General features: G+C 39.4%; 1 protein-coding gene across 1 annotated transcript; it reads right to left on the bottom strand.

The window, feature by feature from the left end:
- Positions 1-44,493: 44,493 nt before the first annotated feature.
- Positions 44,494-138,347, bottom strand: LOC117413422 (aryl hydrocarbon receptor-like). The gene is made up of 11 exons (XM_034022602.3): positions 137,657-138,347; positions 134,196-134,383; positions 93,854-93,969; positions 77,081-77,170; positions 72,057-72,180; positions 65,851-65,981; positions 64,383-64,585; positions 63,642-63,751; positions 55,245-55,386; positions 52,348-53,983; positions 44,494-48,608 (listed from the first exon to the last, which is right to left on the bottom strand). The coding sequence occupies exons 1-11, from the start codon at positions 137,695-137,697 to the stop codon at positions 48,471-48,473; spliced, it is 2,919 nt and encodes a 972-aa protein (XP_033878493.3). The 5' UTR covers positions 137,698-138,347; the 3' UTR covers positions 44,494-48,470.
- Positions 138,348-144,179: the final 5,832 nt, after the last annotated feature.

Here is a 144,179-nt window from a genome sequence, read left to right as displayed (position 1 = left end):
TTTTTTCAATTTATCTTTTGACTTTAAATTTATAATTTTATATATACAGATTAACCAGCTTCATATATTGATTGCCCTGCAGGTATAATTTGTGATATAAAGCGGGCCATGATATAAACCGGGTTTCACGTTTGCCCATGACAGCACATGCAAAAAAAAGAAAGAAAACTAACGGTGAATTAAAGAGCAGTGTTTTAATATTGTACATTTAGTCATTCTTTACATTTAAACAAATGCATATAGTTTACTATAGGACAAATACGTTTTGTATCATTAACTGGAACTAAATAGTTTGTGTCATTGTCTAAAAAAGGTATGAATTGGTATCGACTGATGAGAGCTATCAATTAGACGTTGCACTTGATGCTTTTTTTTGTGTGCATTTTATAAAACTGACTGTGTTAAAGAAGAAAAATTTGGTGATATTGGTGTTTTGTAACTGAACTGTATCCCATTAAGACTGCCTATGCAGCATTTGACAAGCTGCACAAAATGTCAGTTTATCAGCCAAGATTATTAGTTACGTTGGAAATGAATTATATCCTGTGGTTACTTAGTAAAGCCCAGCCACGCAGCATTAAGACTGCACAAAACGTGACAATAAGCGGGTTTGTGTGATGATATTAAGAGAGGTATGTGACAGGATGGCTGTGTGATGATGATATACCCAGACCAGAAAGCAGACAGGTACTTGTGGGTTTGAAAGCACTGGTTAACGTATTTATTAAATAATAAATAATTAATGATCAATTATTCAATAAAGGCTGTAGCCACATTCGTTTTTTTGAAAAATCGTGATAATAAACGGGGTATGATATTAAGCGAGGTGATATAAAACGGGTTCATCTGTACCTCGTTTCATTTGTTTACCATTCTCCAATTTCTAAAAAATAAAAAAAATCCACAGAATAACTATTTTGATTAGTACTTATTGATTTATTCCTCCCCCTCCCTGTTTTGAACATTTGATAACCTAAACCAATTAGTGTGCTCAGCAATATCTGACACAGCTGGGAACATGCCAGCATTGACAGCCAACAAACAGAGGCATGGCGAGACACTTTACTACTGTCGACACTGTCCCTCTCAGCCAGGCCTCTGTTTGAAAAGGTACCACACAGTAAATGAGTATTGGAAGGACTAAATAAACCCCAGAACAAACCACCATGACACATGCTGTACCAGTACCTGAGGTAACGTAATCAAAGCTAGTTAAAAATCACATTACCTGGGGCTCCAGAAAAATTATGGGTAACAAACAATTGAAGGGAGATGTTATGTTACCTTTTCTGCAGTTGCAACTTTAACAGGTAGTGTGGCCAAGAGAACCAAGAGGTCGAATACGTCAGGATACAATAGTCCCAGATCATGTTCTTTACAGACTTTCATAAGTTCTGGCAAAGATATAGCATTGTTCGATTCCCGAGCGTTTAAAATTGGCATACAAACAAATCGTACTGCATTTCAGGAACACTGCATTTAAATTCTTGATTCAGCTTCACAAGTGCTTCTTTCCCTTTTGGTATTTGCACTGTTTTCAGTTTTTTTACAGCACGATAGGACACGGCTTTGAGTATTTCTGTACTTTTCTGATTAAATCGTCTGTCGATCTCACTTATTGCAGCATCAAGCGCAGGACAAAAAAATCTATATTTATATATTATTATTATTATTATTAGTTATTTCTTAGCAGACGCCCTTATCCAGGGCGACTTACAATTGTTACAAGGTATCACATTATACATTATTTCACATTATACAGATATCACATTATTTTTACATACAATTACCCATTTATACAGTTGGGTTTTTACTGGAGTAATCTAGGTAAAGTACCTTGCTCAAGGGTACAACAGCAGTGTCCCCCATTGGGGATTGAACCCACGACCCTCCGGTCAAGAGTCCAGAGCCCTAACCACTACTCCACACTGCTGCCCCTATATATCTTCCAAAGATTCAGAAACATAGGGTCCTGTGCAAGTTCCAGAAAAATGTTCCAGTGTTTTTGCCGGGGGCCTTTTCCTAAACGTTATCATTTGCAGATCCAATTCATTCGCACGATGTTCAGCTTTTAAATAGTACTTGTGGAACTTCTCATCTGTTCTCAGGCTACGCAAAACACTTAAACAGCTCTCTATGGCACTTACAGCATGGGCAAAATCCATGTCCTACCTCTGCAAATAATTAAAATAATTCACGCTGTTTAACACATCCAAAAGGCAGATTGTGAATTTGAAATCCATCTGAATCATAAGGCCTTTTGCCTGTGCTGACACAATTGATTTAGTGGCATTCTGCTGAATATTCTGTAAGGTTTCTTGACATGCAGAGCTCGGCAGTGTGAATACCAATGCACTTCGTGAAGATGTCCCGACCGCTGAATTCACTACCCCTCAGACTTGAAGCCCCTTCTGCCTGGGCCATGGTAACCTTCTGTATTTTTTTAAAGACAGTGTTGCGGTGACTGCTGGCATGGATGAATGTATACAGGTTCTGGACAAGTCCAAAAAAGTTCTTTGACACTGTATTAGGCTCACAATGTTGACCATAACCAAATTTAGACAATGCGCATAACAATGTGTGTAACCAGCACTTGGTTGCTTCTTCTGAACAAGAGTCTGTGACCCTGATACATGGCTGCTTACATTTTGTGCCCCATCGTAGCACTGTCCTCTTGGCTTGTCAAAAGACATGTTAACCAGCGTATTCTCTAAAATATGAAAAAGTTGTTCAGCTGTTGTACTTACTGTATCTTGCAGCTTTACAATCTTTTCAATAATTTCATAGTCACTATCGTTTACACACCGAAAAGCAACCGCTACATTGGGAGTTTCATCCAGCATCACACAATGGTAATTCATTTCTGATCTTATTCTGTATAACAGTAGCTAAGGCAGCTATCATGTCATTTTGAGAACAATTTGATAAGTAGGTGGCATTTTTCTGCACACAAGTAATTCTTTCTTGCTTCAAGGGATCCCAATGATTAAGATAATCAACAATCTCCAAGAAAAGCCCCCTATTATCTGAAGTTTCATGTTCATCGTGTTCCCGAAATGGTAAGCCAAGCTTCCCCAGTGTATGACACAGATCTAGCAGACATGTAATATACTCCCTGTGTATGACACAGATCTAGCAGATGTGTAATATACTCCCTGGGTATGACACAGATCTAGCAGACATGTAATATACTCCCTGTGTACGACACAGATCTAGCAGACGTGTAATATACTCCCTGTGTACGACACAGATCTAGCAGACGTGTAATATACTCCCTGTGTATGACACAGATCTATCAGACATGTAATATACTCCCTGTGTATGACACAGATCTATCAGAATATTACAGCCAGGAGGTGGCTTCTGGTAATTTATACCATGCTGCATTAAACAAGTGTAACTTATTTCCAAACATTTGTTGGGGGTACCTATTTAACACAGGTTGATGTGGCGCTAAATTTACAATACACAAAAGCTCTATTTTGTTATCCGAAAAGGGCAACCCGTGGTTAGGATGATTAGCGTACTTACTTTGAGAAAATGAATCTGCACCTGTTGCAATCAAATCTTGTTCAAGGATTTTGAGTAATTGATCCAGTTAACCGCTTTGGTCCTCTTTCCTGTTGTCGGACTTCCCGACATGCGTGAGTGTTGGTCACACGGAACAGGCCAGCCAAGTGAATTTCCCTTGTCTCAATGGACAAATCAAACATTGCAGGGCACCATCTACTGTGTTGGGCATAAGCAGTGTTGAAAATCAATACCTGTGTTTTTAAGCAGAGCTTCTTTCTTTTCTGTCTAAAATGTTCCGGTCACTCCGAAGACATTAGCTGGTGTTTTGTAGTTCTGTAATTCAGTTTGCCTGTTGAAACAAACTTGAGAACATGTTGGGAATGTACAAATTAAATATTGTTTCAGTAAAAGAAAACCATAAGTTATTATTTTTACTTTCTTTTTAAATCTTATTAGCTTCTTCTGAAATGATTTCTGAAAGTTTGGAAATGTTCACTAGGGGTGAGAAATTGTATTATTGGCCCCCACTGTAATTGTGTTGCGGTGACTGTGAGTTAGTAAATATAAATACACCTTAGTTCAAAAATTCAGCTTTTAGAAGTGGTTGATGTTTTTATTCCCGTTTGTATTAAACAGTTCAGCTTGAATATTTTGCTATTATTTAGATCAGTGGTGCTCAACTCTGGCCTTTGAGATCTAATCCAGTCCAGGTTTTTACTCCAAGCAGATTTTAATGTAGTTAATTGACGCTGCTAAGAGGTAATTTAACAAATTTAGGACCTGGTTGGAATAAAGACCAGGACTGGAATAGATCTCGAAGGGCAGAGTTGAGTACCATTGATTTTAGATTCTGTTCCCTAGCGATGGACGCTGCTCTGTTTACAAATGAAACACACATTGGCTCACACCCACACACTGCTTTCCATTTGCTCCAGTGTGTAATGAGGACACAGCTTGTAGCAATTCCCATGCTACATAATGTGGGTGTAAGTCTCACCCACCTGTCCCTTTAATTAGGGTCAGTAGCCTGGCCAGGTCAAAACTTCATTTCCCATAGTTCCTTGCAACCACCCTCTATTCATCCTCTCTCCCCATTGGCTCATTCAGATTTCCACCCCTCCAATCTCAGAGCTCCTTAGTAGCCAGCAGTTGTATTAAAGCTGGCTAATCAGGCCTGAGAGACTCCCTTTCTCAGAGGAATCCATTTAACTACAGCATTTTCTCTACTTAAATTTCAGTGAATCTATTACCATCCTTAGATAATTCCAGTGCATCCGTTCATTTTCTTTTGTCACTGCGCTTTATCTAAACTGCTCTTTTTGTTTTCACTGTTACTTGTTTAAGTTTAGCTGTTTTTCTAGGTATGTTTAGTGTTTGTTGTTTTATGTGTGACAGCCTCCATTTTTTCCTGATCCTCCTGATTTTTTTCAAACAACTGTTCACCATTCAACTCAACACTACTGGACAGGCTCAACAATTTCAACGTACTCAATGTTTTCAACCTTCTACAATCACCATCATTTCGGGACACTTTGCTGGACTGCCTTATTTGTGGGTGAGATCATTTCTTTTTTGTTTGGATTTTTTCTACTTTAATTTGATACTTTGTTTCCTGTATTTTTTGTTATTTTGTTACTTTGTATGGATTTCAATTACCCTGCTTTACTGGACTTGTTGGGCCTACCTGTCATTCTCCCACCATTGCCATAGAGACTGTTAAATGTAATTGTTTCCACAAGTCACTGTTTTTCGTCTGTATCTATTTATTTATCCTTGTTCTTTATCTGTGTGTGTTGTGTTTGTGAGTGTGGGTTTATTGGAGACCCTCCGGACACCATTCATTTCTACTTTGTGATACTGTTTAGTCTTCTGTTTGTCCCTACATCTGTACCAGCTTTATTCTTACCTGTTACCTGCAATTATTTGAATTCCTTACTTATCATTATTCATTTCATTCATTTGTTCATTTTTTTCATTTGTTGACATTATTGTTCACAATAATAAACCGATTGTTCATGAAATTGACACCTCTGACGTCCCTGCTTTTGCTGTCTGTCACTCTTGCTGACTTATTTAGCTATAGGAATAGGGCCAGTAGTATCTCCTTAGGGAGGACAGTGCAACTGCTTCTCAGTTGTGCAGAGTGATCGTTACAGAATTGGTGGCCCGTATGGGGAGAGAGGATGAATAGAGGGTGGTTGCAAGGAACTATGGGAAATGAAGTTTTGACATGTGGAGTAGTTTTTTTCGGCAGAGTTCAGTAATTTGGAGGCGTAGGCTATTACCTTCTCATCATCTCCAAGAAGCTTTGATCAGTCCTCCAGTCCTCGCTCACCCGGACATCAACAAGACGTTCCGAGTCTTTACTGATGCCAGCGATGTAGGACTTGGAGCGGTTCTGACTCAGCTAGAAGGAGATGATGAGAAGGTAATAGCCTACGCCTCCAAATTACTGAACTCTGCCGAAAAAAACTACTCCACATCCGAAAAGGAGTGTTTCGCTGTTGTGTGGGCAGTAGAAAAATGGCGGCATTATCTGGAGGGGGTGGAGTTTGAGGTTGTCACTGACCACGCTGCACTCTCCTGGGCATTCAACAACCCAAAAACCTCTTCCAGACTGACCCGCTGGACTCTTCGCCTACAACAATTCACTTTTACCGTTATTTACAGGAAAGGTAGTCTGAATCTTGTACCTGATGCACTCTCTAGAGCTCCACTTGTACCACCTTCAACTCCTTCTGCATCAGTGTGTGCTAGCAATGCGAGTAGCATGGATCTTCCCACCACCATGGACCAGATTGCGGCCGCTCAGTCCAAAGACCCAGCTATCTCTGACATCATCAATGACATTGCTTCCAATACTGCCAATGATAACCGCATCTCCTTCATCCAACAGCAGGGACTTGTGTATCGCCGGGTGCCCATTCCTAAACAAGGATTCCGATACCAGCTGGTAATTCCGGAACAGCTGACGGATTCCTTCCTCCACCACTACCATGACAACCCTTTGGGAGGTCACCTGGGCAGGATGAAGACCTTGTTGCGCATGTTGGAGGTTGCATGGTGGCCCTCCATCCGTAAAGATACATGGCACCACATAAAGGAGTGTCAAACCTGCCAGAAGTACAAACCGTCCAACACCAAACCTGCAGGTCAACTCCAGTCCACTACTGTGAAGGAGCCCGGAGAGATGCTGGGTCTGGACCTAATGGGACCTTTCCCCAGAAGTAAAAAAGGTAACACTTACATCCTGGTCATTGTTGATTACTTCACAAAGTGGGTTGAGCTGTTTCCATTGCGAGACAGTAAGACCACCAAGATTGTGAACATTTTGACGCAGGAAATATTCACTCGATGGGGAACACCGCAACACATTCTTTCAGACCGTGGACCTCAGTTCACGAGCCAGCTACTCGCAGAGGTGTGCAAGACCTGGGGAGTAGTACAAAAACTCACCACCAGTTACCACCCACAGACCAACCTGACAGAACGCGTGAACCGCACCTTAAAGACCATGGTTGCATCTTTTGTCGGGAAAAACCATCAGCTGTGGGATCAGTGGCTACCCGAGTTTCGTTTCGCCCTCAACACCGCCAAACATGAAACCACTGGCTTCTCTCCTGCAGTACTAGCGCTCGGAAGGACCATCAGAGGCCCATTGGACCGATTAATCGCTGTTGCTCCTGCTCCATCCACCGATCCCTACCAACTGCTAGATCGCCAGCAGCAGATTGCCGAAGAGGTGAGGGATCACGTTGCCAAAGCTCAGAAACGGCAAGCTCGGAATTACAATGCCCGGAGAGCACACTGTCAGTATGAAGAAGGTGAGTTAGTCTGGATAAGATCTCACCCCTTATCTGATGCCTCCGGAAAGTTTTCCGCAAAACTTGCCCCTAAATGGTTTGGGCCTGCTCTTGTAACCAAGAGACTTGGACCCAACAACTACAAAGTCAAGTGGGGGGAGCCAGATTATTTCAAAGAGGATACTGTCAATATTGTTAATTTAAAACGCTACTATGGCGTTCGTCCCTTGCACCTCCAGTGTGGGGGGGGGGGGAATATGTAGCAATTCCCATGCTACATAATGTGGGTGTAAGTCTCACCCACCTGTCCCTTTAATTAGGGTCAGTAGCCTGGCCAGGTCAAAACTTCATTTCCCATAGTTCCTTGCAACCACCCTCTATTCATCCTCTCTCCCCATTGGCTCATTCAGATTTCCACCCCTCCAATCTCAGAGCTCCTTAGTAGCCAGCAGTTGTATTAAAGCTGGCTAATCAGGCCTGAGAGACTCCCTTTCTCAGAGGAATCCATTTAACTACAGCATTTTCTCTACTTAAATTTCAGTGAATCTATTACCATCCTTAGATAATTCCAGTGCATCCGTTCATTTTCTTTTGTCACTGCGCTTTATCTAAACTGCTCTTTTTGTTTTCACTGTTACTTGTTTAAGTTTAGCTGTTTTTCTAGGTCTGTTTAGTGTTTGTTGTTTTATGTGTGACAGCCTCCATTTTTTCCTGATCCTCCTGATTTTTTTCAAACAACTGTTCACCATTCAACTCAACACTACTGGACAGGCTCAACAATTTCAACGTACTCAATGTTTTCAACCTTCTACAATCACCATCATTTCGGGACACTTTGCTGGACTGCCTTATTTGTGGGTGAGATCATTTCTTTTTTGTTTGGATTTTTTCTACTTTAATTTGATACTTTGTTTCCTGTATTTTTTGTTATTTTGTTACTTTGTATGGATTTCAATTACCCTGCTTTACTGGACTTGTTGGGCCTACCTGTCATTCTCCCACCATTGCCATAGAGACTGTTAAATGTAATTGTTTCCACAAGTCACTGTTTTTCGTCTGTATCTATTTATTTATCCTTGTTCTTTATCTGTGTGTGTTGTGTTTGTGAGTGTGGGTTTATTGGAGACCCTCCGGACACCATTCATTTCTACTTTGTGATACTGTTTAGTCTTCTGTTTGTCCCTACATCTGTACCAGCTTTATTCTTACCTGTTACCTGCAATTATTTGAATTCCTTACTTATCATTATTCATTTCATTCATTTGTTCATTTTTTTCATTTGTTGACATTATTGTTCACAATAATAAACCGATTGTTCATGAAATTGACACCTCTGACGTCCCTGCTTTTGCTGTCTGTCACTCTTGCTGACTTATTTAGCTATAGGAATAGGGCCAGTAGTATCTCCTTAGGGAGGACAGTGCAACTGCTTCTCAGTTGTGCAGAGTGATCGTTACAAGCTTAAGATGCGATACAAAGTCCTCAAATACAGTCTCTTCCACATACAATCCTCAGGATAAACAAGTAAGTCAACCCAGTGAAGTGTTAACAATGAAAAGTCCTATCACAATATTATGAGTCAATCTCTCTGCTCCTGCATTGTTTATGTTTGCTCCTGGCAGTGTGGAATCAAAATGCATTACACTGAACACTGGAGAGCGGATGCCATCCATTACCAAGACAAACCAAGAATCTGATTTCTTGTTAAACGTGGGGAGTAATCAGAGCTGTGCGATAAACATAAGAAAGAAGGCACGACCATTACCATTACCAGTACTGAGATATGTTTTTAATTTATTTTAAAATGTAGGGTGTCCGATATTTGAGTTTTCTCCCAAATTTATAATGTCCAATTACATTCCCTTACCGCAGCAATATCCCAACAGCTTAGGAGAACTGAAGGTCAGTGGTCGTCCTCCTATCCCACGACTAAACACCTCTTTACACCCAGGAACTTGAGAGTGCATGTTAGCGAGCTACCAATCTAGGCACTGGCAGAATAATATTTAAAGGTAAATCTCCTTTCACCTGATGTTTGGGACTTCTATAGTCTTGAGCTATTCATCCTTATCAAACAGTCGTTCACTGGAATTGTGTTAGGGTTGTGTAAAAAAAAGATACATTCTGAGGATGAAATTAAACAAAATAAAGAGAAAAACTTTGTCTGCGTATTAAATATTGTTGGAAAAGAGTAAAAATGCACAATCTGCAATTCAGTCCTGTACCTCAAGATGTCTGTATATGCACATAAACTGATCTTAATAATAAACTATTACCACATTACCTAGTATTAAAAAAAATCCCTCCATAAATAATGAAGGACAATTATGGACATTATACAATTTCTGCATTTTAAAGATAAAGCATAGCACCTGTCATAGGCTACCAACTTCCTTATTTCCTGATCATAACCTGTGGCAGGGTTGGCAGAGTGGTGATGGTAGAGGCAGAGGCAGCTCCTGCTCCTCTCCTTCTGATGGTGCATCTGTACACTGCAACCACTTTGCCACAGTTATAAATGGGCATTAACCCTACTTGACTGTAAGGTGTTGAAATGAAATTTAATATGGCATTGATTTGTTCATTCATTTCATTTAAAAGGTAAGTAGCTTCTTATTTTTTCTGTCCCCTTTTTATGATGTTTGCAGTTATTCTGAGTGGCTTTAACTGCAATTACTTGAGTTCAGGAGCGGTTCTTTAGTTCTAGTTGCCTTATATATTTATTTATATATACACACATACACACACATGTATAACACAGACTTGATCAGCCAAAGTGTATAGAAGTAAGAGCCAGCGCCATCTAGTGATCAACCACTTTGAAAACAAGTTTAGTTTTGCTTGCAATACACTGCTGTGCACTAGATGGCACTGGAGTCTATTTGGCTAGTCAAGCCTATGTTCCATGTATCTGTGGCAGGCAACTACAACCGAAGAGCAGCTCCTGAACTCATAGTCAACACAGTAAATGTGTTTCCCATGGTTATACTATGCATTTATCATAGTTTACAATGGTTTGCCATGTTTTTCTATGTACTTTACCCTACCTCTCTGGCCTTTACAGTGCTTTCCTGTGCTTTACAATGCTTTCACTATGCCATGCTTTCATTATATTACACTCTGCTATGCTTACTGAAATACATAACATACCACCAAAAAACAATCTCAATAACAATGAACTGTGTGGGATGAACTTTGGCACTGTGCGGTGAATCAGTTATTTCAGGTCATTGCGATGACACAGCTGTCACTCACAGGGAGCCCTGCATATCTAATCTCTGTGTGGATGTTAGCAGAACCCCTGCTGATAAACACAGCACTGCATTATCTTATAATCCTATCACATCAGGGGCAGCTGTTGGAAATTATTTGAAAGATTTTCTGCTCCCAGGTTGATTGCTATGTTGATGCCACAATAGATTTCAATTATATAATAAGGTCTGGTGTGGCTGATCAGTTTACAACCCAAATTCTGATGACTAATTCTATAAAGTGTGACAAGCAGTGGCGTCACCATAATAAGACGTAGAGTTATAATTAAGGCTTCTGATTTCGGTTTTAACCGATAAAGCCTGAAAAACACCCCCGATACAAAAAAAAATTAAATCGGTCCCGCCTTCCTGACTTGCATCTATCATTGATTTGTTCTCAACACTTTAAACCCACCCCAACTACTGAATGAAAGCACATTCCTACACTTCTATTGGAGACTACGCTTGCGAGATTTAAAACGAGATTACAATCAGGATGGAGGCTTGGCAGCGGGATTTCAAGCTGTATTACAGTTAAGATACGGAGGATTTAAAACAGAATTGTTGCGAAATGTACAAACATGCCTGTGACAGAGTGGCTTTTTAATTTATTTTTGTACAAGGTATTTTTGTTGACTCCAAGAACCTTTCCTACTTCCCTTCATGTATGAATGTGTGTGTGCTTGTGTAATGAATTCTGACATACCATTTCCCCCAAATCACTGCAGTGTATCCCCATTCTTGGAGAACAACATAAGCAAAGAGAAAATATAATTTAAAAACCCAAGTTCGTATTATTCATACCTGTGTGCAAAAATCCTTGTTGCTGGTAGTAGCTGGTCAGCAGTGTATAAAAGATGGCCGCCAGTGATACCTCAGCATATAAAGATGGCTGATAATGCCACATCAGCAGAAACAAAATGGTTGCTGACTTTAGAGGTTAAAGGTCATAGCTAATATTTAAAAGTGCACTTTTCTTTATGTTGTTGTCTTATATATGTGTATGGTTAACCTTATGTGTGTGAATCTGGCCAAAATATTTTTTGATGATGCTAATGAAGCATTTTTGCATCTGTATTTATTTTTATTTTTAAAAAATGAGAGCTGTATCTTTAAATGAGAGTTGCCTTATGGGAAATGTATTCTATATATAAGGGCCTTGGAATGCTCAGGGTGGAGCTCTAACCTTGAAGGTGGATGCTGGAGAGACTCGTGGCATAGTTCTTTCTCTAGTTTTTCTTTTGTTTCCTATAAATAAATTGGTTTTTTTTGCAATTTAATTCTGGTGTTTTTATCATCCTTTTTGGCAAGCCAAACCCAGTCACTCGGCCGTGGTGACATATGGTGGTAAAAGTGGGATTTTGCGGCTTGGGTGTTGCAAACATGAACACCATGATTTACCAGAATGCATAAGATGAGAGAATGGAGACTAAGTCCAAAAACGAAAAAGACGGTGGAAAAAATATCAACCAGACTTCAAACACCCCAAAAGAAAGAAGACTGCTGGAGTAAAGTGGTACAGCATCTTAAACGGATGGCAGATGAGGATAAGATGGCGGAGGGAGCACGGGGAGCTACAACAGGTGCCAGACCCAAAACAACTCCTACCTTGCAAGTCCAGACCAGATCCCAAAAGACTCATTTACCAGCAACCACAGTATCTGAACCAGCAGCTGAACTGTCAGGTGGCCCACCAGAAGATATAGGGTCACTGTTAAAATGGCTGGCTGTTCAGCAGGTGGAGACTGAAAAAAAGACGAGAAACGACGGGTGGAGGAATTCCAGAGGTTCCGTGAAGAACAGCAGTTCCGAGAGCTGAAACTGCGTGAGGAGCAGCTTCAGAGAGAAGAACAGCAGCGCCAAGATTAGACAGACATGCTGAAGGTTCTGAAAGAAGCAGAACCTCGCCAAGCTCTGGTCTGGAAGGATCCCAAGCTGGTTAGGCTGATGCCAGATGATGACATTGAGGCATATTTGACTACTTTTGAGAGAGTGGCACAGTCATGTCAGTGGCCACAGGAACAGTGGGTGTTGCAGCTTGCACCAAACCTAACAGGGAAGGCCCAGAAAGCCTACAGTGGAATGGACATTCAAGATGCCAAAGACTATGCCAAAGTAAAGGATACCATATTGAAAAGATATATTAACTCTGAAACATATCGGCAGAGGTTCCGCAAATTCCGCTACAGAGATGCAGAGGGTCCTTGAGAGATTTGCAATCATCTGAAGGAGCTGTTCAATAAATGGATCAAACCTGAAACTCGGACTACAGTGCAGATAACGGAGAACCTCGTCTTGGAGCAGTTTTTGACAATCCTTCCCGATGACTTACAGACCTGGGTTAAAGAGCACCGTCCCGAGACCTTGGAGAAAGCCATCTCTCTAGCAGAGGACTACACTTTGGCTTGGAAGGAATCGGATCGACGGCGACCTCTGGTGAGACCCATCCAAAATACAGTTTTTTCGGAAAGAAAAGTAGTTGGTCAGAGGGTACGGGAAGAGGGGACTCATGAGAGACTGTGTTATAATTGTGGTAAATTTGGACACTTGTACTGTTTTTGCCCAAAGAACCAGACTTCTTTTAAAGGGAAACCAGATGACCTGTCCTTATTGGCAGGGAACTTTATGTTTAAAACTGTGACAGTAGACAGAAAATCGATAGAAGGCTTAGTAGACTCTGGAAGTCACCAGACTTTGGTTAAAACTAACCTGCTCAGGAACAGAAAACCAGTAGGGGTCACCCCTATCACTTGTGTCCATGGGGATACTAGGGAATATCCTGACAAATGTAAAGATGAAAATTAATGAGCAGGAGTTACAGATGAAAGTGGGGTTGGTTAAAAACTTACCCTACCCAGTAATACTGGGTCAAGACATTCCCATCTTCACTGACTTGCTGAATAATCCTCAGGCAAGACCTTCTGTTGTTTCAGTTGTCACACGCAGTCAGTCTCGTGCATGTAAAGACTCAGACCTGGAAGAGGATGAACTTTTTCCCTTTTCTCCAGATATCTTTGAGGGAGGTGGGAAACAACATCTCACAAAGGGAGAAAAGAAAAGGGCTAAAAGGTTGAGATCCGCAGGATTACCATTAAGACATGAAATGAAAAAGGTAGACATTGCTAAGCATCAAAGAGAGGACACTACACTAACAAGTCTGTACAAGGGTCTGTGTGATGGTGATGTTGAAAATGTTAAATTCCCTTTTTACATGGTACAACATGAGATATTGTATAGACATTGTGAACATCCCAAAACTGGGAAAAGGGTAAAACAGCTTTTGGTCCCAAAGCCTTTTAGAAAGGACAATTTTGAAGGTTGCCCACCAAATTCCCCTAGCCGGTCACATGGGGAGAGACAAAACATTGGCAAAAATTTTACAAAGATTCTTTTGGCCAAACGTCCATCAGGATGTGGCAGAGTATTGTCAGTCCTGTCCAGAATGTCAATTGGTTGCGCCTGATCTGCTCAGAAACAGACACAAATTGATCTCCATTCCAGTTGTAGACACGCCTTTTGAGAGGATTGCTATGGCTATTGTGGGTCCATTAATATGCAGCTCCAAGGGTAACAAGTATATTTTGGTAATAAGCGATTACATGACCAGGGATCCAGAAGCAGTACCTCAAAGAAGTGCTACAGCTAAAAGAATTGCAGACGAGTTAGTCAAATTGTTCAGTCGTGTGGGAATACCCAAAGAAATACTGACTGATCAGGGCACTAAATTTAATCTTCTTTGTTAAAGGAGTTATATCACCTCCTGGGTATCACTGCAATGAGAACCAGCCCCTATCATCTTCAAACAGATGGATTGGTTGAAAGAATGAATCAGACCCTAAACCGCATGTTAAAGAAATATGTAGTCATAGCCTAAAGAGTGGGACAGGATGCTGCCATATCTTCTTTTTGCATATCGAGAGGTTCCCCAGGCCTCAACATGGCTGAAGTCGTGTAAAGCTAGAAAAAAGCCCTTCATCAATGAGAAGCAAAGAAGAGCCAGGCTGAGGTTTGCAAAAGACCATAAGGATTGGACCGTAGAGGACTGGAGTAAGGTCATCTTCTCTGATGAGTCCAATTTTCAGCTTTGCCCAACACCTGGTCGTCTAATGGTTAGATGGAGACCTGGAGAGGCCTACAAGCCACAGTGTCTCACACCCACTGTGAAATGTGGTGGAGGATCGGTGATGATCTGGGGGTGCTTCAGCAAGGCTGGAATCGGGCAGATTTGTCTTTGTGAAGGACGCATGAATCAAGCCAAGTACAAGGTTGTCCTGGAAGAAAACTTGCTTCCTTCTGCTCTGACAATGTTCCCCAACTCTGAGGATTGGTTTTTCCAGCAGGACAATGCTCCATGCCACACAGCCAGGTCAATCAAGGAGGACCACCAGATCAAGACCCTATCATGGCCAGCCCAATCTCCAGACCTGAACCCCATTGAAAACTTCTGGAATGTGATCAAGAGGAAGATGGATGGTCACAAGCCATCAAACAAAGCCGAGCTGCTTGAATTTTTGCGCCAGGAGTGGCATAAAGTCACCCAACATCAATGTGAAAGACTGGTGGAGAGCATGCCAAGACGCATGAAAGCTGTGCTTGAAAATCAGGGTTGTTCCACCAAATATTGATTACTGAACTCTTCCTAAGTTAAAACATTAGTATTGTGTTGTTTAAAAATGAATATGAACTTATTTTCTTTGCATTATTCGAGGTCTGACAACACTGCATCTTTTTTGTTATTTTGACCAGTTGTCATTTTCTGCAAATAAATGCTCTAAATGACAATATTTTTATTTGGAATTTGGGAGAAATGTTGTCAGTAGTTTATAGAATAATACAAAAATGTTCATTTTACCCAAACACATACCTATAAATAGTAAAACCAGAGAAAATGATAATTTTGCAGTGGTCTCTTAATTTTTTCCAGAGCTGTATGTGTATGGTTAACCTTATGTGTGTGAATCTGGCCAAAATATTTTTTGCTGATGCTAATGAAGCATTTTTGCATCTGTATTTATTTTTATTTTTTAAAAATGAGAGCTGTATCTTTAAATGAGAGTTGCCTTATGCGAAATTTATTCTATATATAAGGGCCTTGGAATGCTCAGGGTGGGGCTCTAACCTTGAAGGTGGATGCTGGAGAGACTCGTGGCATATTTCTTTCTCTAGTTTTTCTTTTGTTTCCTATAAATAAATCGGGGTTTTTTTTGCAATTTAATTCTGGTGTTTTTATCATCCTTTTTGGCAAGCCAAACCCAGTCACTCGGCCGCGGTGACAATGCCTACACACAAAAACCCCAGAAGAATGTGCTCATGACCATAGGGATTTCGTTGTGGAAGACAGCATGGAAAGAAGGTACAACTTAAGTGTGCAAGTACTGTCGAGTTACTACTATACATATTTTGACAGAAAAAAAAACGCTCAAGCATTTTGGAAAGTAACCGAAAACACTAATGTCATACAGTATATCAAAAACGAAAGCCCCGAAAAAAACGATTTACATAAAACTCGAAAATAGCTAAAAATAAGCACCGAAAAATACAATTAATAAAACCCGAAAAACAGAAGCCCTAGTTATAATGCTGGTGTATTTAGACCCCAAAACTTATTATTACATTTTGTTTTGTCGGTGTGGTGAAAGAGTGTCTACTATATATTTAAGGTGCACACCAAAAGCATGGTAAAACTGCAAAAATACTGTGGGAAACTTTTATAAGGGATGTTCTAGGGATGTGTATTACACCTCTATAGACTGCCCTCCACAAATTCATCTTTAATAGTAGAAATCTACATTACTGTATGATTAGGATTGGAAAACTGCTAAATTACACTGTGAAATGTTCAGAGGTAACATTTTATAAGAGCTGTGACAGAAATCTAAATGTAATTACACAAGAGCTCACATGCTATTTCTTGTCGTGTGGGGTTCTGTTTAGATCAGCAACACAACCTTCCTGTTTCTACAACAAGAACAGCAAGCAGCTAAAACTCCACAGACTGCTCATTGTAAAGCCCCTGATTTGTTTCAATTCTTGAAACTGTTTATATCCAGTTAAACTGGCGGTAAACCTTTAACACTAGGGCAAAACGTGCTTGCCCCTGATTTTGATGAAAAAAACTGTTAACAGTAGAACTGCCAGATTTTCAAACTACCTAGAACCGCCATGTGGGTCACTTTGACCCATACATTTTTAAACTGCTTCGTTATGAAAATGAAAGACATACTATCGGACACAACTGAAAAGTTTTATTCATGAACATCATATCTAACATTTGCATCACAGAAACACCATATTTAAATGGAAAATTTAACTAAAAGGTTTTATTTTTAAAATGAGCGTATATACAGCACGACTATAAACAGTGAAAAAATATAATAAAATACAAAATATGAAGAAACAGGCATGTACATATACCCATGTACAGGTGTAAACGGGTATATGTACACACAAAACTATAAAACCGAAATCATTGTTTCTAATACTACATAAAAAGACAATATAACACTACTTACGGTATGACGGCTGCATTGTACTCTATCCAGGAGCTGTGTTGTAAACACAGACGCAGTTCCATTGAACACTATTGTGTAAACACGTGTAAACTGGTACATAGAGACCTGTAAAACCATTTTTTTCTAAAGGTAATATGAAAAAAAGAATATATAACATACGTTTCATATAAGTTGTTATCCTACCTGTCATTTCAGTTCACTGTGTGCATCTGAGTGCAGCTCGCCGTATTCCAATTGAAGTGACTACTTTCAAGATTAAATATTTCCTTCTGATATATTCCCAGTTGCATTTATGGAACAAAACGAAGGATTGATGTCTCCCAGGTACATTGAAAAATAAGCAACTAGGCTTTCACTGAGCTGGCATCTTGACAAATCCACAATCATAGCAATCTCTGTCTCGTAGTCAGTCTACAAAGAAAGGCTTGAAATAAAGAAAAAACACGTGTGCTAGGAAGAGGGGGCGTTTCTTGTTTGTTGCATTTACAAAAAAAAAATAGAATATCTTACTTTATATTAAAAAAGACATGTATTGTAATGCCTGGGTCACATTGACCTATGTGGCGGTTCTAGGTAGAACTGTTTATAACTTTATAATTTTTGCGATTCTGGCTATCAAACGCCGTCGGGATATTTAATTCATATATTTAGGAAAAGTCAAAAATGGACATATGATTTACAACTGAAGAGTAATGGACATTTTAAATGCAAAATGGGTCAAAGTGTTAAAAAGAGGATAAATGTTCACCCCTATTCTGTTCTGGGGAACAGGCCTTGTTCTGCCCACTGGGAAGGTTACGATCCTTCCTGATGTTTTTTAGGGAACACCCAGCTGGAATGTACCTGTTACTGTTTGTTCCAAGTGGTCTGTCTGCATTCTAAACTGTTGAGCTATACTGAACTGTAGACCCAATGCTCGTATTCTGACTGCCTACTTATAAAGTCATGTTCTGGGTTCAGGAAGTTGATTGTGTGTCCTTATAGTAAGCTCTAGTCTGAAAAGAATTACAGGCATCTTTCCATGATGTATACTGATATATACTGTTATACAAACATTGTGTTGAATAATTTTTGTCTGTATTCAACACTCAATGCTTATTTATTACCGGATCTAATTTAGGGTTTTTTTTTTATCAGATGTTGAAATACCAGCTGCTCTTTCTGTACTAAACAGTTAAGCATTTCAAAGTGTACCCAAGCACCTGCATGAAAACACAACATACACTAGATTCCCTTAAATGCTTCTCTCATCTGCTGGTAGCATGGCCAATGACAAAATGACAGGGCAAATCACACTGTTCCAAAATTAGATTGGATTCCAAAGCTGATGTGGAGCTTTGCATAAGGTACAAGCAATTTTTCAATGTCAGCTGCTTCATTTAGGTAAGGCCCCCCACCATCTCCTAAATAACCCCCCTTTAGAAGTGTGTTGATTATTCGGGCCATCCTCACAGGTGTGAAAAAATCACTACCCTTCCTCTCTCCAGATATATGTTTTGATTTGTGTATTGTAATGCTATTAGTTGTAAAGGACAAGGGTCTATCTGACAGGGTTTTTGCCTACAAGTGATGGCCAAGTTGTTTCATCTTTAATGGAATTATCATAGGGTACATTTTTTCACTTATTTTTTCCATGTCTATAGAATCCTATATAGGCTCACTTGTGCAATCGTGTTACTACTTTTCATTAAGGATGCACCGAATCCAGGATTCGGTTTTGGATTCGGCCCGAATACCTACTTTTTGAGCAGGGTTCGGATTCAGCCTATATCGGTCCTATATCCACCCAGACACACATCCATTTTAATACATCCCTCCAATGTGTGCAGTTCTTATTTAAATAAAAGACACAAATCCGGTATTGAACGTAACTGTTGTATTTAATAACAAGAACATGTGTGATGAACTCTGTCGCACCTCTCAGCTCTTTAAATTACTGGTGGTGCACGTACTAAACATGTCACGCAGCTGTGAATGCAAACATACCCCCGTATGCAATAGCACATTCACATCACACTTTTCATGGAGTAAAGTTATGCAGTAAACCTGTAATATAAGGTAATGGCAAACTGTTGTAGAAGTTTGTGCTTTGTTGCTTTGTTTGAGACGTGTTCTAGAGATCATACGGAGAGAAAAAAAAATTAAAAAAAAAAAAAACCTTGGTGCACAGAAATATATATTTTTTGTAACTTTACAACTGTCAGATGTGCAAGACGTTGTTGAACAATATGCTTTAGTAAATAAAATTTTACTTTACTGTAATGTGCCAATACAAGTTAAACCATTTGGGAACTGCTGTGTTTTATTAAAATAATTTTTAAACTATTTCGTAGCCTACTTGATACATGTTACACACACGGTGCATTTAAATCAACGTGGGTTTTATTTCGCAGGGAGATTCAGGTCACTACTCAAGGTAATTTTTTCCTCATAGCTCTCAGATCAGGTGACAGGTTGAAACGTCATTAAAGAAAATAGTGGGTTATGGCAAAGATGCAGCTCTCCTTTCTTGTAAAGGTAAACAGTTCTGTATTTTGAGGGGGAGGGGGCTAGCGGTAAATTATGTAAGTTTCAAACTGGAATCTTATTCATGGATATATTTCCATTCGGTAATAAAAATGCTATGAACTAAAAGCCTCAAAACAGTAGATTGTGCGCATCGCTTGTTAGTAGCTGCCAGTCTGGTTTTCATTCAGCAGTTTTCTTGACAGTTTTTGTAGATTCGGTATTCGGCCGATGGATTCGGTATTCGCCGAATAGCAAAAACTTGGATTCGATGCATCCCAACTTTTCATCCATTTTTTATGTGAGTTCCATCTTTAAACAACTTCAGTGTTTAGTATTATGTTCAGCATTATGAGATACATATTCAAAGATGATATTGTTGAGACAAAGCAGGAGAAATTATCTTAAAAAGAGTGACATTGCACAAGTGGGCCTACATAGCATTCAGAACACATGGAACAAATAAGAATGTGGCAATAGACAATTTCATTTCTTCAACTATACCCCCTATGGTAGTTCCATGAAAGGTGAAACAACTTCCACAGTAAACATTTCATTTGTTCACTTGTAGGGAAAATTCCCATTTTATGAACTCCCGTGCTTTATAAAACAGAAATGTAAAATCGAAGACTGATGTGAAATGTGTTGTGTCACAGGAGCCGGGCTGCCTATTGCATTACATTGGCATTGAAAAGGTCACTAGAATCTCCCTGTGAGTTTCTCCTACAGCAGGGGTTATCAACTGGAGGTCTGCAGTCCCCTAAGGGGCCTTGAGGAGGTTTCAAGGGGTCCTCCAAAAATAAACCAGAGAATGTGCTATTTTCCCTGCATGCTTATGACATGCTGAAACCTATTTGCTTCAGCATGTCATAAGCATGCGCAGAAATGAACGCATTCCCAGGTTACGTAACACATTCTCGGGTATATTCAGACAATATTTTTATAGCTGGGGGTGGGCCTCAGAAGCAAAAATGTTGAGAGCCCCTGCCCTACAGTATGTCATGTATGTAAAACATGCCCCTAGGAATCTAAATAAATATTCAGACCTAAAGGCACAGTTTTCTTATACTGGTATTTCTATTGATAGTATTTCTAGCCATTACATAGAAAACCATTAGTTTAAGAAACTCACCTTTCATTAACAGTATTTAAAACATTTGTATGGCTTTCCTTACTATTTGTATCAATTCATTATACAATTCATCCATGTGACGGGTGCCCCCGCCCCTGTGTGTATTTTGTGTTTTATGTTGCGTGTGGCGTGTTAATGTTAATTGGTGCACGGGATATAATGGGACTATGTAGCACAAGTGATTTAAATTATATAGTTGTATTTAGGCACGGGGATTGCACAACCACTTCCCGTGCAGATAAAATGTGTATTAGTATGTGAGCATGAATTAGTTCACGTGCTGGGATTCAAGTGAATAATGAATTAGTAATTGAATCCCAGCACAACTGTATATATAGGTGCACGTTTCACTCACTGTGTGTTCGAGAGTGGAGAACGGGAGAGAGATAGAGGAGAAAGAATAAAAATATAAAAGAATAACAATTGCTATTCGTGTTGGAAGCTCCAGCACGGTACTTGTTTGGTTTGGTTTATTATTATTATTATTATTATTATTATTATTTATTTCTTAGCAGACACCCTTATCCAGGGCGACTTACAATTGTTACAAGATATCACATTATACAATATTTCACATTATACAGATATCACATTATATTTACATACAATTACCCTTTTATACAGTTGGGTTTTTACTGGAGCAATCTAGGTAAAGTACCTTGCTCAAGGGTACAACAGCAGTGTCCCCCACCGGGGATTGAACCCATGACCCTCTGGTCAAGAGTCCAGAGCCCTAACCACTACTCCACACTGCTGCTTTCGTCTGTCTATTTGTTTTGGCCATTGCGCTGTTTGTTTTGAGTGTTTTTGGTTTGTTCAACCTTTTTATTTTTAATTTTACAATAAACCCGGATAAGCGCATTTCACCCTCAGTACTGTCGTCTTTCAGGTCTGACGTCACCACAACAGCCGTCCTTGTCACAGACCAAAACTGCAGATTTGTAGGAAACTCAAGAATTCAAAGAAACCTTAACATACAAACAGCAACCAATTCTTTCCAGATCACCATTGTATGGAAAATAATATAATTATTTGATATTTGTTTTATTTTCAGTACATGTAAAAACGATGTTGAAAGAATTTTATTTTAATTTGAATTCCATTTGTAAGGCATTCATAAAGGCTACAGAACACTGTACTATGTGTAGAATCCTTCATAAAAACAAAACCGACTGGTATATAAGTAAATAAACAATTCAGATATTTATTTAGGGGCTCATAAGTAGACGGAAGTGGTTTTAATTTGGTCAGTTAAAAACAGAAGATATTCTGCGTTATTGTTTCTTGCGAATGAATGTAACACAGTCCAGGATGAAATGGAAGGAGCCATTATTTAAACCTATACTTACCCATTTCATCTGAAACACTTGTCTTTTTCTAAAGGTTATTGAGTGGAGAGCTAGCAATGTGGTTGACACTCACTGCTGAGCAGAGTCAGACGATGAGTCCATGGGGAGACTGTTACACATGAAGCACACAATCAGCAGGTCACTGGAGACACCCTGACCTTTCCTATCACTGGAATCACTGTGCATCTCAATCAATAGACCCTCTCTGAATACTTACCTCAAACAGAAAAAGAGAAAAGTAGTCCCTACCAATACAGTCTTTTCTATGTTCCACATTCCAGATTCTGCATGAGCAGCAACAGTTGTACATTTAGATCCCATCCTTTTAATCCGTACTATTGTTTATTTTTTTTAATCCGTAATATTGTTTATTTTATTTTTGTTATTTAATGAAAGAAAGGTGGACGGCCAGTTTATCTCATTACAGTTTTAAATACATAAACCCGATCTTCAAACTGTACCAGCAGACGTCTAAAATATCAAGTTCCAACTGCTAACCAAGGCTTTAAAATCCATTTTGTATTTAATATCTTTTGGTTCTTTGCTTTTTATCCTTATTTTTGGACATGGGATATTTCAAATACAAATAGAAATAACATTGTATGTTGTTTCCTGGTACTTCCAGTGCTATCTGTTGATTTCTGTCCAGTGGTCTAGCTGCAAAAAGACCATCTGAGCTTGCAGCTGTGAAAATCGATACCAGGAAGCAACAATATATTTTTTTTCTATCAGTAGTGTTTAATTGAAAATGTACTGAAATAAAATGGACCAGTAGGTTTATTAGGGTTATAAGAAGATATGGTTAGCACTGCTTTGAGGGTAGTCTTTTTCCTTGGAAAAAAGATCAAATAAGACCCTGTTCACACTACTGTGCTGGCCCAGGGCTGCCTCAGGGCCGCCACATACTGTATGTATGTCCGCAACCCTGTTCACATCTGCAGTTTAAGCAGGCCTAAAATGTGGCAAATTGCCTTTTTTTTGTAATGGAACGATATCCTGCACTCAGAATGGTAGAGCTACAGGGATATAGAGTAATACTTGATTTGTAGCAGATGTTTCTTATTAATATATATTTTTTTCAATGCAGCACAGTAGCAATTTTATATATTAAAAAAACATATATTATTGACTATTTTGACGTAATGTTATGGTGTGTAACAGGGTGACGGTCCGAGCTTACCCCCACCCGCAATCACATTATTCTCTCAAAAACACAGAGGTATTTAAAACGTGGGAAAGAGCAACTTGCTAGTATTTATTTTCGTAACAGATACTTCACAGATTGCAAATGACTATCATTGGTGGAGTTTCCATGCATGTTTTTTTTTTAGCTTGAGAAAAATGGGAAAGGTGGGGGTTGATATGTAAATTAGCTATGCATAAAGTTCTCGTGCTGTTTTTGAAGATTACTAGTGAAATGTTGTGAAAATGTGGTTTCCATGCGCAGAGAACTGGTACACGAGTGAATCTAAGCTGCTGTAATAAAGCTAAATACCCTGTGCCTGGTTGGTTAATAACGTGTTTTACTGCTCTTGCCGAAATTGTTTTTCAAATGTCATTAGTGGGGTGTCATGTCGTTAGTAGTGAATACTGTTTCAACTAATTTATCTTACGACTCATTAATTAAACTGACCAACAGGGATTGCAGATCACCATGGATGAAAACCGGCGGAGACGTTATATATATTTCCCTTTCATTCAGGCAATACAGCATATATGGGATCAGGTGATGCTGCGTATACTACCCTGGCTTAGAAACTCTACCCGTCTGGACGGCTGACAGCTACTGAGGAAGCATTCAACACCACGCTTGGGCAAATACGGGTAGTGGGCACTTGAAAGGGAGGTGGCAGATACTGATGAAACGGACTGAAGTGCAGCATTAGTTCATTCCCAAAATTGCCACTGCCTGCTGTATCCTGCACAAACTCTTGTCAACAACAAAATGAGGTGTTCAGGAATCAGTGGCTGCCTGTCTCGAGAGAAAAAAAAGCGGCACTGCCTTTCAAAACAAGCCCAAAACAAGCGCAACCCATGTTAGAGTATGGGTGTTTATGCAAATTACAACCTGCGACTATCAAAAAACAAGCCCAAACCCGCTTATTATAAACTAACTGTGAAGGTTACCTCAGCCACCAGTTTCAGTTGGACAGCAGCAATTGAGGAGGCTCGTGCTGTCAGAGATTCTCTCATTTATTTTAAATTGTGTTGGATTTACTGTTGTGTTAAATATTAATGATGCAAATAAATAAAAAACAATCAATACGTTCATTTGCAATCTTATTTGGTCAGTTCTGAGCAGGCATGTGATAGAGATTGAATGATTCTTGGTGTTAGAGCTCCTTCCCGACCTGTGAGGGCACAGAGTAAAGGAAACACAGTACCCTGGACTGGATGGCCTTACTGTTTGTTTGTTTATTAAGACTACACGGCTAACACGATCCGGAGCTGTCGCCCATGGCCAGCACTAAACCTGGACAACCCTGCACATTGTATCATGGATAAATAATACTTCACAGCGAGCACTACAGCATGCACTTTGGACTGGTGACGGTGTTTGTATCTTGTGTGTGTTTGTACTGGACTATTGTTTAGTATTGTTTATGGGACTGCAACCCATAATTATTCCCTGCGCAATACAGACTATTTGGATTACAAATAAAACAGAAACCATTTCACCCATACTTTGTTGTCTGTCTTTTCTTGTTGGATTACTGCACCTGCACTTCACTTGCTCTACTAATTACCACTTTGCCACAGGGCATCAACAACTTGTTGGTATATATGTTGTTTTGGGCGATCGAGCTGGCTCATGACATCCTATATTTATTAATGTAGAAGGCGGGCACGCGTTGTCTTCGGACATAGCTGGGATCAAAAAAAGGACAGGAATTAATTCAGTTAGACATTTAAGCAGCTCACTTGCTCTTCGTGTTTAACTTTAGCGTAGTTTTTACAGCAAGGGTATTCTCAAACAGCTGCTTTAATACTATAACAAGGGCATAACGCAGTTCATGGTAAGTGGTTTTATACAGAACTGTAAACCCACAAGAGATATACAACATGACAGGCATTATCGTTAAGGTGAACTACACCACTGCTAACCATAAAACCTCCCATCAGCCACATACTTTCTGCCGTCTTGGAATCCACAGTAACAACTGACCTGCTCCCTTGCAATATTTATAGTGATGTCACTTAAGGGTAAACAAGCTCATTCACATTTACAGGTGAAATGCGGGTTTCCATGCGAAACCGTGGATTTTCCCGTATTTTTTGTCATTTACATGAGTAAATGAGATTTACCCTATCCTTCTCTTTGGCCGTTTTTTTCGACCCCAAATCTGATTTACATGAGTAATTCTCCCAAACATGCACGCGCATCGCCATTCCACGTGTAAATTGCCCCGCATGGAAACCCCATGATTGACTGACATTCACAAGACAAGCTCACAACTGACCACCTAATACTAGTACGTCTGCTCCCTCCTAAGGAAAGACACGGCATTAAATATTGTTAAATACATTCCACATGTTTTTTCTCATTTATACGTATTTGTTTAACCCGCATGAATACTGTCTTTGTTTACAAACACGATCGTTAAACTATTCTATTGTTTACTCGTTATTATTATCATTTCAATTATTATTCTCTAGTCCCTAAACATTACCAGTAAATACACTTTGCTCAGCAACATGCACGACACATAATAAACCACTATCGCCAGTAGAATAACATTAACATTAATAATCACAATAACAGGCATTGAAATATTACAGTGCGGGTCTCACCCTCAGAAGGTGCATCAACAATCTTAATATTTCAGGATGTGAACAGTATTTGATGTGTGTGTAAAAGCAAGCAGCAAAGAAATGATCTGCATTTTAATGTAAAGACGTACACTTCTGTAGCTGTGTATATCGTTATGAGCAAAATAAACAATGGTAGCTGAATATGCCAAGTCACCAGCATTATTGATCATTATTGAGATCCACAATCCTGCAGTTTTTATATTTATCGCTTAGTTAGTAAATAACAGGGAGAAAAGGTAATTGTGACAAGTTAAGCATAATTATGATTGCACTGCAGCGCGATGTGAAAGAAACAACCTGAACGTTAACCTGCTAGATTTTTGTTTGTTTGTTTCATATTTTTATAATTAAAGTTGTATGATGTAGAAATAATTACAATTCAATATTGATCCACTGCTGTCTTGGCTAGCAGAGCATTCACCTTTCCATTTATCTTTCACACACGTGACAGTATGGGAGTGTCTACTGAGCTGTGCAACCACATTGGTCATGTGATATGAAAAGGCTGGCCCTAGTCTGCTTTGCGTTCATACATATGTAAAGGCCGGCCTTGGTCTCGGATTGCTGTCTTCTTTTTTGGAGCGTTCACATATGAGAAAAGGCAGCCCTGAGGCAGCCCTGGGCCACCTTAAATAGCAAGTGTGAACGGGGTCTAAGAGTAGGAGTATGCCGAGTAACTGATATAATAACAAGTATTCAGATTTTTCTGAGTTTGAGTAATATAGATTTTTAGGGAACTTCTGGTTTTAATCCCACCTACTTCCAGTGTTAAAAATACACATTAGAACTTCAAAATGCTCAAACACTAATGTATTAAGTAATTTAAAAGATCAAAAGCTGGGTCCACACTTACATGATTCAACACTGTTGGTTAAATGTGTTGGGAGAAATATCTGTCAACTTTATGCATCCACATGAATCCAACACATTGCCCACTTGTGACAGCATATATTTGGACTAATAGTGGTTGCTACAGCACTCCCAATGGGTCCCAAGCCAAGACTTTCCCTCACCCTTTACTACAAACAGCTTTTACCATGTATGTCACTGGGACCTTGAGAAATATGAAATATTTATTATGCTAGAAATAACCAATGCTAAAGGTTATGCCAGTTTCAAATACACTGTATAAGTTGCAGTGCATATGCCCAATTGTGGTTCATAAGGAAAACCTCTGATCAACGACTCAGGGAACAAGGAAATGGTTGGCAACCACTGTGTTAAATAAATCCCAATGATCATTGTTTCATATTTACCATAAAATCAGACTCTCTGCCCCTTAATTAGACATGAAGCAAAGTACTGGCTTTCACAGTCGGCTTATCAATTCAATCTGCAATCAGCAATCAACCAGCGGCAAGCTATTTATCAGACTATAAATAAATACCCACCTGTCAAAGTGGCCAGTGCAGACAAAAAAACCATCTCAGTGGCATTGATAACCTCTTCAGGGTAGTTATTTAACCTTGTCAAATTCAATTCTGTTATTTTATTTATTATTATTATTATTATTATTATTATTATTATTATTATTATTATTAATGATTTAAGCCACCATTATGGCTTACATGCATTAGACAATATTAAGGGCATTACAGAAGTTCAATATTTGACATTTGGCAATACTGCATCATGTGAGTTTTAATGACAACCCACTATAGGTACTGGCTTTAAAATGTTAATTTCAGGAAATTACAAAATTGTTTTCAATTGAAAGTTGAAAATATGCAATTTATCGAAAATAATATGGCCTGCAGTTCTTTTCTTTAGTACTTGAAACTTGTGTTGTTCTAATATTGAATTATTGTCATTTTTCTTTTAATCTCCCTTTATATGGCTGTCTTTGAGCTTGTCTAGAGAATCTAAAATGCCTTCCACATTCCGTTCAAATCATGTGACAATGTGACTGTGGCAGAGCAGGGCTCTGCCCTTGTAAATATTGGCAGGGATGTGGTTAAATTCTCCTCCCTGTCCAGGTTTTATGTGTCACCCAGCCACCTGACATAAAAGGAGGCCTCAGCGCCTCAGTTTTTCTTTGTGTGCTGTTTTTGTTCATTTTGCAATCCAGTGAAGGCAAAGCTAAGCCTGAAAGCCTTATTTTTTGTAAGTTTTACTTCGTGTTTATTGTCTTTGTTTAAGAACTTTTTTATTTGGCCCTCGTGCTTGTTTATTTTGTGTCTTTTATTTATTAAAAGGCTTTTGTTTGAACTGCAGTCTGTCTCTGGGCCTCATCCCTTGCGCCATCCTGTCACATGTGGTGTCAGAAGCGGGATATAGCTCCGCTAGGAGGTTCAGAGCAGTACTGCAGGATTTTTCTTTGTGAATAGTGAATTTTTTTTGTGAGTGTTTTTTTTTTTTTTTTGAAAAAAATAAAAAAATAAAAAATGAACAAAAAACAGCACACAAAGAAAAACACCCTTGTATCCTCAGTTACCTCTCCCTACTGAGGCGCTGAGGCCTCCTTTTATGTCAGGTGGCTGGGTGCTAATTGATTAATTGATTACTAATTACTCCCACCTGACACATAAAACCTGGACAGGGAGGAGAATTTAACCCCATCCCTGTCAATATTTACAAGGGCAGAGCCCTGCTCTGCCACAGTGACCTTCAACTCCGCCATCCCCACCTGCTCTACATGTATATAGACAGAGAGGAGGTGGGGGCTGACAGAGCAGAAAGGTTATACTGTCACAAGGTTTGAATGGAATGAGGCATTGCTCTAAACAAACTCAAAGCAGGTACATGCAGATGTAGAGTTAAATGAGAACTCAATATTGGAGCAACAGAAACCAGAACACCTCATAATGATTGAAAACATAGCAAGGGTTTGACGCTCCTTGTTCTTTAAGAGGGAAATGACATTACAAAAATAAATAAATAAAATAAAATAACTGACAGTTATTTCAATACGCAAAAATGGCAATAACAACTGTACTTCCATCCATCTGAAACCACGCGCTTCGAAATCATTTAACAATCACGTGACATGCGATTAGTTGACTACCAGGGTCTGAGGTTGACTGTCACTTTTCTATTCGACTGCTTATCACCTCATGTCTGCAAGCAAGAGTACCGATAGCCCAGGAATTCACCAATCAGGAGATTCATCTTTTTCATAGAACTAGATAATCACAGTAGTTCACTGAGGCGCAGTGTCTTACCAGAAGCCACTCTCACAAAATATCTTGGGATCTGTGAATAGGTAATAATCCACTACTTTTTAAAATGAAAATACATTTTCAAAATTGCTCGCACCAGAACTACATATTGTAGCAAATGGAAGTGCATGACCATCAAAATGTATTATTTCATCACATCACATTCTCCTTCAGTAAAGAAATGGTTGCATTTGGTGTAAAATCTTTGGAAACTGGGGGCCAATGTGACCTTAAACAAAGCCCCAAATATAGACTTCTTTTAAACAAGCCACTTCTCTGAATGTCAAGACTTAGTCAGAAACACAGACTTTGAGTAACATTTGGAAAAATGCAGCCACTTTTTGATAATGGAACACTCTTGTACAATCGCTAAAATCTGCAATTAATATTTTAAAACAAACTTAAAGACCCAACGGTATTAAAAAGAGCAGCTATAGGCCCAATGAACATCATCTGTTTATACAACTGACACGGATTACACCCAAAAAGACAAGGAATCAAGCCTCATCTTGCTGGATTGAATACCTTTGAGGGATAACACTATTTTATGCCACCTGAACCTACAATGTGGACAATTGAACTGATGTGAGTTTAAAATTCGTCAGTTGTAAAATAAACAATAAGAGAAGCAATAGCTGGAATTATATGTGTGGTGTTGGCGACAGGTACTGCACTGAACAAGGTTTTCCAGTTCTTCTGTATGTTACTTCTCTCATTTCCTTCCATTGCCATAATAAATCAATATCCTCAGCTTTGGGAAACAGAAATAGCCTTTCTGTGTAAACAAATGATGAGGAAACAACAGACTGGTCAAGTACAATTGAAATCTATCAGGAACTGGAGTGGAGCTGTGGATCAAAATAACTTGGTTTACATGCAGCAATAAATGCAATCTCACCTTTTTGCCCAGCTATTTTGGTAGTATCTTTTTTATTTATTTATTTTTTGCAATTTTACATATAGAAGTTACGCGAGGTTACGTCACAAACAAGATCTTCACTGCTTGAAAGTTGTTACCATGCAAACTATATTTTTAAGATTACCTTTAGAAGTTTTTTTTTTTGGTCAATCTGCAAAGCTTATTAGTGTGAGAAGTTAGTTTATCAGGTTTTCCTAACACATCTTTTTAAAATTTTTCACAAATTAGTTGGTGATGGTAATATGATGCGAATCAAGTAAAATGAGGTCAATCAGGTTTTTACAGGACACCCCTCAGTGTATCATATCGATAGGGGAATCTACAGGATTTTATAAACTTTGCTACTATTTCCCAATCTCAAGACTTCTTCAGATTTCTACAGCCTTCTATATAATTCACCATATTGACAGTTCCAGGTCCTGAGCTGAGGGCACCTAACAAAAGACAAGGTCAATTATCTACTGGTAATGACGCTATGGAGAAATACTGTTATTATAAACCATAAAAAAATGAGGTCTTCTATCTTTGGGATAATGAGATCAGTGATAAGTCGTAAATAAGTAATACGTATATATATATATATATATATATATATATATATATATATATATATATATATATATATATATATATATATACACTTTGTTAAATTAGTAGAAGACTAAATAGATTGGAAAAGCTTTCAAATGTATTTCCATGAAGCCAGCGATACAAAGCCCAACAAGACATTTGCACATATTTTGCAGTGAGTTTGCAGACAAGGTCACCAGACATTACTCATTATTGTTATTACCCTGCATAGACCATGGCTCTCACAATCGCTTCATCAGCCCTCATTTACTATTGATAGAAGTGAAGAGGGGACTCAGTACCAATTACCACAGCGGTTTGTTAATCTTGCAGGCAGAATCATTCCACTCCAGCCTGTCCTCAGATACACAAACTAGACATGAATTAGCATTTGTAAATTTCTTCTGTCAGAATACAAAAAAATACTACATTATTCAAACTAATGCTTGGGGACATTTGTTAAATAGATATTTTTGGGATAATAGAATTATAACTGTCCATTCCTAATCCAGAAAGCTATACAAATTGAAGTGTCTTTAATTATTTAATGTACTGTACATTATATATCAAAGAAAAATGGCAGCGTAGCGCTTTTTCTATTTTATCTGGGCACCAGTATATAGCAAACAACAGGACTGGTTACCAGTTAGCTGTTTAGATAACAGTGTGTTTGTAAACTTGAAGGAAATAATATTGTACCGTGTAATATCATAAAATATATTTTGGTTCTTTATTTTTTTTAACATAATTTGGGGATATATTCACAACAGATCCAATAAATGAAACTGCTTTTACTGGCAGCAGAAGCCAGTGCTGAAGTATCCCTGCTGAATGTACGGTCCGGTGAGCAACCTCCTGTTAATCACTCCGTCATGAGTGATCACATCAAATTAAGTTAAAAACTATTCAGTCAGAAAAAGAAATGAAAATTCTCATTCATATATTGATGGGAATCATTAAAATTGGAAACATGGAATTCCCAAGAGTCTCGGGACTCTACTTGGCTTGTCACTTGGTTATTAAAAGCAATTCACGAGCTGTTTTTTAAGATGGCAAAGGAAACAAAACATCTGCCTGGTCACTGTATAGTAGATCCTCACCGGAGTAAATGATACAGAGGGAAGGTGAATAGAGAGCCGTGTGAATAGAGAGCAGTGTGAATAGAAAGCAGTATTTGTTGTGTTTTAAGTGCCACCCAAAAATATTCATATCCTTATATTCATAGTTCAGTTATTCAGTTTTCAATAGTGTAAAACATATTCTTCCTAGTAAAGCTAACTAACTTTGATTCCTTGATGGTCAATGTTGAAGTAGAGCTGATACATATTCAAACAAACACTGCTTGAAATGTATATGGTGGTAAAAATGACCATGTTCATATCTGTGTGTAAAACAGATTTATAAATGACGGTATTAAAAAGATGCAAAGAAAACCAACCATACAGGTAAATGACACCTGAAATAAATAACCCACATTCTACTGTAAAGTGACTCTGTCCTTTACTTAATGGGTATTTAATGGGGTACCAGGGTTATTTTACTCCTGAGAGATCTTCTTATTTCAATAGAGTACGAATTATACTTTTTTCAATAGAAAGATTATTTGAATAATTGTTCACATTTTGGAAGAATATTCAAATATGAAAAACCCATGTAGCAGCACTTTATTGAAGATTATAAATAAAACAAATTTTTATTTAATCACATTTACACAGCTGGTTGCTGAACATGTTTCACTAATCTGGTATGTTTAAGATTACATGCAATAATGAAACTAACTAGTTTCACTTGAACTGTATTTTATAAGGCAAGTTTCAGAGGTGTATTAACCAGGGGTGGCCAGTTAACACTGTTCGCTTGCTCGCCGAACCCCCAGTCTCTTTATTAATGAATTGCACTGCCCTTCTTCAGCGTGATGTGTGTTTCATTTCCCTCTCTCACGTGACACTGGCACATCAACAATGCCGTTCATCCCATCTGTTTAATGGGCTGAAGCCAGGCTGTGCTCGCTCAGAAATGCGAGCGCCCAAATCCCCCGTGCACATGCGCAGTAGCAGCCAGCCGTCAGCCAGGACTGGCTATGATTGTCTTAAAAATGTCTGGATGGAGCGCAGCCGGTTAGCAAACACGGTGATCAGACGATCAGCGCGCATGTGCCAAGACAACAAAGGCTATAAATATGAGCGGCATGATTTCGGCTCTTGCATAGTGTTAGTTTGCAGAAAGACAGAAAACGTTTAATATTAAAATCAAATTCATAAAGTTTAATTATCTTTGTCTAACTTCGTCTAACTTTAAATTAAGGTTTTTGTCTTATTTGTTAACCTTCACTACTGCCATTTTGGGGTAATCAGTTATTAAATATATCATATATATCAGACTTTTTTTTAACTTTTTAATGTTTGTTTGTAGCTGATCTTTTATTAGCTGATCTATATAAATGATCTGCTGAAAATAATAATAATAAAAAAAAAACTACTTCATTGTTAATTACAGTGGGTTTTTTTTCTTCCTTTGGTCTTAATTGACTGCCATTTAAGGTCTTATTTTTTCCTGTTCTTGGTCTTTGAACTTGGGATTGATTAAAATTCAGGGACAACTTAAATTGAAATAATAAAGTAATCAAACAATTTACCACGATAAGACATTGCAGAGCAAACTTTTTGTATCGATTCCAACAAGAAACAGATCCACTGGACAGTGCTTCTACCATTGAGGTTGGCCCCCTGGACCCCACCTCCCCGGACCCAAAAATTTCGTCTACCAGCCGCTACTGGTATTAATAAGGGCCATGGTGAATGTGGTGTATTTGTTACTTGCACAGTAATTAAAAAACCAAGTTAAGCTACCATTTCTTAGAAGCTTTAATGTTGGCTTCAACTGTTTTAGAGAAGGTTAGAAGTGTATTCTCATTTTTCAAATCAGTCTTTAATCTGGAAAAACATTCCTTAAGACAGTTCCTAAAGTTTTGTAAATAGGGCCCACTGTTTAAGTTAAAGTAAATGATGGAATAATATTGTATCTGAACAATGTATGATACATTATGTTTGTGTTTTTTAGGCATTATCCAGCACTATTAACTGAGTGGAAATTATTATTTTCAGTACAGTCACATAATATAAAGCTTGCAAAGTTTTCAGGCAGGAAATCTGTAGTATCATTAATACAAGTGCCTAGTACATTTCATTGGTCAACCTACAAGCCAATTGCCGCAAGTTTCCATCAACCTATAAGGTATATAAACCTACTTTGCAAACTCAGTCCTGTCGTGCTTTCTAATTACCACCTCCTCCCAAACCACCTTACTCCCACCTCACCCCCACCTCACTCCCACCTCACCCCTCACTCCCACCTCACCCCCACCTCACTCCCAGCTGGGATGCTCCAAAGGATGAGGCTGTTCTTCTACTATTTTTACCTTACTTATTTTTCAACCATTGCTTGGGTTCAATGTATTTGGAAATCTATAATATTTTGTATTTTAATAAAGGGGGTTATTTAATGCAAGATTTTCCTGACTGAAACACCTAAAGTAATTGCTGGATGTGTTTATTTCTAGTTTTGTAAGTTAAAATGTCATAAAAAGCTTTGCAAATCAGGTATATTGTAAACATGGCAAAGAAATAATAAAACATCCTGAAATGTTCACAGTGCTGTTATTAAGCAGGCCTCATGGGACAGTGCTGGAATTCTGTACATACATGAAGCTGCCACCTAAGGCTAGGTCACAGGTTCAGGGCCTACCTGGGAATAAATTCCATCTTGACTCCATCTCGAAACACCCAGCATGGGGTTGTCAGAGCCACTCTCCTCCGAGAGAGAGAGAGAGAGAGAGAGAGAGAGAGAGAGAGAGAGAGAGAGAGAGAGAGAGAGAGAGAGAGAGAGAGAGAGAGAGAGAGATGTTATGAAGTCATGAAAAGTATGTCATGAACACATCAGACCCCGGAGTTACTGCCATGTGCCCCTGCCGTCAGTCAGATTACATCTAAATTGAAAAAGTCCTAGTCAGATTAGCCAGTAATAATTTCTTCGAGTCAGTCATAAACCTAAATTCAACTGACTCCAGGGTCTAGATCACACCAATCGGCAGATACAGCACAGCCTATTCAACCCAGTGCACACTGTCCCAGGAAACCATGAGTAGTATCCTCTGCACCCTTAACAAAGGGTTCAACAAACCAGTCTTTGCCAGAACATGGATGCAATTAGATTATTAATGATTTACACCCTACCTGTGAAGGAGAGCTGAGGCAGGAGCCAATCCCACCTCTGTAGCCTGCACTCTACCTTCTCCTGTACCCTTTCCCAGTCCTGCTGCTCTTCCATTCCCCTATCAGCAGAGCGCTATTCTTTGCCCAATTCATTATAGCTGAAGACACCTACTCAGAAGATTTTTGACATTTACAGCTTTGTTACAAACTGAAGAGGAAAATTATTGAATTCTGATGATATATATTTAACTGAATACAAAATGCTTTTCAGTCTATAGCAGACAGTGATTACATCAGCTAAGGATAACAGTTAACCCTCAAACTTCTGAACAACATTACACCCCACACCTAAGCCATCACCTCTGATAACAATGGCTCTGTTTTGATCTTATTTTGGGCTATACCCTATCTGTTGTCCTACTGAACCTTCTGGTAACACAGCTGTAAAATGCACCAGACACACCCTATCTTCAAGCTTGTAAAAATCCTGTATAAATATCTACTGTAACTCCATTAGTGTTAACAGTCTTTGCTGACTCTTCCCTTGTATATATTGAATAAAATATCTAGAGCTGACAATCAACCTGAATCCTGAGTCTCTTTGGATAGTGGAGATTACATCCACTACAAAACAATGTCAAATCATCAGCACCTTGCTGAATCTGAACTGGAAAAGGGGAGCTCAAACTCCTATTCATTTTCAGTACACTCAAAACATTACTGGATAACTGAATATAAGCTATAAACTTGGGACCAATCCCAAAGACCTGTATGGTTTTAAACAGGTACCTATAATCAACAGTCAAAAGACTGTCCTTGGTCTAATGAAATAAGATTAAAACCAAACAGCTTAGAGCCAGCCACAACCATATTGTTTGTTATTAATAGAAGTGCGCGAAAGTGCTACACTGCAATTTTCCACATCTGGGTTTGCTATTTTTGCCACTGACCAGCCTTGACCGCCATAATTGCTACACTTCCACAAGAAGGAACTCTCATGTTTTGCATTTAGTTTATAAGGTGTATACTGGAAGTGTTCCAAGTTACCGTTCATCTGTGTTAGAGACGTGTAACTCTACCTAGTGCATGCACTAAGATCAAATGATGTGCCTACTTTTAAAATCCCTAAATTGAGATCTAACATGGGCCAACATGCCTTTGTACATGAAGCATCTAATCTTTACAATTAATTGCCTTCAAGCATTAAAATGGCCTCTTCAAAATACCTTTTTAAATCACTCATAAATATTTATTTTAAACCTGACCAAGGTTGCTTTTATTAATGTGCCAAGCTATCCTGTTTAATACCCACACAGCACTGTGACACTGCATATATCATATATAGGAACTACAAAGCAAATGGAAGTGCAAAACAGGTACGATTAATGGAATTAAGACATTAGCTACAACTCTTTTAAATAATGAATTAAATTAATGAAGACACCTAATCCAATAGCCATGGACTCCATGCTTGTATGCAACTGATACTGATGTTCTACAGCAGGGGCGTCCACTCCTGGTGCTGGAGAGCTACTGGGGCTGGTGGTTTTCATTTCAACCAAGTTCTCAATTACTTAATTGCACCAATTATGGGCTTAATTAGTCAAGATTAACAGGTGCTCCAGATCTTTAGCCACTGATGATGTAAAGACACCTAGGTGATCTCCAGGATCAGGATTGGACACCCCAATTATTTGGCTGCAATCTTATATTGGCAAAATCCTTTTCCCTGTTGAAGCTAAAAAAGTCAGTCAGCCACAAAATAAAATTATATGTTGAGATGTGTGGTTTTCAAAGAGCAGTACAACTAAATAAAGTGAGATCCCATCTGACAAGCCAAGATAACCACAATTCTCATATACCGTGCTGGTTGAAAGTTAACTTTGAAGTGTGTGTAATGTATACTGAAAACTGGTGCTGCAGTGACTAAATCTACTGCAATGCAGGAAGGTCCCTGTCTTGACCTTTTTTGTATTGGCTTGTCTTTCGATTCTATATGTTGATTGCAGTTGATACAAAAGCTGCTGTCCAGCTATATTGACAAAAACATCCTTAGTGCATTGAGGATTCAAAGACTTTTACTTTAAGCCTCTCCTTAAGACCTATTTATTTGAGTTGGCATAACAATGCTTTTTGACAGTTTGTTTTAGACTTGTACATTTTAACCAGTGAGCTATGTTACCTTTTTAACAGTTCTTATTACTATGTGCTTTTGGGACGGTCTTGATTGTGAACGGCACTATATAAGTGTTATGTTGTTGTTGTTTACAATGTTTGGGGATTGAAGCTTTGTGGTTAAAAATTATAGAGGGGTATTCATCCTGGCCAGAATATTATCGATCTGTATTGCAGTCAATTTATAACTGCAGGGCAATATCTTGAATATTTTGAATAAAAGTATGAAGAAGCTGGGCCAGGCTCACCTGGAAAAGGCACAGCCCTGTGGTGTGCAGAGTGAATCATACAGTCAGGGGAGCGCAGGTTCCTGGCTGTGCAAAGACTTTGCTGGGGATTATAGGGAGTTTGGCCCTGACGCTTGTGTGGGCCACTTCACTACGTCATAGGAGCCCCAACTAGCCAGGACCCGGAGAGCTCAAACTTTCCTGCAGGGCTGGTCTTTGTCCTCCAGGGGCTGGCAGCTCGCTGACATCTACTGTAGAGTTCAGTCGAGCTGGGTGTAAAGAGGCAATTGGCGTCTCCATAGATCTGGGGACACCCACTGACTTTCAGTTCTCCTGTCCTGTGTAGGGAGTTGCTGCGGTTTAAAAAAAATTATAAATTAAGAAGTAAAGGTGTAAAGCCATAACAAAAAAAAACAGTTTTATCCTGAGTGCAACTTCAGAAAGCATTGACAAGCACCAAGGAGGCTTGTCATAAACTAGAGCCACATGGCACCTTTCCTAAGAGGAAACATAGCTGCTGTCAGCCAGTGGTTATTTTGGATACTGTCCGATAAGATGTGAAATACAGATCTTTTATCAAGGAACCAGAACCAACATCGTTGTCTTTTATGACTTTCCAAAAAACACCAATGGAATAAATGGAAAAGACTAAAATGAAAGGCAGAAAAATACTACATTATTCTTGTGTACGTCCTGACATGATGGAAGACACCATCCCCATCTTTCCATTTTGAAGAATAACAGATTATCTTTCCTTCTAGACATATTGTAATGGATCTCCTCCTAGTGGCTGATAATACACCTACTAACCTGTAGTACTAAGAAGTGCTAGCAGACTAATGTCACAGTTCATTTGCAAATGAAAATGCACAAAAACAACAAACAACACAGATTAAAAAAACATACATCACAGAATTAAAACTGTTTAACGATTAACTGTTACATTGTCGTAGCGTGTCTCGTTCGCTTTGGCTGCATTTTCGTGAGGTGAAACTGGCGGAAGTGCTGTGTAACTGCACAATTAAATGAGACTGATTTGGCATGCGAGAAAAAGAAAACAAACAAAAAAAATGCGGACTGTGATGGATATTCAAATAAATTCTAACATTGAAGAGATGGACTTTGTATCAGAAAACTGGTGACGGAGTCGGAAATCGCGTGTGATGGGTAAGTGCATTAAGACTAGTTCCGCCACGGTTATACTCATACCTAGAACCGCCGCCGGCAGTCATTATGACGGTTACATTTTAAACAACATCAATATTAAAATGAAAGACAAACTATCGGATACAACTCAAAAGTTTTATTCAAGCACATCATATCAAACATCTCCACAGCTGAAACATTGTATTTAAATGAACAATTAAACATAAAAGGGTTTATTTTCTAACTTACCACATATAAAGCACTACTTCAAAAAATACTATAATAAAATAAACATTTCAAAAGAAACTAGCGTGTAAACAGGTATATGTACATACAAAACTTGTAGTGCCTCCAGAGGCAACACTATGCTAACAGTGATACCCCACAAGATTAAAGCTATCTTCTGGGGCATGGAGTGCATCCTGTTCTAGGCCTGAGAAAACCATTTTAAAAACACTGAGAAAAAACTGTGCCAAACAGAATTCTCTAAGTGAGGGAGTCCTGATGCTAGTACAGACTGTCAGAGCCGCAACTAATGCAGAACAGTGTTGCTGCACACCCCAGGGCTGCGCTTTCATAGTTATTTTAGACTCCAGCAGAGTTGTCTCACATCAGTTTGTGCTCACACTTCAGTTTTCTCTGTAAAGAGCTGCCTAAATCGATAGGAGAAGTACAAGGATTTTCCGAGGAGATGCCACATTGCCACTTTTCCACTAACTGCACATTTGAGATTGAGATTGCTAAAAGACAAAAAGAGAAAGTTTCAGAAAGCTTTCTGTCACATTATAGTGAAGATGCTGGCATTCTAAGCAAGTCATTTATTTTGATAACTGGACAACAATTCTCCAATTGAAGTACCGGAAATTCCAGCTGGTTTACTGGTTATAAGCAAAATATGTTTTGAAAAAGTTGAATTTTTTCATTTTCATTCTGTCGAGACCTCTAAAAGAGCAATTGGGTTTGGGTTAACTAATGTATTCTTCTTGTTTAGACACATTTCTGCATCTGTTCCAGTTATCATATCCGGGTGACGTTTAAAGCACACCTATGACCTATATAGAACATCTCCAAATAGATCTGGTACACCAGAGTGTAACTATTAACCTGCCCCCCTGCAACACTCTACCTCTAGTTGATACCACATGAAGTATTTCTTACATCCACTAGAGGCAGAATGTTGTAGGGGGAATGGTTAATGCTTACACTCTGCTTTACCAGAAATACAGCATAGAGCAAATGTGGTGTTTCTTACATCCATTGAGGTGCTTTGAAAGCAGCAGATAACTGGTATTTTATACTCATACTAACTTGTTCTTTAAGATCAGTCTTATTTGCTTATCAGTCTGCTAAGAAATAAAATAATGGTCAGCTCTACAATACTGAATGACTAACTGGTAAAGACGTTGAGTATTCCAAGTGCCGGAACCGAACAGCTCTCCTCATTCGCTCATATCATGTGACCTTTCAATTCTGCCAACCCCTCCTGCTCTCTTGCTCTCTCTACATATCATGTATGTAGAGTAGGCTGAATAGACATTAAGTGATACCCCACAAGATGAAGTTCTCTTCTGAGGTATGGAGCACATCGTGTTCTAGGCGTGAGAAATCCATTTTAGAAACACTTCAACCCCAGCAAGTCTCCAGGTAAAGGTAAATTTAATAAAGACTCAAAACCACTCACCATTAAATAGTAAGGGAAATATAAATATGCAATTAAAACAACATTTGAAGATACTTATTCTTTGATCTTCTGTTTCTAGTACTTCCTTCCTGTGCTACAGATTCAGGAGTAAGGCCATGTGCCATTTTATGTTCATGTAATTTCTATAAAGTTCATGAACTAGTCTGTGAAGTTTTGAGCTTGTTCATTCGGTTACAATGTCAAATTAAGGCAATGACATAATGTAATATGTTCAGTTTCATCAACCTGCAGGTGAATTGTAAATTGCTTTTATTCCATTCAAGTACAAATATTTACAGTGACCTTTTCCAAGTAGCTGAGCTGACAGAGACAGCTGTTATCTGTCTTGTTGGCTGTCTTTTGGGAGTGGCCTGTTGCCAGTTGACTGCACTAGCCAGTACTGAGCCTGCCATTAGAGCTTTCCATCCTGGTGATTCTGCCAGACAGTCCCCGCAGGTACAAGATGACATGACCCACAATGCTTTTCTCCCTATATGAAAAGGTTAAGGTATTTTGAGCAGTCTAAAATTTAGTATGAAAGGAGTGGTGAGACTTGTACAAGTAAAATAATAGCAAAGGCTACATAAGGATAACGATAAAGCACAGCAAAGTATGCAAAACCCATGACAGCCAAAGTCGGCTATGTTAGAAGCACTTTTGGTTACAGGGCCTTCATAACCATGTAATAACAGTGTAATAACTGGGTAAGTACAGATGCTCTTACTTGGTCACTACTGTATTGGTGGAATAGGTGTGTAATTACATTTGTGTCACCATGTTATTACATCAGGTAACAAAATGCTGTTCACAAGGCCACTCCAATGTATTGCACAGTAGTTAATATAGCTGATTATTATACAGTTAGCAAATAGTTTATTATACAGTTTAAAGTATATATTATCCACAGGGACCGAACACAGTACATTAGCTTTCATTGTGTACCCCTTACAGACAGTGAGCTGTGTTCTTGAGAAAGACAACACCAGAACAAGTGAAATTGAAGTGATATCTAATTGAACAGACCATATGGCGAACTGGAAGGTCGAATAAAAGCACAGTCTTTAGCCTGGCAACTTAATTAACAATGATTGGAAATCACTTCACGAGGACCATATGGACTGGCATGTCACTAGATGTAATTAACTCATACTGACACTTCAACCTGGTCCACTGTAGTCACCCTTTCAGACACAGTGGGGGATGATTTCAAACTCCAGTCTTCCAATTAACTCCTATTTTTTGAAAGGAGACAAGTCCATGAAACTGAGAAACAAACAACTTGAGAGTGCTTACTGGAGCATATATATATATATATATATATATATATATATATATATATATATATATATATATATATATATATATATGGAATGTCTCTACAAAGTCATAACACAGTTCTATATATATTAAAGACAAAAAGGAAGATTCAAAATAACTTATTATTATTATTATTATTAATAATAATAATAATAATAATAATAATAATAATGTTTAAGGATAGTGAAACTGTAATTGTGATTTACATATGTAAAGAGACTTTTTACATCTCCTTATATTCCCAGATTTTAATACACTCAATACCTTGTCTCAACCAAATGTCATGACAGTGTATGCCTTGCTGCCAGGAATATGCAATCACAGCGGGATAATAAAACAGCAGATCCATCCACAGACCTTAGGAAGTCCTTTTTAGAAGGATTTATTATGCAGAAGAACGTTTGTGTTTTTGATAGTTGTTTATACTGCATTTACAAGCAGATACAATAATTAGTTCTTGGACAAATATCTGATTTCAAACACATATTTTGTATTCAGATACAAAAATCAGATGTTCGTATTCGCTACAAATGACAAAAATAACTTGCACTTATTTACTGCCTCACCAGAATTTGCGTGACAGTTTCAAAAAATGGCAAATGAAAAAGAGCTCTGTGTGATATATGCGATTTATATATATATATAAAATCAGAATCAGAACAGAATCAACACAGCACCTTTTGAGCCTCTATAGAAAAGTTTTAGACAACAAAAGTAAACAAACCAGATTATGCTCACACACACATAGTGATCTCTATGGAAAGCCATCTGGGACAAAATGTGTTGTGCTGCTTTAGAGCAAACCAGAAAAAAAGCTAGCACATCATTCTGAAATGCCTCGCTGGAACAATACCCAACTTCCTGAAAATGTTGTGTAGCGATTTTTATATAGACTGTATTTATATATTTTGTTGCGACTTTCTGTTATGTGGAATGTAATAAACGAGAACCAAAACAGTGAGTTGTTTTCCCCTTCACTTTACAACGCCATTTTCACGTTTGTTTTATTTGAAGTGTTTGAAGTTAGATTTCAGTTTTCATTTAGTTCAGCTACAAAAAGGAACAAGTAAACCTAATGTTATTACGTTATGGAAACGTGTTGATAGCCACTGTTTACTGTGAAGAAACGGCAATGGCAAGGAATGATAAAAAAAAATAATAAAATGTGTTGTCAACTTTATGTACTATTTATTTCTGGAATAAACAAAACAACATTTAACTTGAACTGCTATTTGGCATCCTTTGTTTTGTAGTTAATTCACCGGGGTAAAGTTAGTCCTACACAACTTATTCTTTACTCCTGGGATATTTTTCTATTTTAAAGTGTTACATATTGTAAGGTCTTGCTGTAAATTAAAGGCACACACAGGGCCACGGCCACGCCCCCTGCTCCTGCTGCTATGCTGTCTCTACCTGCGTTCAGAGCAATACAATGGCTTTTATTACTTTTTGAAAAACGAACGAATATCAGAACGAATATTTAAATTATGAGCGAATATCAGAACATGAAAATCCTGTGTTTGTCCCAGCACTAATTATAATCTATGAATGGTTTCACAGATGTAATGTTACATTAGTTAAGATAATGCTAATTTGAAACCAGCCACTGAAGAATTAAATTGTTGTTGCGTTCTAATCAACTTTGCTGTACGACAATTTCACTACAATGGTTAAACTGCAATTAGACAATGTGACCTAAAGCACAGGCGATGTGATGTTTCAGGTAAAATTATCAAAATGAAAGGGGACCAGTGATAAGACAATGGCTTTGAATTCTTAGTTGTTAATCCTTTAATTAAGAATAACCATTTTTTCTCACCAACTACGTCCTAGATGGCATGACATGTATTTCCCCTGATTGCTGGTGAAGGGGTTCTACTGCAGCAGTGCAGTGCTCCTGCAGTCAGCCGTGAGCAAAGCAGCAGCAAGGTTTGACTGCAACAGCACTGAAACGCTGCAGAGGATTGTTGAGACAGAATCATGTGTTAACATGATTAGAATAGCAAATGGTGGACACATTACCATCTGGACAGTACATAGCTAATGGTAGGCAGGGTATATGCATTATGTGGCCGGAACAGTAACTGGGTTTGTCTTCAAATGATGTATTACCAACTGATCTTTGATGGCAATTAAGCAGTGGTTCAACAATGGCAAATACAATGGTTCAGTACTTTACAGCGTTGAGATGAGTAGAAGACTAAGGCAGTGATATGTTCAAGTTTAGACATACAAATTGTGCCACAGTACACACTGGCAGTACCATGATACCAATGAGGATCATAGTGCATTTGGTTCCAATCCAAAGTTACCATTGCTGGAGTGGTAACGCTTTGGCCTGATATTGGTGTATTTTTAGTAGTTTATTATATTTTCTGGAAGGGTTTTACAGATATGGAAAGTAAAGACTGGAGTCAGTATTAACAATAGCATTGGCTATATGTGAGTTTCCTGGTGATGAAATTGGGGATGCCTTGTATATGAGGGGTTAACCACAGTATTAGCTGTGAAAATATTATCACTGCTCCTTTTGATCTTTTGTTAAAGATCTTTTGGTTTGTTTGCTTGTATTCTGAAATTTACTTCAAAGACAACGCTACAGAAGTAAAATCTGTGTCTGTTCCTTATGACCAACCACTTCCTATGTTGAAGCTCAGTTCTTCTCCAACCGTTTAGCTGCAATCAGGCCATGTGCCCTACTACACAGGAAGTGACACAATACGGGGAAGAATTGGGTTGATTTGTCTTAATCGACAGCATTGCACTTGACCTGTAAATCCCAAATAAAAACACAAAAACAGGCAAAGCAACAAAAGATTTTCAACACAAGAAAGAGGGGCCCTCTTGCTGCTCATAATGGACTGTCGGTTTACACATTCTTTCCAGCACAGTTATGCTCAGGATATAAAGGATTTGTATTTCCAGGGATGTTTCTTGTCCCTGGACTTCCCCTGTAAATGTCTTTATGTTTGCTGAATGCAAAGATATAGCACAATTTGTATGTAGCACAACAACATTTTTGTCAAGTCTCTTATTGGTTTGCTGTTGTAAATAAAAGGTAGTTCACTTCCACTCAGATTCTATGCTGCACATCCTAGTACCTGTAACACAGAAAGGGAAGGAATTGACCCTCAGGTGTAAATACCATCAAAAACAATTAGAACAGATGGCAAGTGATATAAAACACAAGCACCCGATGTGATTGCACAAATCCTTTATTGTTCAGAACCAATGAAGATTACATTTTGATAAGCAATCAAAAGAAACAAAGATTAAAGTTTATCCATATTCTTTTATTATTTTTTACATCTACATTGACTTTCAGTGTGTTAGCATTATTACAATTAATTTAATGTGATTTAAAAAAAAAAAAAAAAAAGTTCAACATTGACAAAACGTTCTTATTTTCCTAAACATGAAACACTAAACTTGAGAAAGTGAGTCTCAACATTATGGCACCATTTTATTTTCTTCTAAAGTGTCTAACCTTTAAAAACACAACATTTAATTTATACACAGTACTGTATAGTTTTATACAATAATGAATTAAAAATATTCCCTACCAGTCTACTTTTGCTAGAGAAAGGAGCTTCACAGGAAGCAGTGCTTTTTCTTTTTTTAAATAGTGCTTGCGACAAATGTAATAAAAATCACATACTTTATACTATTTACAGAACGAGTTAATGTCCATTTCTATTGATTGTCAGTCATCTTTTTTTGTAAGAGGTTTATCTCATTTTGATTGTATTGTTTAGAAATAAATCTATATTAAAAAGGAACAACAGAGTTCAATCTTTATGTACTGCGGATGACACCTGGAATGCCTCACTTCATAATCGTTTACCAGCACCTCAATGGCTATCTGTGCAATATTTCTACCAGGCTGGCTGCTGTCTTCTTCAGTATTTAAAGAGTTTGTAGCTAACAAAAATGATTCTATACATTTCCCATGCCATGCACATCCATTCACGGTATACTCCTCAAATGTATAGTTTTGGAATAAATATTTGCTTTCACTTTCACAGTCATTTCCCTGGACAGTGAAATTATCCCCACCCCTTCAGAGCCAACTTTCCTGTAACGAACCAACAAGCTGCTTCCCCTATTGACTGACATGCTTTACAGCCAGTAAGATGGTCGACCCAGAAAACACTGTTGTGGGGAAATGACCTAGGAAGTGCAAGTGTAACAAATTTCCTTGGAGGCAAGGCAAGCAAATAAGAACTATTTTACCTATTGTAGTACCACATGTCATTTTTTTTCCGAAACTGCACAATTGTAGGATAAGTATGCTGTAAACACATATCTGTATTACCCTTCACTTGGTTGTGTATGGCTACAGCTTTTTTAAGCTACAGATAGAATTATCCCTTAGTATCTGTTAACTACACTCTTAGTTGTGCCTTCTCTGTGCTTTATCAGCTGTTTTGACAGTCAAGTTTTCACTCCCCAAATATAGTTTTAGCAGAAGTAGAAACAAGCCCCCTCTTCTACTCCCCCATAAAATGACGAGCCACATAAACATGCTTGTGCTACTACATGCAATGTTAGGGTGCTATAAAAGACACCTTCAATCTCTGGTATAGCTTCAAGAAGCAAAATAGATATAATAAAGGTTACACCTACTGTATGGATCTGTCAGTTTTGGGCTTCGAAGGTAAACATATTCTTAACTATCTTTTTACTGGGACACTAGACCTTTGAATCATGTAAACAACAAGCACAACTATTTTTTGTTGATATTAAAGTAAAAGAAAAGACGGGGCAGGAATGATATAGCGTAAAGTTAACACATGTAGCCTTTGAAAGTGTTTTGACACTGGAAAACATATCTTACAGTAAAATGAAATGATCATGTTGAATTTCAGATTAAATCTCTCAGCTGTCATATGGTTTTTCACCCAGCAATGCGCAAATGATCTATCTAGTCTGCTAGAAGCGTAATCAATCTTTTTTGTTTAAAGCACAGTAGTCTGCAAGACGGGGGTTCAGGTTTTTTCAGCCAGGCGGCGACAGCCACTTCGCTGGCTGAAAAGGCCTGAGGTGAACCCTGAGCCTATTGGAATGGTTACTCAGCGATTTCAAACGTGTTGTTTGAAAGGCATTGCTCAGAACGTTTGTCTGCTTGGCTTGGTTTCTTTTACTTCAGGTTTGAAGTTATGAATGAATCACTGCAAAATGTATTAAGAAGCTGTGGTTCAAAAGACTAATCTTGAAAATGTAACTACTGTTTTGGGGGGGGGGGAAACTTGACACAAAACAAAACATCAATTCATCGAATACATTTTTAAAGTTAAAAAACACATTACATTAATTCAAACATTTTGAAGCGTAAACTTGATTGTCTTCACAATTTTCAATTGAATTAAAAAACTATAAAAACACAGGTCATTTTCTTAATGAGTTTCTAAATGTATGAAGACTCAATAATTGATATAAGAAGGCTGTAAGTGACTGCCCTGCATTTCTACTTTGGTTTTCATTGTCACTATTTTGATTAAAATGATTGTCTTTCTGCTTGTTCAAAGTGATTTCAACTGGTTTAAAACCCTGCTTGACTATGCTTTTTTACTACACTTTACCCCACTCTACAGGGTGTGACAAAAGTCACACAACATAGGGATTTTTACTTTTATTGCTGCACATTCTCAAATTGTCATTCCGATTCTTGCAAACACGTCCAAGCACATCTGAGATGCAGGACACTTTCTGATATTGTATTCTTTGGAATGTGTATTACAAACCAGTTCACGCACGTACAGAGGGTCCTCATAGTCGTGGAATAATTGCAGTGTAAAATTTGACCATGGTACATTTGCAGAGTCATTTCTTGTCCCAGTTTATCACAGTGTCTTATGTTTGCACTCCATGCTTACTGTATACTTCCCCTGTTTTAATTCTCTTTCCTATGCTGTTACCGTGGCTTTTACATGTTTCAGCATGGATTAGTGCAGAAGCAATGTCCGTACAGGCAAACCATATTGCAGTTTAAGGTAAAAGTATAAGTTTTGTACTTAAAGAAACGCGGGTAGTGCTCTCTTCTGTATACAGAAGGCACTGGCCTAAACGTGTGTCTACTTGACTTTCTTTCTTATAGTTCGCATGGTTTTACTTTGGAATTGTGATGGAGTGTCTTGAAGTTATGGGTCATATTGCAGCTCATTGCATTATTCTGTGGAATCTGCTGTAACTCCCTGAGGAATATTACAGCCATTACATATCTAGTGCAGATGCATAGTTGGGGGAAAAAAGTCACAAGAAGCAATCTGGTCATGCATCTCTGAAGGTATTTTAAGTTATTGAAAAAGGTAATTATGGGTTTCAACCAGTGTTAAGAGGAGCACAGGCGTGTCCAATTTCGTCTTCCAACCAATGTTGACAATGCAAAGAAACACAAATCAAAAAGCTATATTGAAGACTGTGGATTGATCACCTATTTAATGTCTGAAGGTTGGTTCATACATAATTTGTTGCCGGAGTCTAGGGTTCTCCGACCCTGTGTGACAGGTCGGAACATCGTCCACACTCTTGCGACGTGTTTTTTTTTTGGAAAGTGATACAGCCTTTTCTCATGTGTCTGTGACCTCAAATCACATAGGGTCAGATAATGTTGAAAAATGTCAACATTTGCTGCATGGTCGGAATGAAGCTACACAGCTTTTATAACTGTCTGTGCCTGACGTATTGCATTCATCTATGACAGAAGTATGAACCAACCTTTACTTATTGGCTTTTATAGACATAGTGCAGACATTGTCAGACTACAGCTTTTCATGTTAAACCAATTCTTTCAGTTCTTTCAGTTATAGTTTATGCTTTTTCTTAAAACAAGAATGCTCAGCAAGCTTAGTAAATAAAATAGAATCATTTGGTTTTCAGCTCACAAAGAAAATGCTGATTTCAAACCAGAGAGAGATTCTGCAAAGGTGCCACACTGCTGACACTTATTTTTGTTTCTTTTATTTCTTTGTTGGTGAAAATCACTTTTTTTCTTTTACTTCATGCACCTGTTTCTCAGTTTTGTGTTTTCATTAACACTGCATCATCAGAAACAACATCTTTAAAGGAGAAAAGAAAAAGGAGAGCTAAATGGAGAACATGAAATCAGCAAAGTGCTTCATTTACAAAAGACCCAGCCTTCTTGTCATTCAGCTCTGTGGGATAATCCAAGTCTGACCTCGATAATGTTTAGAGGTAAAAGCCAGTAGTCTGAGTGTCGGGGAGATTTGGATGAGCACTGTCCTGCGGGACTCCGTTGACGTTGGGGAGCAGACAGCCTCCGGGATACCCCAGGTTTGCATTGGTTAGGATGCATCCGTTCTCCATCTGAGGATCAAGGACATTACGTCAGTCAATTAACATGATAAGGCCTTCCAGTGATTGTGACAATTCTTACCTGTTTAGTTTATTCACTTCGTGCCCACAGGGCCAGCACAGGTACATCTCAATAGTGCAAGCACTAATACAAAGAGAGACCTAAGTAGACCATACTTAGGTCTTCACTCGGGACATTTAACTGCAAGAGGCGGGGCTTGCCAGACGGTAAAACCCTCATCTTGTTCTTATATACTGTTTTGGTTTCTAATGACTCCTTTTTTCTTGTTTCGTAGTATAGTAAGTTCCTGGAGCGGGACGTCTCTTTTAGTGAGGCTAGCGCTCGACTTGTGTGGCAAAATTTTATTTTTAGCTTTGTTTTGTTTTGTTTTCTTTATTAAATCCGGCACTGGGATTATCATTGTTGGTATTTTAGCATCGGGGCCTGTGTTATTATTCAATCTGTGTGCCTGTGCGGCGTATCAACACCCACTGCTCAGTGTCTGATTCAGTATTATTCAGTGACAACCCATGTGTGTAGTATCGCCCTGTTACAGCCCTTACAAGGTTATTTTTTTAATCTAAAAGAATTGTAATAAAGACAATGACAAAAGTTTAGACACAAAGGAGGGATTTAATTGATAACTCCAGTGTTAATTAACAAATCGGTATGCAGCATTGATTTTGGCATTTTCAAATGGCCATTATGCCTACTTCGTGCCAGTGTGATTCACGAAATGATGTTGATTTACGAAATAATGTTAATATCTTAACAAGCAATGCTTCTTGCAACTATTTATTTTGTTTGCGTGGGAATTTAAGAGGAAATCCGTGTTAATTGTCAATTTATCAGGAGTTGATTTGCACTTGTAAAAGGAGGGTTTTAATCAACAAAAAAGTAGAAGCAGTATTTAAGTACTTTGGTGTTAAAAATATAAAATAAACAAACTACAGTATGGCTTTGCTGGGAGTTGCAGCAGCAGTCGCAGCAAATGTAATTTTAGAGCTTGAGTGCGAGCCTGATGATGGAGACTATACAGAAAGAGGGTGTACATGACCTGGGTTCATTTCTTAGATTTACCAGATGATGATCTAAAAACTCGATTGCGTCTGTGTAGGGCATTTTGTCAACCTCTGTCAGACTCTGCAGGAGGACCTTGAATTGCTTACGAAAAGGGGCCGTGCCGTAGCCCTGCATATGAAGCTGTTGGCTTGGCAGCATTGTCCTTCTATGTCTCTGGGTCATTTCAAAGGGTCACGGGTGACTTGACAAATAGGGTTAACGATTACATCAGTATCCCACTTAATCAGGAGCAGCTACAAAATATTAAAAGGGAGTTTATAACATTGCTGGATTTCCCAGCATAATGGGAGCCATCGATTGCACACACGTTGCACTCAAATCACTGCAGCACCATGCGTATGTGAAAAGGAAGGGTTCCAACATTCACTAAACATTCAGGTGATTTGTGATGCATCCTATAACATCTGGAACGTATGTGCAGATTTCCCTGACTCCTGTCATGACATTTTGATATCCGCTGTGTTTAATCATTTCACAGACCCAATAGACTAGATGGCATATTAGTAGGTCAGTATTGTAAGACTAGATAATTCAATATTTATAGTTATGAAAATATTTTAGCCTTTTCTATACTTTTAGATTTATTCACTTGCTTTAACCATTTGTAATCTTATGGAACGTTTGTTGTATTGCTAAAATGATATACCGTTATTTGCACCCAGTATACTGTTACTACCAAGAAATTATCAATGCAACTGTAGCCTATCTGGATACGTACATTATATGACAGCTGAACTCTACTGTAGATTTTATTGGAATTATGCAAATAAAAACCTAAGAGTAAATAATGAAATCTTGGTATAGAAAACAGCAAACTATTACAATAACATTTCCTTACAGGTGATTGCGGATTTGCAATGCATCCTTGTTAGGGAGTTCTTTTGTAATTTTAAAAGCTTAATAAATATATAATCAAGTGTTACATACATGGTATACATGTATAATAACTAACAACTACAAACACAAATGGCACTTCAAACGTATTTATTTATAACCTACAATTGTACATACTAAAAACATACAAAAGTAGATGTCAACATAGAAAATTAATTCCAACCCAGCCTACATCGATGGCTTACCCCCCACCCCATCCCAAAAAAAAGTTTTTCTTTTTGACCAAAAAAAGATTGCAAAATTCACATTAAAAAATGAATAATAAGTTATGGCAAAATATCCACCAGATTGAGGGTAACTAGCGGGGTTTAAGATTTTGAGGCAGGAAGTGATGTACATGACCTAAGACAATTAAGCTTTTTAATGAGAAATTCGTTCATTAAAAACCTTATCGACTCAATTTGAAAGCATTATCGGACTGATTTTAATAACACATGAAAATCACTTGCTACTAAAGCTGTCATTCCTATGCCGCAAGTTTGATATAATAACACTGCTGTTTAAAAATCCCCTGTAAAGTCTTTTTCAATGGCTTCAATGAGATGTATTTTAAGTATTTATTAGGTTTTGAGAGGAATATAATCTACTCACAACAACAGAGTTCTCCTTTCTGTATCTTATTGGTTTCATCCAGTTACAATGTGTTCCACTCACTGTATTGTGCAGGCTCAGCCCATTTGGTAAGATGGTGTCTTGTCCTAGAGTAGGAACTTTCTTACTGTGCTCATTGTCTCATATTTACAAATCAGTTTGGAGCACACTGTAGAATTTGCCATATGCAGCACTAGTGGGGTTGTCTCTGAGTGATCTTGATCAGATCATTTATCTAGGAGGATGTGTGGTCCAGTGGTTAAAGAAAAGGTCTTGTAACCAGGAGGTCCCCGGTTCAAATCCCACCTCAGCCTCTGCCTTATTGTGTGACCCTGAGCAAGTCACTTAACCTCCTTCTGCTCCGTCTTTCGGGTGAGACGTAAATGTAAGTGACTCTGCAGCTGATGCATAGTTCACACACCCTAGTCTCTGTAAATCGCCTTGGATAAAGGCGTCTGCTAAACAAACAAATAATAATAATAATAATCTTGTGATCTTGACATAACAGTTTGAAAAGTCGAGATCCTTTTATTATTATTATAATTATTTAGCAGACACCTTTATCCAAGGGTGTGTGAGATATTCATCAGCTGCAGAGTCACTTACAACAATGTCTCACCCGGAAGACGGAGCACAAGGAGGTTAAGTGACTTGTTCATGGTCACACAGTGAGTCAGTGAGTGAGCTGGGATTTGAACCGGGGACCTCCTGGTTACAAGCCCTTTTCTTTAACCCTTTTCTTTTATATTTGTGTGCTATGTTGTTCTGATTGATTGTACTATTATGATTTATGTGTTATATCTGACAGCGAAAAGCCTGTATTATGTATTGTTTGGCAGGACAAGCCAAAGTTTACCCTGGTTTGCTATGTTTATTAAAATACTTTACCATACCTTGTTATTCTTTACAATGCTTACTTATGCTTTACCATGCTTACACTATGCTTTATTACACGTCGCAATGTTTTTACTTTGGTAAACTTTTCTAAGGGATTAGCTATAAAGCACTGCTAGAAATGGAATCTTTCAAACTGGCTCATCTGACATATTGCTGCCCAGTCCCTGCATTTATGCACAGGTTGCGACAGACGTCTTAATCAAAGCTTTTGAAAATCTCCAATTTTGCATCAAGGTCTGTGGTAACACAAATATCTGTGTGTGAAGCAGACATTACAACCCTTACCTTGTCATGTATGTTGTCCTGGGGGTCTGACAATGTAAACATTCCCATAGTGGACAGCTGGTGCTGCTGCTGTCCTACCCCTAGAAACTGCTCCAAGGAGGGATTCTGAGGAGGGTACTGAGAGAAACAAGTGGAGGGGACCTGCTGCTTCTGGGAGATCATCTGATAGGAAGAAGCAGTGGCCACCACCCCCTGATACTGGTGGACTTCTTCGACGAGTCCACCGTTTATTGTAAAATCCAGGTTAGGCGAATCGCTCATGTTATAATGAGCCACTCCAGTGCTTGGGACCTGAGGTGGGCAGAGCTGCTGGGAGGAGGCTGCCCCCTGCACAGTATTATACCCAGACATGTTTGTTGGCTGCTCAACCTGATTAGGGTGGGTTACCGGCACGTAGCTATAACCCTGCCAGTTGTGGTTGCCCAATGTCTGCTGATTCATTGAACCCTGGCCATACATCCCATTGACTGTCAAAACATCGTTGGTCTTTTGTTTGAAATTACACTGCGACTGGAGTTGTACGTGGAGCTGCTGTTGTGGGAGCTGGGGCTTGTGCTGCAGAGGCTGCAGACCCCCTTGATGTGTGTGAGAGATATGCTCCGGAGTCTGCCCTTTGATGCTCATTTGCACGTGCTGGGTAATCCAGCGACTGTTTTGGGCTGCGTGTTGCCCCAGCAGTCGCTGGTCCCAGTGTTGAACGCTGTTCGCTTGTGGGAGTCTGTGGGGAAGGTTTTGCATATTCATCTCAATTTGCAGTTCGGGAGTCAGCGACTGAAGCTCGTTTGTCCACTGGTGCTCTTTAATCGGTGGGTTTTGAGTGTGAAGATGCTGCTGCATTTGCTGTGACAACTGTAAAATTGGCTGCTGATTCTGCGGCAGCTGCTGCTGGTGGGGGTAATACTGTGCTGGTGTTTCTTGTAGTTTGGGGGTGGTTTGGGGGGCAACAGGCAGTGGACAGGACAGCTGGTTATCAGAGCCCCCTTCCTCGGTTCTGTTCTCCAGAGAATCATGAACGTAAGATAAGATTTCGTTGTTTGTTAAAAGGTCGTTGAGGGAAGGGATGTAGCCCGGGTCTATTTCTATTCTGATCATCCTCTCGTCTAACAAGAGAAGTTCTAGGTCTTCTGCGTTCAGCCCAAGCATCTCCAGTGCACTAAACAGCTCGTTATTTGAGCAGTCCTCGTCGTTGTCTAATGACAGAGAGTCTAAAGTTGATAGGAGGGGGTCTACTGGTCCAAAAGTGGCCAGCTCTGGTTTTAGCCCATTGCTCCCGTTTGGAACTGCGTTCCAGCTGTCCCCCCCTGGGTTGGGAAAGCTGGCAGAATCTCCCTGTTCGCTGAACAAGCTGGCGTTGAAAGAGTACTTGGGCTCCAGGGCCGGATGGGAGACGTAAACAGATTCATCTTGTCTCATCATGGCCCCCAGAAGAGAGCTGGGATTGACGGTGTCATTCTGCACTTTCTCCTGCTTGTTCTGAGAATGCTTATTGGACTTGGCGCTCTTCTCCTTCACCTGGAAAGGATCAGGGAGGCCGGGGATGGGGTAGCTGGTCTGGTACAACAGCGCTTCTCCAGTAGCGAAGGTGAAAGGAAGATGCATGGAGCGCTTTCTGAGGTGCTCACCTCCTTCTTCTTCCCTAATAATGAAAAAGAGTTTCATTACACATATACTACTCTCAAATTCACTGGACTGTAGTCGTGCAATGCATTTTTACACTGTGTTTCTACGGGTGATTTGCTTGTTTACCACAACTCCTTTTAAACTCATCTATCCCACTGTTGTCTCATGTGTGGCTGAAGAATAGAATCTGTAATTATTAAATTGGCTTTGTTTTGTTTGTTTTTTGTTTTGTTTGTTTTTTTTTTAAACCCCGGTTTTTCTCCCTAATTCTGTATTCAAAATTATTATCTCTATCCTCGGCTCACCGCTTGCAACCCCCCCGCCAACTCAGGAAATGGCAGCTGGAACACACATCCTCCGAAACGTGCTCCTGCCAATCCGTCATTTTTCGCACTGCGGATCCACAGCAAGGCCACCAGACCTATAGTGCTGGAGGACAACACAGATCTGCCGTCTCCACTGCAGAACCACAGGCACCCGCTCGGCCACAGGGGTCGCTGATACGTGATGAACTGTGGATTCCCCTGCTGTTACCTAAGCCCTCCGTACCCGGGAGGCGCTTGGCCAATTGTGTGGCGCCCCCTAGGAACCCCCGGTCACGGTCGGCTGTGACACAGCCTGGATTCGAACCTGCGATCTCCAGGCTATAGGGCGCATCCGGCACTACATGTGGAGCGCTTTTACTGGATGCACCACTCGGGAGTCCCCAAATTGGCTTTGTTTAAAGATTAAATTATCAAATAATTTAAAATTCTGTAACTTTTTCAAATTTAGGATTCATGAAGTTCCTGCTGGTGTTATCCCCCAAGACATAGTGTCCCTCCCATTACCACCATCACCCCCCACACCCCCCTATTAGGTTTCCAAGAGTTGAAATTAACTTGAAATCAGTCATTTCTCCTTTTCCATCAGAGACTGAGATCAAAATGGGCCAGTAGTCCGGTTATGACTGCAGCTGGAGGAAGTTACCTAATGAATGTCTAATGCTGTGGATGTTAGAATCAGGTGTTCGCCCTCAAACTGCAAAAAAAAAAAATTGATCTAGGCAATATTTGACATTTGTGTGATGTCAGGTTTGCATATTGTATTGTAAACTGTGGAACAAGATGAGAGTGCAGATGATACATACAAAAAATGTCCAGAGCAGGTTTACAAGTTTGGAAAGTATTTATACCAGCCGGTTTAGATCATTATAATAGACTCTGTGCTGTCATTTTCCTTTATAACGCAACACAAACCTTGTGACAGTACATGAGAGATCATGTTCCATTACTTACACAAGAGGCCTCTGTGTGGCAATGATGTAGTCTGGCTTTCCATTCTTATACACCAGTCTGGCATTTGCCTGGACCCACTTCCATCGGTTCTCCTTTGTCAAGAGCCGGAAGACCGTCAGACCACTTTCTCCTGTCTTTATCACTGCCAAATTAAACAGAGCACCCCAACAGTTAACTGCATGTTAGAATAATTACCCTTCAATATCTTATTCCACACTTTTATTTTTTATTTTTGCATTTTAAAATGTTTTTCCGTTTTCAAACCATTCTATGTAACACACTGGATCTCTGTGGTACAGAAAGGTGTCTACACTTCTGTTGACTCTCAGTAGATGGCAGCATCAAGCATTCTGTATCCTTCTTATCTTGTCTAGGGGACTCGGTAAAAGGAGCTTGCCAGGGAGTGGAAATGTTTGTCACCATTATTACCTGTTATATATGCTAACGGTTGTTGTTTTCAATAGAGTTGTGCAGATATTTGGAGAATCAGAGTAATTCCTTTTAACTTGTTTTTTTTGGCAGGTATTAAATGAAGTCTGTTAAAATGTGTTAATTTCACAACAAGAAAAGTTTCATTTTCCTCTCCTATACAACTGAGTACCAATCACTGGCAATGAAGTTCTGTACGGAGTCATTTTATAGCTGCTTGGAAGCAAACTTTCTTTACGTCCTGGCACAGACGCACAGAAGGAAGCAAGTTTTCTTCCAGGACAACCTTGTACTTAGCTTGATTCATGCCAAAGCTGCCCGATTCCAGCCTTGCTGAAGCATCCCCAGATCATCACCGATCCTCCACCACATTTCACAGTTGGGTGCGAGACACTGTGGCTTGTAGGCCTCTCCAGGTCTCCGTCTAACCATTAGACGACCAGGTGTTGGGCAAAGCTGAAAATTGGACTCACCTGGGGGTGCTTCAGCAAGGCTGGAATCGGGCAGATTTGTCTTTGTGAAGGACGCATGAATCAAGCCAAGTACAAGGTTGTCCTGGAAGACAACTTGCTTCCTTCTGCTCTGACAATGTTCCCCAACTCTGAGGATTGGTTTTTCCAGCAGGACAATGCTCCATGCCACACAGCCAGGTCAATCAAGGTGTGGATGGAGGACCACCAGATCAAGACCCTGTCATGGCCAGCCCAATCTCCAGACCTGAACCCCATTGAAAACCTCTGGAATGTGACCAAGAGGAAGATGGATGGTCACAAGCCATCAAACAAAGCCGAGCTGCTTGAATTTTTGCGCCAGGAGTGGCATAAAGTCACCCAACATCAATGTGAAAGACTGGTGGAGAGCATGCCAAGACGCATGAAAGCTGTGCTTGAAAATCAGGGTTATTCCACCAAATATTGATTTCTGAACTCTTCCTAAGTTAAAACATTAGTATTGTGTTGTTTAAAAATGAATATGAACTTATTTTCTTTGCATTATTCGAGGTCTGACAACACTGCATCTTTTTTGTTATTTTGACCAGTTGTCATTTTCTGCAAATAAATGCTCTAAATGACAATATTTTTATTTGGAATATGGGAGAAATGTTGTCAGTAGTTTACAGAATAAAACAAAAATGTTAATTTTCCCCAAACACATACCTATAAATAGTAAAACCAGAGAAACTGATAATTTTGCAGTGGTCTCTTAATTTTTTCCAGAGCTGTGTATATATATATATATATATATATATATATATATATATATATATATATATATATATATATATATAGTTTATCAATCCTAGGCTGTTTGGGTTAATAACTTACAACTTAAAACATGTTCTGACTATGTACACAGTGGCAGTTTTCAAATACATTGTGCTCAATGTTTATAACAGACTTTTATCGAGTTGTAGGTAATGTTATTTGTATGTATTAGTTTAAGTGTTATACAGTATATTTAGTAATGTATAGTAACTACAATACACTAGTCTGCTATTGGTTCTGCTGGAGTCCCTTCAGGGTGATACACTGGGATTATAATGTGATATCTATTGTATATCTTGAAATCAATGCTGCAGCGTTTATTTTAAATTGCCTAAAACAACTGCAACGTTTATTCAAGGGCGTTTATGGGAAGTAGCTCGGTTTGAGGGTGCCGACCTTCTTTTTCCAATATGGTAAATCTGTTTCCTGTTTATTTGTTTCTTGTTGAGTGCTGCGTTTATTCGATAACAGTGCTGTTTATTCAAGACCAGTCCTGTTTATTCAAGGGCAGTGCTGTTTATTCAAGGGCAGTGCTGTTTATTCAAGGGCAGTGCTGTTTATTCAAGGGTAGTGCTGTTTATTCAAGGGCTGTGCTGTTTATTCAAGGGCAGTGCTGTTTATTCAAGGGCAGTGCTGTTTATTCAAGGGTAGTGCTGTTTATTCAAGGGCAGTGCTGTTTATTCAAGACCAGTCCTGTTTATTCAAGGGCAGTGCTGTTTATTCAAGGGCAGTGCTGTTTATTCAAGGGCAGTGCTGTTTATTCAAGGGTAGTGCTGTTTATTCAAGGGCTGTGCTGTTTATTCAAGGGCAGTCCTGTTTATTCAAGGGCAGTGCTGTTTATTCAAGGGTAGTGCTGTTTATTCAAGGGCAGTCCTGTTTATTCAAGGGCTGTGCTGTTTATTCAAGGGCAATGCTGTTTATTCAAGGGCAGTGCTGTTTATTCAAGGGGTGTGCTGTTTATTCAAGGGCAGTGCTGTTTATTCAAGGGCTGTGCTGTTTATTCAAGGGCAGTGCTGTTTATTCAAGGGCAGTGCTGTTTATTCAAGGGCAGTGCTGTTTATTCAAGGGTAGTGCTGTTTATTCAAGGGCAGTGCTGTTTATTCAAGACCAGTGCTGTTTATTCAAGGGCAGTGCTGTTTATTCAAGGGCAGTGCTGTTTATTCAAGGGCAGTGCTGTTTATTCAAGGGTAGTGCTGTTTATTCAAGGGCAGTGCTGTTTATTCAAGGGCAGTGCTGTTTATTCAAGACCAGTCCTGTTTATTCAAGGGCAGTGCTGTTTATTCAAGGGTAGTGCTGTTTACTCAAGACCAGTCCTGTTTATTCAAGGGTAGTGCTGTTTATTCAAGACCAGTGCTGTTTATTCAAGGGCAGTGCTGTTTATTCAAGGGTAGTGCTGTTTACTCAAGACCAGTCCTGTTTATTCAAGGGTAGTGCTGTTTATTCAAGACCAGTCCTGTTTATTCAAGGGCAGTGCTGTTTATTCAAGGGCAGTGCTGTTTATTCAAGGGCAGTGCTGTTTATTCAAGGGCAGTGCTGTTTATTCAAGACCAGTCCTGTTTATTCAAGGGCAATGCTGTTTATTCAAGGGTAGTGCTGTTTATTCAAGGGCAGTCCTGTTTATTCAAGGGCAGTCCTGTTTATTCAAGGGCTGTGCTGTTTATTCAAGGGCAATGCTGTTTATTCAAGGGCTGTGCTGTTTATTCAAGGGCTGTGCTGTTTATTCAAGGGTAGTGCTGTTTATTCAAGGGCAATGCTGTTTATTCAAGGGGTGTGCTGTTTATTCAAGGGTAGTGCTGTTTATTCAAGGCCAGTGCTGTTTATTCAAGGGCTGTGCTGTTTATTCAAGGGCAATGCTGTTTATTCAAGGGTAGTGCTGTTTATTCAAGGGCAGTCCTGTTTATTCAAGGGCAGTCCTGTTTATTCAAGGGCTGTGCTGTTTATTCAAGGGCCGTGCTGTTTATTCAAGGGTAGTGCTGTTTATTCAAGGGCAATGCTGTTTATTCAAGGGGTGTGCTGTTTATTCAAGGGTAGTGCTGTTTATTCAAGGCCAGTGCTGTTTATTCAAGGGCTGTGCTGTTTATTCAAGGGCAATGTTGTTTATTCAAGGGGTGTGCTGTTTATTCAAGGGTAGTGCTGTTTATTCAAGGCCAGTCCTGTTTATTCAAGGGGTGTGCTGTTTATTCAAGGGTAGTGCTGTTTATTCAAGGGCTGTGCTGTTTATTCAAGGGCTGTGCTGTTTATTCAAGGGCTGTGCTGTTTATTCAAGGGCAGTCCTGTTTATTCAAGGGCAGTGCTGTTTATTCAAGGGCAGTGCTGTTTATTCAAGACCAGTCCTGTTTATTCAAGGGTAGTGCTGTTTATTCAAGGGCTGTGCTGTTTATTCAAGGGCAGTCCTGTTTATTCAAGGGCAGTGCTGTTTATTCAAGGGCAGTGCTGTTTATTCAAGACCAGTCCTGTTTATTCAAGGGTAGTGCTGTTTATTCAAGGGCAGTGCTGTTTATTCAAGACCAGTCCTGTTTATTCAAGGGCAGTGCTGTTTATTCAAGAGCTGTGCTGTTTATTCAAGGGCAGTGCTGTTTATTCAAGGGCAGTGCTGTTTATTCAAGGGCAGTGCTGTTTATTCAAGGGCAGTGCTGTTTATTCAAGGGCAGTGCTGTTTATTCAAGACCAGTCCTGTTTATTCAAGGGTAGTGCTGTTTATTCAAGGGTAGTGCTGTTTATTCAAGGGCAGTCCTGTTTATTCAAGGGCAGTGCTGTTTATTCAAGGGCAGTGCTGTTTATTCAAGGGCAGTGCTGTTTATTCAAGGGCAGTGCTGTTTATTCAAGAGCTGTGCTGTTTATTCAAGGGCAGTGCTGTTTATTCAAGGGCAGTGCTGTTTATTCAAGGGCAGTGCTGTTTATTCAAGGGCAGTGCTGTTTATTCAAGGGCAGTGCTGTTTATTCAAGGGCAGTGCTGTTTATTCGAGGGTAGTGCTGTTTATTCAAGGGCTGTGCTGTTTATTCAAGGGTAGTGCTGTTTATTCAAGGGCAGTGCTGTTTATTCAAGACCAGTCCTGTTTATTCAAGGGCAGTGCTGTTTATTCAAGGGCAGTGCTGTTTATTCAAGAGCTGTGCTGTTTATTCAAGGGCAGTGCTGTTTATTCAAGGGCAGTGCTGTTTATTCAAGGGCAGTGCTGTTTATTCAAGGGCAGTGCTGTTTATTCAAGGGCAGTGCTGTTTATTCAAGACCAGTCCTGTTTATTCAAGGGTAGTGCTGTTTATTCAAGGGGTGTGCTGTTTATTCAAGGGTAGTGCTGTTTATTCAAGGGCAGTGCTGTTTATTCAAGGGCAGTGCTGTTTATTCAAGGGCAGTGCTGTTTATTCAAGGGCAGTGCTGTTTATTCAAGGGCAGTGCTGTTTATTCAAGGGCAGTGCTGTTTATTCAAGGGCAGTGCTGTTTATTCAAGGTTAGTGCTGTTTATTCAAGGGCAGTGCTGTTTATTCGAGGGTAGTGCTGTTTATTCAAGGGCAGTGCTGTTTTTTCAAGGGCAGTGCTGTTTATTCAAGGGTAGTGCTGTTTATTCAAGGGCAGTGCTGTTTATTCAAGGGCAATGCTGTTTATTCAAGGGCAGTGCTGTTTATTCGAGGGCAGTGCTAATTTGAGGATATATACGGTATGTGGTTTTGCAACTTGTTTTTGTAAACTGTAAATAAAAAGGTTTGTAGGTTTGGATTTGAAGTATCAATAGCTCCAAAAGGTCTTTCAATCAGACACCTCTCTGTACGCAGAAGTCTGATTGCTGTGTTGTGCTTTATATTTGTTACAGAGCAGCAACCTTAGCAACAAAAGGAAATACAGACTACACCCTTTTAAAATACAAGTACAATAACATGTAACAGTTTTAAATTAGATATGACCAATGTTTTTTTTTCAGATGACATTTCTGAAACAGCAAAACACATGATTTATAAATTGCCAGTGGACTGGAAATTAGATACAGGCATTTTAAATCTCTTTATTTTTTTTTGCTTCAAAATGTATACAATACATCTCCATTGGAGGAGGGTGGGGGGCTGTGAGTTAATTTACAGAAAACTGGAGCAGTCATCATAAATTAAGAGCAGTACCGCTCTAACTATATCATACAAATGAAATGCTGAGACAGTGCAGATACCACTGAAGTCTGGAATTTATTAGCACCAAAATGCACAACACAGTGAAACCTATTTGAATATTTGAAGACAAATACATATAACCGCTGGAATAATTTAGAGTTATAGCATACATTAACATTAAACCATGCCCATTTCTTATGTAACTAGATATGTGTGCTTAAGGCTGTCACATTAAAACATGTACATGCTTCTATTTAATGTGCAATTACTTAATGTTTAGCTATTTATTAAACATTGAGACAAGCCAGGTGCTAAATCAGCTACTAAATCAATTCAGTAAATAGTTTTCTTTGTTATTCCTTGAACTGTTTGTTTTAGTATATGTTGTTTACTACATAAGGAGCACTGTTGTATATTTGAACTAAAAGTACAATATATGCACCATTGAATTACTATATTCTGTGGCTGACTATCATGGTTCCTTCCCAAGTGTGCTTTAATATCTTGTCACATGCAGTGCTAGTAAAGACAACACCACACCCACACATGGATTTGTAAACCCACTTCACATTTCAGTCCTCTCATTGACATAAGCCTGCACTCAGTCTCTACTGTGAATTACTCGCCCGTCCCCACGCCCCTCCCCTGCCCTCTCGCTCAGACGAGACTGGGTCAAGCTGTCACCTGCCTTGTACTTCAGGGCTGGCTTGGTGTAGCTTAAACTCGCTTCAACTAAATTCATTTTAAGTAGCTCACAATACTGTGTATCTCATTAAAACAAATGAGAAAGCATCACAATGTGGCAACAATACACAACAAATGCTGCTGTGACTATTATTATTTATTATTATTATTTATGTCTTAGCAGACGCCCTTATCCAGAGCGACTTACAATTGTTACAAGATCACATTATTTTTGCATACAATTATATTATTTTTTACACATTATTTTTACATACAATTACCCATTTATACAGTTGGGTTTTTTTTTTTTTTACTGGAGCAATCTAGGTAAAGTACCTTGCTCAAGGGTACAGCAGCAGTGTCCCCCACCTGGGATTGAATCCACGACCCTTCGGTCAAGAGTCCAGAGCCCTAACCACTACTCCACACTGCTGACTATGCATTTACAGAGTTCTAGGTAATGCTATTTGTTTGTATGTATTAGTTTAAGTGTTATATATTTAGTACAGTACATGTAACTACAGTGCCTACTGATACAAACCTTTCATGAACCTCTTCCTTAGTTTTCAGTTGAGGATCCCAATTCAAAACCATTTTTAAAAAGGTTTTAAAAATAACTTTGGTCTTGTTTAATCTCAGGGATTTATGATATAGCTTGCCTTATGATATACCTTAACTTAAACTAACAGGAATCACATTTTAGTTGTGTTACAAGTGCATAGTAGAGGGTATAAAGCAGCGTTAGACTCCCACAGAAAATAGTGAGTAGATTCTAGGGTCACGCAATGTGGACCAACAGTGCATATTTTCCTATGCAAGGGGCCTGGGACCTGTCAGGCTAGCCCAGTGGGGTCTAGGGACAAAGCCCCTGGGGATTTTTTTCACATTTACAGTGCCTGTGCAGTCAATTTTACACCTAAAAAGATAAACGTATTAATTGAGGAGCTTTGTTCCCTGAAAAATCATACTGTTAGTTGGATAGGAAAATGTTAATTTGCATGTAAAGAATTATATTATTGGATGTTATTATTGTCTGATAACATTCTTTAAAATATGCATTCGCCCTTCAAAAAACAGTTTTTAAAAACCACGCAGACACATTAAAAGGAAAAGTTGCGTCAGGAACATTAAAGGGTTAAGTATTGGGGAGAAATCAAATAGTCTATTCAAGATAAATAACAATGAAGATGGACTGTGAAAAATGCTGTTTCAGCAAAAATAGTGGGTGGACTGCGTCCATCCTTCCAAAAAAGTGAGTGGACTGCGTCCACCCGCGTCCACCCCCCAGTCTAACACTGGTATAATGAGTATGTAATCATAATGTCATCACTGCAGCTCCAGGAGTATCTACACAGACTGAACACATCTACAGCTCTTCTGTGCACACTGATCACTCTCTCCCATTTAAGTAAATTATAACAAATGATCGGTAAGCTCCTGGACTATCTTCTGTTTAAATATATTCTTAACCTAATCTGATGTATTGCTAACAAGACTGTCTATTTCGTTATGTCTCCAATTTTAATGGCAATAAAATATCAATATTTACATTTCTAAAGCTTTGATGGTATGCAGTAAGACCCTAGCCAAACCCTTACAGATTAAAATAAATAAATAAAACATACATTAGTATATATTCCCAACTCAGACATGAATCCCCATTGTACACAGTGGAAGCCAGTGTCGCCAGCAACCTAATCCTAAAGATATGAGTGCAACCCCTTAGTGATGGCCGATTGAGTGGACGGATCGAGAACCTGGCCCCGTCCCATTCACGAATAAAGGACTTTTTACTACAGCATATTTAATGTGAAAGATCAGTTTAACACCAACTCTGGAAAAACTAACCACAGATTCTTATGTTTAACATAAACCTGCGACTTTGCCATGTTGTATATATCAATATATCTGAATAAAGTCTTACTTCTGACATGATTCTCTGCACAGTACAGCATGTCTGCAGCATGGATGAACTGGTAACCTGTCCCACGCACTCGGAGCTCAGCTTCGGTGTATCCCAGGACAATCTTACCCCTGCAGAAACCGGAACAACAAAATTCAGAGATATCATCCACTCAATTAATTCAATTCCACTACACTGCTCTTCTGCTTTACGGGCACTTGGTAAGTGTATTGTAGTACTGCTTATTGCAAAATTTTGTTTGACTTTGTCATTGTGGGATCTGATTCCTAGACTGTGCTTGTGAATTTAGCAGTTGAGTTTTCTGTAGTTTGTGTATATGTTTACATGTATGTCTTAATGACACAGATTAAGACTTATAGGAAAGTCTTAATAACACATCCTGTCATATTGGTCACACAACTTCCATATTGTTGAACACAACAGGGAAGCAGGGTCCAGCACTGGGGAGTAGGGTACAGCACAGGGGAGCAGGGTGAAAACAAGGGAGGAGGGTACAGCACAGAGAAGCAGGGTACAGCACATGGGAGCAGGGTAAAGCTCAGAGAAGCATGGTAAGTGCAGGGAAGCTGTGTAAAGTACAGGAAGCATGGTAAAGTGCAGGGGAGCTGGGTAAGGTACAGGCAGCATGGTAAAGTGCAGGAAGCATGGTAAAGTGCAGGGGAGCTGGGTAAAGTACAGGAAGCATGGTAAAGTACAGGAGCTGGGTACAGTTGAATATGTTGATTCTGCAGGTCTCATTACTTGGCATCGCAGGCTAAAGGTGTGAAGTCCAGCTTGTGCTTGGTTCTGAAGATCATGTTTTTGGTCCTGATCTCCAGTATAGAAGGAGGCTGCAGGGGCATGGCGATGACAAACAGAGCCAGCTGGGGGGGCACCACGGAGCCTTCGTCCGACCACCTGTTCTGGCCATGGAGGAACTTCAACCGGCCTTGCAGGTTCAATGCCTGGGACAAGAGCAAGAAAAAAGAGGAAGGTTAAAGCATGCATGCCATTCCTCTCCACAAGTAGACCCAAACTATTCCTATTTATCTGTTCTTCACCATATCTTTTTTACCTCATCTTTACCTTTTCTACTCATCCTGGACAGACTTTCTCCGTGGCACAAGATCAAAACTGGATCTCCATTTTTCATTTTCCCTCTCTTTTAAAAGCCAGGCTACACTGCCGAGCTGCTTCCAGCTGAATGGGGAATGCTGTACACCATTAGCAGACACTATATGCTGACTCAAATAAGGTGCTGGTTCCTCCATTCACAAATGGTTATGCTAAAAAAAAACACACTTTTGAAAGGTTTGTCTACCAGACTAGGAAGATTCATTAGCTATTCAAGGACTATAAATAAAGCCATTTCTATCCTGACTCCACTCCAATGGCATTCTGATGAATTAAACAATCTTCAGGCAAAGAAGTGTCACCAGAGATCAGTCCACAAGCAGAGGGGAACAGCATTCTGATACAACTAATCCCATTGGTCTCCCTTCTCCTTGGGAATGTACTGTGTTACAAAAGATCAGCCGGAGCTCTTAAAGGGAAAGTCTGTTTAAACAAAACAATTTGATGAATAGCTGCATGGCTTCATTGTACAGTATTAGTAAGAAAAGTGAAGCCTAAGGGCTTGGTGGGGGAGTGAGTTCATTCTCAAGCCATTAACATCTGAAGGCAAGAATGGCTGTGTGAGTAATATGCCAGGTAATGAATTTGTCAAACTGAGTTTAAAGTTCTCCAGTCATCACTTTCAGACATTTTCACTTGAATTAATTTTCTGCATTTTCTTCAGAAATGTTTACTGTCTGAAATTTTGGTAGACACACCCTTGGGGGAATTTTAAAAGAGGAAACTGTTGTTAACTTTGAACTTGTAACACAAGAGTAAAAGCAAAAGTCTGCTACACTAAATATCTTAACACTCACAATAATCAACCTGAATATTTTACATTTTAACACAAAATATAACACCAAGGACTGACAGTGGCATGGTAAATCTGGCAGGTTGTGGTAATTGTTATTCCAAACCATTTATGATACACACAGTACCAGGGGTGCACACTTCCTATCCTGGAGGGTCTGAGTGGTTTTTGTTCCACCTGTATCCTAAATTACTTAATTGATCCGATTCAATCTTCTTCTAGGTCTTAATCAGTTAAAACCTCCAGGACTGGATTTTGTACACCCCTGGAATCTACTGTAACGTTTTTCTGATGAAAACCCACCAAAAACCCGGAGGAGTTGTCCAACAAGCATCGGAAACGACATACAAAGCTCCGCTCCAGGAAGGAGGAGTTTTCAGGAGGCAGCTGGTCTGGGTTGTAAATGACCACTGAGGAACTGGGGACTTTGCCTCCTGTTTTCAAAAAAACAAAACAACTTAATCTGTGATCATATACATTTCAGATATTTCATTTTGTATAAAGGCAGTGATGTGTGAATTAAAACATGTTTTTAAACCTATTTTCACTCTTTCTCGTTGGTCACCTTTCAAAGCAAATAGCTACAAATTCTTTTTTTCCCCTGTTCCCTTGCCTTTTCATGGTGTTTCCGATCATTTTTAGTAATTCATTGTTTGATTGCCCAAATATTGTGTTTAACTTCTAATGCCACTGCCAATACCATACGATAAGGCTTACAGCTAGCTTAGTATCACATGAAAATGCAGTTTAAAATATAATATTAATAATAAAGGGTAGTTTAATTGATTCCGGCACTATGGTTTTGCCCATTGAACACATTTATGTACCCTGCCTATGGATACAGGGGCAGTGAAGAAACTAAGGAAATTAATTTTGAAGCTACTTACTTTTAAAATAAGGGAAGTTTACACAATTGCTTTGCATAAGTGTATACAAGTAATATCTATGGTGTAACAGTAAAACCTGGTGTGTTGCAAACACACAGTCTCCCGTTTACAAAATGGTATTACAGCAACTCGATGTGAAACAATCAGTACGTTTACATGACAAAGCGTTTTCCATTTTCTCTTAGAATTCAACTGTATACATGGATTGAAGTTTTCGGAAAACGCAGGATATTTTCGCATGCAAAGTACTGTAGTACCCTACGATTTAAACCGGACATGTTTTTTCTGCGATAGAACGGAGACCAATCCAATAACAAGTGCTTTATGGAAGTGTCAAGACATAAATTCAAAGATTACTATCCTATACCCAGTGCCGGCACCTAATTTGTCCGGATCCGGTACCTCTCGCGGCATGATTTATTATTTTTTCCACTGTTTGCACTGTAAACATTCTAATAAAAGCGATCAGAGTTAAAGTTGCTTCTGCCTCCTCGTTATTTCTCCCGCCACCCGTAAAAGCGCATCCTATCCTGCCACACCGATTCCAGACCTGCTCTCTTATTTGTACATAGAGGTTATGGGGCGGGCCGGCGAGGTAAGTAACTGATCTTGAAACAGTGGTGGTCAGCTAGTGAGAGATCCCTACGTGATCACGTCACGTAGCCTAGGCTAGTCGTCGCTAATGAATTTGAAACATGTCGTGGGAAAGGAAAGCCAAATCAAAAATGAGGGGGAAACTGCTCCTGATGGTGATGCCTTAGCTAATAGCGCTGTCTGTGCTTAATCGTTAACAAACTGCACATCACAAAGCTAGGGAGAATCTATATTTGGTTGACAGGGTTCATAAACATTAAATTAAATATAGTTTGACAAAATAATAATAATATATATTTAAAATACTGGAGATAACATAACAGTTTGATCCATTAGCTTTGTTTAGCCATCAGTATCAATCTAATCTAATTTAATTTAATCTTTTAAAAAAAATAGTCAGTTGCATTTCTTGTGTTTTTTTTTCTATACATTTGGAGTCACCGATTGTTTTTTACAACAACAAGAGAGGCTCGAACGAGTGGTATTTGTGGAACTAATCCGTGGTATTTATTCAGCACATAGCAAAACGCTGTTTCCCCAATTCCTCTTCTATCCAGTAAATCTTTGGGATTAGTCATGTAATCAATCACACGTTGAAGCACACCCATAACCGCAACATGTATATTTTATATAAACAAAATTTAAACGTGTATATATTTAGTATTTTCATTGTTTAACACAGTAAAACAACATTTAGAAAATGTATATTTAATGTGCGTGTAAAATATAATAGACGTTTAAGAACGTCATGCATTAGAATGTGCAATATCCTCCTAAAAGGTTGTTGTATCGTAGCTGATACTACGTTTCACCTTGTGGACTAAGCGGAATCGCCATCATTATTAAATTATAAAATATTTAACCGTAGTTGTAAATTGTCATGTATAAAATACATTCATTCCTCAAGGTCAAATATGTAATCACAAGTTATATAATTAAGCCTTGGGTACAATAACGTTACAATACCAGTAGATGTTTGTATTTATTTATTTTGGAAATGAGGTGTATATCTCAATTATTATTATTATTATTATTATTATTATTATTATTTAGTAATTAGGCTGACTTTACTCAAGATGACTTAGAAGTATTAATCATAGGGAGGGATGAAACTAGCGAAAGAGTGTGTGGAATGTACAGTAACGTTCTCTGCCTCCAACGTAAAAAAAAACAACAAAGAGCCCTCAGAAAAAAGGTTTTTGAACATGCCCGAACCAAGGCCCATTTAGCGGCAGCAAGCATTGTAGCCAAGGCTAAAGATGACACCTTAACACAGGTTATAGTTACATTGTCTGGCTACATTGTGTTTGTCACTTTTTTCTCATGCGTTCCGGTACCTCAGAGCCTCCCGCAACACCCTCCCTCTCGCGCTCACTATGTGTTCCGGGACCTCCCGGTTTACAAATTAAGCACTGCCTATACCTCTTTTCAGATTCCCCACAATGTGCAGTCTTTCCAACAACAGCTCATCCTGTTCTATTACCAGTTTTTTTTGCAGACATTATTTTAAATTATCACGTAATTTTAAAGCTGGAAAACATGTGCTGCTTCAGTATGGGCTATTAAAAAAATACATACGGACAAATATTACTTGATCCCTAACCATTATTATTATTATTATTATTATTATTATTATTATTATTATTATTATTATTATTATTATTATTAATATTAATATTAATAATAATAATAATAATAATAATACTTTCTTAGCAGACGCCCTTATCCAGGGCGACTTACAGTCGTAAATAAAAATACATTTCAAGAATCACAGTACAAGTATTAATACAATTAAGAGCAAGATCAAATACAATGACTTCGGTTCTAGCAAGTACAAGTATATGACAAAATACGATTCAATAACGGAGCAAATGGATCCATGCAGACTGACTACATATTATTATTATTATTATTATTATTATTATTATTATTATTATTATTATTATTATTATTATTAAAATTATTATTATTATTATTATTATTATTATTATTATTATTATTTTCTATGTTTTCTAAAACCACGTGCAGGAATGAAGGTCAACGTTTGCACATGTGCAGTACGCTATCAGAATAAGTTTTCCGAAAAGTGCGTTTACATGATATGCATTTGGTTCGTTTTCGGAATTGAATCAGAAATTTCTAGGTGCTGTTTTCCGAAAACTGGCCTAGGGAATATTCCGATACATTTTACTAAAACTGTGTTTACATGACTTTTGATATCGGAATTAGTTTTCGGAAAACTTAAGTTTTCCGAAAAATATCGGAATTCGTATGCTCATGTAAACGCACTGAATGAATATGGAATGTGTTACACATTCAAATTTTTAGGTAAACGTTAAAGATAATTCAAGTTCATCGTTTGAATTAGCTAAAGAAAAAAAAAGACCAATAATGAATGATTTTTAGATTGATAATCTCTTAATTCGAAAACAAACTCATAAAATGAAAAACACCAATAATAAAGCCTGTAGTGGACATCTTTCTAACTGCAAGATCTTCAGTTACAAATAGTTTCTTAGTTACTGTTTTGTGCTAGTTTGTGTTTTTCTGTGCTTCTTCTCTGTTACAACAGCGTGAGGATTGTTATAATGAAGTGTTTGCCTGATATCTCTTTGGAAACACATTGTTGCTTCAAGTGTTTATGATGGCAAGCGCTAAATGTTAATTACATACATAAATAAATATAAATTTGCTGTGTCATGCTTTGACGCAAATGTAAGAGCTCTGGCATGAACCCAATGTTTTTGAAAACTTGGGTCATGTTCTCCTCCACAGGGTATTTAAACATTGCAGCAGCACACAGAACTAAGATTTCCCCAATAATGCTTCCACCTGGTGTTGCTCACCTTTATTGCCAACATTTAAATCACCCGTAAAACTTTACACACTTCACTTTCAATTATGTTTGATGTCCGTTTCAGTGTTAACATTTCGGGTCGCACTTGGGACGCTTCACATAAAGGTCATGCAAAAAGAATGTTGTTTTTTTCCGTTTCAAGTTCAAGTAGTAATTTGTTGACATTTTCCAAATGTATTTCTACTTTAATCCTGGATCTTTAGGCCAATTGTAATTGTATTCAAACTCTGACCTTTTAGCTCTGGAATAATAAAACTCCTCAGGTATAAACCATTTTACAGAAATGGAATTTCATTTTACCCAGCAAGATGGTAATTCTCTTCTAAATTATAGCTCCCTACATTTATCAGTTAGGCTGCACATTCGGGGGCTATAGCATATGATCACTTCCAGGTGTACGCACCACACATTGTGTAACAGCAGACTCCATGTGGCTGAAGGACTACATGTGGCTGAAGGAATGACTGATTAGATGACATGGATGCGTGATCACTGTGTGATTGACAGGAGACAGAGACTGGAAGGTTGGGATTAACACAACCCGTAGACACACAGGTTTATTTACATAGGCGTACAGGTTGAACATACAGGAACCCCACTTGACGCTACCAACAATGGTAGCTCACGTGGGACATACGGCCCGGCGTACAAAATGCAAAATAAACACTGTACAAAAACTATCAAACAAAATGTGCTGTGAAGATGGCTCGCGTTATTCCACTAACAAATGGAGGTCCCACTTCCACACTGCTATACTGGGTGGGATCTACTATCCCAAAACTAACTCCCTGTCCCTCAGGCAGTTTACCCAACTCCGACTTCAGAATATACACACGATCGTTGGTTCATTGCAGCTTCCTTTTGCCTCAGAGAGATTAGCGGAACAGAGCCTTTTTGCAAACAAATCCAGAATTAAATCCACAAAGAATTCTGATCACTGTTACAAGGGGAACAACATGTCTAATATAAAATCTATATTAATAGCTGCATTTCTGTTGAGGAAAGAGTAAGGAAAGAATGTGTTGAATTGATTGCACCTGACGAAGCAATTGAGATCTCCGCTTTTGTTTTGAAAGGGTCGCTACAAAAGTTCAGGTGTGATTACAGAGCTTTTAACCTCACCTCATCAACAGGGGTCATAATCTGAAATGGCATTGCTTCACTCAGCACTGCATGTTGCCTATTCCCCCTTTAACCTTGGTGATTGTCTGCAGCCAGTCTACAAGGTTCACGGCACCAATGTATCAGAGTGGAGCCAGGCTCTTTTGCATAGTGGTTCAGGCACTCATTGAGTGGTCACCAGTTCGCGACCCTAGCCTTTGGCTTGTTACAAAGAGTAAAGTATTGTAAAAGATGGCAGACAAGATGAAGCAATCAAATCAAAATCAAGGTAAAACTTACTAAACGCTAGAGACACCTTGTGGCAGGGCAGAGCCCTGCTTGTAAATAGTGTTTTGTTTGTGGGTTTGTGGTGGTGGTTGGCAGGGATGGGGTTAATTCCTATCCCTGCCAAATACATGTGAGAATGTGGCTATTCCCAAATGAGATAATTGGTGCTGATTGGGAACAGCCACATGATATAAAAAGGGAGCTAGAAGCTCCATTGTGAGAGAGGTTTTTGGAGCTGCCTGGAGAGAGAGAGAGAGAGAGAGAGAGAGAGAGAGAGAGAGAGAGAGAGAGAGAGAGAGGAGAGAGAGAGAGAGAGAGAGAGAGAGAGAGAGAGAGAGAGAGAGAGAGAGAGAGAGTTAAAACTCACTGTGACAGTGCAAGTCTTGGGTGACAGATCTTCTGTTCATTATTTGTGGTGCGCAACTGTTTTGTTTAACCTTTTTATTTTGGCTCTGTCATTTTTATTTAAGAAATAAACATTTGCAGTTCTTCAGCTCTGAATCTCCTTCCTACTTCCTGACCACCTAGACACCTGGCTATCCTGTCACACACCTACCTGCAGAAAGGTCAGGAACCAAATTAGCAGTGATGAAGCTACGATCAGCTGTTTCCAAGGAAAGGATGCTAGAAACTAAAGCAAATGGAAATCCCACTGAACAGCACAGTAGATTGACGGGGACCAGTGAAAACCTTTAGCATAGCCGTGGAAGCTGTGATCTTCTAGATGCACCTTCCCAGTGCCTGGCTGAGGGCCCCTGCAGAAGCAATGCAGCTGCACTCACCTTGTGTGGACTCTTCTGGTTCAGAGCGGCTGGAGGGGTTGAGTGCCCAGTGCAGGTTCCTTCTGAACTCCTGCTGGTCCTCAGTGTGGATCAGCTCAAAGACGCTCTGGTGCATAACATCCGTCTGGAGAAGAAAGCGCAAGGTGGTTTTAGTTTGTACACTTTCATGTACTGTAACCATACTCCTTAAAGATACTGCATTATCTGAAGAGGGTATAGTCAGATAAGAAAAACACTTTATCTTATCAGAACTGGATACACACATCATTTTCCTCAAGGCCCTGACTAACAGAGTTGGGTTTATATTTGTCTTTGTTTCACCTCGAACTTATTAACACAATTAGCATTTCCCCACAACAGCTCAGGGGATGTAGAATGTTTTTGGACAGATATAACTGGGATTCAAACCCTTGTAGTTATGGATGATTCTTTCATTCTACAGCTACTAGTGGCCATATTACACATGTCAATTCAATAAAAAAACATGGAAAAAATACACAGAGTTCAAACAAATCACATTCCTCAGTCATATCATTCCCCACAAGTATGACAATTTTATGAAGATCCGTCTTAATCTACATTTTGCCAAGAAGAAGAACAAGAAGAATATTTCCACTGACTGACAATCTCTACTAAAATAGATATTACGAATATTGTTTTGTATGTGATGTTAGTGTTTCATTATTTGAATGGCGCTGAAGCAAGCTGTGGCAATACCACAACAGCAAGTGGGTATTATTTGCCAATTACCAACCCTCCCGCAGTTAGATCAGAGGTGCTGATTTGAGGTCAATTTCTTTTCATATTCTGAATTTTGACAGAAATGCCACCCCTGCGGTCTAAGCCTTTTTCACCAATTCAGACTGATGCCTGCCAGTTTCCCCCATTGTTGCTGGAAGACAAAGCTGTCAAATAAGAGAAGGGGAAAAAAGACTGTGTTTTTGTGTGTGCCTGCAGAGAAAAGTCAAACTAATGCATCACTAGAGTAAGCACTCCAGCGATACCAGGTGAAAACACAAGGCTTTGCCAAAATCCTATTTTTGGTTGCAGCGGTTAGCAGAACACATGATGATTCAGTTCTAAAGTGAATGTTGCATACATGTGGGTGAAACCTAGACCTACTAAATTCTGCCAGACCTGGCCAGATCAATCAAAAAAGCAACAAATATGTAGCGGTTACGAGTATCTCTCCCCTGGTAAAGGCACGGCCGTGTGTTGTGTAGGGTGAGTCACACAGTCAGGGGACTGCAGGTTCCTGGCTGTGTGAAGTCACCAATCTTCACTGGGGATTCCAGCGGAGCGGGTTACGGAGGCAAAACCGGCAGGGAGTGTTTATCCTCGCCACGCTACAGTGGACACTACAGTCCAGGCGCCTAGTGTGCTCAGACAGATACCGGCAGGGCTGGCCTTTGTCCTCCAGAGGCTGGTAGCTTCTGACATCTGCTCTCGAGTTCCAGGGTGTAAAGAGGCTTTGGATTGCTTGTGGGATTGGAGGATGTCTGAACTATGTGGGGTATTACTGCTGTGAAGTAAAGTAATTGGACATTAGAAACTGGGGAGAAAATCGGGGTAAAATAATTGGGCATTATAAATTATAATATAGAACAGCTACATGGTACATTTATTCAATAATTTGTTAGGACCTGTACCGAATATCAGGGTGGGCCACTATTTTCCCCAATTACAGCCTTGACATGATATAGACCACAAGGTGCTGGATGGTGCCTCGAAGGATGTTAATCCATTCTGTCATTAATACATTTTAATGGAGAACATACCCCACACGATGCCAAATCCAGTACCAGTCAGGTAGACTAGTCTCTTCCATTTTCTCATATGAATGAATATTACTGTTATTAACATTATATTATTAACATAGTTTTTTTATTACATGGATATTGTTTAACTGTATATTGTAAGGCTGGGTTTGAATCCAGCCCAGGTCAAAGTGAAATTATTATTATTATTATTATTATTTATTTCTTAGCAGACGCCCTTATCCAGGGCGACTTACAGTCGTAAACAAAAATACATTTCAAGAATCACAGTACAAGTGTTAATACAATTAAGAGCAAGATAAAATACAATGACTTCAGTTCTAGCAAGTACAAGTTTATGACAAAATACCATTCAATAACGGAGCAGATAACAGTGTCAGTGATAGTTACATCAAGATATAAATAAATACAAAATACTACAGATTAAATAACACTTGTGACAGATTACAGTACTCTAAAGTACATTATTGAATGCAGTAAAATAGGGAGCAGATAAGAGCAAGTAAAGCGCTTTAAGGAAGAGTGATAAAGTGTCCAGAGGGAAAAGAGGAGTTCTACAGATGCTGTCTGAAGAGGTGAGTCTTGAGGAGGCGCCAAAGGTGGTCAGGGACCGGGCAGTCCTGACATCTGTAGGAAGGTCATTCCACCACTGCGGGGCGAGGGTGGAGAAGGAGCGGGCTCTGGAGGCAGGGGAGCGTAGAGGAGGTACAGCCAGTCTTCTAGTGCAGGAGGAGCGGAGAGGTCGAGTGGGGGTGTAGGGAGAGATGAGGGTCAGGAGGTAGCTGGGTGCAGTCTGGTCAAGGCATCTGTCGGTGAGTACAAGAGTCTTGAACTGGATGTGAGCGGTGATCGGGAGCCAGTGGAGTGAGCGGAACAGTGGAGTTGCATGGGAGAAGCGAGGCAGAGAGAACACCAGGCGGGGAGCGGAGTTCTGGATGAGCTGTAGCGGACGGGTGGCGGACGCAGGGAGGCCAGCCAGGAGGGAGTTGCAGTAGTCTAGGCGGGAGAGTACCAGGGCCTGGACCTGGAGCTGGGTGGCATAGTTGGTGAGGAAGGGTCGGATTCTCCGTATGTTGCTCAGGAAGAATCGGCAAGTGAGTGCCAGAGTGGAGATGTGTTCTCTCTTGCCTTGCCACATAATGCTTTGCACTCTATGAGTTGTCTCAGCTCAGCTGGCTGGTTTCTGTAATGTTATTGGTGGTAATGTATTAGTGTCAACAGTATTTTTATATTTGAATAAAAACAATTCAATGCCAGATAGTTTAGACCACTGAACTAGTGTTCTCTCAAAATGTATAAATATGAATACGAGAGAGAGCTTTCCTCATCTGATCTCAGTGGGGAGTATCTAATTGAGCTGTACAGTAAACTGGGATGTGTAGCATCTGTTTTTCAGATTTTTGATACTGTGGCTTTATCTTATGATCTTGTGCTGAGCTCATTTTGGTAGATGACGTATAGAGACATGAGATTCAAATTCTATGATTTAAAATGGTCCTTCTGTTTTGCTTGGCAGTGTAATATACTCTACATGTAGAGTAAAGCCACATGCTCCTCTGTATGCTGCTCTAATTTAATAGCAGGTACAGTTTTACTTGTTCATTACTTCAAAAGTGTACTGTCTACTGTGTACTGTAATTATCAGATAAGGTTTATTTGATGTAAACATATGTGTTTTACTGCAGGTGGGTTTACACCAGAACTGTCAGCCTTGTTAATTCTTTCAGCATCTTCAGTACATTTTCAGTACCGTTACACAAGGACTACCCCAGGAAATTAGTCTCGTATACTGAAAAAAAACATATGTTATCTGCTTTGAGAGGAGTTATGTTTCCTATACTACTAGAGCTGTCTTATATTTTCAGTGGGGTAATCTTTCCTACACCTGTATATTGATCTCCAGTTAAAGAAAGACCATCAGATTGATTCTTATACTGTCAGTTGGTGGTGCCTGGGACACAATTCTGTATTTCCTTGTCCATCAATCTTGGACTCTTCGAAAAACAGGCATGCAGCCAGGAGGGCCGCCATCCACATCACAGCTGACACTGCTGGAGAGGCAAGCAGAGAGGACAATCCATCCCAAACAAAGTGACCCTGGATTTGAATATGCAGGGTCTTCTCCGTCTTGCCCTTCTCCTCCGAAGGTTTTCCTGCCTGTCTTCTACAATGGTTTGCACCTTGTCAGAGGAGGTGCAAGTTTTTGGTGGGTCAGGAATTGCCCAAGTTCAAGGCAAAATCTTTACATCTCATTTTAATGTTTGCACCCGCTTACTATTCCAGATCCCTGCCCAATTCCATGCTCTGTTCTTCATTTGAATACATTTCAATATCATGATGGCAAAGTGCTAATTTGATAGCAGATGCAGAACGTCAGGTTTAAACCATTCTTTACATACGCTGCATTTTTAGTGACCGCTAAAGTCCCGCTTTATGGCAGCTAAATGCTGTTTTTGGCAGCAATATGGGTTTTGCAGCCTCAAATCACTTTGCACGTATATCTTTACATCGGCCCCTCTAAAGGCTCTAGTCACAAAATTGTTGTCTTAAAGCCCATTTGATTAATTTAATCAAGTTTGCTGTTCACAAAATATTCTCTACTTTTTTTTAAAGAATGTTAGAAGTTTACTTTAAGTTTCCAAAGAGCTTTTTGACCTACGAGAATGTTATTAATCTCTTTTGAAAAAAACATTCCTTACAACAACATACCTTGAAACAGTCTCTTAATAGGCTCTTAATAACTACATAAAACTACAAAGTCCTTACTAAGTACTGTACATGTAGCACAGCAGTAAGACAGTAAATTCATGCTAAACTATCTGATTAGTGACAACTCTGGTGCTGTAAATGCTCTCATCCGCTTGGATTCTAATCCCATTAAATTGAATGGAAATACAAGGGCTGGAGCTAGACATGAACCACACGCCTCACAGTTCAAAGAAAGATTTTACCATTCAACTGAAGGGCAAGCTCTGTACTTGAGAGGTCAGTATGAGTCAGTATTATTAACTCAGTCACTGGGAGGATATCCATTATAACAGCTAAGCATTCATGAACTGAACTAAAAATATATACATGCTGATTATTAATGTACCGGTACTTCAGTTTCTCCAGTAACTTTTTTTTTACACAATTGAACCACTTGAATATACAAAAGTCAGAACTAGGGGAATAATGCATAGTGTTGTATCATAGCCTTCACCTTGAAGATGAAGTTGCCCTTCTCCACTTTATAGATTATCTTACCTGATGAAACCCAAGGTAGTCTTGAATGGTGTGAGAAGAATAAAAAATATGTCCTTCTGAAGTGACAACCAGGACAAATCCACCGAGGGCCTGCAATGAAAAGGAGGGCGAGTTTACAAAGCTTTTCATTTGTATTGTTTGCATTCCTGGTGTAAATTTGGCGAGTAAAAATTGCACTGGCTACAGTGAAGCACAATGTAGACAGGCAGGCGCCATGGGAGCTTCCCCTCACTGCTCTAAAACACCCCAGGCTCTAGAGCTGCCTTTGAAAACACAGTGCATATCATTTAAGAAGAGGCTTTCAACCACATTACTCTGACAAAGGCTAAAAAATCTGTCTACTTGACTTAGGGGTTTATTTTATTAGCATACACCTATCTGTGGTTATCCCAGGATCCCCTAAAACACATGGTTGATGTAAACCTGGTCCTGCTGTGGCATATCCTGGTGAGCCTTTTTTTGTTACATAGTGATCATAATAACCCCTTAGCTTGTTATGAATACTCAGTGAGGTTCCATGAATTGTTCACTATATATCTTGGGACAAGCTCCATACATTATGGAATAAAATTGCTAAAACGTATCATTAGGCTTCTTGTAAAAGCTATGACCACGCTTTATTTTATGGGGCACATTATTAATTTTACTATTAACAACTAGTATGCTAAAATATAATTACTAATTTATAAACTAATGAGGACAGCAAAAACTATTCAGAAGATATCAGATCCCTACTTCGGGATTTTCAACTGCATGTCGATTGCATCATTGAAATGGGGTTTACTTTGTTTAGAGGCACTTTTAAAGATGTTACTGATTAAATGTGTTTAATATTAGTTTATAAATAAGTTAATACGTATGAAATAACCAATAATAAAAAAATGAATAACATTTGTTAACATGTTAATAAGATAGCTGATAAAAGTTAATAAAAAAAAAAAAAATGCTCTTTAAAATTAAGCCTGGCTAAAGTTACTGTCAACGAAGGTTAAACAAATATTGCAAGCATACTTGAGAATAAAACACTGTGCTGAGCACAGCTGCAAGGTGTGCGTTTATCAACACATTAATGTTTTCTCCTTAGGACAAGGAATTGATAAACTGGGGTACATTTGACCTTATGTGTGTTCTGTGTCTGGAACAACATTGTAACTCAAGCCAAGAAATTGATAGCACTTAGATATTGTTAGGAAAACGAGTGTAAGCAGAGGTGCATGCATGGAGAAAACGAGATTATTAAAAAGCAAGAAGCAACAAATGTATATATATGTGAGGCTGTAAACAGGGCTCCAGGGTGATTACTCCCTCAATAAACATTTAATTGAGGATCACAAGATAAAAGCAATAATCGATTCATTGTTGAATCTTTTCTATTTGCATTACTAAGATTTTATCCAAGATAAAAAAGGATAAAAGTTCACAATAGCTTGCAAGTGATTTGTGAAGCAATGTGGTGTGTATTGTTATACACAAAGTATATGACCCGTGCTGCGCTTCAAGACCCAAGGCTTTATTCTTGCATCTGTTTTTCACAGTAAAACTAATATTAATACTAGTTAAATAAAATGAAACAGGACAAAAAATAACCTACGGACAACTTTTAAGTGGTGCATTGAAGCACAATGAATAAATCCACTGAGAGCAATGACTTACTTACGATTCCCTCACGGGCTGATGCCTAGGCATGTTTGACGTCATTCAACAGCACCTTTTCACAAGGTGCTTCATTGATGGTACTAACTACCCATTTGCATTGCATTCGGTGACTTCCATGCATATAATAGCAGCCTTTTACTTGCTTTATACAGTTCCAATTTCTTTATTCTTCTCATAATAGGGCCCATGACAGCCAGGATCACAAGTGGATTTGGATATTTAATTGCTGAATATCTATTAAATTTACATAATCTTGGTACACAAAGGGCCTTATTTAAAACCTCTAAGACAGATCTAAACAGCAGTGGCCTGAGGAAGCAGTTCTCATTAGCCATCCATCTGCTTGCCTTTATTACTGACATGCTTTGCAGCCAGTGGCCTACTTTGACCCCAAAGATGTTGCTGAGGTAACAAGGAAGAGTAAGTAGAACAGACTGTAGATGAAAGTAAGGCAGTGTGACAGGACGGTTGAATGGTGACATACGCAGACCAGGAAGTTGACAGTGAGGCAGGTACTTGCGAGGTGAAAGCGCTGGTACGCGTTTTTATTGAAATAACAAAAATAAGTCAAAAGTATGTACAAAATCCACAGCTCAGAGCCAAAATAAAAAGGTTAAAGAAAAACAAATCAGCACACAAATCATTTTCCAAAACCAAGTACTGTGCAGCACAAGTAGCAAATGTATTATTATTATTATTTTCACATTTCAATCTCTCTCTCTCTCTCTCTCTCTCTCTCTGGATTGTGGGATTGTGGGATTGTGGGAGGGGCCTGTGACCAAGGAGCAGTGAACTGTGCGAGTAGTGAGCTGTATTTGTAACTTTAAAATAGTTACAATACTTGTGCACCTGGGTATGGGCTCCCACTCGGGTGGAACGGGGGGGCTGACTCGGAGACACAGGTTCAGGTGTATACCTGACCCTGATGTCTCCGTGGAGGATGTGTTGTTGGCGGTGGGAAAGTCAGTCGGTTTGAAAATATTAAATCTGCCTCACGAATGAACAAAGCAAGAGTCAAGAAAATCTGGTCAGTAAAATTGTGGAAGGGTTCATTATAAATGCATTAATCCATTAATTTTAGTCATGCCCCTATCTACACCTTTGACTAAAGTTATTCTTTCAAATATTCCCCCGTTTATTGATAACGCCATAGTTGAGAGAGAGCTCTCTCGATACAGCAAAATAATATCGCCTTTTAAACAAATTCCACTCGGTTGCAAGGCACCAGAAATTAAACATGTAATGTCTTTCAGAAGGCAGGTTTTTGTGCTTCTGAACGACCCTGATCTTTTTTTAAATGCTGCATGGCGTTTTAACATTGAAGGCAGGGACTATGTAGTGTTTGCAAGTACAGACATAATGAAATGTTTTCGTTGTGGGGAACAGGGGCACCTCAAACATTCATGCCCATGGTTAAACGCAGGAGCAGGTCCGAGTGGTAGTAGTAACGGCAACGGGGAGGGGACCGAGGTGGTTCAGAGAGCACAGATGGAAGAGACAGAGCGACTGGAACCGGGTGACTCAGCCCAGCAACAACCTGCCAGCAGCGAATCTGCAGCTGAACCAGAGGCTGCTACAGCATCGGCTGATGCTGACAAAGTTCAAGGTGGTGGGGAAGAAGCGGCAGCTGAAGGAGAGGAAGGTGTCCTCTGCTGCTGCCGAAACGATGGGCAGGGGGGAGTCGATTTGGGGACCTATGGTTTCTCACAGCAGCGGCGGAGGCTCTCAGCCCTGCGCTGCGGTGGGACAGAGCAGCCAGACGGAGGAGGGCGGTGAAGGTGATTCCTAGCCCACTGATCCTGCATTTCAGGCTCAGGTATCCGGTGGGGTCAGCGGAGGTTAATCTCTGTCGGCCCCAATGGCGGTACCCAGCTGTACAGGGGGAGTTGGCGGTGCCGGAGTTCAAGCTGGCTCTGATGGGGATCCTGTCCCAGGTGGCTCCTCTCAGCCCGGGGAGTCGGCGGTGGCGGAGGAGCCAGTGGCGGCAGAGGCAGAGGTGTCGGCGGACGAGGAGGAGATGTCGCTATATGAGGAGGGCAAAGAGAATTTCTCTGACACCTCGCAGCTCTCTGACATTTTGACCAGCCAAACCGGTAAGGGCAAATCATATACTATTAAAGAAATCAGCACTTTCCTCGATAAAACAAAAGGTAAGAGACGAATAGAGGTAAAATGCTTCTTCCCAGACCAGAAATGTTTCTATACTCTGCAAATGTTGTACTCAGGAAAGCAACTTCAGCTGAATTTGATCCAAAAAAAAAGATTTGGACTGAAAAAGCATATGAGCTCATTGTGGACAATGTTGATATCTTCTTATCAATTTTAATGGCTAATTTTACCTGGAATATTTATATTTTTATGTCTTTATTCATTTTATTGTTGAGCAATTATTTTAGGCTCTTTTTTTACATAAATGGGGGCACAGATTTTAAGAAGAGAGCGCAGCTATTCGATTTTTTAAATAGTAACGAGCGAACGTGGTTTTATTGATGGAGACGCAGTCACACTGCACTATCCAGTCTCACTGGCAGTGGGGGAGGGGGGGGGGGGGTGCAACTGTGTTTTAAGTCACGGCTGAAATGGTCAAATGTCAGTGCAGGGGTGGCTGCTTTATTTTCTCCAGGTTTTAAGGTGGAAATCTTAGCAATAGATGAAATTGTTCAAGGAAGGTAAAATACGGTGGCAAGTAGAGGTAAAATATGGTGTTTTTTTAAATTAATATTTATGTTGGGGGGGGGGACGAGTTTTATTTTTAAAAAGCTGAGTCAGGTGCTGGGGCAATGTGATACTGGTCATGTCCTCAAACTGGGAGGGGATTTTAACTGCACTATAGACTTTAATAATGATAGAAACCACGGGGAGCCCAATCCCCAATCTGTTAGGGAGCTAGCCACTGTATTAAACATTTTTTACCTGGTTGACAAGCTGAATTTTATAAACTGTTCTGGGACTGTATCAGACAGAACATTTATGAGGTTGTTCAGGAGTGCAGCCGGGATGGAGAGCTGCCTTTGAGCTGCCGCAGGGCAGTAATCACGCTGCTACCCAAGAAAGGATACCTCTGCAACCTTAAGAACTAGTGCCCTGTCTCACTGTTGTGCTCAGATTACAAAATATTTTCCAAGGCACTGGCAAATCGGCTGCGGAGACAAATAGGATCAGTGGTGCATAAGGATCCTATTGTGTACCAGAGCGATCCATTTTTGATAACTTGCTTTTAATAAGAGACCTTTTTAATGTGTCCAAACGTTTTAAAATTTATATTGGTTTAATTTCAATTGACCAGGTGTGACCGAGTGCTGTTGAGTGGCGTGTGAGGTGACGTCACGGACCAGGAAGTAACAGAAACCAAACACTGAATGGCAGATGAAACTGTAGCGCTACGGCGCTCAGTGCTTTTATTAAATAATAAAACAAAACAAAAGATTTTAAGAAAACAAAACACTACAAACAAAAGGGCACGTTGGCCAAACAAATAGAAATAAACAAATAAGCGTGCTGGTTTTACCCCAGCAAGATACTTAGCAGTTGTTTATATTTTAATCTCCTCTCTCTCTCTCTCTCTCTCAAAACCTGTCTCGCCTCTGACACTCTCCTCCTTGCGCAGACAGCTGGAGGCTTTTATATTCTGGCCAAGGGGTTAACTAGCTGTTAATTATCTTATTACCCCTCGGCCACAGTCTGCACGAGTTTAGTAAGGATACGTGACTGTCAGCTAGTTAAATAATCAGTAGCTGATCAGTCACGCATCCTCACGGGGTTTTTAAAATGCAAAAACAATAACAAAATAAGCGGCGCTTCGCCGTAATATAAACATAAATCATAATATAAATAAATAATAAACAAAGGAGCGGGACACTCCGCCATACCAGGAAAAAAGCTTTTGACAGAGCTGACAATGAGTATTTGTTTCATACACTGAAGGCATTTGGTTTTGGCCCTGTTTTTATTTCTAATATTAGACTCCTGTATAAGAATGTTTTTAGGCTGGTGAAAGTAAACAATGATCTGAGTGTCCCTTTCTCTCTGGAGACCTGCAGTGGAGAGTGCTGCACGGAATTATAGCCACAAACCAGTACTTGAGCCGTGTGGAGCCGGGGGTCAGTGATCAGTGCCCCTTCTGTCCCGCAGTGGAGACAGTTTTCCATCTGTTTTCAGACTGCCCACGGCTGCAGCCTTTTTTCTGTTTTTAGAAAACCTGCTGGCTTCCTTGAGAATTGTTTTTACGAAATAGATCTTTGTTTTTAACGATAAATATAGTTTTAAATAAAGAAACATGTGCTCACTGGTCAACTTTGTACTAGGTCATGCGAAATTGGCCATTTTAAAATCCCGAAAGAGCAAGATTTTAGCCACTGGTTTTAGTAACTCTGTAAGTGTTTTTAGAATCCTGATGGTCTCCAGGATTAAGATTGATTTTTATTATTATCAAAGGTTGCAGGATTTGGACAGTTTTAAAGACCGCATTGGAGACCGGGTGTGCGATGTGAGCGAGGAGGGATAACTCATTGTGCTCCTATAAAGATCAAAACAAAACAAAACAAAAGGGCTTTAAAAGTGACCTGAACGGACCGTGATAGTGCTGCTACTGTTTTTGTTTGTTTCTTAGATACAATAAAGGGATTTTAAAACTCTCTCTCTCTCTCTCTCTCTCTCTCTCTCTCTCTCTCTCTCTCTCTCTCTCTCTCTCTCTCTCTCTCTCCTGAAGGAGTCTTTTTAGAAGTATTTTCTGCTGGATAAAATAGTAATCCTGTTAAATAATGATCTAAGCAGAACACAAATGGCACAATGTAAAAGCCAGGCAGCAGGAAACTATAAAACTCATGTCAAGCTAAACCACAAACAGTTAAGTGATTGGCTTAATGTATTAAACTTGATGGCTGGAGGGCAGGTTCAATTGTCCCAATATGGGCAATGTTTAACCAGCACCAGTTAGTGCTGAGACCAATTCAAATAAATGTAAAAGCATTCAAGGCAACAATTAACATATTTGTGTTCGCCAGATGTATCAAACGTAATTTATATACATCAGTATAGTGAAAATATATCAAATGCATTTTTGCCATGGCAACTGCTCTTGAAAATAGAATCCCAGATACTTATATCTTGTTTAAAACTTGTAACACCATGTTTTTCACATGGTTCAGCCACAAACTATTAACATGTCCAACCCTGCTTTGGCCCTCATTCCCCTTGGTTACCCATTCCCAGACCATACTTGGTATATGGCTCCCCAGACATACCATAGTCAGCCCTTTCTTATTGTTAGACCATGGAGTTACTAGGAGTGAGCAAATGGAATAATTCTCTTGCTCATGTGTCATGGTTCATGTTATTTGGTTTCTAATTATGCCTGGTGTTTTTCATGCCATCATTGAATGTTATTTAAAAAATGTTAAACTCACCATTTCTAGATGTATAGTTATTTATTATAATTATAATGTGTGTGAGTCTCTTAAGTGCATTTGTCTTTAAAAGTAGGTGAAATGCCAGATTTGGTCCTAGCTTAATATTTAAATGGTAGCTGTTGTTTGAATATAGGTCTCACATCAATGACACATAAAGCCCTTCTGGGGTACTGCGCAATAGGCATATTGAAATGGTCTTCAGGGGTGAGGCATATTGCTATGAATCTTAAACGTATACTATGAATGGTGCATGGGTAAGTCAAGTATTCAATTCCATAAAACCCTTTCCATTTTACCTTGAAATCTGAACTGGATCTTACTGTGCAGTCAAATTGATCTGAATAGAGGAGGCCTTCAGTACCACTTTAAAACCATTGAAGACCATCTTAAACGTTTCATTGAGCTCCGAGAATGGCAGCCACCATTACTAATGATCACTCACCTCGCCACACCACCACCACACAAATGCACGCTCTGGTCCGTTTTTGTGTATAAATATTTAGGTTCGACCAGTCTGCAGAGAGCATACACCAACCTCCCACAACAGACTTGCTAATGCAGTCCCCATTTTTAATGCAACACAGCTTGCACATTTTGCGGTTCACTTGCTCCTGCAGTCCAGTAGGAATTTGCAAAGCAGTTAAAAGCAGTAAGAGAATGAAGCTGTCTGTATTCCAGAATACGTACAGTGCTGATGGATTTGTTTGTTTTTAGAAATGCTGTGTTATTTGGGCTCTATGAAAGGGATATGATGTACTGATGAAGGCACGCACTAGCAGTCAGGAGAAACATCTTTAGGAGTCTCGACTCGGTTTCTTGTTTTATTTTTGCATTTTTTTAAAATCTTTTTAGCTAATGAAATATTATTTGTTTGTGCTTTATTTAGGTTTGGGACTTTGCTTTTGTTTTTAGGGGTATCAGATTAAGTGCTGGTACACGTATAGCCACTGACGAAACTAGAATTATGCTGTGTCTCACCGAGACAGATACATGCATTAACCTGTCTTTCCTTTTGTTACTTCTGCATTAGTTGTGTTTCAGACTGATCCACCTCATTTTGAAGGAGTACTTACCAAGGCTTTAAAATAATTGTACCAAACAAAATAGTTCTATAGCAATCAGCTGCTTCGCTTATTCACTGACATGTTTTCAGCCAGTAAAATGCTTTAAGTCATGTAAGTGCAAGTAAGGTAGGTAAATAATAGCTAAGCAGAAACAACAGCAGAGAATGATATAGAACACAAATAATATGTTATTAAACAGACAAGGAATTAAATATTATGAACATGTAGATTATATAAAGTACCATTTAAATGGTTTATAATACATGCATGAAACAGACTACTGTTTATCAGTGAAACCAGAGAACACTGAGTAGAGAATAATGTTTTAGAAATGTAACATTCATGTATATACAGGGCTGGCATAAAGACTCTGGGGTATACCCACACATGCTGTGGCTTGTACAGACAATGCAGTGCTCAATGTTGGTACTGGCACAGAACAAGCCATGGGGAGAACAATGATGCAATACAAAGTTGCCCATAGTAGGTGCTGTTGAAGCCCTTATGATAAATTACTTATGAGCAGCTCTAAGCTGACTGTTTGAGGCCTCAGCTCATTCGTTCAGCATCATATTGTCAGTAACGTTAACACCCCTATTTAATAAATCATGTGACATGGGCTTCAGCAAAGCAGCTCATAGTTAATTAACTAGGTGTGACGTGCACCTATGGGCTCCTACAGCACCCCTTATGAGCAATTGTATATTGCTGCACCGTGTTCCCTGTTGTTCTGCACCAGTACCAAAATGCAGCACTCTACATCAGCTAGATAAGCCAATGTGTGGATATACCCCAGGATGCTTTATGCCAAGTCTCTACTCCTATACAAGTTTACCACAATGGTTTTACCACTTTTTGATGAGTGCTTCAAATGATGTACTGCTCTTTCTGATTTTAGAATGTTTGCAATCATTCATGCCCCAATGCTAAGCTGCAATCCCTTTTCCTTATACAGTAATTGTCTGACCTGGAGAATTAATTGTTTATTAGTATGCCTGTCTTTTAATCCAAATCTCTAAATATTGTTTGCTTGAAAGCCTTAATAAAATATTTGTTTGAACTAATAAAATAAGAGCTAGAGTTAGCTGGCACTAACAGACGTACATACTATGGGGTCTGTTCACTTGAGCTACAGTACATTTATGCAGATCTCATTTCTGCCATTGTTTAAATCTTTAAAAGCAATGCCATTATCCCTTAAATATAACTTCCACAACATACACAACACAGACCTATCCAGGTCTGAAGACTCCACAGCACATGCGGAGCCCCACATGTGTGTTATTGAGGGGAGCGGTGTCATTACAGGCACAGAACAGAAGATACAGCTCCTTAACATATTGGTAACTACAATGCCTACAACAGAAAGTACTGTTCTTATAAGGTAAGTACCACTAACAACTATTTATTACAATATACAGAATAGAAAGCACGGTTCTTAAAGCTACTGGTAAGTACAGTATCACTAAGCTGCTTTGTTTCAGCTAAAACCAGGAAAAGCGATAGTTCTTAATTTTTTGAATTATTAAAATTGTATTTTTATTGCATTCAATTATCCCTACTGCACGAAGAGGATGGGTCTATCTCCTAGGAAAACAATTATGATTATTCTGCTAACACTTTTCAGCCAATATATTGCACACCTATTCACAAAGATTGAAACATTTTTCTGAATATACAGACGTGCTCAAATTTGTTGGTACCCCTCCACAAAAAACAAAGAATGCACAATTTTCTCTGAAATAACTTGAAACTGACAAAAGTAATTGGCATCCACCATTGTTTATTCCATATTTAATAGAAATCAGACTTTGCTTTTGATTTTTTATTCAACATAATATTGTAAATAAGAAAACAAATGAAAATGGCATGGACAATAATGATGGGACCGCTAACCTAATATTTTGTTGCACAACCTTTAGAGGCAATCACTGCAATCAGACGTTTTCTGTAGCTCTCAATGAGACTTCTGCACCTGTTAACAGGTAGTTTGGCCCACTCTTCCTGAGCAAACTGCTCCAGCTGTCTCAGGTTTGATGGGTGCCTTCTCCAGACTGCAAGTTTCAGCTCTTTCCATAGATGTTCAATAGGATTCAGATCAGGACTCATAGAAGGCCACTTCAGAATAGTCCAATGTTTTGTTCTTATCCATTCTTGGGTGCTTTTAGCTGTGTGTTTTTGGTCATTATCCTGATGGAGGACCCATGACCTGCGACTGAGACAGAGCTTTCTGACACTGGGCAGTACGTTTCGCTCCAGAATGCCTTCATAGTCTTGAGATTTCATTGTGCCCTGCACAGATTCAAGGCACCCTGTGCCAGGCGCAGCAAAGCAGCCCCAAAACATAACCGAGCCTCCTCCATGTTTCACTGTAGGTATGGTGTTCTTTTCTTTGAAAGCTTCATTTTTTCATCTGTGAACATAGAGCTGATGTGACTTGCCAAAAACAGCACAGTGACTACTTTTCTCCAATTAAATAGGCTGAATGACTGATTACAAGATTGGAGACATGTGTGATACTAATTAAAGAAACTAATTAGTTTGAAATATCACTATAATCCAATTATTTATTATCTTTTCTAAGGGGTATCAACAAATGTGTCCAGGCCATTTTAGAATATCTTTGTAGAATAAGCAATAATTCATCTCTTTTCACAGCTTCTTTGCTTTATTCTATGACATACCAAAGGCATGCAAGTATACATGATAAAATAGCTTTTAATTTCATCACTTTTCAGGAGGAATGAAGCATTATTTCAATGAGCTGTAAGGGTACCAACAAATTTGAGCACGTCTGTATATATTTCCAGTAATTGGGCCATGAAATACTGTTTACACACTTGAGCAAAATGAATGCAAGAGTTGAATCTGGTAGTGAAATCCAGGAGTAGTTAATGTGGTTTTGCTCCCTGTTCTGTTCACACGAAAAACTAGCCCAGATTTGATGCAACTTAGTTTTTATTAAGTGTAGACACACTAAAGCTGGAGTTGACACTGCAGTGCAGTTCTTTGATCTGTGCATGTGTAAAGCACATATTTACATGCATGACACATGTGCAATCACAAAAGTTGCACTATTTTTTAACATGGCTTAGTTTGTTTAAACATGCAAATGTGGGATAAAATTACTCTGCTAGTAATTCCGACTTGAAACTGCCCTAGGAGGTGAATTAGTTAGTCCAGCAGTCAGTCGCACTGAAAGATGCATTAAAGTAAATGTGAACAAAACTGGCTCTAAAGTGCCAGTGTGAAAATGGTAAAAGACAGAAGAAACCAGGACATTTAACCTGTTAAATAATTATATATGAGATTATCTGGGTGCATCACATGGAAACTTAGCCTTCAGAATGCTTTATTACAGTTTGAGGTTGTTTTTAAAAAAAAAAAATCAATCAAAATCCACATTTTTCCAGACGTTGCCCTCATTTACATGGCTGGACCCCCGGGTACTGATGGGGTTAAAGGTAAGAGATTATGGAATGTGTAAGATAGGAAAGATACATACTTTTAAGCTAAATAAAAGAATAAAGGTCTGAGGCATAAAGCTATGACACACAGCATTAGATTGCTGTTTCTGATTCACTAATGTATAGATGTCCAAACTAATTAATGTCGGAAGCGCTCTTTAAGCCAAGTTGAGGCATTGTGGCTGCCAAGTCCTTCTCTTTAGGTCTGCCTTTCTTTTTATCCCACACACAAAAGGCCCTTTGTCCATTAAGAAAAGGAGCCTGTCTGTGGGAATCAAGCAGCAAGGTTAATGACTGCCTCTGCACATGCTAGCTTTAACCCTCTGCAAGCAGGCCTGCAAATAGTCTGTACAGTCTGATACAGTGGTACCAACACTAAAACAGTTACCTTGTAATGCCCAGTCTTTTACTGTGTTTAGATTGAATTGTATAATAAACAAAAACCCTTTACAATCAAAGAAAATGTAAAACAAATATCTAACTCCCCTTGGAGCCCTGTGCTAAACTTGCATCAGTTTTCCTAAATAAACAGGACAGCTAAGCTGTTTACCTGTGTTGTCCTTATTCTCTTTTCATTGTGCACTTTCCACACACTCTTCCTTTGTCTCTCCCAGGGGAAAAAAACCTCCAAAACTATGGAACAACAGGTTTTTATTCTCAACATCCAATTAATTATCAATCACCCCTTAACCGGACACATACTTTTCACCCTAATCATCTTATTAACAAAACATAGCCCAGGTAATGTCCCACAATCTCTTATTTTCGCAAACCAGTGGCCTCTAGTGGTCATCTCATTGGTACTGCAGTCTATTTTCACCAAATCTTTCAAAAATGTTCTGAACAAGGCAACAGAGCTATCAATGTCATCAGAACCATGGGATGGAATTACAGTTAGAGTTAGATACTGGGTGGATTGCATAGATGTTAACTGACAAAGACAGACTTTTTGCTTTAGTGAGGAAATGGGTGGTTTCACAGACTTCTGGCATTTTCTAACAAAAGTAATGTTGCACATTGTCTGCTTTTGTTCTTGTGTTTTATGTTTTGTTTTGTTCTTCAGTGGATTTCTCCTTCGAGAAAATTGGACTGTGCAGTGTGTTCCAAATCCATTGTGTTGTCATTGCTGACACTACTGTGGTCTGCTAATGGTTCTGCTAGGGTTTCTGCAGGCTAATACTAGGATTGTTTTCTGTATTATTTCAGCTTTTTATGTGGTAATTTTCACTTGCTTCTGAAATAAATACATCTTAAAAGCAGAAAGAAAACCATTGTTAAATTATAAGATGGTCAAGCAATTTTACAGTTTACAGGGTTCGTGAGATTATTTTATCTGAGATTATCAATGGTGTAGTGCTATATTTAGAAGTGAGGGGTTGCTATTATCTTTTATCTACTTGATTTCTGATATATGGTCTAAAAATAATAAAACACCTCAGCACAGCGTTGATACAGGTTCCCTTCACCTCTCTTACTCATTATTCTAGACCAGGCACACTATAACCTTTTCCTTATTTATCTCAAGGGTTTCTTATGGTTATTGTATTCTTTGCTTATTTGTATGGGTTATACACATGTATATCTATCTCCATATCGATAGGAGCAAAACAGTTCAATATTCTACATGTGAAGTACCGAAGCGGTGCGCTTCCTGCCCATGAAATGAGGGGTCAGCGCTCCCTGCCCACGAAGTGAGGGGTCAGCGCTCCCTGCCCACGAAGTGAGGAGTCAGCGCTCCCCCTGCCCACGAAGTGAGGGGTCAGCGCTCCCTGCCCACGAAGTGAGGAGTCAGCGCTCCCCCTGCCCACGAAGTGAGGGGTCAGCGCTCCCCCTGCCCACGAAGTGAGGAGTCAGCGTTCCCCCTGCCCACGAAGTGAGGAGTCAGCGCTCCCCCTGCCCACGAAGTGAGGAGTCAGCGCTCCCCCTGCCCATGAAGTGAGGGGTCAGCGCTCCCCCTGCCCATGAAGTGAGGGGTCAGCACTCCCTGCCCTTGAAGTGAGGGGTCAGCGTTCCCCCTGCCCATGAAGTGAGGGGTCAGCGCTCCCTGCCCATGAAGTGAGGGGTCAGCATTCCCCCTGCCCATGAAGTGAGGGGTCAGCGCTCCCTGCCCACGAAGTGAGGAGTCAGCGCTCCCTGCCCATGAAGTGAGGGGTCAGCGTTCCCCCTGCCCATGAAGTGAGGGGTCAGCACTCCCTGCCCTTGAAGTGAGGGGTCAGCGTTCCCCCTGCCCATGAAGTGAGGGGTCAGCGCTCCCTGCCCATGAAGTGAGGGGTCAGCATTCCCCCTGCCCATGAAGTGAGGGGTCAGCGTTCCCCCTGCCCATGAAGTGAGGAGTCAGCGCTCCCCCTGCCCATGAAGTGAGGAGTCAGCGCTCCCCCTGCCCATGAAGTGAGGGGTCAGCACTCCCTGCCCTTGAAGTGAGGGGTCAGCGTTCCCCCTGCCCATGAAGTGAGGGGTCAGCGCTCCCTGCCCATGAAGTGAGGGGTCAGCATTCCCCCTGCCCATGAAGTGAGGGGTAGCGCTCCCTGCCCACGAAGTGAGGAGTCAGCGCTCCCTGCCCACAAAGAGAGGGGTCAGCGCTCCCTTCCCATGAAGTGAGGGGTCAGTGCTCCCTGCCCACGAAGTGAGGGGTCAGCGCTCCCTGCCCTTGAAGTGAGGGGTCAGTGCTCCCTGCCCACAAAGAGAGGGGTCAGCGCTCCCTGCCCATGAAGTGAGGGGTAGCGCTCCCTGCCGGCCCGCAGCACTACACCTCTGGAGATTAATATAATTTACCAATTTGTCATGTTTTTCAGTTCTTTACCATTACTATAAAATGGTAATCAATTTTGAAATACAGAAAAACAAGGAGCATTTTATAGTAATTGTAGTTATCGAAATAACTCAATTACTCTTGCATGTTGTGCACGTCTATTAGCTACATAGGTCTCAAATCTGAAGTTTCTAAAGAAACACACACTATTTTAATTCTAAAACTTGAAGCAGCTGTTTGGTAAGGACAGGGAAGAAGCTGTTGAAAGAGATGGAGACAAGTTCACCGTCAAGGTGACATGATCAAGGAAGTGACATTATTTTCTTATCCTCAATCATTCGAACTATTTTGTATTCAAATCTACCGCAGCACATGTTTTTTTACTTGTGCAGTATGTAAAGGCATCTAAAAATAACATTTACAACTCAATTACTGCTTTAACATGCACTGGTACTTTAAAGTAAATATGGAATCATTTTACAATTTGTCAGCTTTTGAACCCTTTTATTATGTTAAATCTGCTGGTCTGCCAAAATCTGCATGTGCTTATTGAAACCAAATCTCGTTATCCTGAAACAACCGGGACGGTTTCCAACGGAAACTTGATGCTTTCATTTCCTAAGGGCAGTCTTGATTATACACAATGTTATTTTAAAGAAAATGCAGTGCTTATTTTAGATTACAGTTATTTTATATGGTTTATCTAATCTGTATAGTTTCCGTGAGACTGACATTTTGGTGGTTTGAATTAAGTAATGCCTTTACTAGTTAGAGTATCTGTTATATGCGTGTTTTCCCAAGCCTAGCATTTCACCAATGCCTCTCTGGTCTTAATTTCAAGTGGGTGCGTAGTATCCTCTGCAGTGGGGTGCAATCCTCTGAGATGGGGATTTAATGGAGGCGCCTGTACTACACTATGTAAGTAACACACACTTGTAATGAATTGGTTTGCGGTTCGTGTCCAGCCTTTGCGTTTCCATTCAATTCAATGGGCTGAGATGCCAATTCATTACATTCATAGATGCTGGGGACATTGGTAGTCACTGGTTTATAATTCGATTTTGGAGATGATCTGATCAAAGATGACAGGCAAAGAGACAGACACCGACACTATATCCCTGTGTGGCAGTGTGGCAGGGAAAACCCTGCCGGTGCATGGATACGTGTTTGTGTGGGGAATATTGGGTTGGCAGGGAGGGGGTTACATTTCTACCTGTCAAAACACGTGGGAATGTGGCTGGAGCTGACAAGTGAATAAATGATTAAATGATTACTTAGGCTCCAGCCATAGGTGTATAAAATAGGTGTTCACGGGTGTTAGAGAGAATTAGTGGAATTAATGTTTGTAATCTTTTTGTTTTGGCCCTTGTGCCGTTTATTCTGTTAAGTGTGTTTTGTCCGTGTTTATTTGTGAATTAAACTGCACATTAGCGCATTAAACTTGCAGCCTTCGCTCCCTGCCAATACCATCTGAGCAGTGACGCTATGCGACACACCCCATCACCAGTTATTGGACTCTTGTGGGGAGTAAAAGACAAGCTTTAGAAAGACTGGATTGTCACTCGTTTAAATGTTAACTGTACCTAAGGCAGCTGTGTTTCTCATTTTATTTGAGATGTACCACAGACTTCACTGCCGATTTAAAAACAGGCTTGGGGATTGTTATTCAATATTTATCGGGAAGCGAGTAATAATAAAAACTTAGAACAAGCACTCTGACATCAAAAGCAATTTTCCTTTTATCCCAACTGACAAATATTCCCAGGATTTCTTTGATCCTTCATGCTTTAGTTAGCTGCAGAGAGTAGCTAGCTAGCAAGAGGGCCATGGAAGAAAGAAAAACAGATGATCTGACTTATACAGGGGCGAGAGAAAAAAGTGATAGCACTAATGCAATGTCCCTTATAGTAACATATAGTGAAAGTATGGTCAAGCATAGGTAGCCATTGTAAAGCCCAGACAAGTATGGTAACAATATTGTCACAATGACCATGTCTCCACAATAACAGGTGGTAGTATTGTATACTGCAGGGTTATTTACTATTGCTGGTGACAAGTTGCTAAATCAATGTACAAAAGCACAATTTATTACATAGGAAATTTACAGTTGAAAAGTTTGGCTCACTTTTTTAAATAATGCACCCTGAAGGTGTATCCTTGGTGTAAAAAATATCAAATATAATAGATGATATACAATTGTGTATTTGTTGTTTCTGCTTAGATCATTACTTATCATTCTTACTAACCATTCAAGAAACAAGAATATTATACAGTAGTGTCTGTAGTACATTAACAAACAAAAAAATGACAAAACAAAAGGAATGGCTGTTCATTCACTCGTTCGCACAAACCACAGTTGATAAACATCTCTAAAAGACAGAGTCAGAGCTGTCGATGATGTCACACAGCAGATCGTCTGCAGCACCAACCTGCAACAGAAGCTCGCCCTCAGGCAACCATCCATCAATCAATCCTGTCGCATTGCTGTTGTCAGGGCTACTGGCCTTGCCTGCTACCCCCGTGCAACTGTGGTTCTTCAGGGCAACTGCAAAGAAAAAAAAAGACAAAATGGCTTGCTTAATGCTAAATTAATATTTACAAAGCACTGCTGTGCATGTCAGAATCTTTTATGCGTAACACACTGAACAGGTTTCACGCATGAAAGGAACACAGCGTCCCTCCCACCCATTAACAATTTATCATAATGCTTTATACGTTATACATTGCTTTAAGCCTAGCTGCCAAAAAGTTAAACCATTTAATTCATTTTGCAGACAAATTCAAGTGATTAAAAAAGCCAGTAGTGGTGTAGTCACAGCTGACTCCTCATTTCCTCAGTCGGATGCATCAAGTTCTAGTTAACATAGCTAAAGGTTCACTAATCCAGAACTCAAAAGCTCATTATAATGAATGAGAGAAAGGGATCAAACATAGTATAGGCTGCAGTAGATCTAGTCCTCCACTTTCTTACCTGCAGAAACAGGTTCATAGCCAGGGCAGTGCTGGCTAAGCATGTTTATTTGTTGGTTTGTTTGTTCAGTGTATGTGAATGGCTGCTTAAACATGAGAGACGACCTGTGTCTTCAATGCGAGCCCTTTGGTAAATTATGTACACAAGCGTTTCGGACTGTGCCTTCAGTGGTGAAGGCACAGTCTGATACTTGAGCACAGAGGCCACAGAGAACCCCTTTTCTTGTAATTCTGTATTTTTTAAACACAATTTAATGAGCTGCTTCTGTAGTGGTGGGTTACAGAGGACTCTAAAATGATTATTTACTAGTTTGACATCAGGACAGTGAATTATGAGTGTGTGCTGATACAATCCATCAAACTAAATGGGGATTCATCAATCTTACCTGTCATGCACATTTATTCACTACGTTGATCTCAAAAGTGCAGTTTGGATAGAAACATATGCTACTGCAAACGTGTATTTTCATTTTAAAACATGGCATCTGGTACTACTTGTTTGGTTGTCTTGCCTTCCAGGAAATCTCTTACATTTGCACTACCTAGGTTATTTCACCTGAGCAGTGTCTTTGGGGTCAAGCATCTTACTGGCTGCAAGACATGTCACTCATTAGGGTCAGCTGTTTGGTTACTGACAGGGAAGAAGGCCCTGAATGGTTGGTATATGGTATAAAGCAAAATTAGTTAATTCTATAGGACGATGCAAGACTTTTGGCCATAGCTGTACTAGTCGACTAGAAGGTGACAGTCAACCTCAGAAAGTGGAAGTCAACATCACACATCACACAATTTAAGCAATAGGACTCAAAGAAGATTCAGCTTCTGGTGTTTAAGACTGATGGCCTTGATGCCTTGAGACGTGTCATGACTGGGAGTTGGGTAAATTTGGGTTTTGTTATTTGTTTCGTCTTTTATTGGATTTTATTGTAAAGCATTTCGATGGGTTTCATCATGATGCTGATTTTTAAGTTGCCCTAATAACTTATAAGGTCCTTCATGGATTAGGGACATCCTGTCTGCAAGAACTACACACTCTGTATATTCCTATTCATTCTTTGAGATCAGAAAATGCAAAACCCTTAGTTGTTCCAGAAAATCATCTTAAATCAGCTGGAGCTGGCGCTTTTTGCTGTTGCGCTGCTCCTTTGTAGAACTCTATTCCAGTTGACATTAGGCAGGTTGCATCGTTGGATTCTTTTAAATTCGGCAGGTTGCATTGTTTTTTTTTTATAGTTTCATTGTGATGTTCCTTGAGATAATTTCTAGTGAATAAGTGTACCTTTATTATTATTATTAGTGTATCATTATTATTATTATAAAAATACTAAATAAAAATAAAAATAACGGAGCTTTCCACTGAAGTCAGAAGCAGGGGTGGAAAGTAACTTAAGTATTTGTTTTTGGGATCTGTACTTTACTTAAGTACTTTATTTTTGTGATACTTGTACTTTTACTCAAGTACAAATAATAATAAAAAAATGCTAAAATGATTTTGTTTCAATTTAAAATAATCTTTTATTCACGTTGTACACCAATGTATACAATGCAGCAGCATGATTTAGTTTATGTTACCAGACTGGTAGCCTACAGGCTAAAGTAAAAAGTAAGTGCACTAGGTGTTTCATTTATTTTTACTACTGTACTGTATACTGCATAGGCGTACTGTACAGATTAATTGTTTTGTTCATAATGTAATGTGTAGCCTACCCAAAACACATTAGTGTTATTTCAGCGCAATGATTAATACATTTAAAATACATTGAGCACTATAGATGTATGTGTGTGCAATTTTATTGTATTTTTTTTAACCTAATCCTAATGTCGGCCAAACATATCCGGTTTAGCGAGGGGCTACTCCTTCAGGCACCCTCTGCTGCAGCAAACCACAACTCAACTCCCGCTACTTATTCTCTCATATAGAGATCTCGCTAAGAAGAGACAACAAACATTTAAATTAGTATATTGCGGGTCTTTTCATTAACATATTTTCTCAAATGACAATGATCTTAATAAGCAGGGGATCGATCACACCCAGCGAGTCAAGGCCACACCATTCCAACTATATACACCAGTGGTAGTCAACCCTGGTGCTGGACAGAAACAACCCCCCCGCCCAGATATACACTATACAATACATGTATCACGTGCAGGGTTCTCACTCTGTCACAAGTAGGGCAAGCATAAGTCAAGCTGGGGGACACAAAATACATCTTTACAGCACCGAGAAAAGGATGTGTACTTTTCACTCTGGAAAGCCATTATCTGTCAGGATGCATAAGGTCACAAAAAAGTGTTTAATGTCAATAGCACCTCTGAAGTACACTCACGAGAAGCTTCCACCTCCCTACTGAGAAACACCCTTAAACCTACCCCAGAGTACAAAAGTTGGTGTCTTTGTTACTGAAGCACTATTGAGAGGTCCCATAGTTGTGTTTTAAAGGGACAAATAGAATTTCCATTTAGAAAAATGTTATAAATATACAGTTTACAATAGTAAAAGCATAGCAAAGTGTAATGAAGCACAGGCAAAGCATGGTAAAGCATAGGTAAACAGTGTAAAGCCCAAAGAGCTATGAGACATCATCTAAACTTTGTTAAATGCATATGTAACAGGGCGAGCAGCCCTGTACGTATTATTTATTTATTTATTTATTTTTAGAACAGGGTTTCCCCCTCCGCCCCTATGCAGATTATTGTTTTGTGTTTGTTTGTTTTATGATTTATTTGTAGTTATGACGGCGAGGCACAGTGTGTTTATTTGTATCTATTTAAAAATATATGTGACGGCGTAGCCGTGTGTTTTATTTTATTTAGTAGCATGGACGGGAAGCCCCATCCACAGCAGTTAGTTAATACACTCGTGCAGATTGTGGCCGAGGGGTAATAAAATAATTACTAGCCAGTTAAACCCCTCGGCCACGATATAAAAGCCTGCAGCTCTCTGCGCTCGAGGTGGGGTGTATGACAGGAGCGGAGAGAGCGAGGAGAGAGAAAACGAAACGTAGTTAAATACAGGAACAGTGACAGCAGTTGCCCAGCCTGACCTGTGTTGTTTTTATTATTTTGTGTTCGAGATTTGTTTTATTTAAAATATTTATATTCCTCTGAGACCACAGTTTTTTTTTGTTTGAACTTTTTATTTATTTTTGTATTTAAATAAAACGGCGGCCAGCCGCATCTTTCTTTTGCAGCTGCAGTATTTGGTGTCAGTTTGTTTAAGTTCCTGCTTCTGCCGTGACGTCACCATTCAGCCACTCTGTCACAGCATAGAATAACCAAGGAAAAGCATGAGAAAACTGCAAAATTACCATGAAGAAATACTATAGTAAACTTGTAAAAGGCTTGCCACAGTTGCAGAACAAAAGTGGTTACAATTACAGTGGCAAATCGCTCATTAGTAAGCCTGGTGAATACAGTGCCTTGCGAAAGTATTCGGCCCCCTTGAACTTTGCGACCTTTTGCCACATTTCAGGCTTCAAACATAAAGATATGAAACTGTAATTTTTTGTGAAGAATCAACAACAAGTGGGACACAATCATGAAGTGGAACGAAATTTATTGGATATTTCAAACTTTTTTAACAAATAAAAAACTGAAAAATTGGGCGTGCAAAATTATTCAGCCCCTTTACTTTCAGTGCAGCAAACTCTCTCCAGAAGTTCAGTGAGGATCTCTGAATGATCCAATGTTGACCTAAATGACTAATGATGATAAATAGAATCCACCTGTGTGTAATCAAGTCTCCGTATAAATGTACCTGCACTGTGATAGTCTCAGAGGTCCGTTTAAAGCGCAGAGAGCATCATGAAGAACAAGGAACACACCAGGCAGGTCCGAGATACTGTTGTGGAGAAGTTTAAAGCTGGATTTGGATACAAAAAGATTTCCCAAGCTTTAAACATCCCAAGGAGCACTGTGCAAGCGATAATATTGAAATGGAAGGAGTATCAGACCACTGCAAATCTACCAAGACCTGGCCGTCCCTCTAAACTTTCAGCTCATACAAGGAGAAGACTGATCAGAGATGCAGCCAAGAGGCCCATGATCACTCTGGATGAACTGCAGAGATCTACAGCTGAGGTGGGAGACTCTGTCCATAGGACAACAATCAGTCGTATACTGCACAAATCTGGCCTTTATGGAAGAGTGGCAAGAAGAAAGACATTTCTTAAAGATATCCATAAAAAGTGTCGTTTACAGTTTGCCACAAGCCACCTGGGAGACACACCAAACATGTGGAAGAAGGTGCTCTGGTCAGATGAAACCAAAATCGAACTTTTTGGCAACAATGCAAAACGTTATGTTTGGCGTAAAAGCAACACAGCTCATCACCCTGAACACACCATCCCCACTGTCAAACATGGTGGTGGCAGCATCATGGTTTGGGCCTGCTTTTCTTCAGCAGGGACAGGGAAGATGGTCAAAATTGATGGGAAGATGGATGGAGCCAAATACAGGACCATTCTGGAAGAAAACCTGATGGAGTCTGCAAAAGACCTGAGACTGGGACGGAGATTTGTCTTCCAACAAGACAATGATCCAAAACATAAAGCAAAATCTACAATGGAATGGTTCACAAATAAACATATCCAGGTGTTAGAATGGCCAAGTCAAAGTCCAGACCTGAATCCAATCGAGAATCTGTGGAAAGAACTGAAAACTGCTGTTCACAAATGCTCTCCATCCAACCTCGCTGAGCTCGAGCTGTTTTGCAAGGAGGAATGGGCAAAAATTTCAGTCTCTCGATGTGCAAAACTGATAGAGACATACCCCAAGCGACTTACAGCTGTAATCGCAGCAAAAGGTGGCGCTACAAAGTATTAACTTAAGGGGGCTGAATAATTTTGCACGCCCAATTTTTCAGTTTTTTATTTGTTAAAAAAGTTTGAAATATCCAATAAATTTCGTTCCACTTCATGATTGTGTCCCACTTGTTGTTGATTCTTCACAAAAAATGACAGTTTCATATCTTTATGTTTGAAGCCTGAAATGTGGCAAAAGGTCGCAAAGTTCAAGGGGGCCGAATACTTTCGCAAGGCACTGTAACTATCTTAGCAGAAAGAACATTAGGGAATTAAAGAAAACACAAAAAATGCAATATTAAAAAGAAGATTTGTTTATTTTTTCATCTTGCTTCAGTGAGCTCCAACACAATGTCTGTTTAATTCCCAGAGTGGTAAGAAGACGAGAAGGTTGTGTGGGAATGTAAACAAACTGCAGAGCCAACAAGGCCTGGGTTATTGAATATTGGATATCTAACCGAAGCATTTCACAGGCACAAAAAAGACCTTCATTTACAATGAAAAGAAGAATATTCTCACAGCTTTTTGACTTCTTAATTCTCTTTTTTATCTGTAAAGCTCTTTGAGGTGATTTATCACGAAAGCCGCTATATAAGAAGTAAAGATTTGTGATTGATTAATTCTCTTCATCCATACCAGTCATTAAACAACAGTGTTAGCATTTACAGATCTGTTCATAAATACCTTATCCACACTATAATAAGAAATAATCACATGATAGAGTTTTCGCACATTATTTAGGTATGGACGAGGTAACAGTTTGGTCCTGTATATACAGACTCCCAGTAGTTTGTCTCCACCCTTTATTCTAACTGAGCTGGAGTCAGTACTGTGACCAGATTAGCCATTTTACTAATTCGTTCATTTTACAACAGCCTGCACAGAAACATGAGATTTAGAACCTCCTCATGGGCATGCCTAGTTAATGGTCACACTGGCATTGTTTTGACAGCCAGATACTACAACTACAGGAATCTTCATTCTTGTATAGCTCAATCTGCGCTCTTACAAATGAAGTGCTGTTTTAACTAAAGCAAATGGGCAATACAGAATACTGGAAACATAAGCGCTCAGCACTCAGGCTCAATTCAAATCTTGTATGGGGCTGATAAATTCAGGCATTGTAAATTTGCAACCAAACATGCTGACATGGCTCTGGCAAAAGTCACTTCTCAGCCCATTAAAACGGTTTCAGAAAAATGGAGCAGGGAGGTGCTCTTCATCCAATATTGAAATGAAAACCTTTTCAAAGAATCAATGCAAAAGAAATACAGTACACACATGTGCTATTCAAAATATGTATTCCAATACAGTTTTAACCACAGAGACCTCGTGCCCTCGAGCCACCTGAGGCGTTATGTTATCCCAGCACAACACACACCCTGTCGTGCATTATTCCTTTATTTAAGCATTGTTGCATATCAAGTCCACCAAGTAATGGTGTACTTGTACTCTGATGACGATAGCTACTTTCAAGATGATAATGCACCCATCCACCATGACCAGAACCGTGAATGGTTTGAGGAGCATGACAGAGACTTCAGGCATCATCAATGGCCACCACGACCTCCAGATTGCATGCTTGAAATTAACTTGCGTGGCACATTTGTCAACCCCATCCTCTGCCTACCTTTTTGCATAGACTGTGAAATATTAATAATATTAATAACTGAATTTATTACAATCCCTGGAGACACCTTCCATCACCTTGTGGGGTCTAAGCCATACTGTGCCAAAGCTGTGATCAGGACAAACAGTGGCTCAACCCAATAATAGGCACAGGTCCTAATAATGTGGGCAGACAGAGCAATGGTCAGAGATGCCATTTTCAAAACCAATGAATTAGCCATACAAAGCCTATTGACACAAAAGTGTGTGCTAAATATGTCTGGTGTGTTTCTAATCTGTCGTCCAATTCCTTTCCGTTTCCTCTCATCACCCTGTGTGCACAGCACAATGTAACCCATTTTCTCTCTCTGCATCTCTCTGTCTCTCTCTCAGTCTATAAATAGAGCTCTGTCCGTCAGGTCACTAAATCAGCAGAACTGTCACAGTGAATCAGCGCGACAGTGCAAGTAAACGCTGAGGAACTGATAATGGCATTCTCCGCACTGCAGCGAACCCACTCCTCTCCCTGCACAGCTCTTCCTGGGCTTCCCATCACAGTAACGCCCTTCCCAGCACCAACACATACTCTCACCCACCCACTCACTCACTCACTCACTCACTCACTCACTCATCAGCAACAACAGTCAAGCACCCCTTTCTGAAGTCAACACAGTAGTCTGTTGGCTGCGTACACCTCCTCTCAAAACTAGCAACTTTTTTTGTTTTTGATTTTAAATTACATCTTGTTTATCATAAATAATAATAATAATAATAATAATAATAATAATAATAATAATAATAATAATAATAATAATAATAATAAATAAACAACATCAATATAATGCATCAAAAAATATTGTAAAATACAAGCAGCTAACAAAATACTGTACCAGATATGAAAGGAAGAGAAAGAGAAAGATAAGAAGACAGCTGTAGAATGGAAGGGAGGAGTTTTAGCTGGTAAAGATAAAACTCATCTGCCATGCATTGTACAATAATCAGTGTAACCTCTGATTGAAAACCTCATCCTTTCCACTTTAATGACATACAGAACCATTTGAGGGTGGAGCCTCCTGTACCTAAATCAACCAAATCAAGTGTCAGGGGGTCTGATGGCAGCTTAGACAGAGAGGATCAGGTGCTTGTTTGCATCGGGTAGACACCAGTGATGATTTTTATTACAATGCACCAGCTCCTTTTCAGGCCATTGTGGCAGGTGGATGTCCTTTTATATTATTAACTAAAGACAAATTAGTGGACAGAAAGGATATATATATATATATATATATATATATATATATATATATATATATATATATATATATACACTGCTGTGCAAAAGTCTTAGACATGTTGTATTTTTCTACTCTGATGCATTATGAGCATCAGCAATTTACTCAAAGCCTCCACTAATGTTTTCAACTATTATAACAACCTTGACTTGCATAAAGAAGGAAAAACATTGAGTGAAATAGCTTGCATCACTCGATTTTAAAGGTGTAGTATCTGAAGCATAATCAACAAGTACAGAGAAACATCATCTGTAATTGACAAACCCAGGACTGGAAGACCCAAAAAGCTGTCTAACAAGGATGAGCAATACTTGAAGATAATATCCTTAAGGAATAGAAAGAAGACAAGTGTTGAATTGACAACAGAACTGGCAGAAGGCACAGGTGTCGTTGTCCATGCATCAACAGTCCAAAGCACCTTTGACCATAGTCCAATTTCTGTGTCTTCTGCCAGTTCTGTTGTCAATTCAACGCTTGTCTTCAAGTGCAGCAAAACACCTGGAGTTTGTTGCTCTGGATTTAATAAAATGAACAGGTGTTACCACTGTGTTCAGAACACTGTGAAGACCTGGTTCAATATCTTTCGCAGCAAGCGCCTCTCAGTGTAAAAAGCAATGTGTCCAAATAGTGCGAGGTGCAACAGCTTTTATTTTTTACACAACACCAGAATGCTTTCCGGTCATTGCTGCGGCTCCATCAGTGCAGACGCCAATGCAATTAGTGCAGCTGATTTCTGCTGAAGTCATAAAATCATCTAACAGTTTGAAAATACCGTCTGACTTTGTTGTTGTCTTGAGCTCCTTGCAAAACAAAGTCTTCCTTTATTCCCTTATTCCACACATACCGAACATAGGCGAGTAAATGGGACATTTTAGAAATGTCTGTGGATTTATCCAGTTGTATAGCAAAATCATTGTCACACAGCCAATCAATGCATTGCAAAACTATGTTTTCTGACATAAAAGCGATCCATCGTTTGCTAGTGTCATTTGACATTGGTATTTTTGCCAGTTCCTTGGCCTTCTGCTCTCCAAACATTTCCTTTACAATTTCAGTGGCACACTGCATTATCAATTCCTCAGCAATCATATGCAATTTTTTTGCTTTACAAAGTTTCTGCACCACTATGTACAATGACTAGGGCTAGGAGTTTGTCACAGAAGATTTGGACGTAAACCACGGAGCAGTCACGGTCAATGCGTTCAAAATCACAGGAGAATAAAGTCACGGAGATATAAATAAATAAATAAATAACTGTCATTAATAAAAGCATATTGTGGCGCCTGGTGCGCACAGGTTCAGCAAAGAAGGAAGAGACAAGCAAATGGTCAATTTGTTGCTTTTTTATTTGCTCTGCAACGGTGACTACTAACTAACAGTAGCATTTATAAGCACTGAACTAAGCAGAGAATAAAGACGCAAACAGGGGAAAGGGTAAGCAGATGGGAGAGAAATACACACACAAGGATAACACAAAGAGGGTCTGGGGCTGACACGAGACGTGTACATTAAATTAAGTGCAACCGTACAACAATTAAACAACAAGTGGAACAATAATTCAAATTAAAAAGAGAAAACTGTTCAATGTATGTCCCGCAGCGAATGCTGGCAGTTAGTATAGCACACACAGAGACACACACTGAATTTATGAACTGTTAACATAACTTTCAAGAAGTATTTAATAGAAGAGCTTAGTTTGATTTTTTTTTCTACTCCAAAAAAAAAACAAAAAACAGGACAGCAAAATTTAAATTATTAAAATAAGACTTGCAGTCTATCTCTCTTTGTAAAAGTAAAAAGTTCAAAAACAATGTCTCTGTGCTCACCGATTTCATCTGTTGTGGTGCAAGTTTATTGTTTTTTGTATTTTTCTTTTCACATTTTATTCTGGTACACCATGATGTATGTTGAGAGGTTTGTTGGCTTAATGGAACGCTAGTTTTCCCTAAGAATATTGTGGTAGACAGAAAATGTACTCATGTTTGTCAGTGTCAAAGGCTGCAATGGCTCCTGAGCAAAATATGTAATTATTTATTCACATCAATAAACGATAAACGCTTTTTTTTTTAAAATGTGAAATTGAATGTTAATAAGATGAACAATTTGCAATAAAATCACATACAGATGGAACACAATTTACTAACATCCCCACAAGTCACGCACATCAGCAAATATCGCAGACACTAGCAAAAGTTACGGAATCCGTGACACCCGCGACCACATGACTAAATCCCAGCCCTAACAATGACACTACAAGGTTTTTATCCGCGGTATTTGTGGATTTCATTACGGCTTCAGTACCAAGCAGTTCCTTAGCCTTTCGCTAAAAAATGAATGTTGCTTTATATTTATATATTTATATAGTTCATGCTTGGTAATTAAATGTCTCTGTAATTTTGAGGGTTTCAAACATTCATTGGACAGTGCTTGTGCACAAATTACACACTGCGGTTGAGGTATATCTCCACTTCCAGTACAAATAAAACCGAAATTCAAGTAGCTGTCTTCGCATTTCCTTAATTTTGCAGGGTTTATTACTCCCAACACCACCTCCTTGCTGTTCTTCAGCCCTTACAGTTGAACTTGTTGAAGGAAGTTCTGTATCTTCATTCTGTGTTTTGGTTTTTTTGATGCTGGTGGTCGAATTAAAAATGTATCCATATCTGGTATTTATTGTGTGTGTTTCCAAATATTTTTCTGCCTTGTAATCTGTCGTGCTCCCGCTCTATTACACCATACATAACCCAAGAACGTGTTACGTAACCTGAGAATGCGTTAATTTCTGCGCATGCACAACATGCTGAAGTTAATAGGTTCCAGCGTGTCATAAGCATGCAGGGAATATTGCACAGTCTCTGGTTTATTTTTGGAGGACCCCTTGAAACCTCCTCAAGACCCCCTAGGGGGCCGCGGACCCCCGGTTGAGAACCCCTGCTCTAAAGTACTAACCCCCCTGAAAACCTGGATGCAACATGAGGTAACTTCTTTGCACATTTGATTTAGATTTAAGTAAAATAACTGTACAGAAACTAAAACAGTAAATTAAAACTGTTTTCATAGAGGAAAACTATATTTAGAAATACATATATTTCAACTATATACCTTCAGTACAAAGGTCCTTGATTGATAGGTTTTGCTATATTATAATAAAGTGTATATTCTATTTATAACAATAACTGTAAAGTCTGCAGTATGTTCTCTGTGTTGTTTCTTAGCATTATACAAAGCAAACAGGATTGTGACATCTTATTAGAAAAATGTCTGAGGTTTTCAAACTATGGCTGTGAATCACAACGAATACTATACTGTAAACTAAAAATAGCAGAAGTATCAGTTACCATAGAGATAAAGTCCAGTATCACCCCTTGCTGATCACAATCATTGCAAACGGAAAACGACTGAGAACTCTCTTGAAAATCCACAACACAATGAGAAGAGCTGCCATTTCATTTGTTTGAACACCAATAATCTTCTTTCCAAATATAATTTGTTTTTAATGATTGCATTCCAAAGAAAATTTCATTCCATTACATTCAAAAAGGCAGGCAGACTTCCCAGCGACAGCGCGTGGAAGCGACATCGTGGGAGAAGTACAGTCGTGGACAAATACAAGCAGTTAGAAGCAGTTTGAAAGCAGGTTGACAGCTGCAGAAGCTACACTAAACTAAAAAGCCAGTAATCTGTGACAACTGCATGATGTGGGAAATCCGAGAAAACCCAACAGAGCTCAACCAAGTTTGTGTAAAGTGCCGCACCATCCAGGACTTGCTTCAGCGATTAAGCCTGCTAGAAAAGGAGCTGGAGGAAATGAGACAGCAACAGGAGCTTGAGGAGCTGACACACCCACAATTCATGGAAATCTGCACCCCTAGCAGACTGAAAGCCACCAGGGAGATGGAAGAGAGTCGGAACAGCTGGGTACAGATAGGCAGAAGCAGGGAAAAAAAGAAACTTCATCAAACACAACCACCAGAAATCCAGACAGCCAACACATTTGAGCCACTTCAACATGTAGATGACCAAAACCAACATCAAGAGAATGAAAGAAACAACACCCAGGACCCTATAAACAGTGCTGACCAGGCAGCAAAAAGAAGGGAGGTCATGATTGTTGGGGACTCCATACTGAGAAACACAGCAAGTTCAGTTTGCAGTTTGGACCCCCTTACTACAACAGTGTGCTGCCTTCCAGGAGCCTCAGTCAAGCACATCACTGAGAATGTGGACAGGCTACTAGAACGAACAGGAGATGACCCGGTAGTAGTCGTCCACATTGGTATAAACAACATTGGAAGAGACAGGCCAAGATCCCTGCAAAACAAATTCAGAGAGCTAGGAAGGAAATTAAAAGACAAGACCAAAACTGTGGTATTTTCTGGGATACTGCCGGCGCCTTGCAAAGGACCATATGGACAGCTGGAAATACAAAATCAAAATGCATGGCTGAAATCGTGGTGCACACAGGAAGGCTTCACCTTTCTTGAACATTGGAGCACTTTCTACAACAAGGACTATCTATACAGGTGGGACGGACTGCACTTAAACAGAAAGGGAACCAATCTACTCGGAGAAAGGATCCTTCAGGCGGTACAGAAGCATTTAAACTAGAAAGGAAGGGGGGAGAAAACAAAAAAACTGAAGGGAGACTACATCAAAACAAGGGCAACAACTCAGGTAAGACCACTATTAAATGTATTTATCTTAATGCTAGAAGTCTCAGAAACAAAATGTTAGAACTTGAAGCTACTGCACTAACAAGTAACTACGATGTGATAGGTGTTACAGAAACTTGGTTGTCTGAGAGTGATGGAGACGAATATAATATTAGTGGGTACACACTGTATAGGAAAGACAGGCAGGACAGAAGAGGCGGAGGGGTAGCGCTATACATAAGAAATAGCCTTGAAGCCCAGGTGTTAAATCAGGACAAAGAAAACAATGCAGAATCAATATGGGTCAGAATAATGGACACAAATTCAAAGGGCATAATAATAGGAGCAAATTCAGACGCTGAGCAAAATAATCTGTTGTACAATGACATTCGAAATGCGTGTAGAAAAGGAGAAGCCATACTAATGGGCGATTTCAACTTCCCCTGTATAAAATGGGAAAACCCGATGGCGGCACGACGGACGAAATTGAAATGGTGGAAATGACAAATGACTGCTTCCTAACACAATTTGTCAAGGCACCGTCTAGAGGGGAGGCATGCCTTGATTTAGTCTTTTCAAATAATGAAGACGTCCGTCCGTTCAGCTGCGTCCTTCTTTTTGAAACTGCAGTATTGGTGTCAGTTTATTTACGTTCCTGCTTTTGCCGTGACGTCACCGACTCAGCCACCCTGTCACACTCCCCTCAATGTGCACTTTCTCAATCATTTACACACAAACACACTACTAACCCCTTCCGGGTTCTCAAGTTTAATTATAGTATTAAAAGTCATTTTCTGCTTTCAGACCCTTACAGTAGCTCTCCCCTACACATGGGTGTCAGAAGCTTTGCTTGCAGATACACAGCTTCCTGCAAGATTTTAGAGCTACTGACAATCCCCAAATATTGGAGACCTGCTTTCCAATTGTGCCTAAAATATAATTTAATTAATTATACCGTCTATTAGAACATCAGGGGTCTACTTTGTATATCAAATACAGACAGTGGAACAAGACCTCACAACCGAGAGAATCACAGAATACAACTGTGGACAGAAACAGCTATGAAGGCAATATCTCAAAGGGTCACATGACCTCAATATGCCATCTTAGGTCACGGGGCAAAGTAAAGGATGCTGTTAGATTTTGCTCAAGAAGTTTCCATAACATTGAAAATAAGAAACAGGAAATGCTTTATGAGATATTAGCAATAGCAGGTGCAGCAGGCTCTCTTCCTCGCAATCTAAATTGACTTGGCTGCTGCATACCAATACATGCTGCTTGATGACAAGTTCATATAACTACTACCACCCATGCTTAGTCAGCTCAGCGCCCTCATTCTTCTAAAAGACTGTGGAGAATGTACTGATGCAGTTTTGTACTCGGAGGACCTTCTGGTGACAGGACGTCCTGAAGAAGTCCATCTCCAGCGTCTGCAATGGAACGGGCTCACCGTCATGAAGTTCAATTAATACCTGGGCTTCAAAGAGAGATAGCCATCCCTGGATCAGAAATGCACCAGCTCTTACAGGCATCATGGATTTACGTGCACTCCTTGGATTAGTGCCATACCATGGACAGTAACTTACGAGCACCTCTCTGCGATCATGCAAAGGGAAGGATACTTTTAACTAATGCAAAGAACACTGACCTGTTGACCAAGTTCTAGTTCACTATGACCTGACACTACCAATCAATCGCTCTAGCCTGGGTTACTGTTTACATAGTTACTACAACATGTCCTTTTTATTTGTTAAACTGCATATCCAAGACCTATATAGTGAATGGAGATACAAGACGGGTAAAATTAATGACATTCTTTTGTCAGCTACAAACACTTTAAAAAATGCTCCCGCTACAGCCTCTCCGGGGGTGAGGATCGTAAAAACATATTTAGCCCTCTACCCTTGGTGAATTGCTGAGGTAATTAGACCCAATACAATGACATACCTTGTTAAATGGTGAGGATTAGCAAGGGAATATAGCTCCATTCACCACATAATCAATCTGCACTCATTTGAAACCGAACGCTGAACAAACTTCATAATGCAGTCCCCTGGATAGAATCGTACCTGTTTAGAATTTTAGTATGTGTTGTCTGCCTCATTCTCTAGTGTTGTTGCTGCTTAGGTCATTTTTTGACATGCTTACTATTCCAGCAAAAATGGCAACTAGGGTGTGCAACTGTAATTTCTTTCTCCTCAAAAGCTGTGATTTTGCATAAATATTTTCCATTTCTAAAACCACCTCACTTTAGAAATTCACCCCAGTAAATAATAATTTTAGCAGAAAGCGCAAAACACAATTCTAAGCGCACATAACGGCAATAAATAAATAAATAAATAAATAACAAAGTTAATACAAACTTTCAGAAAAGGGCTACCTGCATGCTACCTATTTTTTTCTACTTCAGTGTTTTTTTCTGTGTTTTACTAAAACAAAAATATCAATAAGAATACTGGACAACAAATCTGATTCATTTGTTATGGAAATGGTATCCTTATAAATATTCTGTAATATATACAAGCTGCATCTCCCTTCTGCAAGCCAGTTCCAGTCACAGTGGGGCAGCATATCTGACAGGCTTGGCAGATGCTTCTGAATCCAAGACAGTCTGGTGTTTCTCAATAGTGATGACTCTATAAGATTTCACTACATATTTACACCCTCAGTACAACCTCTGTAAACCAGTAATCATGGACATTGATCAAGTATCCTTCCAGAACAAATTAAACACCCCACAATATAACTTCATATGTACAGTTGACACTGTCTCTTATGGTATATAGGAGCGTCTTCTCGTGAGCACTTTGTGGACTACGAAGCAAAGCAGAGACAACACTATTATACCATAAGAGACAGTCAACTGACATAGATACATATTAACCTATTCTAAATCATGTTTTTAAATTTAAAAAGAAGAACAAAATACCTAGTCAAAGCTGTTATCCGTCTTTAAAATGTTTTGTCAGTTGGTAGTCTACCATGCACGAGACAGCACTTCAAATGCTGGAATGTTCTGAAATCTGGCGATGAGAGCAGCTTCATGATTTATTCTCTTGGTAACACAGTGCTGTCTTAGCTGCCCATGGTGGTCCAAGGTCAGATGCACGGTACCTCTGCCATAAACACACAGTTCACCAAACACTCTCATGTTTTTTTGGTATTAGATATCCAAGGTTGATCCGTGGGGAGAGTCTAACAGGACTGTTATTGCAGCGCTGGATCACAGAAAGTTTTGCAAATTGCTGCCTGTCCCCAGTAATAATTAAGTGACACTCAGTACAAGGAAGAAAAGCCTTTAAACTGCTTTCATGCATGACCAATAAAATGAAAACAAGATATTGGGAACCAGCTCCTCGTGCAGCCCATTTCGCAATCTGTGCTTTTCATTCCAGCAGAAGAATTCGAAACATACCTGGTTCACATACGCAACTTGATACCTACACTGGCAACAAAGCACAACACAATACAAAACTGACAGTGAACTCATTCACAAGACGAAGCTGGCATTCAGCTCCCCATCTAGTCTGTAATTGGATGTTTTGCTACCTGTTCTGTTTTAAGAAACCAGTTAGGCAATATGAGTTCTGTCCCTTGAATATATTTCCAGAGTAACTGGCTCCAAATGCCACTCAAATAGCTTAAATAAGAGGGATGCTACACATTTCAGTTTATTTTTTGGAGATATCAGATTAATTATTTTCAAGTGTTGTAAACATTATTAATCATCCCCTTAACCTTCAACTATGGTAACTGGATAGAAGCAGACACTCCTACCTCTGATTTCCGACTTGGGTTCTGTGACTTCGGAATTGAGGTTACTCTAAGACGCGTGAGATTAAAAGCGATTCCAGATGTAACCTAAATTATTTTGTCCTGCAAGAGTATCAGATACTGCCACCCGACCTTTTAAAACCGCAGACTTTTGGAAATGGAAAATAAATAAAGAGCAACACAAAAATGAAATCATAGAGTTTAAATTAATACTTAGCAGGTGTTGGCTAAGTTGTAAACTTCTCACATCTCAACCAAAAGTTATTTTGGCTCTCCATTTTAGCCAAGCAAACTTCTCCAGAGTTGTGAAATCAGAAGGCAGTCCTAAGTTAAAGAATTAGTAGCTTCAAATCATTGTCCTTGCTTTCTTTACATTTCCTTTACTATTATGTGGAGTTTGCCAACATTCTGAGTGGTCATGGGTTCTCTTTATCTGCTTTGATCTTGTCTGGAGAATCCTATGTGCCGGGAATAAAACAGCCTTCCTACTTCCATTCAAATCACATCACAATGTGACTTTTCAGTGGGGCTAACAGAGTTGAAAGGTTACGTTGTGACATGATTAGAAAGGAATGAAAAAGGCTGTTCACTGCTGGCACTTAGGATACTCTGGACAAGTTGAAAGCAACTCAAAGCCAGTTAAAGGCATATTTAGAGAAAATGTTAACAGAACACCAGAACTCAGAACCAATCAGAATGATTGTAAGCACCATTAAAACGTGAGATGTAAAACAGAGATTAAAATCACATTTTAAAACACATATGTTTTAACTAAACACTCTGCCCTTGCCTATTGTCAGAGTTTCACAACATATGTACTAGTTCCTCAGTGCCTAGTTCATTGTTGGTCGTTAGGGTGATGTTAGTGCTTATATAAGAGGGACTGCATCTCAAGCGGAAAAGGAAGACACTGTCGTCTGAAAAAGGAACTGACCTCACTAACCTTTCTCACCCCCTCCTCATATGACCTCATTCCCTCACATAATTCTGAAAACAAAGTCATGCCTAAAACACACAATCCGTTCCCAATGACCTTTTAACCTGCAAATGTGAATTCCAAGAAAGCCGAGGACTGAGTGAGAATGGTGAGTTTTTCAATTGGATTAAAGTCATCATTATCCATTTTATGCTTAATAAGCAGGTTTGTGAGAAGCATGTATTGAGGAAGTTCGGTACACAGGCAGGATTGTGATCAGAAAGACATTCTAAACCTTCACAGGATATGAAGCTGAGTGGATTTTGCAGTTTTCCTATGCTTTTCACATGACAATACTATGCATTTACCATGGTTTTCCATGCTTTTTAAAAATAATTTACAATATGCCTCTGGGCTTACATTGCTTACATGTGTTTTATCATGCTTTCAGTATGCTTTATTATATTTTGCTATTTATTATGGTAAGCTTTTATACAGGCTTATACTCAAATTTACTTAATTAAAAAATATGTTAATTGCACATATGCCCTGTCAATTTTGTATATTCAAAATTAGATCTATCTGTAAATAGTGGAAATAAGATGTAACTAAAGTCTGGAAAACCAAACAAACAATCTGCAGCAAGACCATAAGGGATTTCAGAGAGAGTTTTTAAAAGTGTGGCTATGACCCATTTAATGCCAGATATGTATTTTTCCAACAATTTATTTTTCCTAATGAGAACTGGAAAAAACAACAACAGGGGGCTCAAGAGGGCACAGCTTCTGAACAGAGCTGATCTGAAGTCACAAAATCCAACATGCATTGTTCCACGATTCGACAAAATGGGCAGTCTCTGTTTGAGAGAATGACTCAGGACTGAACGGCAGGCAGGGAGAGTTCAGGTCAGGATTGAGGTGCGCTCTCTCTCGTCTGCAGAGCTGTGAGGGAAAGTTCTCACGGGGGATGACTGCTGGGATAGTACAGACAATGTGGCAAATGTGAGTAACAGTGACAGTGTCAGAAATAGTCCAGTATTCTATCACATATCCCTTAAATGCTGACCATAGTATAAACATAGCAAATATAATAAAGCATGATAAAGCATTTGTAAGCATTGTAAAGAATAATGAGTTATGGTAAAGCATATTAATAAACATGGCAAACCAGGGTAAACTATGGTAAATGCACATTATAACCAAGAGAAATTTACATTTCAGTCTGACAGACCTACAGCAATCACAGAGAAAGAACCCAGAGCACAGAACACAGTATGTGCTTCTCCGGGCAGTGAGTGTCACCACCTTTACCAGGAGATTTCCACAGTCATCATAGCCAGTTCAGTTTTCATTATAACCTCCTGCACCAGGAAATAACTAGCACTGTACTGCAGTAGAGACAGCAGCAGTAGGCTCTATTCAAGAAACCTGTTATTCTTTAATAAGGTTTGGTATGCAGGAATCGCCTAACTTGAGAGTCGGTTCTTGTGTTTTAAAACCCAGTCTAACCCTGTTTAAATAGACATCTTGTCCCCTTTGGAATCCATAAGCATCAACTGCACTTATTTTACTGAAAGTGTATCTCACAATCAGACCTAGGATTCAATTGTAATTACAGCGGTATAACACTGTGACAGGGTGGCTGGGAGGTGACGTCAGGCCAGATGCAGGAAGTAAAAATACTGACACCAACAGTACTGCAGTTACAGGCGGTGCCATTTTATGGGCAGTAGCCTTCACTGATCCTGGATTTTCTTTTTCTTTTAGTTTTGTTTTCTCTCGCTCCTCGCTCGCTCTCTCTGCTCTAACACCCACCCTGAGTGCAGCGAGCTGCAGGCTTTTATGCAGATGACCATCTCCCGATTAGCAACAAATTAAAATATTTAATTAATTCGGGAGATGGCCACCTTCTGGACGAGTTTAAACATCCACACTACTAACCAAAACAAACAAACAAACACACAGCTACGCCGTCAATACATAAATACAAATAAACAATAACAAAAACATATGGCGCTTCGCCGACAAATATAAATACAATAACACGGCGGTTCGCCGTCACATAAATACAATAAATAAATCATAATAAACAAATACAAAATAACACAGGGGAGGAGGGGGAACCCCGTTCTAAAAATAAATAAATATATTAACACAGCAGGGCTCCTCTACCTCCCTGCTACACATCCACCCCCTTGTGCAACGCACACTTGGCCCCAACGACCACCTCCCCCCTCAGTCTCAAAGTCCTGGAAGAGGGGGAAGCAAGGTGTTTCTGGGGGTGGCCATGGTGGAATGTCCTCCTCCCACCCAAACAGCTCTAGCGTCCCGGTGCACCGCGCACAGGCTGGCTCCTCCGGCCAAGGACATTTTTGGGGTGGTCTCCAGACCTCCCTCCCCTTCTTCATGGCCGGCAGCTCCCCTCCGTGGGGCTCCGACCACAACTTCTCCTGCTGCAAAAGTGCAGCTGGGGGAGCTGGGCTCCTGACCTCCCCCCCCCCCCCCCCCTTCTTCATGGCCGGCAGTTCCCCTCCATGGGGCTCCGGCCATCCAATTTCAAGCAGTGAAACTGCTGCGGGGGGAGCTGGTCTGGTAGCGAACCCAGGCAAAGCAGGACCCTCGGGAGGCGACGACAGCAGCAGCGGACCCTCGGGAGGCGACGGCAACAGCAGCGGACCCTCGGGAGGCGACGGCAACAGCAGCGGACCCTCGGGAGGCGACGGCAACAGCAGCGGACCCTCGGGAGGCAACGGCAGCAGCAGCGGACCCTTGGGAGGCGACGGCAGCAGCAGCGGACCATCGGAAGGTGAACTCGGGAGGGTAGCCCCTGGCCATGGAGGCGGCAACGGGAGCTCCTCTTCTCCCTCATACCCTGTAAATGTAAATGCGGAGCAGCAGGCAGCCCAGGCGATGCAGAGCAACAGGCAGCCCCAGGCGATGCAGAGCAACAGGCAGCCCCAGGCGATCCAGGCGTGGCATCCCTGAGTGGAGCGGGCGTGGCATCCCTGAGCGGTGCAAGGCAGGCATCCCTGGGCGATGCAAGGCAGGCATCCCTGGGCGATGCAAGGCAGGCATCCCTGGGTGGTGCAAGGCAGGCATCCCTGGGCGGTGCATGGCAGGCATCCTTGGGCGGTGCATGGCAGGCATCCCCGGGTGGTGCAAGGCAGGCATCCCCGGGCGGTGCAAGGCAGGCATCCCCGGGCAGTGTGAGGAAGGCATCCTTGGGTGGTGCGAGGCAGGCATCCCTGAGCGATGGCGAACTGGCATCCCCAGGTGATAGCAAACTGGCATCCCCAGGCGATGCACGACAGGGCGGCAGAGGTCCCTCATAAGGCGACGGCGGCAGCGGACCCTCGGGAGGCGAATGCACGAGGGGAGCCAGGACCAGCGGTGGTGCTGGGGTTGGCCCTCTTCTCAGCCGCAGCGCCCCGGCGGTTTTCCCCCTTGCTCTTCTTAGCAGCCTATGCAAGGGCAGCTGCGGACCGCCAGCATCTTGGCCCGGTCCATCCTGTTTTGAAGGGAGAGGAAGCTCCTGCTTCTTTCCCTCAGGTGGTGGTGGTGGAAGGAGAGGCAGCTCCTGCTGCTTTGCTCCTGGCTGCGAAGGTGGCAGGGGCTCCTCCCCTTCTGGCTGCAAAGGCGGCAGGGGTGCCTCCCCTTCTGGCTGCAAAGATGGCAGGGGCGCCTCCCCTTCTGGCTGCGAAGGCAGCAGGGGCGCCTCCCCTTCTGGCTGCGAAGGCGGCCGGAGCGGCTCCCCTTCTGGCTGCGAAGGTGGCAGGGGCGCCTCCCCTTTTGGCTGCGAAGGCGGCAGGGGCGCCTCCCCTTTTGGCTGCGAAGGTGGCAGGGGCGCCTCCCCTTTTGGCTGCGAAGGCGGCAGGGGCTCCTCCCCTTCTGGTGTTGGTGGGACCAGCAGGTACTCTCCCTCTGCTAGTGGAGGTGGGAGCGACACACAGTCCTCCCAGGGCGGTGGAGGTGGCACCAGCAGGTATTCTGGTGCCACATCCTGTGGACGCACCGACTCCCCCCTCTTGGGCTGTGGACGCTTGGCCTCCTCCCTCTTGGGCTGTGGACGCACCGACTCCCCCCTCTTGGGCTGTGGACGCACCGACTCCCCCCTCTTGGGCTGTGGACGCACCGACTCCCCCCTCTTGGGCTGTGGATGCACCAACTCCCCCCTCTTGGGCTGTGGACGCACCGACTCCCCCCTCTTAGGCTGTGGATGTTCGGGCTCCTCCCACTCAGGTGCAGGACGTTCGGGCTCCTCCCACTCAGGTGCAGGACGTTCGGGCTCCTCCCACTCAGGTGCAGGACGTTCGGGCTCCTCCCACTCAGGCACAGGACATTCGGGCTCCTCCCACTCTAGGTCTGTGTCCTGGAAGACCTCCAGGCAGTGGTGCTCCTCATGCCCGTACCGGATGCAGTTGGTGCACCACTCCTCTTCCTCTCGTTCCTTCTTTCCTCTCTGCCTCCTCCTCACCTCTGTCCGTGTCTCTTCCTCCTGCCATATGGGGAAGGTGCCAGGGGAAATGTGCCATGGCTCCCCACAATTAAAGCACCACTCCTCCCCCGACAGGCAGGTAAGGCAGACTTGCTGCGGCTGTTGGTGCTGCAGCGGCTGCTGTCTCCTCATCCTCCTCTTTCCTTTCATCCTCCTTCTCTTACTCACTCCACACGTACTAAAAAAATGAAAACAAAAAAAAAAGCAGTACCCGCGCTGGCCTGAGTCCAGGAGGCTGTGGTTTATCCCACTTCTAAAACCACGTGTGACAGGGTGGCTGGGCGGTGACGTCAGGCCAGATGCAGGAAGTAAAAATACTGACACCAACAGTACTGCAGTTAAAGGCGGCACCATTTTATTTAAATACAAAAATAAAATAAATATTTAAGCAAAAACACTTGCTCACAGAGTGAAAATAAAAGGTTTAAACAAAACAAAATCATGAACACAAAATAATAATAAATGATCCAGGTCAGGCTGGGCAGTAGCCTTCACTGATCCTGGATTATTTTTTAGTTTCGTTTTCTCTTGCTCCTCACTCGCTCGCTCTCGCCACTCTAACACCCACCCTGAGTGTAGCGAGCCGCAGGCTTTTATGCAGGTGACCATCTCCCGATTAGCAACAAATTAAATCACTTAATTAATTTGGGAGATGGCCACCTTCTGCACAAGTTTTTTAAATTACTGTGGATGGGGATAGCCATCCACACTACTAACCAAAACAAACAAACAAAACACACGGCTACGCCGTCAATACATAAATACAAATAAACAATAACAAAAACATACAGCGCTTTGCCGACAAATATAAATACAATAACACGGCGGTTCGCTGTCACATAAACACAATTAATAAATCATAATAAACAAATACAAAATAACACAGGGGCGGAGGGGGAAACCCTGTTCTAAAAATAAATAAATACATTTACACAGCAGGGCTCCTCTACCGCCCTGCTACACGCTATAGAAAAAGGACCAAATGACAAAACCAACTGTGACAAAAATGTGTATTTTTTATAACATTTGTTTATGATAATTGCACACCATGATAATCATTTTTTTCTTTTCTTTTTTTTGTTATCTGGTACTTATCTGGTAAAGCTGCAATAAAGTCTATTTTTTGGTGGAATCACCTGTATTCTGGAACATGGAACCATTCATTAAGTTGTGAAGATTTTAAGGAATGTTTGTCTAGGAGACAGAGCTCCGCAGAGGCAAGATAGTTTTGATAATCTATTTCCACTTAAGGGCCTAGAACAAGAGAATGTGACACCAGTTTACTCTGGGCCAAGCTGATGTGTGGTGCTGTACCCATTACAAGATATAGTTATGGTAGCACCATAAACATTGACTTAATTCAGGTCATGTTTTCTAATTCTAAGTTCTAGGATGGGACTATAGCACATGTTTGGGCATGCAGCAGCATCAAAGAAGAATACATTAACATTATGATATTGTGGGCCAACTTGGGGGAGCAGAGGCCAATCAACAGTAGATGTTACCAAGTAAATATCAGGGCTTTAAACTGTAACACGCAAGAAGGTGCAGATGTTTGATTTTGTTCCACTTTGTGCCTTATTTTTCCACTCTTATAAATGTTTACTGAATATGCCAGTCGACATATGGTAATATTGTCAAGCAAAGTTAAAAGCTTTGTTAAACCCATTACCATAGTAAACCACACAGTATGATAAAGTAACTGAGCAGTCTGGATTATTTATTTGACCAGATAGATTATCATATTTGAACCCACAAAAATTCACACACACACACAAAATACATGAAATATAGCCAGTAGTGAATTTGTGAAGGTCATTCAACACAGGACAGCATGCATAAGCATAAAAATATTTATTTAAGGGGATGATTGGATAGGTGTGGCTCAGGACCTTGATTTTTGGCCTGAAAGGAGCTACCCTCCCATGAGGTGAGACCTCTGACTGCTGTCACAGGTCAACCAAAGCCAGGTGATGGGACCCATCGACCCCCAAAAGGGAGATGTAGCTGCAAATGAGGCGGAGGGGAGTAGGAGGAAAGAGACTTCATGACAGAAGTATGGAGGCAAGTCCTAAGATTTAAACGATTGTGGTAAAACAATAAGGGAAGAAGAGGGGCAGTCATCTTTAGCAAATCACCTCAACAATCAGGCTCCTGGTAAATTGGTCATTATCCCACAGGCAGATGCTCTGTAAAACTATTGGTACTCACTTAAACACCAAAATTTACAAAGGAGGTACGCAAGGTAATGAGGTGCCGGTTTACAAGGCAGTGCCAACACTAAACTTTAAAAAAGAAAATAAACGCACACTCAAAAAGCAATCCCTTTAAAAAAAAAAAAAAATGTTTTATTGACCAACGTTTCGGTATGAAGTACCTTCACCCCTCACCAGGGTAAAAAGCAGACCTAACTAAACTGAATTAAACAGATTTGTGGTTTAATTGTAACCCCTATTGAAATTCCCTATGGTTGTTCTGTAGAATACTTGCTCACACTTTCCTTTAGCTGTATAACATTTTGCTGAGCTGGTTTCTCATGGTAAAACTATTGTAAACTGAACTTTGGATGGAACAGAGGACAATTGCAAACTTAAAAGTGATCTTTTACCCCAGTACCTACATATAACCTTGACATAAATCATCTTTAGTTTGGAGAAGCTCAGGGAATGCATTTTATTATTTTAGGACAACAAGAAGGTAGTTATTTAAAACCTGTTTAAAAATGGGTTATAACGCTGTTATGAATCTTTGCACAGAGAGAGAGAGAGAGAGAGAGAGAGAGAGAGAGAGAGAGAGAGAGAGAGAGAGAGAGAGAGAGAGAGAGAGAGAGAGAGAATATTAGTAAGTTAAAAAAATATGAGGGTCTCCATATTACTAAAAAATCCCAACTGGAAGTCGGCAGCACAATCTGCAGGCTAAAAGATAGAAATGAAATGCATTTATAGCACGTGTTAGCACCTTTGAAGTTACAAATATATAGCGACACTCTGCAAAGATTAATTCAAATAAAATGTTTAAAATATTCTTTAAAAATTTGACAGCATTATTTTTAAAAATGTATTTATCCCAAGCTTGGCTTTTAGTGACTTCTACTATACATTGTTGTAATTCTATAAGGGTCGTGGCACTGGGATTAAACTGTTTTAACCATCAGCAGGGAGTTCTTTTGAACTACAACTGCCTAAAACTTTTTACTATTCTTTTGGGGAGACCAATGTCTATTAGATATTAAAAGGTAGTCTTCTGATCTCTTTTTTAATGAGCATTAATTGGGAGAGGGAAAAAGGAAAGTGTGACACAAACTTGACAGATCTCATCTTAACCTTCTTTTATGAGGTTTACATTCCTCAGGTTTTCAATAAAGTTGCTTTAAAAATAAACTATTTATGAAGCCAGAAGAAGGGGGGTGAGGTAGCCAGTCTCCATTTCACACTTAAGCCTCTCTCTGGCTCACGTTGTCCTCTTGCACAAAGTTTACTTAAAAACTGACAAAGCAATTAAGTTTCATAAGCTTTCTTGGCAGAGGCTGTCTTCCTGCTTCTACTCACGCAAGGGGCAGGCTGCTACTCATTGAATTGGTCTTTTAATAATGTGGCTAATTTCCAACTCACAGGGGGGGGAAAGAACCCTCTGCTCAGCAGAGCTCTGGAGAGAGGCCAGAGTCTCTCAGCTGCAGCCACTTACAAAGGGGTTCTTTTTAAAGACAAACAATTTACCACTTTCAGGGGGTCTGCTTTTTCAAACCATTGTTTTTTCCTGTCAGACAAATAAATGGGGTCACTTTTTGTACTTAATCGAACACACAGTAACTTGTGGGATTACTGACAAACCAAAATGATACATTTGAACAGTTATTTTAAAGTTTCCTACCATGATGTCATAGCTGTTATGGGTCATGTAGTTTTTCATCTTTACTTAAAAACTGGCAGCCTCTTTGTAAACTGAGAAAATAAAATAGCAAGTTGGATCAATAGAGGACACTTAATGGCTCTGAGTGGATATCAAACAACACACAGGAGAGATAAAAGACAAACACCACAGTGGGACCAAGTAACTGTTTTTATTTCAGATACCCATGGAGAACCATCATGTTTTCTAAATCCTTCTTGAAAAATCTATACCTCGATTCTTAAATGCCTTCACTGCAGCACAAGCCAGCACACTGTAATGTTTTCATTAGATTTGCCCACTAAAAGTGCTGGAACTCCACTAGGCTGGCTAGACATTTCACCCAGGAAAACACAGTGATGCCCCTTTTTAACACTATAATCAGGAGCCAAAGTTACAAGAAACAGTGCCGGGTTTACAATGGCGCCATGCCCACACTCAGAAGAGACCCATAATGACCTACATTTTTTTTTAAATGTACACATTGCGATACATTTCCATAGCGAATATGTATATTTAAAAAATGTGATGATACATTTTTTAAAATATGTATTATTTTTTAAGTGTCACAGAAACATTCTGTCTTTATAGCTTATGGTTTTGCTCACTCACTCTAGGCATTTACAGGAGCATGGCGTCATTGTCAGCCTCGTCAGTGCCTGACTCACATGCATGCGTGCGCGCTGCAGGCACGGGTGAGAGCAAGTGAAGTAGAGTGAAGAAATGTATAGAGTAAAGTTTTCAGATGTACTTGTCATTTTAGAGGGAAAATGCAGCTTTCTCAGCAAAAAAAAAGAAAAAAAAAAAGAAAAAAAAAGTAAATGCTTCGGACAAGCATGCGTACTAAGTTAGTCTTATCCTTCACAGTACTAAATTAATCCACTTGAACAGGATCACCACGAATCTGATTTGGTACGCTGCAATCGGGATCTTGTTTAGTCTGATTTAGCAGATGATCTGCCTGTGATGATTAACTTCTGATACGCTGCAATCGGGATTAGAAGCTGTACTAACTTTAGTCCAATCAAGTTGACTAAAACTGCTTAATCCACTAGTTAGACACATCAAGTGGACTAAATTTGGTACGCTGCAATTGACCCCTGGTGTTTTGTCCAGCTTTGGTTTTTGTTAGCTGTTTTTACCCACAGTGTTTTGTTTTGTATTTTTGTATTAATAATGTATTTTATGTACATTTGTGTGTAAGCCCTTCTGCACTAGGGCTACCATTGCTGGTACCTTGTAACTTGTAAATAATGGAACTTGTAAATATTGGAAATAAAACCTGCGCGCATGTGTGTGTGTCAAAGACAATGTCTGTCTCGATCTGTATTTAAAACTTGGCTAGACTGGTTAAAATCGGTTGCACTGGAAAAGCATAATTTTGAAGATGTCTTCCATGGATAACACAGATGATTTTTTTGAAAGCTTGTCCTGTTTTAAAATATACTTTTACACAGATAAAAGACATACCAGTACATAGGAAACAACTCAATATCCAGTACTGTACCAGCAAACTATGTTTTTAATTTAAGTGAATTTTGTTTATCAGCATCAAAGTTTGTTTGCTTTCACATTGGACTCTTACTGATAACATCTGCTGTTGTCATGCATGTCTCTGTGGATATACAGTTGGCTAAATAATGTTTACAATGGTTGATGCCAAAATTAGATAGTACATAAAGTTGCTGTGAGGCAGTGACCTGGTACTTTATTCATATACAACAAGCATGTGGCTCTAACTGCAGTAAATCATCCCAGAAAACACACTTCAGATCGGATAAAGTTCAGAGATTTTATAGAAGTGTACACAAATTGGAAAGCTGCTAGCAGACCATCACATAATACAAATGTGTATCTTTCTGAACTTATCTTTCTAGTTCTTAAAATCAATAGGCTACATATAGTACAAAGGTGAGTCAAAAGTGTAGTTAACTCAGTTTTCATACTGGTGTTGCATTTCATTATCATTAAATATCAGCTTGTTCATTCTGACTAGTGGAATGGAACATGTGGTTCAAAACTTCTTAATAAAAACTGCCCATTGTGATAAACTCAGGACAAGTAGATTGTTAGGTGTATTGATTATTAGGGTTATTGATTATTATGTGTATTGATATGTCATTTCAACTTCAGAACATGTCTGAATGCAAAAAAAAAACAAAAACAAAAAAAACAAAAACAGCTATATATACAATATGCTTTAAAGAAAAGTAGCTGGAGAATAGGAGAATAACAGCTGTTTCTAATATAAGATCCAAACCCAAAATGAGTCAGTCTGTGCTGAACCTCTATTGTGGCTGACATCAAAGACTATACGTTACTCCTGAAACCCCCACAGAATCACTAATGTACTAAACTAGCACAAACATGTCCTGTAAAGTTGACATTTTGAACATCAACAGCAGAGAAAAGGTTAACTATGAAATGTGTTTGCAATATTATACCTGCTAAGATATACACAAAGCAATCTTTGTTAGCTGCCTAGTAGAAGTGCACAATAATGGATTGCTGAAACTTGTCACAGCAGGCTAACCTGGCAACCAAATATTTCAATTAGAACTTAATCAACCAGAATATTGCATAAGACACTGTACAAGAACTCAAATAATACGTTCAGTTGCAATTTTAACCTACTATTGGTTCCCCTCACGAAATCAATCAGTGCGTTTACATGAGCATAAGAATTCCAATATTCCAAAACTAAGTTTTCGGAAAACTAATTCCGATATAGTAAAAGTCATGTAAACTCAGGTTTCGGAAAATGTATCGGAATATTCAGATAGTCGGTTTTCGAAAACAGCACCTAGAAATTTCTGATTAAATTCCAAAAACTAACAAAATGTATATCATCTAAACACTTTTCAAAAAACTTATTGAAATAGCATGTGCACACTTTGACCCTTTTTTCCTGCACGTGGTTTTAAAACAGAGAAAATAATTATAATCTGTTGTCAGTCTGCATGCATCCATTTGTCAGTTAGAGATAAAGTAATACATTTGTTAAAGTCTGTATGTATTTGTTAATAGTCCATACTGAAGCAGGTATGGGCTATTAAGTCTAAAACCACGTGCTGGAATGAAGGTCAAAGTTTGCACAAGTGCAGTATGTTATCGGAATACATTTTCCACTTTTTGTGTTTACATGATATACATTTTGTTAGTTTTCAGAATTTAATCGGAAATTTCTAGGTGCTGTTTTCCGAAAACTGACTTTCAGAATATTCCAATACATTTTCCGAAAACTGTGTTAAATGACTTTTGATATCGGAATTCGTTTCCGGAAAACTCATTTTTCTGAAAAATATCGGAATTTTTATGCTCATGTAAACGCACTGAATGATTCTAAGTGGTTCTGGGTTCTGTTGTTCCAATATCGAGCCATTATCATTGCTCTATATATCTGTCTTTACCTGGTGGGGAGCTTGCTTTCAGTTTGCCTGGAGAATCTTAACTATTAACTATCACTAAAGAGACGTCCTCATTCCAGTCAAATCATGTGACAGTGTGATAATAACTCAATTATAATGACTCAGTGTTTGAACCCAGAACTACTTAGAAGGGTTCCAACTGTCATTCAAAAGTTAGTGAAATGTAAACGATATCAAATACAATTACTCATCCGATTTTTTTTTTCAATTTAGAGTGCCCAACTATTTTACTCCTGATTTTCTCACTAATTTAGGATATCCAATTAGGTTTCCTTCACTGCAGCTATTCCCATGAACAGCTCAGGAGAACTGGATGTCAGTGTGTGACCTCCAATCACATGACCAAGCCAATCTCCTCTTTACACCAAGGAACTCGAGAACAGCCTTGCCAGTAACGTCCGTTGTAGTGCAGTGAGACTGTATGACTCACCCTGCACACCGTACAGCCATGCACTTGTGAGGTGAGCCACTCAGGACCCTCAAAATATCAGTTATCCTGACCAGAGTATGTGGATGTGAGAAATGCATCAGTAAGAACAAATGTGGAATTTCTTGCACCCACCGTTGCAAGGCAACAGGTTAAAGGTAACACTGAACCAAATTTACTTTGAGGTTAGACATGATTCTGATAGCTATATTGAGGCCAATGACTTTTTAAAAAATACCAAGATGTGACTAAATGGTAAATTATACAAAGTAAATCTAAAACAACAAGAAGAATGCATCAGTTAAGATATGTCATACCAGTAGCAAGTTGCATTTTGTAATACCCCATCTTAGAGTTTCATGTGTGGTGGAAAAGTTTTGGAAAAAAAATAAAAAAATCTTTCCAATAAAAAAAAATATCCTACACTCATGTGAAGTTGGCAGAACTTTGTGATTTTCCAACCCCGAGAATATAAATACTTCCATACTGATCTTCTGATCTGTATTGTTTTTTTAAAGGTTTATTCATGCTAAGATTATATACTGAGCCTTTCGTTTATTAAACTTGTGCAGCTAAGCAGAAGTAATACAGCGCCCACCTTGGCTGTCTCATGAGAAGCTCCAATGTGAAGATGTTTTGTCAACACATGAAGGATGAAAAGCTTAAACTGGAGCGAGGAAAGATTATTTGGATATCAAAAGCCATAGTGGAAATTATTATATACCAAATTCAATAACCAAAGCTGTGCTGAAAAATTAATTTAGAATACTGACTGTGTCAGGAATCCAAAACAACACTATAAGGATTCAATTTTAACCCACTTATGTCAATGCTCAGCAACTTCAGGGCTACAAAGACATCAGTCCTTCCCCAGAGTTATTTCTCATGTGGTCAAGTGTTCAACTCTGGCCTTTGAGGTCTGTTCCATTCAAGACATACACAGGAAGTCACAATGATGGTGGCTGTGTGGTGAAAGAAAAGGGCTTGTAACCAGGAGGTCCCTTGTTTAAATCCCAGCTCACTCACTAACTCACTGTGTGACCCTGAGCAAGTCTCCTTGTGCTCCGTCTTTCGGGTGAGATGTTGTTGTAAGTGACTCTGCAGCTGATGCATAGTTCACACACCCTTGTCTCTGTAAGTCACCTTGGATAAAGGCATCTGCTAAATAAACAAATAATAATAATAATAATAATAATGGTGACCCCAGCCTTGAAACAGAATGACTTTTATAAAAGCTTACTACAGTATTTACCATGCTTTTCCCATTGTTTTGACTATGTATTTACCATAGTTTAGCCTGGTTTGCCGTGTTTATTAATATGCTTTACCATACCTCACTATTCTTTACAATGCTTACCTATGCTTTACCACGCTTTCACTATACTTTAATAGACTTTGCTATGCTTTTACAAGGGACATTTATTGTCCCACTCAGACCCTTACTGTTTGTATTAAATATATTCAATCAATCAATCTTTATTTTATATAGCGCCTTTCATAGTGGACCACTATCACAAAGTGCTTTACAAGATGCAGTAAACCCAAGAAAATCCATAATACAGAGAAATGCATAATACATGATATACAGTAAAAAAAAACAATGCATAATACATGAAATACATTACAAAAAAAATTGCACAATACATTAAAAACAGTGAAAAATGTATAATGAGGGCTCCCGAGTGGCGCATCTAGTAAAGGCGCTCAGCGCAGAGTGCAGGATGTGCCCTATAGCCTGGAGATCGCAAGTTCGAATCCAGGCTATGTCACAGCCGACCGTGACCGGGAGTTCCTAGGGGGCGGCGCACAATTGGCCAAGCGCTGCCCGGGTAGGGAGGGCTTAGGTCGGTAGGGGAATCCATGGCTCACCGCGCATCAGCAACCCCTGTGGCCAATAGGGCGCCTGTGGCTCTGCAGTGGAGCTGCCAGATCTGTGTTGTCCTTCGACACTATAGGTCTGGTGGCATCGCTGTGGATCCACTGTGTGAAAAATGACGGCTTGGCAGGAGCACGTTTCGGAGGACGCGTGTTCCAGTCGCCGTTTCCCGAGTCGGCGGGGGGGTTGCAAGCGGTGAGCCGAGGATACAGATAATAATTGGGCATACTAAATTGGGGAGAAAACGGGGGTAAAAAAATTGGCGATGACTAAATTAAAAAAAAAAAAAAGAAAAATGTATAATGCATGATATAGTAGCATAATACATAAAATAGTAGCAACAACACAGCAGCTAATAGCTGATATCAGGCTTAAAGAGCATTGAAAGCAAGAGAGAACAAGTGGGTCTTGAGAGTTGATTTAAAGCGAGCAATGGTAGGAGCATCATGCATCAAAATTGGAAGAGAATTCCAAACAGTCTGAGACATGAAGCTAAACGAGCGTTCTCCAAGTGTGGTGCACTTTTGCTTGGGGATAACAAGCAGGCCAGAGTCAGAGGACCTCAACTTGCGGGCAGGGACATAGCAGGTGAGCAGGTTGAGGAGATATGAAGGTGTACCATGGGCAGTTTCGATCTTTCTTGACGGTTCTGGTAGCAAACGGGACGACAGTGTCAATAATCTGTGTAACGGTGGCGGTGTAAAGGGTCACCGCATCATCAACTGAGGATGGGAGAGTACCAGAAAAAGGGGATGAAGAGACACATTCCAAGAGTTTCAGAGAATTCAGCAGACGGAAGGAGATAACAGTATCAGTTGCGGAGGAAGGAGCAGGGAGATTAATATTAGCAGTGATTAAGAAATGGTCAGAGAGAGAGATATCTGAGACGGAGAGATTTGAGGGATCAAGACCCTTGGTGATGAGCAGATCCAGGGTGTGTCCTCGGGTGTGAGTGGGGACTCTGACAGATTGAGAGAGCCCAAGACAGTCCAGAAGCATGCTGAAGTCGGTCACTAGGGGGGTGAATAATTTGTACTTACTATACATATAGTGGTGGGACAAAATAATTGGGAGAAAACTGTACCATTTCAGATTTCTTGCACCGGATGAATAAGATCCAGGAATGCTCATGTACCCCTCCTGAACAATTGGAACACCCTGCAGGAATCATCTCGTTAAACAGTACAGACCCAGCGGCATTATTTATAATTTGATGTGTCAATTTTATTCTGCATTTAAACTACATAGAGCAGGTCTTCTCAACCTTCTCAAAAATGTTGTTTAAGAAACATACGGGGAGCAACACCTTTAGATATACTAGCAAAACTACAAGAACAAACAGTAACTGCAAATTAAATGGTGTCGGAACTTACTCAGACAGTTGCCCTGTTTTCAGATGTGTGACAGAGTTTCTTATGTCAATCTGGAACATTCACTCCTTCAGCATTTCGTATTTCTACAGCTTGTCTTGCAGCCGTATACTCTATTTTTATTTTCCAATGCTACAACTTGCTTGACAGATCATTCGATTGACAGTTGCCACTAGTTTTTGGAAAATATCAAGCATATGCTGAAGAATATCCCTACAAAAACCCATACAGCAGCGCCCAGGCTTCAGAGCACGCTGCTGCATGTATGGACTTCAGTGCGCACTGCAATTCTGATATGATTCCCCACCAATTAAACTGCACCATGTCTTGTTATTGCATGATAACAGGATTTCATATACTTGTCTGAATCCAGTTCTGAATCTAGTTCTGTCCAAGATCTTGGTGTGGATGCTTCAGTGGCTTGGCAAGGTTAAACACCCATCTTGGTCATTGTTATTCAACAGTTTAAGAGGCTTCCAGGAGTCTTGAAATGCACAGAAGTAAGTCCTCACTGCTTTTCCAATGACTCAAATGTTTTCAAAGTCCACATGATCTTCACAGAATTAAAAAAAAACTGAATTCACTTTTACAGAATTATTTTTCATACAAAGCCTACAAACTGCAAAATATGTAACTCACAGGCACTCAGAGCATTTCCACATCTTATAGAATATGTAGCATCCAATAGGGTATAGTAAAACCTATCTAAGCCGGCATGGGACCAGAAACCAAAGTTCTGCTTTACAGAGGTACTGTAAAATCTAATACTGTACTAAAAAAGGTATAAATGTATAAAAAAAAGGTATAAAAGTAGCCTAGTGTCCTGTAATTCAAGGACTGTAATAATGTTACTTTACTTTCTCCAGTCTATTTACTGCAATAGTTTTGTGTTGTTTACACTTGGGTAGTGTTAAGTGTACTTTGGTATGATATAATGTCCATTTTTATATTTCATTTACTGTATATGTTGTGTAATAGTTTTTTAATGTGATTTTCAAGTGTGTTCTATTAGACCACTTCAAAGCCATCTTTAATGCAGGTTTCTACAGCACTTGAGTAATGTGTTTTTATACCAAGTCAAAATGACACCCCACTGAGTTTTGTTTTAAGACCAACATGTATCCCAGTTCAGCGAAGGCAATGCACAGAACGTAGATTTCATTTTCCCCCTAGTTCCTCTCACTAACTGATTTCAATTTGTCAGCATGTGTTTCTATTGTACTGTGTTTGTGAGAGGAAAAAAATGGCCATTGTTTGTTTATAAAACTTGAAGATAGGAAGTGTATTTTACAGCAATATATTTATTCTGCACATATGAATGTGAAGATTACAAGGCTGTATTTATATTACCAAAACAAAGAAACAAAGCAAAACACATTTTTAGACCTCTGTATTTCTTTATGTGTTTGTTTTATACTTACCTACTTACTGAGTTACTAAATACATAGTAAACTGTGAATCTCTGTGTGTAATCATGATTTGAGCTGCCAGGCAACTAAAACCTTTATGGAAAAGTGTTTCAATACGGAGACAAGCTCTGGGTGCCAGTCAGCATTTATATTGTTTGCATATAGTGAAGTCTGTTTGCATTGGAGGCATTGCAGATACAGAAAGGACATGTCTCAAACACAATCTGCAGTTAAATGATTTGAATACAGCTAATAGCCCGCTGAACTGAGTGGAAATTATATAATTCAGTCTATTGATTACTGTAGCAATTAGGAAGCTGGACTGATTAAATACAACAGGAGAATGTAATTTCCTCTGAGACAAGCCTTACCACAGAACCTTATAGTGTTTTTATTGCTATTATTATTAGTGCTATGTCATACTTAAATATATTTAAAATTGGGGTCTGTTTTAATGATCTACTATAACAAGTGGTTATTACCTGAACTTTTGGATGTTCTTCATCGTATGGTGTGAGTATTACTATTATTATTATTATTATTATTATTAGTAGTAGTAGTAGTAGTCGTAGTAGTCACAGTCGTAGTAGTCCTATTTAAGGCACGTTTGAAGGGACTACACCAGCTGTCCAAAGACAGCTGGAAAACAATTCTAATTAGCACCCTTGAGGGTACACTAAGACGTACCCTAACTAATTTAGCTGCAAAACCGGTCAAAAGGACTGTAAATTAAATTTGCAAAACAAAAGGGGAGGTGGTACAGAGCACGTCCCCTAGAGCCCACTGGTCGACAAAAGAGGTCATGTCGCCAGCGGACTCCGTGTGGGCGTGCTCTAACTGAATCCGTGACCGGACGAGGGCCCTGAACATGGCCCCACAGTCAAAGAGGCCCTCCCTGATCATCTTGCACTTCCTGTTCTTGTAAATTGCTAGTTTAGCAAGAGCCAGGAGCAGATTCACGAGGAGGTCTCTCATCTTGCTGGAGCCATGGACAGGGTGCCCGAAAATGAGGAGGGTGGGGGAGAAATGCAGCCAGAAATGCAGCAGGAGGTTCTTCAGCAGCAGGAAGAATGGCTGCAGCCTGGCGCACGAGAAATAAATGTGACTTACCGACTCGGACCGACTGCAGAAAGGGCATGCGGCATCCGAGTCGGTAACGCAGTCGTAGTAGTCCTATTTAAGACCCAGTGGGCAGACTACACCAACTGCCCAATGGCAGCCGGTGCACTGGCTGTCCAAAGGCAGCCGGAGAAAAAATTCAAATTAGCACCCCTAAACAAATAGGGGTGCTAACAAGAACTGAGCCTTAACTAATAAAAAGAAAACCAGTCAAAATGTCTGTAAATTAAATATTCAAAACAAAAGGGGAGGTTGTACAGAGCACGCCCCCTAGAGCCCACTGGTCGACAAATGTGGTCATATCGCCAGCGGACTCCGCGTGGGCGTGCTCTAACTGAATCCGTGACCGGACAAGGGCCCTGAACATGGCCCCACAGTAAAAGAGACCCTCCCCGATCATCTTGCGCTTCCTAGTCTTGTAAATTGCCAGTTTAGCAAGAGCCAGGAGCAGATTCACGAGGAGGTCTCTCTTCTTGCTGGAGCCATGAACAGGGTGCCCGAAAATGAGGAGGGTGGGGGAGAAATGCAGCCAGAACTGCAGCAGGAGGTTCTTCAGCAGTAGGAAGAACGGCTGCAGCCTGGCGCACGAAAAATAAATGTGACTTACCGACTCGGACCGACTGCAGAAAGGGCATGAGTCGGTAACGCAGTCGTAGCAATAATACTACTACGACTACTACGACTAATACTACTACTAATAATAATAATAATAATAATAATAATAATAATAATAATAATAATAATAATAATAATAATAATAATAATACGTATTTAATTAATTAATTGATTTATTAATTAATTACTTTATTTGTATTTTTTTTTTGTATTAATGTTCGGACAAACGTGTTCATGTTTGTATATTTTATACATTACATAAAACCCTGTTGGCGCTTTACATTTTGTGAACTGTGAACTGTGACATTAGGGCCTTATCAAGCACTATATTCTGCAATTTTGAATACTGACTTTGGATACTCTTAAATCTGGAAACCTTTTTTTTAATATTTTGCTAAATTGCATTGCCTTTTACGTTGTACACAGTTCTGTGCATGGGTAACACTGATTTAATTTTGCTGTTGGGTTGTTAATGGGGAATTTTATATACTGCTACAATACGTACCGGATTTAAAAGGATGTACTGTATTACAATCCACGTGTCTCTTTTGGCAAGTGATATTTTCAGAATCATATCGTTCAAAATTAAAATACTTCTTCTGTTGAAAATATAGTACTGTACCAACAAAACCAATACAGTACATCTAAAAGGAAGCCTACTTATTTTAAAACACAGTCCTATCAGATAGGTATTTTTGATATTGTGTCTTTTTTGTGTATGCGTCACACGCGTTTAACCATCACTGAAGTCAAAATTTTATAGGGTCAGATATGTGAGTGCTAACTGTATATAGGTGCCATACATTTTATTTATGAATTTGCAGGCCCATACATGGACAGACCAGTCATATAAGACAAGTTTAACATGTTTAAACACAATTTCATATAAGTTCTATCATACCAGTATACATTGTTGCAGAGCCACAACTCACATTTTATAATGTACAACAATTGCCAAAAGTTTTGCACCACCCTACAGAATTAACACATTTTGCTTCATAAAGTCAAACAAAACCTGCTAAATAATGTTACGGCAACATATTGAATTACATACTGTTTTGTAGTTTTCCATATACTTCACAAAAAACTGATGAAAATGGAAAAATGTGAAATTTTTCAATCTAACATTAAATACTATACTACTATTATGGTTTCTGGTAGACTTTTGCAATATAATTGTGTAGTTTCTTTGATTACACAATGTTAAATAAATGATCTAAATTATGTTCATATATATATATTTTTAATCATGTCTCAATCCTAAAATTCTAGGTGTTGCAAATAGCTGTATTATTAAAAACAAACATTATACTGTATATATAGCTTTTTTGAAAAAAGGTTTACAGAGTGAGTGTGTACTAGTCATTGAAAAGAGAAAGTCTTAGCGATCAGCACTTCTATTTATTGCACCAGTATATACCGGCAACCTTTAGAATTAATAAAAAACATGTCAAATATTTAACTTTGCAAATGTATTGACACTGGTTCTGATGTCTTTCCACAGAGCGCTTGGTGTCCACCGATTTACAGACATCAGGTTGTGTACTAGCCACAACAAACAAACTGGGCCATCAATAAAAGTAAAACACATTTATATATTATATAGATTTACTATTTGAATAATGGCTATTTTAGACATGGGTGCTGCAGAAGGCCTTTACCTGATGTTTGGCCTATCAATATTCTCTGTGGCACCTGAGATTTGTGCACACCCACCTGCTCATGAGGGGCCAATTTGCAGGTGATCACCATGGCTCTGCTTGGGGTCAGGGAAACATTGTGACAGAGTAACAAACATTGCACAGCCATGCTTGATGGGGATATTTTATTTTCATTTTCTGAGGAGAGATGGTTGAAATAAACATGCTAAAGCAATTACCGGTATTAATAGGAATGTTAAATAAAAATGAAGGTAAGCTCTGTTTTTAATTACATTTTACTTCTGCATAAAACTCCCAGACTGTATAAAATATTTTTCAAATAAATGAATAATCTTAGCTCCATCTTTACAAAAATAAAAATATCATATATCATATATAGATTTATTCTGGCTGACTGAACCAGCCATTTTAAAATCCACAGTCTTAAACAAACATCCCTCTTCCTCCATTTTATAAATTCTTTAAGCTTGTTTTTTTTTTCTTTTAATTATTAATGCTTCACAAGAATCCAATGCCCGCATTGCACCACATTGGACTTGAAACAACTTGCAACAAGACAATCCTGAGCACTTCGAATTGTATCAAAACACTGATGGACAGAATCCATATCCTTACATTGTTTTTTAAGGTCTGAGGATGCTAGAATCTGTTTTAACCTCTCAGAACAGTTGATATAAAAAATATAATATAAATTATTTAATATGTATCTCAAGAACAAAATCACGAGAGGAGAGACATGTTTTTATATTCTTTCGTGTTGGAACTTGGAAAAGTTTTTCCAAATGGAAAAATTGTTTAATAACCCTAACCCTAACTCTAACACAAAAGCTTTACTGGTTACTGCAATGCAGATCAACAGACAAGAAAATAAATGAGTATGTTCTTGATTTATTTGGTGCTCCCCAGGTCGCCTGCTTTCATCGTCCTTTGTTTGGTGAATTAGTCCTGCTATTTAATAAGAGGAGGGTAGGGCAGAACTGTTAGAATCACTGTTAGGAAAGCTGCTAGAAACACACATTTAGACATCCCACCCACACCAGATACCAGCATGATATAAAACTTTACTGGCTCTCTTTTCCTCACTATTAACTGACTAATCAACTCATAAGAGCTTGTATTTATTCATGTACTGCAACTTCCTAAAAGTAGCACTTGCCAAACCATAACTATAAACCAGGCAAACAAACTCTAGCTGTAAACTAATTTTGATATGTTTTTTTTTACCTCGCGCTAAAGCACAAATTAACCACAAATTAACCCCCCTTCCCAATTCTGACTCTTTATTAATCAGCTCTAACTAGCTATATTCAGAGCTCTGCAACTATTTTAAAGCACTGAAACAAATTTCTTTTGTATAAAAGAAGGTTAGAGATATGCACAGAACAAGTAAAAAAGACACACATTTTCAGGATCCTAAAACTAAAAGTCGTAGACTTACAGTAGACTTATCTTTTTGTACATAGCAGGTATACACCAACAGCTCCTAATATTTAACCAATGCAAGGTCTTAATAAAGATCTGCATTGGAGAAAGCCCTGTGCCCTCTAGTACCATTCATTCATATTAGCTGCACAAACAAAAAATGGTAGTTGAACATGTAGACCCCCTGAAAACCCTTGCGAGTTTTTCCACAGTTCATCAGCAATGTCTCTGCAAGAGCTTTTTCTCCCCCTGCATTTCATTTTCCCCCTCTAGACACTGTTTCTTGAATTGTTGTCTGCATCTCGGTTCTCAGTTAGTCTATGTAATCTTGATGAATTTTTATGACCTTTAAAGTAGCTAACAAAATAACTCCATAAATCTCCCGTGTGCACTGCCGCCAGCTACATGGGTCTTAATGTGCAGTTTTGAAAGAAACACATGTTACAGTACATGTTTTTTTTTTCTTAATTTTTTAAACATGATATATGGAACTACTATAGTTCAAAGAAAGTTTTCAGTTGTTATGCCTTATTTTCAGGATATCTCTTAAATATGCAGTTCCTATGTTATTTCACCCCACCAGTATTTTCTGGGTCAAAGCTATTATTGGCAGTTGAGAGGAATTAAAAAAATGATTCAGCATCCTCAGCCAATCAGCTTTCAGCTCTAACAGGCTTCTATCTGACAGTAGATGCCCGCTGGAATGTCAGCTGTGAATTAAACTTAAAATCAATCCGCACAGGTGCCATCTTTTTCGAGCAGTAATGAAAGCTCAGTTCACATCTATTGAACAGCAAATATTAAACAAAGACACAATTGGTTCAAATTAATTTTATTATCCACCATATTGTGTTCCTACTGAGTGTTTTGTAGTTAAGCATTAAGACACAACAGAGCATGGGTTGTGCTGAATATCAGAAATGAACAGTAGTACTATTTTTGCCATTTTACAATTATGAATGAACCACTTCCACTATAAGCGTAAGTCTGCCTTTGTTGGAAGCACCTATTCCCTGCAGTCCCTGGGAGTGTGATGGGAGACACTTACTGTTGAAGAAGTTCTTGGCCCGGAGGTAGCTGACACTGAGCCGGAGGATGGAGAGTTTATCCAGGCTGGAGGTCACTTCCTCTGGGAAGGGCAAGAGGCTGGCCAGCCGGTCCAGTTCAGAGTTGAGCCTGTCTCTGTGCCTCTTGGACGGGTTTGACTTCACCCCTTCAGCAGGGGAGTGTTTTACCCTAGAACCACACAATTTAATACACAGTGAGCACTGCTGGTTCATTCAATCACCTGCTACCATTAGCAAAAATTGCCTTCCTTCTGCTGTTCAACTAGTAGAAAATCCATTGCTTTAGTGAATTCTGTGAACACCCTATAGAGATCAAACTGTCCTCAGCTTGTGTGTATTTCTAGGTTATTTATTTGAAAGTATTTGCCTTGGTAAACAGAACTACAAACTATAAGTAGTTCATAGAAAATAAAGCTTTTTTCTCAGATAAATTAACTGTAAATGAATGATGGACCCTTTTTACGACACTTTCACTCACATGTTCCTGTTAAAGTCTGTTCTTATGAATAATATTACGTTTAAAGCTGTACCCCCTTATTCAGTAGGCTGCAATTGCATCCTTATATTGTTAAAATGTACCTTTTGTTTTCTTGTTGCCGTTGTCATTAACATCGATATACTTCTTGCTGAGCATTATTTTAACATTTGCATTTCATAAGAAAATTAATTTGACTAGATGCTAATTGGTTGACACATTTTTTTTCTGAATGGACTCAAGTCCAATACTGTACTGGGATAAGTTGTTATGGCTGCTGCAGGAAATATGCGTGAAGATGCTTAAAAAACACACACACACATCACCAACTAACATTTAAAAGGTAAACCCTGTGGATCATACACAAGATCATCTTTAGAAATGACAGAAAAAACAAGTGTGCCTTTTTTATTTAAAAACAAATAATTTAAAAGGGGAGATCGTCTTTAATATTGTTTTAGATTGCCTTTTGCAGTAATTGGTAAACACATTTCTTTGAAAAAACATTCTTCAAATATCTCATGCAGATGTGGTGGTACAGTTTAATTTAATTAGGCAAGGATGCAAATTGTAATCTGAAAGTAAATATTACTGGCAAATAAATATAAAAACCAATTGCTCAAACTGTTCCAATAAAATGATAAGAGATCAAGCAATATGAATTACATTAAATAACCTCAAACTGTGACCCTCTATTACTCCTCAACCACTGCTCCATTACTGCTGCATTGTGAATGTGGAGTTTTCCAATAAAAAGCACCCCAGGTAACAAGCTTCATAAAATCTGGGACAGCACTGTGTTCAGGGTGCTAGAACCTGTCATGCAATGCCTCTATCCTCTGGACTACACATTGCACTGTCACTTCAGAGCTCTCAAACAAACACATCCACAGGATAATGCCGTAACAGCAATGAAACCCCACTGCAAAACTTCAATTTTGGCGGTGTCTCTGGCCATTCATTTTCTACACACCTGTCCCCATACATCTGCTCTTAGCCAGGCGGATGTTGGCAGTTTTTCTGGCCAATCAAAACACTCACTGGAGCCTGCAGATTCACTGAATAATATTGGACCTGCAAGGTTAAGACCATTTTCTAGAAGGAAAAAAGTTTTGCATTTTCCTGTTAAAAAATAAAATGGCTAAAATATCTTCTTGAGCTAAACTACAAAATGGGAATTCCCACTGTTCCACTTCTAGTGTTATTTATGTGTTTATTCCAATAATTACGATCCAATAATAATTATAAGATGATCATAATTAATAAATAATAATAATAATAATAATAATAATAATAATAATAATAATAATAATAATATATTAATTAGCTTTATATGTAGATATTAGAATTAAAATAAGTTATTGAATGAATCACAGGATACTAATAATTAATAAATATATACTAAAAATATATACAGTATGACATATACAGATAATGAATACTTTTGATATACTGCTTTTTTTCAATATTGACATAATACATATTGTACAACATATTTCATAACCCTCAATATACTGTAATATATGAACACATATATTCTACTTTGTTTTATACTGTATTGTGTTTCCATGAGGGATGTAAAATGCTATTATTAGAATGTTTAGGCTGTATTTGAAATGTTTAAACAGGGGTATTCTAAAATCAAATTATTTATTTCTTTTTTTTCTTCTTTTTTTTAGCTGGACAAAAATAATATAATACAGTAGTTACCAGCAATATCACGAATACAATTTAGGTACATTATTATTCTTATTACTTTGACTTGTTTCAGGGGTCACATTACAATGACTGGCGAGTTATATATATATATATATATATATATATATATATATATATATATATATATATATATATATATATATATATATATATGTGTGTGTGTAACAAATTACGTTTGATAAATCAACGTTATAATTTGTCTCAAAATACTGCACATGTTAGCAGTATTGCTTATTTAAACATTTTGAGATTAAACATGTCTCAGAATTATTATAATGTGTATTTATTTTAAATAATAATAATAATAATAATAATAATAATAATAATAATAATAATAATAATAATAATAACTCAACTAGTGGAACATCCTAAACAACAAAAATGAATTAATTACTTATTAATAATAACTGGCAAAAGCAGTGTTTGGTGCAATAACCTAAGGTCCCATGCAAAGGTCACAATAAGGTACTGCTGGGTGATTTCTATGAAATTCGAGTGAAATTAGATGAAATTACCAAATAATCCCAGGAATAAATGACGAAAAAAGGATGATAACATAATATGAGATATATTACGTTGTGATTTTAAAGTAATTACATTCTTGATCCAGTACATCACATCCGCTACTAGTACTTGGCAGGTAATGTATTGACTGAAAAGGGAGTTTCACAATGAACCGTTACATTTTCACCAGGGAATGATGAATAAATGACGAATATTTTTTTGTATATGTCTTCATTGTAACTGGTACGCAAATAGATTTTCAGATTATATATAGGAACTTGCTTTTCACGAGAAAGATAGTTGCCTGACCTGTCCTTTTTCAACGAAGTTATCCACACAAAATACTCGTTGAGTTTTCATTTAGACACAGTGCAGTCTAAACGATAGAAATTTAGATTTAAATTTTAAAAGCCCAAAATAATGTTGTTGTAGCATCATAGCATAAATTGCGTCCATCGGGTACATACATATTTATATATTTATGTTGCAACCTGCTTAATTTAATGAATGAATGTAACCTATCTAAAGCAGATTATAGTTGTATTTTTATTTTGTATCTAGCCTGCAACATCTAACTACTAAATTACAGAACATTCAGTTGCGGGACAGCTCGAGAACCTGTCAGAGGACAAGGGGTGCAGACAGTTACAGGTGCGAGAGGGGAGACGGGAGAGGGGAGAGGGGAGAGTGGAGAGGGGAGTGGGGGCAAAATACGTTTAAAAAATGAATTAGACTATAACTTACGTTCTTTGAACTGGTTTTCTCCTTTTGCGTCCGGCATACATTTTTCAGTTTTAAGCAGCCCTTTTATAATATCCCAAATATTCCACAATACGGTATTTCTCTAGACCTATATAAAAAACCTTTAAGCGAAAAGACTAACTTTCCGATATTCCCAATTCAGGACGGGGATAGCAAGGCCAGCAAACTGCCTCCTTATTTGATGAAATTGTCGACTGCGTCTTCAACAATATAAAATGTCAATATGAAAGGACTTATGTATTTGTACGTTGTATTGCATTCACGCAGCACCGTTACGTTGCAACAGTCTGTGTCCACCCAGAGCTTACCAATAATGATGCACCATACTGAGTAAATGCGATGCTTTGAAAAATCTCTCAAGTGCACAAATTTAGCTTTTTTCGTGCAAGCAATGTTATTATTGTTTTTAAATTAAAAGTCGGGTCTTGCAATAGCTTTTTTCTGTTCCGTCATTTTAAAGCCCCAAACACTATACTTTGTTATGCAACGCCTATTACAAGTCTTTTTTTATTTTTGACTACAACGCCGTGCATATAATTCTCCTTTATTCCTAAAGGAAAGCTGGTGTCAAAATATTGTATCAGAAAAATATAAATATCCTCTCCGCACCTTCCTCGTACATCCTTTATAGACTCTTCTACTTGAGCAAACGAGAAAGCGCGCCCCCGACACGACACAGGCTGCAACTCCCCTTGCCAAACAGCGCTGGGGACGCGCATTTCCGGTCTCAAGTGGACTCGCGCCCGGAAAAGATTTTTGCGAGTACGCACAACGCTTTGCAGAACTCGCCAAGGATCCTCCTGGAAACAGGAGCGCGCACGTCAGTGAAGGCGCGCACTCCAGATAGCTCCCTTGTCCAATGAGGGATAAAAACTGCGTGGTGTTGTGCTCAGGTAAAAGGGAAAAGGTGATAACTATCTAGGTCAGGTGATGTATGGTAGCCTGCATGCTGTAGTATGAGAACATGACGATGAAGGAAACAAAATGACAAAATAAAATGCTGAATATGCTTCATGAAAAATCAACATGTCCTTTGTTCGTTTCAAAGATTTTTTTTTTAATTTGCAGTTTATCTGTTTCTGATTAGATAAGAAAACAAATATATTGTTTTTGTAAATATACAATTAATTGGCAAACCTCAATGTACACTACCTCTTCACTGCACCCCAGTGTTCAAATTATATCTTACAAAATAGTCAATGCTTTTCCATATTTACGTAATTGAATGTTTGCAGTAATTTGTATTTCCAGTAAAGGAAATTGCTTTTTTTGTTGCAAGCAATAAAGATGTCTGTAGGGAATGTCAAGTGTAAAAGCCCCACTCCTAGTCTTGATGTAAATCATTTGTTGTTGACATAATTTGTGCCGCTGTAACGTCAATTTTTCTTACCTTGTGCACTGCACATGCCTAAAGCTTTTATTGCCTTGCATTTCCGGAGAGGTCATTAACTTTTGCTTTCCTACCCTATTTCATAGCTAAGGTAGGACATTTTGACACAAGGTAAACAGACATCCAATTTTTCTTCTTTTGAATGTTTATACTTTGAGACAACATTCAGGTGCAGGTAGTAAAATTTAACGAGGTAGCAAAATCTGGCAGTTATACATGTCATATTTTGCTACCGGTAGGAAAATTTGACGAGGTAGCAAAAATTGATGTTACACCGGTACTGTATATATTATGGGCAAAGCAAATTGCAGAGTTCGAATCACTTCCTCTGTTCTTTCATTCCTGTTCTGAGTGACAGGCAGACCTTCGGAACAAGGAATTAACATGAGAAACCCCACTGACACTTGCGTATAAAAAGGACAGTATTATTAATAACGTAATAACCAATAATAATAATGAGTTGTATTGAACTGCCCAGTCAGAGATGGATGCAGATGAGAACATAAATAAATTAGTCTTATATATCTCATTAAATATTTTATATAGTCCTGTCGTCCTGTGTAGTTTTATGAATGAGATGAGAGTGAGTGAATGACTACTTAGGTAGGTGTGTCAAAAAGCTCTTCAATTGTATCTCTGTCCCTCTCTGAGAGAGAGAGAGAGAGAGAGAGAGAGAGAGAGGGAGAGAGGGAGAGAGAGAGAGAGAGAGAGAGAGAGAGAGAGAGAGAGAGCATAGTCCCGAGAAACTAAACTTAAATCCTGACCTTAACTGCCCTGCTTGCCAATCAGTCTTGGGCCTCTCATAAGCAGAGACTGACAACAAGCCTTCAAATACAACTGCAAACATGCATGTGATAGTTACATAATATAAACATGAAATCTGCAAATAGGATTAATGAGTGTTTGCTTTGCAGCCAGTAACATGCTTTGACAGTGCTGAGGTGAAACTGCACCTGTCGACCAAGTGAAAGAAACTGTAATACAGGTAGAGTAACGGAATGATTTCATTCACTTTCTGTGGGGGTGAAAGCCCTGCCGGTGCACAGGTGTGTGGGGAATATTGGGTTGGCAAGGAGTGGGTTAAATTCCACCTGCAGAAACATGTGAGAGAATGTGGCTGGAGCCCTAAATTGAATAAGTGATGATTAATGAGGTTCCAGACACAGTTGGTGACAGTGTTATTTGGGAATGTATGCTAGTTGGTGGTGGGTTAGAAGAGTGCTGTGCGGGACTGTATTATATTGTTTTGCGAGAACCTTCTGTTTTGGCCCTTGTGCCTATTTATTTGTGTTTTGTTTCACCGTTTGTTAATAAAGGTGCGCATTAGCACTTAAACATGTAGCTTCTGTCTCTGGGTCTTCTTCAGTGCTTAATTTGAGCCGGATCCTGCCGGAACAGGATCCGGCACCTCTAAGATTTTACTTTTTTTGTTCCGGCACCTAATTTGCTCGGATCCGGTACCTCTCGCGGCATGATTTATTATTTTTTCCACTGTCTGCACTGTAAACATTCTAATAAAAGCGATCAGAGTTAAAGTTCACTCTGCCTCGTTATTTCTCCCGCCACCCGTAAAAGCGCATCCTATCCTGCCACACCGATTCCAGACCTGCTCTCTTATTTGTACATAGAGGTTATGGGGCGGGCCGGCGAGTCTGATCTTGAAACAGTGGTGGTCAGCTAGTGAGAGATCCCTACGCGATCACGTCACGTAGCCTAGGCTAGTCGTCGCTACTGAATTTGAAACGTGTCGTGGGAAAGGAAAGCCAAATAACAAATGAGGGGGAAACTGCTCTTGATGGTGATGAAGATTGTTAAGATTGTTTACGTAGGTTTATTTGAACCGGAAAGAACGAGTCGTTCACAAACTGCACATCACAAAAGCTAGAGAGAATCTATATTTGGTTGACTTGGTTCATAAACATTAAATTAAATATAGTTTGACAAAAAAAATAATAATATATATTTAGAATACTGGAGATAACATAACAGTTTGAACCATTAGCTTTGTTTAGCCATCAGTATCAATCTAATCTAATCTAATTTAATTTAATCTTTTAAAAAAATAGTCAATTGCATTTCTTATGTGTTTTTTTTTCTATACATTTGGAGTCACCGATTGTTTTTTACAACAACAAAAAAAGAGAGGCTCGAACGAGTGGTATTTGTGGAACTAATCCGTGGTATTTATTCAGCACATAGCAAAACGCTGTTTGCCCAATTCCTCTTCTATCCAGTAAATCTTTGGGATTAGTCATGTAATCAATCACACGTTGAAGCACACCCATAACCGCAACATGTATATTTTATAAAAACAAAGTTTAAACGTGTATATATTTAGTATTTTTTAGAGTTTAACACAGTAAAATAACATTTAGAAAATGTATATTTAATGTGCGTGTAAAATATAATAGACGTTTAAGAACGTCATCCATTAGAATGTGCAATATCCTCCTAAAAGGTTGTTGTATCGTAGCTGATACTACGTGTCACCTTGTGGACTAAGGTGAATCGCCGTCATTATTAAATTATAAAATAATTAACCGTAGTTGTATATTGTCATGTATAAAATACATTCATTCCTCAAGGTCAAATATGTAATCACAAGTTATATAATTAAGCCTTGGGTACAATAACGTTACAATACCAGTAGATGTTTGTATTTATTTATTTTGGAAATGAGGTGTATATCTCAATTATTATTATTATTATTATTATTATTATTATTATTATTATTATTATTATTATTATTATTATTATTATTTAGTAATTTGGCTGACTTTACTCAAGATGACTTAGAAGTATTAATCATAGGGAGGGATGAAACTAGCGAAAGTGGGTGGAATGTACAGTAACGTTCTCTGCCTCCGACCTACAAAAAACAACAAAGAGCCCTTAGAAAAAAGGTTTTTGAACATGCCCGAACCAAGGCCCATTTAGCGGCAGCAAGCATTGTAGCCAAGGCTAAAGATGACACCTTAACACAGGTTATAGTTACATTGTCTGGCTACATTGTGTTTGTCACTTTTTTCTCATGCGTTCCGGTACCTCAGAGCCTCCCGGTAGTGTCAGAGCGGGGGTAGCGCCCTAGAGACTCAAAGAGGAACTGCAGGTTTAAAAGAAAAAAAATAAGAAAAGAAAAATGAAGCAGAAATAAAGCGTGGATGTGGAGCAGCGCCGGTTGGAGGCACAAGGGCCTCCTCTGTGCGGATCATGTCTGGAGTTTGGGCATGGCTTCAAGGGGTGCCCATGGGGAGGCCTTTTCACATGCGGTGGAGTCGTGTGAAGAAGGGCTCCACCTCAAGACTCTCCAAAAGCTGACCTGAGTCTACTTCCTGGTAGTAAAAGTCCCTGAAATCTTTTCTAGCAGAGATTTTCAATGAAAGAAAAGAAAACCATGAAATGTCATCTTCCCTTCCTACTAAATAAATAACCTGTCTGTGTTGTCAAGCCTGACATTTCAACATCCAGTAAGAAATCATATAGCCTTTATTGGAAGATTATTTTCCTCTCATCCAGGTCATTGACAGTAAACTGGATGAGAGGAAAATAATCTTCCAATTGGTTTTTAAATACTCAATGCAGAAGTTAAAGAATAAATACATTGAATAACAATTCAGAGTATGAGTAAAAATCATTAGTTTGAGGAAAGGGTTAAAATCTGTGTTCTGTTGAAAACGAATTCTTAAATACGGATGTACTGAGGCGAAACAAATTTGGCAAGCCATCAAGTTGTTAAGAAGTATAAGCTTTACCACAAGGGATATTTTTAATGGGAGTTTCATAAACAATCCAGCACTACATTTATCCTCAGGATCTCTAGCAATTTAGCCTGTTATTTACACACAATAAATCTTCATTTTGTCTAAGATTACTTTACAATATCAGTATACTAACCTTAGTGCATGATCCTTAAAGGCATGCTAAACAAAATAATGCTAACCAAGATTTTTTTTTTAAAAAGGTGTGAAATGTTGATGAAATATATCTAAACACAACAGCAATTAATTTACCTTAAAACTAATCGTTTAAATTTTACAGTTGTTAATGAAACAATTCTATAACTTACTAGCTATGTAGCTCCGCTGTTAATACACGTCAATTTGTTTTTACCCTTTAGTTTTAGTTTAGGTAACTCAGCCCTTAATTCCACTTGATTATACACATTGAAATAAAAATAAATATACAATAAAAACATGCATGTTTCTTTTTTAAAACAAATCAAACAGATGCAATGTGTATGCCGCGTTTGGCTGGAACCAACTCCCCAGTAATGTTGTTGAAGCGGACACCCTGGGATGATATTGTATAAAATCATCATCACTAAGTCACAATTACAAAGCTCTGAATCTCATGTTAAAATGTGGCGTTTTTCACACAATTTGCATTAGAGAAAAATCACTTACTTTGCAGACTTCTACTTCAGAGTCCAGTAAACTCCTGCGCAGGAACTGGGACACAGCAAAGGTAATGTCATGCGTTTCTGTAAACTGCAGGGTGTGAGTGGTATGGCATGGAAGGGAATGTCCAGACAGTACTTGATTGTAAAACGTCCCTGTTTTTAATAATAATAATAATAATAATAATAATAATAATAATAATAATAATAATAATAATAATAATAATAATAATCTTCACCTCCTATACCAGCAATGGTATGGGGGTTACACGACAGGTTACAGTCCCAAATACAAATACCTAACAAATAACAAGGACATGCTGTAAATTCAATGGTTCACGGTAGAGTGCTCCAATACAGGAGGTGGTGCTGTGTTGTGCTGTGCTGTGCTGTGCAGGGGTAGTGGTGCTCTGGGGTTTGTGCTGGCTCCGTGGCTACAGCTCTCTGGTCCTACTCCTCTGAAACACACAAACAAAATAAACAAACACAGCACTCCGCTGCGTAAGTAACTTCAGCGTAAGGGGCTGTACTCACGTAGCTGCATCCCCTTTGTACTGCCAAACTCCTCCTTGTGATCAACCCGGCGCCATGGTCTACCCAATCGCTGCTTGCCCTGCAGCTCACCCCAGTGGAGGTTTTTTTTAGCAAACTTGCAGCTACGTGCTTTCTCCAAAATGGCACACTTCCGGTTGCCACCTACCTACCATCGAGTTGCCCCA

Source organism: Acipenser ruthenus, chromosome 10 (genome assembly GCF_902713425.1).
Source record: "Acipenser ruthenus chromosome 10, fAciRut3.2 maternal haplotype, whole genome shotgun sequence".
Taxonomy (NCBI): Eukaryota; Metazoa; Chordata; class Actinopteri; order Acipenseriformes; family Acipenseridae; genus Acipenser; species Acipenser ruthenus.
Note: the sequence above shows the minus strand (reverse complement) of the source record. Positions and strands in the feature narration are given on the sequence as shown.

What these genes read in the sequence shown, in the direction of transcription:
- LOC117413422 (XM_034022602.3), bottom strand. Translation starts at nt 137,697, where the DNA reads ATGTATGCCGGACGCAAAAGGAGAAAACCAGTTCAAAGAAC. An exon ending in AGAAAACCAGTTCAAAGAAC is followed by an intron (nt 134,384 to 137,656) that starts GTAAGTTATAGT and finishes GTGTGGTTCTAG; the next exon opens with GGTAAAACACTCCCCTGCTG. An exon ending in ACAACTCCTCCGGGTTTTTG is followed by an intron (nt 64,586 to 65,850) that starts GTGGGTTTTCAT and finishes CTCTTGTCCCAG; the next exon opens with GCATTGAACCTGCAAGGCCG.